Source organism: Myotis daubentonii, chromosome 15 (assembly GCF_963259705.1).
Source record: "Myotis daubentonii chromosome 15, mMyoDau2.1, whole genome shotgun sequence".
NCBI classification, from domain to species: Eukaryota; Metazoa; Chordata; class Mammalia; order Chiroptera; family Vespertilionidae; genus Myotis; species Myotis daubentonii.
Genome location: NC_081854.1, coordinates 28,491,692 through 28,619,340, shown reverse-complemented (window position 1 = coordinate 28,619,340; position 127,649 = coordinate 28,491,692). Strand labels below are relative to the sequence as shown.

The 127,649-nt window shown below is 44.6% G+C and overlaps 2 protein-coding genes, 1 long non-coding RNA gene and 1 pseudogene across 3 annotated transcripts; 2 read left to right on the top strand and 2 right to left on the bottom strand.

Moving 5' to 3' along the window:
• Positions 1 to 7,839: 7,839 nt before the first annotated feature.
• TDRD12 (tudor domain containing 12) lies at positions 7,840 to 91,884 on the top strand. The gene is made up of 33 exons (XM_059667046.1): positions 7,840 to 7,931; positions 8,081 to 8,206; positions 12,584 to 12,742; positions 16,881 to 17,017; positions 19,295 to 19,414; positions 21,923 to 21,978; positions 23,387 to 23,472; positions 34,235 to 34,424; positions 35,084 to 35,176; positions 41,127 to 41,224; positions 42,074 to 42,150; positions 47,448 to 47,528; positions 49,101 to 49,161; positions 49,511 to 49,618; positions 51,653 to 51,838; positions 53,445 to 53,601; positions 54,091 to 54,218; positions 55,550 to 55,741; positions 56,185 to 56,313; positions 64,428 to 64,545; positions 65,995 to 66,134; positions 66,257 to 66,477; positions 69,064 to 69,163; positions 78,987 to 79,174; positions 79,925 to 80,135; positions 81,954 to 82,046; positions 84,611 to 84,783; positions 89,083 to 89,192; positions 90,287 to 90,347; positions 90,431 to 90,544; positions 90,630 to 90,783; positions 90,866 to 90,932; positions 91,596 to 91,884. The coding sequence occupies exons 2-33, from the start codon at positions 8,183 to 8,185 to the stop codon at positions 91,685 to 91,687; spliced, it is 3,924 nt and encodes a 1,307-aa protein (XP_059523029.1). The 5' UTR covers positions 7,840 to 7,931; positions 8,081 to 8,182; the 3' UTR covers positions 91,688 to 91,884.
• Positions 56,495 to 57,479, top strand: LOC132216372 (cell division control protein 42 homolog; annotated as a pseudogene).
• On the bottom strand, positions 57,740 to 58,620 carry LOC132216371 (uncharacterized). The gene is made up of 2 exons (XR_009448737.1): positions 58,056 to 58,620; positions 57,740 to 57,937 (listed from the first exon to the last, which is right to left on the bottom strand). It is a non-coding gene; the product is annotated as an uncharacterized LOC132216371 (long non-coding RNA).
• A 2,758-nt stretch (positions 91,885 to 94,642) lies between the features above and the next one.
• On the bottom strand, positions 94,643 to 122,673 carry SLC7A9 (solute carrier family 7 member 9). Its single transcript, XM_059667019.1, has 13 exons — positions 122,565 to 122,673; positions 121,870 to 121,979; positions 118,575 to 118,722; positions 118,047 to 118,289; positions 117,571 to 117,696; positions 117,248 to 117,347; positions 116,468 to 116,512; positions 115,893 to 116,016; positions 114,979 to 115,082; positions 100,110 to 100,206; positions 98,802 to 98,951; positions 97,010 to 97,184; positions 94,643 to 94,880 (listed from the first exon to the last, which is right to left on the bottom strand). Exons 2-13 carry the CDS (start codon positions 121,951 to 121,953, stop codon positions 94,816 to 94,818), a joined length of 1,461 nt encoding a protein of 486 aa, XP_059523002.1. The 5' UTR covers positions 121,954 to 121,979; positions 122,565 to 122,673; the 3' UTR covers positions 94,643 to 94,815.
• Positions 122,674 to 127,649: the final 4,976 nt, after the last annotated feature.

Below are 127,649 nucleotides of genomic sequence, written 5' to 3'. Positions count from 1 at the left end.
TTTCTAACTCTCTATCCCTCTCTCTTCCTCTCTGTAAAAAAATAAATAAAATATAAAAAAATAAATAAAACTTCAAAAACACTTCCAATATTAAATAGTGATACAAATGTGATCTATACACACATTGAAGAGAGATTAATATAAACAAGTAAGGTAATTATTTCCTGACCCCTTTATTCCAGTTCAGGCTCGCAGGTGACCAGAACCTATCTTGGCAGCTCAGGGTGTAAGGTGGGAACACTCACATCCACATCCACATCCACTCAGACTGGGACAATTTATTATTTTTAAAAAGTTTTATTTTTGTTAACCCTCACCCGAGGATATTTTTCCATTGATTTTTAGAGAGAGTGGAAGGGAGGGGGAGAAACAGAGAGAGAGAAACATCAATGTGAGAGAGACACATTGATTGGTTGCTTCCTGCACAGGCCCCAACCAGGGCCAGGGATTGAACCTGTAACCGAGATATGTGTCCTTGCTTGGAATCAAACCCAGGATCCTTCAGTCCACAGGTTGACGCTCTATCCACTGAGCCAACCAGCTAGGGCCCAGATTGGGACAATTTAAACATGCCAGTTAACCTAATGTGAACATCTTTGGAATATGGGAGGAAATCAGAGTGTCCACACAGACATGCAAAGAACATGCAAACTCCACATAAATAGTAGCCTGGGCTGGGCATTGATTTTTAAAAAAATTAATGTTATAGCACAATCACATTGAACGAAATGACATCATTCCAGGGCCTGCTGTACTAGAAGTCCTACTCAGAGCAATCAGTCAAGGAAGAGAAGTAAGGGGCATCAGAACTGGAAAGGAAGAAGTACAATTATCTCTATTTGCAGATGACATGCTTTTCTGTAGGAAATCCCAAAGACTTACCCCCAAACTGTTACATCTAGTCAATTAATTCAGTAAAACTGCAGAACATAAAACCAACATACAAAAATCAGTAATGTACCCTGGCTGGGTAGCTCAGTTGGTTAGAGCATTGTCCCCTACACCAAGATTGCCTGTTTGATCTCTGGTCAGGGCACATAGAAGAATCAACCAATGAATGCGTAAGTGGAACAACAACAAATGAATGTCTCTCCTGCCTGTCTCTAAAATTAATAGATAAAAATTTATGCCGAAACCTGTTTGGCTCAGTGGATAGAGCGTCAGCTTGCGGACTGGGGGGTCCCAGGTTCGATTCTGGTCAAGGGCGTGTACCTGGGTTGTGGGCACATCCCCAGTGGGAGATGTGCAGGAGGCAGCTGATCGATGTTTTTCTTTCATCGATGTTTCTATCTCTCTCCCTTCCTCTCTGTAAAAAATCAATAAAAATATATTTAAAAAAAAATTCAAAAATCAGTAATGTTACTATCCACTAACAGTGAATTATCTGAAAAAGAAAGAAGACAATTCCCTTTAAAATAGAATCAAAACAGTTGAGTGTCATCCCTTGCACTGAATGATCGCCAGTTCAATTCCCAGTTAGAGCACAGGTCCAGGTTGCAGGTTTGATCCTTGGTCTGGGTATGTGCAGGTGGCAACTACTTAACATTTCTCTCTCCCATCCATTTTTTTTTCTCTCTCTCCCTCTAAAAACCAATAAAAGCATATTTAAAAAAAATAGCATCAAAACAACGAAATCCTGCCTGGCCAGCATGGCTCAGTGGTTGAGCATCGACCTATGAACCAGGTCACGGTTCAATTCCCAGTCAGGGCACATGCCCGGGTTGTGGGCTTGATCCCCAGTGCGGGGTGTGCAGGAGGCAGCTGATCAATAATTCTCTCTCATCATTGATGTTTTTATCTCTCCTTCTCCCTTCCTCTCTGAAATCAATAAAAATATATTTAAAAAAAACCCACAATGAAATCCTTAGGAATAAATTTAACCAAAGAAGTGAAAGCTCTAGAAGTGAAAACTATAAGATATTGAAGGAAATTGAAGAAGACAAAAACAAATGGAAAGATACCTCATGGTATCATGGATTGGAAGAGAGAATATATTTTTAAAAACATCTTTATTGATTTTTAGAGAGAGAGAAAGGGAGAGGGATACTCCTACTGAACCACACCAGCTGGGTGGAAGAGTTAATATTCTTAAAATGCATACACTACCCAAAGCCATCTGCACATTTAGTTAATTCCTATAAAGATTTCAATGGCATTGTTTTTTTTAAAAAAACAGAAATAGGAAAAACAATCCTAAAATTTCTATGGAACCACAAAGCCCCCAAATAGTCAAAGGAATTTTGAGAAAGAAGAATAAAGCTGGGGTATCACACTTCCTGACTTCAAACTATACTAGAAAGCTGTAAAAATAATAATGGTACTTGCATAAAAACAGACACATAGACCAATGGAATAGAATCAAGACCTCTGAAATAAACCAATGTACATACGGTCAACTAATATTTGACAAGGGAGACAAGAATACTCAATGGAGAAAAGACAGTCTCTTCAATAAATGGTGCTGGGAAAATTATATTTTCACATGCAAAAGAATGAAAACGAACCCCTATCTTATATCACTCACAAACAACTCAAAATGAATTAAAGACTTGAATGTAAGACCTGAAATTCCTAGAAGAAAACATAGGGACAAAGCTCCTTCACATCGGTCTTGGCATAATATTTTTGGATATGCCACCTAAAGCACAAGTAACCAAATAAAAAAATAAACAAGTGGGGACCATCTATCTATACTAATAGAAGAGTAATATGCTAATTAGACCAGGAGACCTTCCGGAGACCTTCAGGATGTCCTTCTGGACAAATTCGGGGGCTTGGCTGGCCTGCAAACTGCCCCTAGGCCTTCACCCAGGCCGCCCCACCCCCTCACCCAGGCCGGCCATGCCCCCCAGCAGGACCCTCACCCTGATGGGGGCATGGCCAGCCTGCAAACGACCCTCAGCCCCTCACCCAGGTTGGCCCCACCCCCAGCAGAGACCTTCCCACCCCAATGGGGGTGTGGCTGGTCTGCAAATGGCCCTCAGCCTCTTGCTCAGGTTGGCCCCATCCCCCAGCGAGGACTCCCCCACCCCGATCAGGGTGTGGCCAGCCTGCAAACCGCCCCAGGCCCCTTGCCCAGGCAGGCCCTACCCCCCAAGGGACCTGACCCTGATCTGGGACCCCCTTCAGGGCAGACCAGCCAGCTCCCACCCATGCACCAGGCTTCTATCTATACTAATAAAAGGGTAATATGCTAATTTGACTGGACATCCTTCCGGACAAAGCCATGGTGGTGGGGCCAAGGCAGAGGCAGTTATGGTTGATCAGACCAGCAAAGGAGAGCAGTTAGGGAGATCAGGTTGGCAGAGGAGAGCAGTTAGGGGGATCAGATTGGTGGGGGAGAGCAGTTAAGGGGATCAGATTGGCGGGGGAGAGCAGTTAAGGGGATCAGGCTGGCAGGGGAGGGATGGGGCCTAAACTGGCAGTCGGACATCCCCTGAGGGGTCCCAGATTAGAGAGGGTGCAGGCTGGGCTGAGGGGCACCTCCCCCTCCCGTGCACGAATTTCATGCACCGGGCCTCTAGTCCTATATAATAAAAGCCTAATATGCAAATTGTCCCCTTGACCAGGAGTTTGACTGCTTGCTATGATGTGTGCTGACCACCAGGGGGTGGCTCAAAACATGACGGGTGTTGACAACATGGTGCTAGCAGTGGGCAGCAATGGAGGTGCTGTAGGCCCCGAAGAGAGTGGGACTGGGGTGGGATGGTGGAGCAGGTGAGTGGGTGGAGCCAGGCCAAGGTGGGTGTGAGCCAAGCCACTGGTTGCTGGGCAGGGGAGATTGCCCCGCCGATCCGATTGCCCTGCCTCTTCTGGGCTCCCAGGTGCTGAGGGAGCCGGGCAAGGGCCCGATGTCCCCCTCAACTGATCACAGGGTGGACAGCAGTGGCAGCAGGGAAAGGGGCTACTGCCTGGCTCCCTCAGTGCCTGGGAGCCAGACAGTGGCGGGGCGACTGGCGGAGCAATAGGACCCCGCAGATGGTGACCAGCAGCAGCGGCAGGGGGCAGGTGGCTGGAGGAAGGGAGAGAGTAGCTGGCAGCTGTTAGGGACCCTACCAGTTCACGAATTTCATGCACTGAGCCTCTAGTTGGTATATAAAAAATCCATTGATTTTTGGGTGTTCATTTTATATTATGCTACATTGCCAAATTTATTTATTTATTCATTTATTTATTTAATTTTTAATTTTTTTTTTTTTTTTGCCAAATTCATTTATTAAATCTAGTAGTTTTTTGGTGGAGTCTTTAGGGTTTTCTCTGTATAATATTATGTCATTTGTGAATAGTGAGAATTCTACTTCCTCCTTTCCAATTTTAATGCCTTTTATTTCTTCTTTTTGTCTGATGAATAAGAGTGGTGAAAGTGGACATCCCTGTCTTGTTCCTGTTCTTAGGGGAAATGGTTTTAGTTTTTGCCCATTCAGTATGATATTCACTGTAGGTTTGTCATATATGGCCTTTATCATGTTGAGATAAGCTCCCTCTATTCCCACTTTGCTAAGAGTTTTTATCGAAAATGGGTGTTGGATTTTGTCGAATGCTTTCTCTGCGTCTATTGATATGTGATGTATCATGTGATTTTTGTCCTTCAGTTTATTTATGTGGTGTATCGCATTTATTAATTTGTGAATATTATAACAGCCTTGTATCCCTGGAATAAATCTCATTTGGTCATGGGGTATGATTTTAAAAAATATATTGCTAGATCTGATTTGCTAATATTTTATTGAGGATTTTAGCATCTATGTGCATTAGGGATATTGGCTTGTAACTCTCTTTCTTTGTAGTGTCTTTATCTGGTTTTGGAATTAGGATAATGCTGGCCTCATAAAAACAACTTGGAAGTGTTCCTTCCTCTTGGATTTTTGGAATAGTTTGAGAAGTATAGGTGTTAGTTCTTTGAATGTTGGGTAAAACTCCCCTGTGAAGGCATCCAGACTGGGGCTTTTGTTTGCTGGGAGTTTTTTGATTACTGCTTCTATTTCATCAGTTGTTATTGGCCTAGTCAGGTTTTCTAATTCTTCCTGATTCAGTTTTGGGAGATTGTATTTTTTCTACGAATTTTTCCATTTCATTCAAATTGTCCAGCTTGTTGGCATATAGTTGTTCACAGTATTTTCTTACAATCCTTTGTATTTCTGTGGTGTCAGTGGTTACTTCCCTTTTGTTTCTGATTTAATTGGATCCTCTCTCTTTGTTTCTTGATGAGTCTGGCTAACAAACAGTTCATCGATCTTATTTATCCTTTCAAAGAACCAGCTCTTAGTTTCACTGATTTATTTTTATTTTTTTAGTCTCTATGTCATTTACTTTTGCTCTAATCTTTATTATTTCCTTCCTTCTACTTACTTTGGGATTTTCTTGTGTTCTCCTTCTAGTTCTTTAAGTTATAGGGCTAAATAGTTTATTATTAACTTTTCTTGTTTTCTTGTTCATAGCCTGTAGTGCTATGAACTTCCCTCTCAGTGCTGCTTTTGCTATGTCACAGAGATTTGGGGTAGTTGTGTGTTCATTTTCATTTGTTTCCCAAAAGTTTTTTTATTTCTTTCTTGATCTCATTGTTAACCCATTCATTGTTTTAATAACATGCTATTTAGCCTTCATGAGTTTGAATGTTTTTGGGTGTTTTTACTGTAGTTGATTTCTAATTTCATTCCACTGTGATCTGAGAAGATGCTTGAAATGATTTCAATCTTCTTGAACTTGCAGAGACTTGTTTTGTGTCCTAACATGTGGACAGTATTTGTGAATGATCCATGTGCACTTGAGAAGAATGTATATTCTGCAGCTTTGGGGTAAAATGTTCTATAAATGTCAATTAAATCCATCTGATCCAGTGTGTTCTTAGAGTCACTGTTTCCTTGTTAATTTTTTGTCTGGAAGATCTATCCAGTAAAGTCAGTGGGGTATTAAAATTCCCTACTATGACTGTATTGTTGTTGATCTCTCTACCTTAAAATCCTCTGGAAGATTTTTAAAAAAACATATTTAGGTGCTCCTATATTAGATGCATATATGTTTACCAGGATTATATCGTCAGAGTAATTTCTTTAAAAATGCTCCCCACTACTTGTTGGGGGTAAGGGGTTTAGTTACAGGAACAGACACTGACCCCCTTCAGCCTTAAGGGGATGACTAGGTGACTAGAGCCCCAGGGTAGAGAGCTCCCATTTCAACAATCTTGACTCTTCCTCCCAGTGTGGTGTCTAAATATTTCCATTTTCTATGAACTGTGTTGTGGAAAAGTTTGGGAAGCACCATATTGTAGCATCGGTTTTAGTCAAAAGGAAAATACACTGACCTACACTAAGAGCTGGGAGAAGGCAGTATTCCGAATCTTCTTTAGAGCTTGGGAACTGTCTCTGGAACCTCCCATTTAAATCAGATCTGGTGGTTTCTCATCTCTTTTTGACAACGTCTGGCACTACAGGTGAGCTGGCCCTGCCAGGTGACTGTCGGGAGTAGGCCTGGTTGGCCCAATTCAGCGATAGGTGAGCTTCACTTACGTTGCAGCTGTTTTCCTCCCGACTGGAAGTCAGCACACCCCTCCCTTCCAGCTCTCCTGCCTGAGACTGCAGAGACGTGATGTTTGCTTGATCTTGTGGAATCATGCTTACTTTTCAAATTGGATGCTTATGGGAGCATTCTGTTTCCGAAACATATAACCCCACAACTGGCATGCTCTTTCTGAAGTGGTGCAATCTGTTGCCTTCTTGTTGGTTCCAGCACTAGGACTTAAGAAATTGTTTTTTCACAAGTGAAATATTAAAGAATTCATTTGCAAAATCTCTTAGGCCCATCACTTTTTTTAGCCATGGTTCCTTCAATATTTAAGAAATATTCTTTCACTTTTTTTCTTGTTCGTTGGCTTATGCAAGTGTTTGTTGGCTTATTCCTGAGGTAGTAATAAAAGCTAACCCTCTCTGAGTGCTTCTTGGGTGTCTTTAATTTCATATGGTATGACCTCATCTAATTCTGAGACCCATTCTCTGAGTCCCAATTTTCAGGCTTCTATGTGTTCAAAGTTTGAGACCTGTTCAAAGTTTGTGGTGCCTTAACAATAGCAAAAAAAATACACATCTGGGGAAGAACCTGGCTCGTGAGGCTGTAGTTTGTGACCCTTGATGGTGACAAGAACGCCCCTGACCAAAATTTGGGATATCCTGCCCGTGGAGGGCCAGGTGGGACGAAAATCAGTAATGAGGACCTTTCCAGAAGGAGGAGGGATGGAGGTGGGTGATGTTGCCTGCATCAGTGGCTGGTCGTGATTCTCCCTTATCCCAAGGATGGGACATGAGGAATGGCCAAGAGGGAGTCGGAGGGTAGGCCCTCCTGGCCAGTCCACCACGAACTAATTTGGCCCCCAGGCGGCCACTCTGCCCCTTGGTGAATGTAGGAGTCCCTAGACCAGTGGTTCTCAACCTTCCTAATGCCGCGACCCTTTAATACAGTTCCTCACGTTGTGGTGACCCCCAACCATAAAATTATTTTCGTTGCTACTTCATAACTGTAATTTTGCTACTGTTATGAATTGTAATGTAAATATCTGATATGCAGGATGGTCTTAGGCGACCCCTGTGAAAGGGTCCTTCGACCGCCAAAGGGGTTGCGACCCACAGGTTGAGAACCGCTGCGCTAGCCCTTTGGAGGTCCGACCATTAGAGGTCCGTGACCCCTTGCACCGCGAGAGGCCTGACCCTTTCGGGCTCGCAGCCCCTCCTCCTGCGTCTGGCCCCCGCCCCGCCCCGCCCCTCCGCGGCGAGGTGCGCTGGGCGCCTGGGCGCCGGCCTACCGTTGTGCGCGCCGTTGGCGCACCACGTGGTTTCTGGGCGTCTCGAGGTTTGGGCGGCGGGAGGCGGCGGCGGGGGCGGTGCGGGGGCCCCAAGCGCGCCCGCGGCGTCTGGGTTGGAGGACGGAGCGCGTCGCCTGTGGTGCGTGGCGGGCCGGGCTGCGGGCCGAGAACGGGGATGTGGGGTCCGGAGCGGGGCGTGCGGAGTCTGAGGCGGCGAACCGGGAGGAGTCGCGACCCCACGGAGCGCGGAGGCGGGCACTCCTAGAGACTCCACTTTTGTCCCCCAAGTTTATTCCTAGTGACTTGCGACGGAGACCCGGGAAGGGGCGCGGCCGTGACGGTGTTATCGTCCCAGGGCGAGCCCGCGGGGTGCAGCGAGGCGCTGGGAAGATGCTCGAGGTCCTGGTGCTGAAGGTGAGCGAGCGGGAAGCCCGAGCGGGCGGTGGACGCCCCAGTTCCCCTGCAGGTCCTTCTGGTGGGGACAAGCGTTTGACCGCGGGTGGTATTACAAAGAGTATTACATATGTCTCCTTCCCCCCGCCCCCTTTGACATTCCCCGGGCCTCCCCTACCCCCCAGTGTCTTGTGTCCATTGGTTATGCTTATATGCATGCCGGTCCTGGATTCTTTAAGTAGAACCACCGACATCTGAGCGCAGCGGAGCCCCATGCACTGTGTAGGACATAGCATAAAAAGTTATTCTCTGTTTTCCGAAATTCAGACGAATGCGCGAGGCCAGTATTTACTAATCCAGAAGCTTAGGGGGTGGGCCGGACTGTTCTCCCACGCACCCCGCCCGTTGCCGCGCTGGTTGAGGGCTCCTGCAGGCCCAGGTCGGTGGATACGGGGACCCTGACCTGTTCTCCCGACACGGGCCCTCTCCAGGGGGTCACTATCCCCTTTGGACAGGGGCGGGGGTGACCGGTAACCCCCTTCCCTCCCAACCCCTCATACATGCGTTTGGTCTCCATTCGTGGTGACTCCCGGCTGCTCGCGCGCCTCAGGGCCTGGATCCTCGGAGCTGGGATGGGGGTGCGGAGCTGGGATGGGGGTGCGGGGTGGGCGTCGCGGCGGGGCTCAGCCCCTGTGAAGCCTGCTGAGTGGGGCTGGCAGCTGCAGGTTCTCAGAGTCTTTGAATCAGGTGAGTGTACCTTGGCGATGCAAGAGACTTGGGAAGGCGTGCTGTGTTCACCATGTTACTTGGAGGAAGGAGTTTATAAACCGGGAGCAAAGGGGTGGGTTTTGCTTCCTGGGGAAAAAGGAAATATAAATTATGTTGTTTTTTTTTTTTTAAATCATATTTTATTGGGCAGAAGAGAGGGCCATAGCAAATGATGGGATTTTTAAAAAAATCAAACTTCACGTTCCTATTTTATGTCATGTTATTTTATATGAATTGAGATTCATAAACATTTGAAGTACCTGATTCTGACAGAGGATTTGCTCTGAGACTTTTAGGGGTTTCAGATCTATCTGGCAAGCTCCTCTACCATCTGCCCTAAATAGACTAGTATAATACTCCTTAGAAAGATAGGGCTTGCCTGGCCCATACTGCTCAGTGTTTGAGCGTCAGGAGGTCACTGGGATTCTGGTCAGGGCACATGCCCGGGTTGTTGGTGTGCAGGAGGCAGCCAGTCAGTGATTCTCTCTCATCTGTGTTTCTAACTCTTTCCGGCTCCCTTCCTCTCTCTGAAATCAACAAACACACAGGTAAAGATAGGACTCTCCCAGGGGCACAGATCCTGCCACATGCTAATCCATCAGGCTAGAACTCTGGCAGGAGGGGCTAGACTTAAACTGCCTGGAACTTGGGAACCTCTCTCTCTTTCAATTGGATTCAGGAACCTTTTTATCTACCCCCTCAGCTTTGGTCTGCCCCAACTTCCTGCTCTTTTTTAAAAAATTTTATTATTTTTTTTAAAAACACACATTTATTATCTTACAGTTCTAGAGGCCAGAAATGTGATCTGGGTTTCACTGGGATAAAATGAAAGTAGTGACAGGTCTGCATTCCTATTCAGGGTTCTAGGGGAAAATCTGTTTCCTTGTCTTTTCCTGATTCTAGATGCCACCTACATTTCTTGGTTTGTGGCTACTTCCTCCGTCTTTAAAGCCAGCAGTATAGCATCTTTAAATTTCTCTCTCACTCCCATCCCTCCTTCCATCATCACATCTCCTTCTCTGACTCCCAACTTCCTGCTCTTACCATGCTCACACTGAGCAAACTTTCTAGACAGTATAGGAGTATTCATTTCCCCAAGTGTGGTGTAAGTACCAGTTGTTGTTTTCCAGATTAATTTAGCTTTTACACGGATGAAATATTTTTCCCCAAGTATCCATCAGTAGATGAATGGACAAGCAAAATTTGGAAGATACATTCAATGGAATATTATTCAGTTCTAAAAAGGAAGGAGCCCTGGCCGGTGTTCTCAGTGGATAGAGTGCGGCAAGTACACTGAAGGGTTGTGGGTTCAATTCCCGGTCAAGGGCATGTACCTGGGTTACAGGCTTGATCCCTGGCCCTGGTTGGGGCATGTGCAGGAGGCAACCAATTAATGTGTGTCTCTTGCCTCCCTCCATCCCTTCCACTCTCTAAAAATCAGTGGGAAAAATACCCGCGGGTGAGGATTAACAAAAATAAATAAAGGATTCTGGTGATCCAGTTCCATTCAAGTCTTTGGGTCCTTGGGGGCTTTAATTCTCCCTGCTATTTATTTATTTATTTATTTACTTACTTATTTGGGTTTATTCTTACTAAGGATATTTTTTCTCTCTGATTCTTTGTTATGGGATGGGGCCACAACATTACTAACAAAGAAACAGAATGGATACATGAGATAAGTACATAAACAGAATTTCCGAGGCCCAGAAATCAGGATTTTAAAAAGTTTCCTAGGTGATTCTAATGTGCAGCCAAGGTTGAGAACCACTGACTTAGGTTATCCCTGAAAAACAACTCAGCATCTAATTAGAAACAGGACAAGGCCAGTTTGAGCTTGTTCTGGGGTTACACACATCTCAAAGGGATGGGAAGGGTTCACAACTGTAAGCCCTTTAGTAAAGGGAGGTCAACGGCATTTGTCAGGTGTTGGCCAGAACAAACAATAAATTCTCCTGGCAGGCATTTTAGAGGGGGACTGGTCATTGTGGGGACAGCCTTATGCGGCTGGAAGCCGCACTAGAGTTTGGGTGGCCTCTTAGTGCAGCGGTTGAGACAAGTCCGTGTGCCGAGAGTTCTACAGTTCTCATGAGCAGCAGCTATAAAACTGTATTTCTTTGAACCGTCCAATGCTGCTTTTCTCTGGACTCCTTGGAGTCTTCCCTGCACAATTCAGGGTCTGCCAGGGGTTGGGGGTTTTCTGATGCTCTCCCTCCGTGGCTCTTCAGAATTTCTCCCCTTAATTTATAGCTGCTCTGGCAGGTCCATCCTCTGTTCTCTGGCTCCTCCAGCCACAGACTGTGACTTGCTGCTTGAGTTGGTAGCTGCTCTGCAGCACCTGGACTGGGGAGGGTTCCTGAAAGCTGCGTGTAAATGTAGAAAGAATACTAATGCCAACACCTGTATTCCTGCCACCTGGTACTGAGAAGCCAAATCTTGGGATGTCATTGCTTTTAGGCTTTTTCAGGAGGAAGAATTAGGAAATGGATACATGAGATAAGTACATAAATGAGTTCTTATTTTCAATTCAAATTTAACTTTTCATTTTATATTTGTACCTTTAACAGTGAAAATCTTAGTTTCTAAGATAACAAGATACATTCAGAGAAATCTGACTTCCATCTCTGTCCTTTTTAGCCCATTTCTGGCTTCCTCTGTGGGTAATAATTTGTATTTGGTTTTGTTATCTACCATCATTTATTTCTTTTTACATGAGTAGAATGTATATTTCCTCTCTTTTAAAAAATAATGTATTTTTATTGATTTTAGAGAGGAAGGGAGAGAGAGAGAGAGAAACATCAATGATGAGAATCATTGATCAGCTGCTTTCTACACGCCCCCTACTGGAGATCAAGCCCACAACCAGGCATGTGCCCTGACCAGGAATCGAACCGAAACCTCCTGGTTCATAGGTCAGTGCTCAACCAGTGAGCACATCAGCCAGGGTATTTCCTCTCTTTCTTTTTCTTTTTTTTTTTTTTTAAATATATTTTATTGATTTTTTCCAGAGAGGAAGGGAGAGAGATAGAGAGCCAGAAACATCGATGAGAGAGAAACATCGATCAGCTGCCTCCTGCACATCTCCTACTGGGGATATGCCCGCAACCCAGGTACACGCCCTTGACCGGAATCGAACCTGGGACCCTTCAGTCCGCAGGCCGACGCTCTATCCACTGAGCCAAACCGGTTTCGGCTCCTCTCTTTCTTATGAAAGACATAGGATACTAAAAACATTGTCTGAACCTTGCTTTTATATTTTATTATGGATATTTTCAAAATACAGGAGCTCAAGGACATTGATCTCTGCTTTTTGAGTCACAATACATAATAAAGAATTACATATTATTGGTGACATGTTTTAGATTTTATTTTTGTGTCTTTTATCTTTTTTTCTAGCTTTATTGAAAGGTAATTAACTGTAACATTGTGTAAGTTTAAGGTGTACAACATGATGATTTGATATGCATGTATATTGAGGGTCTTTTATCTTTGGTCTGACCATTTAAGACAGGTGCTTATCAAGAATTTGTTAGATCACTTAAATTAGAAACAGTCATTGTGATTCTAAGTTTTATTATTTTGTGGTCCTACTTTAAAATCATGCATTGTTTTGTTTGTCTTAAAATTTTACAGATTGAAGATCCAGGTTGCTTCTGGGTTATTATAAAAGGGAATAGTACCTTTTTAGATCATGAAATTGACTACCAAAAACTAAATAGCGCCATGAATGACTTCTATAATAGCACGCGTCAAGACATAGAAATAAAACCATTGATGTTGGAAGAGGGGCAGGTATGTATCTAAATGTGCTTTAAGCATGATCTCTTGAAATACTACTCAAAGTATAGAATATTTTGGCAACTAAGATGATAAAAGCTTTTGGAGTATTCTGTTGCTTGTAACCATTGCCTTGTGTTAAGTTCTTTTGGTTGCACAAGATTTAGGCTAATCATGGGACATGGCAGTTGTATAGGGTCATATGGGGAAACAGGAGATGGAGTGTCATGTAAATTCAGGCATTGGGGCCATCCTCTTGAGGCTGAGGATTATTTTAGGTTTATCACAGGTGTCGGCACCTCAGCAGAGGGTATGGGGGTTTGCAGTCTAGGGTTAATGCCTCCCTCGTAGTTTGCCCATGACTTTGGTCATCTCGTGCTCCTTTATGTTTCTTACCCTAAATCATTGTCCTTCCTTGCTTTCTTGTAGCCTCAAGTCCCAATCCTATTGTCTGGTTCTGTCTACAGATCAGTTATTTCTCAAAAGAGTGAATTTTTCTAATAGCATGATAGGAAAAGATTTATAAACTGAGAAAAATTAGAAACAATTTTAATTCCTTTCCCTCTCAAAAATCATCATTCATAACATTAATTTTTCCTCCATACCATGGCTTTAAGAAATGGAAACCAGGTCAGTTGTCCTTTTAAAATATTCCACTTAAAAAAAATACTCCACATTTAAAAGAAACACTCCACGTTTTGGATAGCCTGATTGCTTCCTAGTGGTGGTGGTAGTGAACTTTCCCTCTGTTTACCCTGTATTTTTCTGTGGTCCAATAGTTAAATGTAAAGCTTCGATTGGATTTAGGGTCACTTGCCCCCCCCCCCCCCCCCCCTGGAACGATTGGTACTATGAGCTTCATCTTGTATTGAGTTGGGACATAATATCACTTTTGGTGATGCTGAGATTGACCAGTGGATTTAGATGGTGACAGCCTGAGCTCTCCCTGCTGGTGGTGCCATCAGCTTTTCACGTCATGGTTGTACCATCCAGTGGTTACCACTGCCCCAATCAGTGCTTTCACTTCAGCTTGCAAATTGGTCGTTTTCACATTTCTTGTGCGTTCATGAGCTGGAGTTCTTCTGCAGAGAACATTCCCTCATCTGTTGGGATTGTTTGGCTACCCTGACATAATACAATTTATCCTAGAAAGTTAGAAACATTACTTGATTCTTTCCCTTTTCAATTTTTAGCATAGTGATTTGTGCCTAGTTATCTACATTGGTGTCCACAGGGTGTTTTGTTTCTCTTTTTTATTTTTTAAGCCATAAGTATTGAACTCATGGCTTTTAATACATTCATCAGGTATAATCATTGTTCTTGATGCCTAACTTATTCCATTTTTGACTAGTGGGAACCCTAATATACCACAACTTCAAAGTTAACTGCCTGTGTGAATTAGTACCTATTCAGACCATTCCTACAAGTTACTTTGACTTAAGAATTAAACAGAAGTAACCTCCATCCTTTGGCAGAATATGTCTTGAATTAATTTGAGTTTTGCAGAATGGCTGCACTATGTTTTCCAACTTTAATTCCTGAGGGCAGGATTCTCAGTTGGCCCACTTCTTCCTTGTTGGGCACAGCTGTCCCCACTGGGCCACTTTATATTTGGTTTGCCTGTCTGTGGATTGCCGTTGAGTCGCTTGTGGCCTGGCAGTCTTGTGGGACAGTCAAGATGCCACGGCCTGACAATTCAGCAGGGTAGTTTCCCTAAAAGGGGACTACAGAAAAATCTTTAAAAATGTATTATTATTATTTTAACCCTCACCCAAGGATATTTTTTAAAATTGATTTTTATTTTTTAATTTTTTATTGATTTCAGAGAGGAAAGGAGAGGGAGATAGAAACATCAGTGATGAGAGAGAATCATTGATTGGCTGCCTCCTGCACGCCCCACAATGGGGATTGAGCCCACAACCTGGGCATGTGCCCTGACCGGGTATCGAACCATGACCTCCTGGTTCATAGGTTGATGCTCAACCATTGAGCCACACCAGCTGAGCTAAACTTGATTTTTAGAGAGAGAGGAAGGGAGGGAGGGAGTGAGGAAAGGAGGGAGGGAGAAAGAGAGAAAGAAAAAATTCAATTGGTTGCCTCCCTTATACCCTCTGACTAAAGCAGCTGTGGGCAAACTACGGCCCGCGGGCCGGATCTGGCCCGTTTGAAATGAATAAAACTAAAAAAAGACAAAAAAAAAGACCAAACCCTTTTATGTAATGACTAGTAGCCCAGTGCACAAAAATTTGTGCACTCAGGGGTGAGGGTGAGGAGTGGGCCAGACCCCTTAGCCCGACCTTCACCCTCTGTCATGTTCCGGGACCCTGGCCACTCCTGGCCGAGGCACAGGCCTACAGGCTTGGGGCAGCCTGGCTCCCAAGGCCCCAATTTATCAAGAGAACAAAGTCGGCATTAGTTACAGCCCTCACAGAACCCAGTACACTGCATCTGTGCATACAACTGCCTCGTTCATGTGCCTGCTTCGCCCTACTGAATTACTAACATCTTGAGGACATAGCTCTGTCTTATCCTGCTTCACCTTCAGTGCCTGACCTGGTGCCATGGACCTGAGAGGGTTTGCTGAGTGAGTGAATAATGAGTGAGTGAATGAGTGAATGAATGAGCGAGTAGGTGAATGAGCAAGTAGCTAAGGGGAGGGAACGCGTTGCCACGGCAACATGGCAGAAGTTCCCCCCTGCTCCCAGCGTCCTGGCACCCCTCTCCTGGCTGCATACTGAATTTCTAACATCTTGAGGACATAGCTCTGTCTCATCCTGTTTCAACTTCAGTGCCTGGCCTGGTGCCATGGACCTGAGTGGGTTTGCTGAGTGAGTGAATAATGAGTGAGTGAATGAGTGAATGAATGAGCGAGTAGGTGAATGAGCAAGCAGCTGCCAGTGGGGATAGTTCGCACTCTGCTCTGAGCTCCCAGCGGCCCCACTCCCCTCTCCGGGTTGCATAGTTCGTGCAGGGCAAAGGCTGCCTGGGTGTGCGTTTTGGCGAATCAGTGCATTAGCACCTGTCGGCTGGGGATCCCCCTGGAGGCCCGTTTGTGGGTGTGGCCAGTGGCAGGTGGGTGCATTAGCACTGGGCAGCCTCAGATCCCCTCAGGATGGAAGTTTGTGGGTGTGGCTGGTGGCGGATCAGTGCCTTCAGCCTGGGATCCCGTTGGGAGGTCTGTTTGTGGGCGTGACCGGTGGCGGATTGCTGGGGTCCTGCTGCCAGCCCTGGGTCTGTTCCCATAGGGGCCGTCTGCCACCCGGGTTGCAAATAGCAGGCCCGGATGGCAGTGGGGCAGGCAGGATGGCACTGTCCCGCCCTGCCTTTAGTATGCAAATTAGCCGCCATCTTTGTTGGCGGTTAGCCGCCATCTTGGCTGGTGATTAATTTGCATATCGCCCTGATTAGCCAATGGGAAGGGTAGCAGTCGTACGCCAATTACCATCTTTCTCTTTTATTAGATAGGATGTTTACTTTGAATTTATATTAGTTCACACAAACACTCCATCCATGCTTTTGTTCCGGCCCTCCAGCCCAGTTTAAGAACCCATTGTGGCCCTTGAGTCAAAAAGTTTGCCCACCCCTGGACTAAAGGATAGAACCCACAACCTTTTGATGCATGGGATAATGCTCCAAGCAACTGTGCCACTCAACAAGTCACTCACCAAGTCACTCACCAAGTCACTCAAGTCGATTTTGAAGACTTTAGTACAGGCCAAACGCTGTTCTAGTTGTTGGGAGGATGGCAATAAACAAAACAGACAAAAATCCACATCACAGAGCGGACTTACAGGTGTGTGAGGTAGTAAACAAGTGTCAGAGGGCAGTGAAAGCCGCAGGAGGAAAATGGGGAAGATGACCTGGGGTTGAGGTTTTGTTTCTGAAGCTTTGATTTAAGAAGCCTTTCTTTAAATTATCTTTTAAGCAGTCAAAAGGATTGTAGGAAAAAAAAAAGAGCGAAGTAGAATTCAGTGTCCTGTGTTCTTGACTTAGATTCTTTCACTGACCAGCGGTGTCCAGCTGAGGCAGGGCCAGCCTCCTTGAATCTCTTTCCTCTTCTGAAGGTGAAATGTAGGCTGAGGTGATTTTGAGAGGACCTTTAGGCTCCCATTATATGGCTAGAGATGTTAACACTGAAGTTTTCATTTTGTAGGTTTGTGTGGTTTATTGTCAGGAACTCAAGTGCTGGTGCAGGGCTGTCATTAAGTCAATCGTGTGTTCAGCAGATCATTACCTGGCAGAGTGTTTCCTTGTGGATTTTGCCAAGTACATTCCCGTGAAATCGAAAAAGTACGTATGACTTTTTTTGCCTTCTGCTGTTTAAGGAGACAAATGCCGGTTTTAAAGGAGCGCGCCAGTGTTCAAAGTAAGGGGACAGAGGTGGTAAGCTGGAGGTTTTTTTAAAAATATATTTTTTATTGATTTTTTACAGAGAGGAAGGGAGAGGGATAGAGAGCCAGAAACATCGATGAGAGAGAAACATCGATCAGCTGCCTCCTGCACACCCCCAACTGCACACCCCGACACCAAGGTACATGCTCCTGACCGGAATCGAACCCAGGACTCTTCAGTCCGCAGGCTGACGTTCTAGCCACTGAGCCAAACCGGTCAGGGCGGTTGTTTTTTTTTTTTTTTTTTAAGCTTCAAGAAGGGAAGCCTTCTTGAGGACGTCAGGTTCCATTCAGTGCTGCATGGCAGCGAGTGTCAGAGCAAGTGGTCAGAATGAAGACTCAGCAGGCAGCTCCAGCCTCCTGCCACCTCCTTTCCTGGAAAGGGCAGGTGCTCTGCATCTCCCAGGTGCCCCTGGCCAGAAAGAACCCTCACTGATTCTAGGGCCACATGTCACAGTTCATGAGAAAATACTGTCAGTAAGTGTTTGTGGTAATTTTTCCATGGTTTCCCATCCCAGAGTAAGAGGATGTCAGTTTAATAAATAAATATGAGGACTCGTCTTCCAAAAGAGTAACACCAAATAGATTTCAGCCGCAATAAGAGGCTTATCTGATTGGATTATCTTAAGAATGCCATGGCAGAAGGAAATCTGCAGATGTTTAGGAAAAGGGATGCATTTCCAGCTTTTGGTTTGCACCTTTATAGCTATAATTGTTAAAAAACAAACAAACCACACACACCTGTTGTTGAACTTTTGGAGGATATTTTCTTTTAGTGTTTTGAATTTTAAGTTTAGTTTGTTTTGGGCAAGAGAATCATATGATTAAATAGAGCACAAGGAGGCCTCGAGGGGCAGTTAATGCCGCCACCGTTTTCTGAACTGAGACAAAAGGTGCCTAGCCTGTCTGTGTGGCATCATCATAACCCGTGTGTCGAAATGGTGTGTTCAAGTCTGTCGTTTACCTGGAAGAAGGGAAATAAAAAATGTTGAGCAACTTAGCAAATCTCAGTCCTTTCAGCTCTTTTGTGCAGAGCTGGCCAACACTAATTATGAAAACTTCTCATTTATAGAAACATTAAGGTAATTCTGGTTGTGTATTAAAATTGATACTTAAATATCTTAAAAATCTTTAAAAAATTTTTAAATTTATTGATTTGAGAGAGAGGGAAAGAGAGACAGAGAGATACACAGGCAGACATTGATTTATTGTTCCACTTATTGATGCATTCATTGGTCCACTTTTTTTTCTTTTTAAGATATATTTTTATTGATTTCAGAGAGGAAGGGGGAGTTAGAGAGAGATACAAACATCAGTGATGAGAGAGAATCATTGATTGGCTGCCTGCTGCATGCCCCCTACTGGGGATCAAACCTGCAACCCAGGCATGTGCCCTTGACCGGAATCAAACCCAGGACACTTGAGTCCGCAGGCTGACGCTCTATCCACTGAGCCAAACCGGTTAGGACCATTGGTCCACTCTTTTTTGTGCCCTGACCAGGGATCAAACCTGCAACCGTGGTGTATTAGGATGAAGCTCAACCAACTGAACCACTGGCCAGGGCTGATACTTAAAAATCTTAAATAAAATTTGCTCCCAAGTTTGATCATTATTTTTCAATGTAAGGAGCCTCACGAGACATTTTTCTAATCCCTCTCCACTCCCATACCATGAAATTTTTAAAAAGTATATATTTTTATTGATTTTACAGAGAGAGGAAGGGAGAGGGAGAGAGAGATAGAAACACTGATGAGAGAAACATCGATGGGCTGCTTCCGGCATGCCCCTTACTGGGGATTGAGCCTGCAATGTGTCCTGACCTGGGATCTAACTAGCGACCTCTTGGTCCATGGGAAGATGCTCAATCCACTGAGCCAGGCCACGCCATGAAATGTTAACATGAGTTATACTGAATACCTATGTATGTACTACATGTGTATCTGCGCTTTATACATAAAAAGAGGATCCCTCCTCTCCCCCGCCCAAGAACCAGTGTTTGTCAACTTTGGCAAATGTCTCCATGTATTTCTTGCAGTTAGTGGCTATGTTAGAAACAGAAATAATTGGCTTTTGTGTTTTGTTTTTATGTTATGTATTAGGTATATTGGTGTACTTTAAAGAAATGTTATGTGTAATTTTCTTTATAATTGAACTGTTTCTGTTTCACTGTTAAAGCATCCGAGTTGCAGTAGAAACTTTTATGCAGCTTCCCTACAGAGCGAAAAAATTCAGACTGTATTGTACCAAACCTGTTACATTACACTTTGACTTTTGTGAAGACAGTGCTAAAATTGTGTAAGTACATCTTCTAACATGTTAACTTACTGGTGAAAGACTTAACTGAGTATCTGATGTATCTATGAGACTAATTCCTCTTGAGAAGTGCGAAGCGATCTCACGGGTCTCTTTTTTCTTCAGGAGATATTTTCTGAGTCCGTGTGTGTCAAACCTGGTCATGAGAGAATTCCCTGGGCAACTCCACCTACAGCAGCTGCAATTGAAGGAGTTAGAGTAGGGTCTGAATTCTGCTTTCGGCTTCCCTTTCCCCCCCACTTACAGAAAGTAATGACTGCCTGGTCTGTGTGTCCCCGTGGTTGAGGGTCAACCTATGAACAGGAGGTCACGGTTCGAGTTCCGGTCAGTCGCATGCTCGGGTTGTATGCTCGATCCCCAGGGTGGGGCATGTAGGAAGCGATCAATGATCTTCTCTCGTCATTGATGTTTCTCATCATCTCTGTCTCCCTCTCCTTTCCTTTCTGAAATCAATAAAAATATATTTAAAAAAGTAATAACTGTAAAGGGTACAACATGTAGAATCATGGAGCATTAAAAGAAAAGTCCGTTGCATTCTTCTCCAGCCTCACTTCCTCTCTCCTGGGAGGCCTCTGTAACCTGTTTAGGCTCTGAACTTGCAGACCTTTTTCAGGGCTTTTATACATATTCATTTACATGGAGCTTTTATGCAAATTACAACCAACTGTCTTATTTGCAAATTTAACTTAATGTATGTTGAAACTCTTTGTACCCTCTTCTACTTTCAGTCTTTTTCATGGGTAAATATAATGGCATCCTTGCTGTATTTAACCATTCCTCTTTTGATACCCAGCTAGATTGTTTCCAAACCATTTTGCACTGTACATTTTCATCAGAATGTAGATACGTCCGTATAAGACATATAGATGTAGAGAGGTATACACGTGTGAACATATATACGCACACATGTCACACACATGCACCCCATCTTTGCCTTTTCTCCCTAGTATTTGGCCCCATTGCCAGTGTTTGTACAGGACAGGTCCCTGCATCGGGCAGTACTGTGTTGGGGGTGTGGCTGTGATCTTTGCAGTCTTGAACAAGACTACCTGAGGTCCATCCTCCCACCTGGGGCTCCTCCCTCTTCCTCCAGAACTGTGGCATTGTGGGAAGAAAAGCTACAGAAACAGCACAACTTTCGTGGAGTCTATGGAGACCCTCCCATCTCAGTTCCTCCAACTCCCATCACCGACAGTCCCCTTGAAATGGTGAATGCATCACTCTTGTGCTGGCCTCGGAAGCTGCACTAAGAAGATACCAAGCCAGCTTGTCTCTGCTGAGGCCATTGCACCCTGCCAAGCTGCCCAAGCAAACCCAGTCGCTTCCCCTGTCCTTTCAGATCAGTAGCTGCTCACCCTCCTGGGTGACTTGGGTGCCTGCCTGTCCGTGCTCAGCTCTCCCTCAGAGGCAGTCTGCTCCCCCCTCTGCATTACCCCTCTCCCAGCATACTGGGCTCCTCAGGGACCCTCCCAGCCTCGGACACACCCAGCCCGAGGATACCCTCAGTGTAGGCGAAGGTTTTAAGTAACTGATCTTACTGGGTTTTGATTACCTTCTTTGACAAGTACCCTTCATCTAGAATGTGTCTCAATATGCATGCCCCGCCCTGGGGATCGAGCCCACAGCACACAACCCTGACATGTGCCCTGACAGAATCAAACCGTGACCTCCTGGTTCATAAGTTGATGCTCAACCATTGAGCCATGCCAGACTGGGCCAGTTTGTACTTCTTAATCCCTTCACCTCCCCCCCCCCCCCATTCCTCCCTACCGATTTTTATGTGCCACACCTGGGTGCGGGGCCATTCACTTCCCTGGGCCCACCTCCCCTACCAGTCTTGTCCCTCATACCAATCTCGATGTGGCTTCTTCTTTATGTCCTTACTTGTAGGACTTCCGTTTCAGTGAGATTTCAGTTGGTTCTGAATGATGGTTGTTCTGTAGTTTAGTAATTTTGATGTAGTTGTGGGAGGAGGTGAGTACTGTTTACCTACGCCACCATCTTGACCAGAAGTCTTTTGCGATTTTCTTTCCAAAGCATAGGAAAAGGCAAGATGATAGAAAATGGGCGACAGTGAGAGGGTGTCAGCTGAGTGAGGGATAGCATGAGACAACAGTGGCCACTCTCAGAATGTTGGTTTGACCAACATGTTTGGAGGCCTTGCTGTGTGCCAGCCTGTGCTGAACACTGCACACTCAGGATTCCTGCCCCAGCGAGCTTGTGTTCTGTTGGGGAGGCAGCTATGTCCCAGGTAACTGGGGGCAACGGTGTTGGGACAGACGATGGCAGGCCCCTTCTCAAAGAGTCTCTGCCCGGGTGCAGGCGGCAGCGGTGAGGAGCCCGTTGCAGGCTGCAGCTGGGGCCGTCCCCGTTATCTGCATCATATGCCACTACGTAATGGCGGAAATACCCAGTGAGTGTTACAAAATGATGTTAGTGTACTAACCTCAGATTTCTGTTTAATGACGTTGCATCTGTTCACCGTTCCAGACCTGCCAAGAAGTGGGACACTGCAGCTATTCAGTACTTTCAGAACATCCTGAAAGGTAAGGCAAGTGTGCCATCACCGCAGCCCGTGTTGAACTGACACCCAAGGTGGTTTAACCTTCAATTGGGGAGGTGGGGGGTTTGAGATGTGCATGCTTCGCTGTTTGGCCCTCCTCATATGGGTTCATAAGTTATCTGGAGCTTCTTCTACCCCAATGGCACAGTGACGCTGCAGTCCTGGAATTTTTGGGGGGTGAATGTGGACATCAGTAATTGAGAGGTGAGGTTAGAAAGAGGCTGTATGGGTAAGAGATGCTTACACAGAAACAATGCCTGCCTCTTAGTTTGCGTAGAAGCTGAAGCACTGCAAAATAAATTTACGTGCATTTTACTGACCCAGCAACTGATTAAAAGCCCCAGTTAGTGTGTAATCATTGCTAATTTAGCAGGTGTAGACGGTCTCAGAGCACCTTCGCAGCGTGTTCTCTTCGTGTTGGTGAGTGTAGCCATGTGATAAGGAGGCTCACTTGTGGCAGCTGCCCAAACCCCTGGCAGTCAAGAGCCACATAGCTGCCCGCCTCCGAGGGCTGTTTTGAGAAGTAGTGGGTGTGAGCTCTTGGTGCTGCCTGTGCCTGTGGTGGTCCTGGCCCCTCTCCTCTGCTGCCCCACTGTCCGGTTAAAGCAGGGTGTGGAACCTTTTTTCTGTCAAAGGCCATTTGACATCATTCTCGGGCCATACACAGTTATCAACTTAAAAATCAGCCTGCTGTATTTGGTCAAACATTTAATTGACGCACCCCGAATGCCTTGGCAGGGCCAGGCCAAGTGATTTCACAGGCCTTATGGGCCCTCAGGCCAGATCTTCCCCACCCCTCTGCTAAAGAAACGGCCAGATGCTGTGAGAAATCGGAGGTTGGGGTGAGGGTCGCTGGTTTTGGAGTTTTGGTCCCTGTGAGCCTAGTGGGGAGTGCTGGCAGACAGAGTTTGGAAGAGGCAGAGTGCCTAGGTTTGAATACTGCCCTGTTTCTGCTGTGGAGCCTTCGCTGAGCCTGGTCCCTTCACCTGTACAGTGACTCTCAAAGGTTATGGTAAGAGTGAAATGAAATACGTTTGTAAAGGACTTAGCATGGTGTCCACTAGGCACCCATACATGGAGCTGCTGGGTTAGTAAGTCTCCGAGAGGGTCAAGAGCTCTGCTCTGTGGGCATTTGGAAAGCGGACTCGGATGAAAGACTGTGGGTGGATGGGGACAGGAGACAGGCTGCCTGCCTGCCAGGAGAACCTCCCCTCGACTTGCCCACCTGCAGACCTTCCTGCATTCAGACCCACCTGCAGGGGGAAGCCGTGGGACCTGTGGTGCTGGGTAATCAGAAGTGGTTAGCAGAGATTAATAGGTGGGAAATAGTCCAGTTGTTTCAAATATACTTTTGATATCAGCTAATTGATATTTTCATTTATGCCACTTAGCAACTACCCAGGTGGAAGCCAAATTATGTGCTGTAGAAGATGATACTTTTGAGGTTTATCTTTATGTAACTATAAAAAATGAAAAAGTAAGTGAAAAAATTGTATTTTAAAAATAGTTTACTATTGTTTAAAAATCTTATTTTAATAAAACAGAATAAACACCAAAGGAAACAATGTCATTCACACAATAAGAAATTTTCTTAATCTTTCAAGGTCTGGCTTAGATCAGAAGTTAGCAGGACTGTTTCTTCTTTTAATTCAATAATTACTTTAATGTTTTATTTAGACAGCATTTTACTTAGTAATTGACAAGAACTTATTCCTATTGTGCTGAGTATGAAATGTTATTTCCTTATAAGAGGACATTTTTATAAATACATACATTTGGTATAGTTCACTGCTTCTCTCACCCCACAGTTTTCTCATCATGTATAATATGTGCACATTGTAGAGACTTCAGATAACAGCCCTGGCTGGTTTGGCTCAGTGGATAGAGTGCCATCCTGCGGATTGAAGGGTCCTGGGTTCAATTCCAGTCAAGGGCACGTACCTCGGTTGCAGGCTCCTCCCTGGCCCAGGCCCTAGTCAGGGCTCATGCAGGAGACAACCAGTCGATGTGTTTCTCTCACATCGACTTTTCTCTCTGTCTTTCCCTCTCTTCTACTCTCTCTGAAAATCAGTGGAAAAATATCCTCTGGTGAGGATTAAAAAAAATAAAAAAATTCAGATAACGGAAGTAGAAAGAAAGTGGGCATCACATGTGAGCCCCCTGCTCCAGTATAAGCTGTTAGCATGTGGTTGCCTTTATGAAGGGTGGTACAGGGTGCAGCTCAGCACCTTGTGTGGAGGTAGCTGGAGATGCTGATCTAGATTGCTTGGGGCCCGCAGAGGTCATCTAAATCACAGACTTATTTAAAAATTTTATTTTGAAATATTTTTACAGTTCAGACAAGATGTAAGCATAGTGCAGATTTGTGTATATGCTTTACCTGGGTCCCCCTAACGTTAACCATACAAACCAGTGGTTCAGTGATTAAAACCAGAAAATTAACACTGATAAAAATACTATTTTTAGAAAATCTACAGATCTTATTTGAATTTTGCCAGTGTTCCCACTAATTTCCTTTCTCTGTGCTGGGATCTGATCGAGGATCCCACTTGTATCTGGTTGTCATGTCTCTAGTCTCCTTAGTCTGATGAGACAGTTCTTCAGTCTTTCCTCATAAGACCTTGAGATTTATGAAGAGTACTGGCTAGTTATTTTGTGGAATGTCACTCAATTTTTATTTTATTTTTTAATTTAAATTCTTTATTATTAAAAGTATTACATATGTCTCCTTTCCCCCCCATAGACCTGTCCCCGCCGGCTCCCGTCTCCCAGCACAGGCCCTCATCCCCCTACTGTCTGTGTCCACTGGTTCTGCTTATATGCAGGCATACAAGTCCTTTGGTCGATCTCTTACTTCCCCTGCTCCCAGCCTCCCTTACCTTTCCTCTGAGGTTGGACGGTCTGTTAGATGCTTCTATGTCTCTGGATCTATTTTTGTTCATCAGTTTATGTTGTTCATTATATTCCACAAATGAGTGAGATAATGTGATATTTATCTTTCTCCGACTGGCTTATTTCTCTTAGCATAATGCTCTCCAGGTCCATCCATGCTGTTGCAGTTTTTCTAAAAAAATGTTTTCTCATGTTTAGATTGAGTTTCTAAAATTTTTTTTAAAATATATTTTTATTGATTTCAAAGAGGAAGGGAGTCCGAGCGAGAGATAGAATATCAATGAGAGAGAATCATTGATTGGCTGCTTCCTGCCCGCCCCCTACTGGGGATCGAGCCCACAACCCCGGGCATGTGCTCTGACCAGGAATTGAACCATTACCTCCCGGTTCATAGGTTGATAGTCAACCACTAAGCAGCCAGGCAGAGTTTCTAAGTTTTTAGCAAATATGCTGCAAAAGTGAGATTGAACCCTTCTTAGTGCATCATATGAGAAGGTTCATGATGTTGATATGTCTCATCACTAGGCATGTTTACCTTGATCAGCTGGGTAAGGTGGTATCTGCTTTTTTGAAATGATTAAGCATCTTATGGGGGAATACTTTGAGACTGCAAATATCTATCAGTGATTCTGGCCTGCAAAACTTATTTCTGTGGTATTTGCCCATTTCCATCATGCCTTTTACTTTTTTAAAAAATCCTCATCCGAGGATATTTTTCCATTTACTTTTTTTTGTTTTTAGAGAGAGTAGATGGGAGGGAGGAGTAGGAGGAAAGGAGGGAGGGGAGGGGAGAGGAGGGGGGAGAGAGAGAGAGAGAGAGAGAGAGAGAGAGAGAGAGAGAGAGAAACGTCCATGTGAAAGAGACACATTGATTGTTTGCCTTCTGCATGTGCCTGAGAGGGGCCGGGGATTGAACCTGCAGCCGAGGTACGGTGCCCTTGGCTGGAATTGAACCTGTGCCCCTCAGTCTGCAGGCCGACGCACTAACCAGTGAGAAAACCGGCCAGGATTCTACATTTTTACTTGTAATTATGTAAAGAAGAACTGTTCCTTCTCCCCCATTTATTAACTGATTCAGTAATTTATGTTAGTATGGACTCCTGGGTATTTAATTACCCTGGGTGATATAATCCATTACTATCACTATTTTGTTGCTCAAATGGTCACAGATTTGTCCATTAGGAGCTTTTCCAAAGTGCCTTATGTTCCCCATCATTGTTGAAAACTCCCTACTTTCTCTACTACAGGATACTCCTGGCTAATTTGGTCGTTTTCCAGTTTCAGGCCTAGACTCAGCCACTGCTCCAATAAGTTCATTTTATTGACAAGTGGTATTTAGGTATCGGGATCAGGGCACTAGGTATTCTCATTGCTACTGCGATGTCATTGATTGTAGGCCCTCTCAGCAGACAGGAAATACAGGGTATCCCAAAAATGTATACACACCCTTTGAATAATTACAAAGACAGTGTTTATTACAATACATTTCATTTTTGAAATTGAACAATCAGCTATTAAAGTATGTATACATTTTGGGGGGACACCCTGTATCTGTCTATATGCTAACCAATGCACACATACATCTGCATTTGTTTCTAGATCTGTCCATCTGTACATATATTAAGTACCTCTAATTTCAATCCAGCACCTCCCCTTTCCTGATTCTTTAAAAAAATTTTTAAGTACTGATTTTTAGAGGAAGGGGTGAGAGAGAGAGAGAGAGACATTGATGTGAGAGAGAAACACAGACCATTTACCTCCCGCACACGCACGGACCTGGGATGGAACCTGCAACCTGGGCATATGCCCTGACCAGGAATTGAACCCACCACCCTTTGGTGTATGGGACGATGCTCCAACCAACTGAGCCATACTGGCCAGGGCCCCTTTCCTCATTCTTTTTTTAAAATATATTTTATTGATTTTTTACAGCCCTTTCCTCATTCTTGACATCTGTCTCCTACTATTCATGTAAAGTGATTTAGAATTGCTAACCCACATTCCCGTGAAAAATAAATTTGTCTTTAACCTTACAGAATGCAGCCAAAACTCTGTTTTCCAAAGTAACCTAGGCTTGTTCTTTTCCCCCTAACCTCTTCAGTGTGATCATTTTACTCGTTTTTAATGAAGTTGTTACTTTTTGTATTATATTTAGGTTCCCCGCATCCTTGTTTATTTTACCTATGACTTTTCATTACTTATTTTACTACCTGAAAATGCCAAAATGTTGGCTATGGGAACAGTCTTGTAAACAGATCTTTTAATTAAATTCTCTACTAACCTGCTTCTTTCTTCTTGCTTTCAAGAGTAGGTTTCTCTTTCTCGCTGGGTATGGTTGTGTGTGGATGATAACTTGCTCTTACTTTAAGGTGGTGAAGTATAGGAGGCAAGCTTAGCAGAGAGAACTAACAGAGGGTGCAGGAGGTCATATTTGCCAGAAAGAGAAATATAGGGGCAACAGTTTCCAGCTTTCAAAGGAAGCACAAAATGTGTCCCAGTGTGTTCTTTTGTTTGCCTGGCTTCTTTCACTCAACAAAATTATTTTAAGACTAGAGGCCCGTTGCAGGAAGATTCCTGCAAGAATACGGCTTCCGGAGGCCAGAGCGAAGCAGAGAAGGGAGCGAAGCCCACGGACTTTGCCCCCTTCTCCACTGCCTCGCTCCCTCCTGTCTCTACCAACTCGGCTCCCTCCCTTCTCCGCCACTTCACTCCGGCCCTTCTACGCCACTTCGCTCCCTCCCATCTCTGCTGCCTCACTCCCTTCCGTGTCCACTGCCTCAGCTTCGCTCCTGTCTCCGTTCCCTTCTCTGCCATTTTGCCCCCTTCTGCAGCGCTTTGCTTCCTTCTACACTGTCTTCAGTCTTCGCTCCGGGTTGGGTCGCATGCAGGACGCCTGGATGACAGCCAGGTGGGCTGGCGGATAGCGCTGTCCCGCCCTGCCTGCAGTATGCAAATTTAACGGCCATCTTTGTTGGGTTAATTTGCATACTCTTCTGATTGGCTGATGGGTGTAGCGAAGGTACGGTCAGTTAGCATCTTTGTCTTTTATTAGTGTAGACTATAGGCCCAGTGCACAAAATTTGTGCGGGGGGGGGGTCCCTCAGCCCAGCCTGTGCCCTCTCGCAGTCTGGGACCCCTTGGGAGATAACGACCTGCTGGCTTAGGCCTGCTCCCGGGTGGCAGAGGACAGGCCCAATCCCTAGGTGCAGCCCCTGGTCGGGCTCAGAGCAGGGCCGATTGGGGAGTTGGGGCGCCACCCCCTGTCATGCACAGAGCAGGGCGGATTGGGTGGTTGCGATGCCACCCTCAGTCACGCTCAGGGTAGGGCCGATTGGGGGGTTGGGGCACCGCCCCCTGTCACACTCAAGGCAGGGTAGATGGGGAGGTTGCGGTGTCACCCCCTGTCACGCACAGAGCAGGGCCAATCGGGGTTGGGGCGCTGCCCCGTGTCACACACAGAGCAGGGCCCATCAGGGGGGTTGGGGCTCCGTACCCTGTCACGCACAGAGCAGGGCCAATCAGAGGGTTGGGGCGCTGCCCCCTGTCACGCACAGAGCAGGGCCCAACAGGGGGGTTGGGGCTCTGTACCCTGTCACGCACAGAGCAGGGCCCATCAGGGGGTTGGGGAGCTCCCCCCTGTCACGCACAAAGCAGGGCCGATCAGGGGGTTGAGGAGCTCCCCCTGTCACTCACAGAGTAGGGCCGATAGGGAAGTTGGGGCACCGCCCCCTGTCACACACAGAGCAGGGCCGATCAGGGGGTTTGGGCGCTGCCCCCTGTCACGCTGAACCTGGTGCCGGGAGGCCTCTTGGCTCCGCTGATCCCTGTGCTGGGAGGCATATTACCCTTTTACTATATAGGATAGAGGCCTGGTGCACGGGTGGGTGCTGGCTGGTTTGCCCTGGAGGGTGTCCTGGATCAGGGTGGGGGTCCCCACTGGGGTGCCTGGCCAGCCTGGGTGAGGGGATGATGGCTGTTTGCAGCTGGTCACACACCCTTCAGGGTGGGGGGTCCCAACTGGGGTGCCTGGCCAGTCTGGGTGAGGGGCTGAGGGCTGTTTGCAGGCTGGGGGTGACTGAAGCTCCCATCCGCTCCTTGTTTTCTTTTCTTTTATTTTTTATTCTGGGCCAGCTTTAGCTTTGAGGCTTGGCTCCAGCTCTTAGGCCTCCGCTGCTGAAAGCAAGTTTCTGGCCTTTGTTTACCTTCTATATTTGAAACAATGTTGTGATCCTGCTGGCTGAAGCCCTGGGGACTAAAGCAGGTTTCTGGGGTTTTGTTTAGCTTCTATATTTGAAACATAGTTGCTTAGAGTTGCAGCTCAGAGGCCGGCAGCGTCAGGCAGGGAACGTTGGAGCCCTCCGTCACTGAAGCAAGCAAGCCTCATGTTCGCTTTAAGCTGCCTGGCTGCCAGCCGCCATCTTGGCTGGCAGTTAATTTGTATATTGCCCTGATTAGCCAATGGGAAGGGTAGCGGTTGTACGCTAATTACCATATTTCTCTTTTATTAGATAGAACTAGGGGCCCGGTGCACGAAATTCGTGCACTGGGTGTGTGTGTGTGGGGGGGGGGGGAGTGTCCCTCAGCCCAGCCTGCCCCCTCTCACATACTGGGAGCCCTCAGGCGTTGACCCCCATCACCCTCCAATCGCAGGATCGGCCCCTTGCCCAGGCCTGACGCCTCTGACAGAGGTGTCAGGCCTGGGCAGGGGACCCTCATTTCCCCCCATCACTGGTTCTGCCCCCAGCCCAGGCCTGATGCCTCTGGCCCAGGCATCAGGCCTGGGCAGGGGACCCCCAGACCCGTCCGATTGCTGGCTCTGCCCCTTGCCCAGGCCTGATGCCTCAGCCAGAGGCGTAGACCCCCATCACCCTCCAATCGCCTGATCAGCCCCTTGCCCAGGCCTGACGCCTCCGCCAGAGGTGTCAGGCTTGGACAGGGGCCCCCCATCTCCCCCCGATCACTGGCTCTGGCCCCCGCCCAGGCCTGAGGCCTCTGGCCCAGGAATCATGCCTGGGCAGGGGACCCCCATCTCCCTCTGATCGCTTGCTCCACCCCCCGCCCAAGCCTGACGCCTCTGACCCAGGCTTCAGGCCTGGGCAAGGGGACCATCATATCCCCCCAATCCCCGGATCAGTCCCCCGCCCAGGCCTGATGCCTTGGCCAGAGGAGTTGACCCTCATCACCCTCCGATCACCAATCACCGGATCGGCCCCTTGACCAGGCCTGAGGCCTCCGGCAGAGGTGTCAGGCCTGGGCAGGGGACCCCCAGCTCCCCGCGGTTGCAGGCTCCGCCCCTGCCCAGGCCTAACGCCTCTGGCTGAGGCGTCCGGCCCGGGCAGCGGGGACCCGCAGCTGCAGTGGCCCCGCGATCGTGGGCTCCGCTTTAGGTCCAGGCAAGGGACCCCTAGCTCCCGGGACTGCCAGCTTCGACCGTGTCCAGCTCCCATCGCTGGCTCCACCCCTACTTCCTGCTATCACTGGCCAGGGCGGCAAAGGCGCCTGATTCTCCGATCATGGCTGGGGGGCAGGGCAAAGGCGGCCCCAGGGCCGCCTTTGCCCTGCCCCCCAACTCTTAGCTCCCCCCTGGGTTTCTGATCACTGTCAGTGGCAGGGGGCTTCTTCCTGCTTTCCCTTCTGCCTCCCGGCATTGTGCCTACATATGCAAATTAACCGCCACCTTGTTGGCAGTTAATTTGCATATAGCCCTGATTAGCCAATGAAAAGGGTATCGCCGTACGCCAATTACCATTTTTCTCTTTTATTAGTATAGATACCATCCATGTTGTTCCTTTTTTTTTTTAAAATATATATTTTATTGATTTTTTACAGAGAGGAAGGGAGAGAGATAGAGAGTTAGAAACATTGATGAGAGAGAATCATCGATCAGCTGCCTCCTGCACATCTCCCACTGGGGATATGCCCGCAATCCAGGTACATGCCCTTGACTGGAATCGAATCTGGGACCTCTCAGTCCACAGGCCGACGCTCTATCCACTGAGCCAAACCGGTTTCGGCCATGTTGTTCCTTTTATTGTCAAAAGCAAAGGAATTGTTTTTGTCTGGATATACTTGTGTGTTTATCTGTTCACTTGTTGATGGACATTTCAGTTGTGACTAGTTTGGGTAATTACAAATAAAACTGCTATGAATATTCATGTACAAGACTTCCTGTGGACCTATCCTTTAATTTCTGGATAGTAGGTATTAAGAGACTACCAAAGCGTTGGCCGGTGTGGCTCACTGGTAGAGTGTCAGTCTGTGCACCGAAGGATTGGGGCACGTGCTGGAGGCAACGAATTGATGTGTGTCTCTCATATTGATGTTTCTATCTCTCCCTCTCCTGCCTTCCCTCCCAATCTCTAAAAATCAATGGAAAAAATATCCTCGGGTGAGGATTAAAAAAAAAAAAGACTATCAAATTGTTTTCCAAAGTGGTTGATCATTTAAAATCCCCTCAGCAGATAGCCACTTGGCCTGGAGGTCAAACCCTCCCTGGAATTCGCTACAACAATCAAGGTTTAACTATAAGACTGCAAACAAAGACCACTAGGGGGTGCACCAAGGAAGCATAACAAAATGCGGAGACAAAGAAACAGGACAAAATTGTCAATGGAAGATATAGAGTTCAGAACCACACTTTTAAGGTCTCTCAAGAACTGTTTAGAAGCCGCCGATAAACTTAATGAGATCTACAAGAAAACTAATGAGACCCTCGATGTTATGTTGGGGAACCAACTAGAAATTAAGCATACACGGACTGAAATAACGAATATTATACAGACGCCCGACAGCAGACCAGAGGAGCGCAAGAATCAAGTCAATGATTTGAAATGCGAGGAAGCAAAAAACACCCAACCGGAAAAGCAAAATGAAAAAAGAATCCAAAAATGCGAGGATAGTGTAAGGAGCCTCTGGGACAGCTTCAAGCGTACCAACATCAGAATTATAGGGGTGCCAGAAGATGAGAGAGAGCAAGATATTGAAAACCTATTTGAAGAAATAATGACAGAAAACTTCCCCCACCTGGTGAAAGAAATGGACTTACAGGTCCAAGAAGCGCGGAGAACCCCAAACAAAAGGAATCCAAAGAGGACCACACCAAGACACATCATAATTAAAATGCCAAGAGCAAAAGATAAAGAGAGAATCTTAAAAACAGCAAGAGAAAGAAACTCAGTTACCTATAAGGGAATACCCATTCGACTGTCAGCTGATTTCTCAACAGAAACTTTGCAGGCCAGAAGGGAGTGGCAAGAAATATTCAAAGTGATGAATACCAAGAACCTACAACCAAGATTACTTTATCCAGCAAAGCTATCATTCAGAATTGAAGGTCAGATAAAGAGCTTCACAGATAAGGAAAAGCTAAAGGAGTTCATCACCACCAAACCAGGATTATATGAAATGCTGAAAGGTATCCTTTAAGAAGAGGAAGAGGAAGAAAAAGGTAAAGATACAAATTATGAACAACAAATATGCATCTATCAACAAGTGAATCTAAGAATCAAGTGAATAAATAATCTGATGAACAGAATGAACTGGTGATTATAATAGAATCAGGGACATAGAAAGGGAATGGACTGACTATTCTTGGGGGGGAAAGGGGGTGTGGGAGATGCGGGAAGAGACTGGACAAAAATCGTGCACCTATGGATGAGGACAGTGGGTGGGGAGTGAGGGCGGAGGGTGGGGCGGGAACTGGGAGGAGGGGAGATATGGGGGGGAAAAAAGAGGAACAAATGTAATAATCTGAACAATAAAGATTTAATTTAAAAAAAAAATAAAATCCCCTCAGCAGTGTCTGAGAGTTCCACTTCCTCCACATTTTCTTCAACACTTGCATGGTCATTCTTATAGATGAATAGTGGTATCTCTTTGTGGTTTAAATTTGCATTTCCCTGTGATTAGTGATGTTGAGCATCTTTTCGTGTACCTGTTGGCCATCTGTCTGTCTCCTGTGGAAACATGTCTTCACATCGCCCATTTTTTATTTGGATTGTTTGTTCTTTTGCTGGTGAGTTATATGAGTTCTTTATATGTTCTGGATACTAATTCCTTACCAGATATATGATTTGCCGACATGTTCTCCCATTCAATAGGTCGCCTTTTCATTTTGTTGATGGTTTTCTTTGTTGTGCAGAAGCTTCTTAGTTTGATGTAGTACCACTTGTTTATTTTTGCTTTTGTTTTCTTTGATGCCAACAGGTATCAAATTAAAAAAATCATCGTCAAGATTTATGTCAAAGAGCTTACCACCTAGAGTTTTTTCTTCTATGAATTTTAATAATTTGAGGTCTTATAATCAAGTCCTCAATCCATCTTTGAGTTAATTTTGTGTATGGCGTAAGGTAGTGGTCCAGTTTTCCCAGTACTATTTACTGAAAAGACTGTCCTTTCTCTGTTGTATATTCTTGGCCCCTTTGTCATAAATTAACTGACTATATATGTGTGGGCTTATTTCTGGACTCTCTATTCTATTTCACTGATCTATGTGTCTGTTTTATGCCAGTACCATACTGTTAAATACAATTTTTTACAGTTTACATTCAGAATTGCATTAGTTCAGATGTACAGCACAGTGGTCAATTATACACTTCACAGTGTGCTTCCCCATGCTGCTTTGATTACTATCTTCCACCCATTCTTTATGGGTTGTTTGTTTTCTTTTTATCGAGTTTTGAGAGTTCTTTATATGTTTTGGATACACATCCATCCAGATATGTTATTTAGAAATATATATTTTTAAATTTTATTGATTTTCTTTTTTAGAGAGAGATGGAGGGAGAGGGAGAGAGAAACATTGATGTGGGAGCAAAGCATTGAACAGCTGCCTCCTGCACAACCCCTGCTGGGGATCAAGCCCACAACCTGGGCATGTGCCCTGACCAGGAATTGAACCTTCTGGTGCACCACCGGCCAGGGGTAGAAATATTTTCTTCCTATCTTTGGATTGTTCTTAACAGTATGTTTTTAAGAGCAGAAATTTTAAATTTTGATAAGGTCTGATTTATCAGTTTTTCCTTCTATGATTTGTATTTTGTCTTCCCCCTACCCCCCCTACCCAAGATCTTTGCATGGCAAAGTTATGTTAGCTCTTCAGTGCTTTTAAGAATATTTTGTTTTTGTATTTCATACAGATTCTTACTGTTTTTCTTATCAGGAAGAATGGTCAGAAATATTTGGTTCATCATTACCAGTGCAGCAATCAAGAGATCAAGTTCTATCAAATTATGTTTTATAAAATAATTTTTCTGAGGATCAAAATTGTGGTTAGGTTTGGAATATTTTCTGAATAGTCATTTGACTATATTTGTCTCATAATTCATAAAATGTTTAAAATTGTACAGGTTTGTGTTAATGATGATCTGGTTGCAAAGAACTTCGCTTGTTATGTATCACCCATGGAGAATAAAAACCTTGATTCTTTAGAGAAACCAAGATTGAGTATAAAGTCAGCCTCCTTTCCCAATAAACTCAATCCAGCACTTAGTCTTTGGCCAATGTTTTTGCAAGGAAAAGATTCTCAAGGAATGGAAAGTGAGTAGCTCCTCACCAATATGCTTTCTTAAACTGTCTTATTTATAGGGATCTTAGTGGTTTTTTTTAATCTTTATTGTTGAAAGTATTACATATGTCTCCCTTTTCCCCCCATTGACCCCTTCTAGTTCTCCCCTCCCCCCACCTGAATTTTAGTGTTTTGATATAAGTTGTTGTATAGATGTTTCTCTGTACAGAGACAGTGACTTGAACTCTGAATTTAGTATTTTAATTGTATACCTAGTGAGTGTGTTACAAGTTTTGAGGTCCTAAAGCTGCTACAGTTCGTTTTTATGAGCACAGGAAAAAACTATTCTCAATTTCTTGTTAACGTGGAATTATGTTTTCAGGAGTCTGTCCATGTGTTCATATTTCAGAGATACTATCAAAACAAGGTTTTGTTTGTTGACAGTTTTAGATACTTTTAAAAGAACTAGTTAATAGCATGAACATATGGGAAAAGTCAGGCATGGACAATGGAAACACTTCATCTGTTTCCACATCCAGTTTTCTTAAGTCCTTCACATAGTTCCCTGCTGCGGAGTCATGTCACCTATAACCTCATTAGTAAAAGCGAGAGCAGAATATGTAAAAGAATTCACATTTGTATTTTGGGTTTAATTTCATGCTTTAATCCTGAAATATATTATTTCTGTCAGAGTCACATGGTTTAACTTTTCTGGCGCAGTCTCTCCAGCATTTGTGGCCCAAGCGTGTTGTGAGTGATCCAGGGCCAACAGCTACTATCCTGGGTAAGTTCTACTTGCTTCATTTCAGAGGAGCATAAAACAACTCTCTGAATGGTCTGAAGAAAATAAGGGTTGTTTAGAAGGGCTATGGTAATTCTCTCTTTTCTTAATCTAATGGAACCAGTTTGTGATGTCTTGCTGACAAAGATAATTTGCCTTGCAAATTAACTCGATGCTCAATCCATACTTACTGGATTTGATTATAATGTAAGGAGCATAACAGGCACTCGTTCATGTAGGACTGATTTATTCCAGCCCAGATATAGATCAGTGATACGATGATGATGATGATGATTTTATATAATTTATTGATTTTACAGAGAGGAAGGGAGAGAGATAGAGAGTTAGAAACATCGATGAGAGAGAAACATCGATCAGCTGCCTCCTGCACACCCCCTACTGGGGATGTGCCCGCAACCAAGGTACATGCCCTTGTCCGGAATCGAACCTGGGACCTTTCAGTCCGCAGGCCGACGCTCTATCCACTGAGCCAAACCGGTTACGGCGTGATTATTATTTATCTTCAGAGTATACATATGTATATATGATTGATTTTTATTTTAAGTAATAGGATGCATAAAAATAAGAAAGAGACCTTTCTGAGGACAGAAATACCCAGTCTTTAATTTCATATCTTCAAGATATTAAATTAATGGAAATTGTTGGACATGGGTGAAATCTGCCAGCATCTTTGATGCTTGGCTCACCCCTGTGGTAATTCCTGCACAATTTTGCTACTACATTGGGTGTATATAATATTTATATGGATATACTATTTCATATGCATCCATAGTAAACCTCAACTACTCAACTAAGTTAAAGCTTTAGTCAACTAAAATATTCCCTATACTTAAAATTATTTTTAATTAGTTTGGTAATGTTCATCATAGAAAAATGTAGATAATTAAAATTTCCAACACCTGTCATTTTTATACCTACTTATTAAAATTTTACAGTCATTTTTTCCAAAGTTTTCCAGATGTGAGGGTGTGAATACAATTTTTTATTTTCCAGTAGTGGGATCCTACCATATATATCTCTGTGTAGTGTTTTTCACTTAATAAATGGCTGAACTTCTTTCTAGGTCAAATGTGTCCAGTATAACATGGGTTTAAGGATATGGGCTCTGACAATGAGACTATTGGAATATCAGTCCCACTGCCGCCTCTGTGAGGTGGGGAGGCATTATTTCTGTCGCACTGAATTGGTTAGGTGGGTCATTCATGTACGGAGTTCACATGGCATAGCGCCTGTGGCCTGCCCCAGACGCTGATCTGCCTCCTGTAGGGGCCCTGAATGAGAATTCCCGCTAAAAGGAGCCTCTGGTGGGAATGTATGCTTTCCATTTGTGTTTCTTTCATTTTCATTGGAACAGGAACAATACAAGGCATTTACATCGTGTTTAATCATTGCACAGCTTCCCATTATTATTTTAAGTAGCCCCAGATTGCTGGACAGTCATTATTTCCTGTTGTTCTGTATTACGTCAGTGTTGGAATCAACTATGCATGTCTTTGAAAAGGAAAAAGTTGATGGTAAACAAAATGTGAGATTTTATTGGATTGTCATGTAAAAACAAAATTATTAGCCCGGCCAGCATGACTTATGAACCGGGAGGTCATGGTTCGATTCCCAGTCAGGGCACATGCCCAAGTTGTGGGCTTGATCCCAATTGGGGGACATGCAGGAGGCAGCTGATTGATGATTCTCATCATTGATGTTTCTATCCCCCTCTCCCTTCCTCTCTGAAATCAATCAATAAATATTTTTTAAAAATTAAAAGTGGAACTGCCTTATGACCTAGTTATTCCACTTCTGGGAATTTTTCCAAAAGAAACCCAAAACATTAATTTAAGAGAATATTTGTACTCCTATGTATTGCAGTGTTATTTACAATAACCGAGATATGGAAGCAGCTCAAGTGTCGATCAGTAGGTGAGTGGAAAAAAAGCTGTGGTACATTTACACAATGGAATACTACTCTGCCATAAAAAGGAAGAAACCGTTACCCTTTGTGACAGCATGGATGGACCTGGAGAACATTATGCTAAGTGAAATAAGCCAGTCAGAGAAAGGTGGCAAGTACCATATGATTTCACTCATATGTGGAATCTAATGAACAAAATGAACTAACAAGCAAAATTGAGACAGATTCATAGAGAGCAGACTAACTGCTTCAGGGTGAGGGGTGCGGGGCTAGGTGGTGGGGGTGGAGGGATTGAGCAAAACAAAAAGAAAAAACTCATGGACATGGACAACAGGGTGATGATTGCTGCGGGAGTGGATGGAAAGGTGGGGAGGTGGAGGAGGGTAAAGGGAATAAATGGTGATGGAAGGAGACTTGACTTGGGTGGTGAACACACACACACAGTGCACAGAGGATATGTTGTGGAATTGTGCACCTGAAACCTGTATAATTTTGTTAACCATAAATAAGTGCAGTAAAAAGAAAAACCCCCACAAAATAGTCAAAGTTTTGTTTTGTTTTTCCCCGTGAGTATACAGTTTTTCCCAGTGTATTATTTTATATTTGTGGTGATTCATCTCCTATATAGATTTCTAAAAAAAAGGACTTCTGGGTTAAAGGATGATTTTATTAGAACACTAGAGGCCCAGTGCACAAATTTCTTGCACGAGTGGGGTCCCTCCGCCTGGCTGGCGATTGGGGCCAATCGGGGGCCTGCCTGCCAGGGGGAGGGACTGCGGGAGGTTGGCTGGATGCTCCATGAGGAATTGAGCTCCCTCCTCCCTCCTGTCTGGGTCTGGGGTGCAGGTGAACCAGATTCGTGGCTGTCAGGGCCCCAGCAGCAAGGTCTGGGTCAGTGTGCACCATAGCTACCGGCCGGTCATCTGGTCATTCTGGTTGTTTGGTCTTAACGGTCACCTAGGCATATATATATATATATATATAGTTTCCAGGTGCTTGTGCATAGGTGCCATATCATCCTGGAGTCCCACTGGGAATCAAGGGAGATTGTGCCTATTTTTGCTCACAGCCTCACTAGCAGAGAGTATTCCAAGTCTTTGAGTTTTTTTCAGTCTGCAAATAAAATATAGTATCTTAGATTAGTTTCCATTTCTCCTATTATAAGTGCTACCTATGATTTTGTAAAAAGCCATGTACATTTATTGTTGTTAAATATGTATGCTGTTGCAAGAGGTAAGATTTCCTTTTTTATGGCGGAGTAGTAGTCCATTGTATAAGTGTATTCCATTGTATAAGTGTACCACAGCTTTTTTATCTGCTCACCTACTGATGGGCACTTGGGCTGCTTCCAAGATCTTGGCTATTGTAAATAATGCTGCAATGAACATACAGAATATGTTGATACACAATAACACTAAGTAAATGTTGGTTATTAGTATTATTAGTATTATTACTGCACTACTGGTTTATTTTACTTTTTCCTCAAGTACATATGTTAATAGTTTATACTATTAACTATTAGTTCGAATTCCATTCAGGTCACATAACCTAGATTGTGGGTTTGATCCCTAGTCAGGGAGCATATGGGAGGAACTTGATGTTTCTCTTTCCCCCTTCCTCTTTTCTCTAAAATCAATTAAAAACATCCTCAGGTGAGGATTTAAAAAAAATTTTTTTTTCTGATCTCTGACTCTGTTGATTATTCTTTTGTAAGTTCTTATTATGTCCTGTTGATTGACTTTTTAGATTTTCTCTTTATCTTGATATTCTGTAGTTTATTTAAAATGTATTTAAGAGTGGATGTCTCAATATTCATTTATTAACACTTGGAATTTTTCAATGACAGAATTCATGTTTAACCTGAATTTCTGAAAAGTGTTAAATTTTAATGTTTGAAAGATTTTTTCCTTACCTCTCTTCCTGAAACTATTAGCCATAAATTAGTTTTTTTAATTATCCTTTTTTAGCTTCTTTTTTGAATGTTTAATTTCTCTGAACTGATTTCTGAGAAGTTTTCTTAATTTAATTCTTTAAATTTTCATTTTTCTCTTTGCTTCTAGTTCAGTATTTACTTCATCTTTTGAGTTTTCAATTTTATGACTGTTTCTTCCTGCTTAGAATTTTACTGGTTCTTTTTATATCCACCAAGACTGGTGCCTGTCTTTTCATATCCATCGGTTTTGTTTCATGTATACTATTTCTTCTTTTATCTCTTGGATATTTTCAATAGATTCATATAGGAGTCCTTTTCAGACTCCTGTTTTATCTCCATTTCCTTTGGTATGACGCTCCACCTCCTCGCAGACCTTTGTGAGGTGCTGTTTTTTTTTATATTTATGATGGCATCGAACTAATTTGTGATTTCAGTGATCTGTGTTATTCAATAGGTGAAAGGTATACCTTGTCTTCTTTCTTTTAATCCTCACCTGAGGATATTTTTTCCATTGATTTTTAGATAGAGTGGAAGGGATGAGGAGAGGTAAAGAGAAACAACAATGTGAGAGAGACACACCGATTGGTTGCCTCCTGAATGCACCCTCACTGGGTCTGGGGATCCAGCCTGAAACCCAGGTTTGTGCTCTTGACCAGAATCCAACCCGGGACCTTTCAGTCTGTGGGCTGACACTCTATCCACTAAGCCAAACCGGCCAAGGATATACCTTTTAATTTAATTTGTGTTTCTCTTATTGATACTTAGAGTAAATATTTTCCCAGAATTGCTCGGTAATACTCTAATAAATGATTGCTGGGTTGAATTTCTTTTGTTTTTCTTTTCTTTGAAGTCACATCTTAATTTTTACCCAGCTTAATTATCCATATTATTCACTAAACAAATTTTGTCACTTGTCAAAAGTCAGATTTAGTCCTGGAGGATAAATATATTTGAAAGAGTCTTCTTCAGATATTTGCCACTTCCTGGTTATTCAAATTCAGCTTGTTTTCTAATATGTTTTCTATCCAGTATGCTATTAAGAAGTGAAATGCACAATTATGACCTCCAACCATTGCTGAACTGAGTTATAATTGGTGTTCCAGTTGTTGCTGTATAACAAACATGGTATTTAGTGATGTGAAACAACCATTTGGTAATGCTCATGGATTCTGTGGTCAGGAATTCAGTATGGGCACAGGAGGAAGGCTTTAACTCTGTTTCACAGTGTGTGGGACCTTGGCTGGGAAGACTCAAAGGCTGGTGGAAACTTAATGGTTCGATTCATTTGAAGATTTATTCAAGTCCTATGTCTGGCAGTTGCTGCTGGCTTTTGCCTGGGACTTCAACTTGGGCTGTCAAATGAAATACCTATAGTGGCCTTTTCATGTGGTTGCTTGGACTTTCCTCACAACTATGGTGGCTGGGTTTCAGAAGTAAGCATCCAGGAGAGCAAGTCGCAGTACATGACATTTTTGTGACGTAGCTTTAGAAGTCACATAACGCCAATTCCATGTTGTTTACAAGCCCACCCAGGCTCATCAGAAAGGAATATAGAGCCCATCTCTCCATGGGAGGAAGTGTCAACATCACATTTTAAGAAGAGCATGTGTGTTGGGAGACATGTTCTGGCCCTCTTTGGAAAGTAGAGTATGCCAAGATACGACAATAAATTATGTTTACTTTTTAGTAAGACAGTGTAAAGGAGTTTTTAAAGCATTTTCTAATAAGAAGGGTGAAACAAGATTTTTAAATTTAATTTTCTCAAGAGATCAACCAAAGGACTTGTATGCATGCATATAAGCATAATCAATGGAGACAGACAGTAGGAGGGTGAGGGCATGTGCTGGGGGTGGGAGTGGCCGGGGAGAGGTCAGTGGGGGGAAAAGGAGACATATTTAAACAATAAACAATAAATTGTTTAAACTTTAAACAATAAAGAATTTAAATTAAAAAAATTTAGTTCCCTCAAGTAAGATTTAATGTAAAACCCTATTCCATAATAATTTTATGCATTAAGATTTTATTATATTTTTAAAATATCCTTTTTGTCGTATTTCCTATTAACACCTTTTATCACTATTTTTATTTTTCAGATAAAACTATGAAATGTAAAGTGGCTTCCTTGCCTGGTTCACCTAAAAATATATCTGAAAAGAAACAACAGTGCATCTCTTTAAAAGATGTAAATAAGGTTGTGTTTTTAAATGTTCATTAAATATAAATTTCACATAATGTTAATTTTAGAATATTCTTTAAAATCTAGGAACCAAAAATGTTTTCTGTTAAAAAATCTTTGGCTATGATAATTTCATTCATGAAGAATTATAGTTTGCATGTTTGCTCTATTTCAAAAGAACAAAAACTCCAGCCAGCTCTCACTTTGTTCTTGGCCTAGTGGCCTCTCTACAAAATGGGGTATTTATCCTCATTTTAAAAAATATATTTTTATTTCACAGAAGAAGGGAGAGGGAGAGAGAGATAGAAACATCAGTGATGAGAGAGACTCATTGATCACCCTCCTGTACACTCCACACTGGGAAATCAAGCCTGCAACCTGGGCATGTGCCCTGACTGGGAATCAATCTGTGATTTCCTGGTTCAAAGGTTGATGCTCAACCACTGAGCAACACTAGCTGGGCTATCCTCATTTTAACAACCGTGTGAAAATCTGGGATTATGGGATACTATAATAGTTAAATGCAAGACTAATCTGTCCTAGTCCCTTTGGCAATATAGGTGAAAGTTATTACAGGACATTTTAAATACTGGAATGTCAGCTCCTGCTATGTGGATATTTCAATATAGTGGTTATAGCAATGATATAATCAGTTTTTTGTCTCTCTATATCTGTGTTGCCTGAAAATTATCTAGGATGGTTGCTTATGAGAATTATTCCCATGTAATTTTCAGTGCATGGGATGATGCCCACCAGCTGAACCACACTGGCCAGGGCCTCATGGAATTTTGATTCATCAAGAATATATATTTTGCTAGCGTATATACTCTTTCTGAAAATAATGTGTTGTTTTTTTTTTAACAGTGTGTTGAATCTTCAGTGTATTGGCCAACAAAAAGAGGCATAACCATATATGCTGATCCAGATATACCAGCAGACAGGTATGATTTGAAAATTTAGTGTAATTAAGCAGCCGTGGGCAAACTACGGCCCGCGGGCCGGATCCAGCCCGTTTGAAATGAATAAAACTAAAAAAAAAAAAAGACCGTACCCTTTTATGTAATGATGTTTACTTTGAATTTATATTAGTTCACACAAACACTCCATCCATGCTTTTGTTCTGGCCCTCCGGTCCAGTTTAAGAACCCATTGTGGCCCTCGAGTCAAAAAGTTTGCTCACCCCTGAACTAGAGACTTAAGTATAATATTGTCTTATGTAGTGTATGAGATTGATGATAAGAAAGTATTCATTTTCAAAAAAAGACTGGCCTTAGAAATTTTGGTTAAACATATTAATTTAAAAGAAAAATGTTATGATAACTGGTTAGCAGCACAGTTGACCAAAAACTGGTAGTGGATCTAGAGTCTCCTGTTACCTTGTCAGATAAAGTTGTTTCCATAAAGCAGATTCAGTGAAGTTTCCTTGATGTAAAGGATGGACAAATGTGGGCCAGATGGCAATACAGGTTGGTGGAAAGCAAAGGATGGTTTGTTATCTTCTTTTTTTTTTTTTTTAAATATTTTTTATTGACTTTTTAGAGAGATGAAGGAAGAGAGATAGAGAGTTAGAAACATCGATGAGAGAGAAACATCAATCAGCTGCCTCCTGCACACTCCCTACTGGAGATGTGCCCGCAACCAAGGTACATGCCCTTGACCGGAATCTAACCTGGGACCTTTCAGTCCGCAGGCCAACACTCTATCCACTGAGCCAAACTGGTTACGTTGATTTGTTATCTTCTTGAAGATGAGTATCAAAGACTTTTGACTATAACCCTATCCTCACTAACATACGTCAGTGATAATAATGAAGTCATAGAAAGGATGTAATATACCACTTCATGGATAGTGTAAGACCTCAAAATAGTATGCTTCCATTTCTCTCCTCCTGGACTTTATGCAATGTTTTTATATACTTTATACATTTGTTATAAATGCTAGACTCTATAACAGTGATGTCGAACCTTTTGAGCTCGGCGTGTCAGCATTTTGAAAAACCCTAACTTAACTTTGGTGCCGTGTCACATATAGAAATTTTTTGATATTTGCAACCATAGTAAAACAAAGACTTATATTTTTGATATTTATTTTATATATTTAAATGCCATTTAACAAAGAAAAATCAACCAAAAAAATGAGTTCACGTGTCACCTCTGACACGCGTGTCATAGGTTCGCCATCACTGCTCTATAGTCATTTGTATTGAAAGTATCTTTCAGAGAGATTTAAATAAATAATAAGAAAATAATCTTAAATATTTACCTAAGTAATTACCATTAATGCTTTTCATTTTTTATGGAGATCCAGATTTCTATCTGGTATCATTTTCTCTCTACCTGAAGGACTTTCTTTACTATTAATTATATTGTGGGTCTGCTGGTGATGAAATTTTTTATCTTTTGTATGTCAGCAAAATTATTTTAGCTTCTTTTTTTTAATAAATATATTTGCTAGGTATAGAATTCTAGGTTGACAATCCTTTCCCCCCTATTTTTTAAAGATGTTGCCCCACATTCTGGTTCCTCACATTGTTCCCAATGCAAAATATATTGTGATCCTTTTCCTCTGACTGTTTAAAATTTTCTCCTTATTACTGGTTTGAGCAATTAAAAAAAAATATATATATCCTGTAAAAATATATATATATATATATGTATCTCCTATATAATAAAAGGCTAATATGCAGATTGACTGAATGGTGGAACAACCGGTTGCTGTGATGCACACTGACCACCAGGGGGCAGACACTCAATGCAGAAGATGCCCCCTGGTGGTCAGTGCACTCCCACAGGGGTGCACCGCTCAGCCAGAAGCCAGGCTCATGGCTGATGAGTGCAGTAGCAGTGGTGGAACCTCTCCCGCCTCTGCGACAGCACTAAGGATGTCCAACTGCCGGCTTAAGCCCATTCCCTGCCATCAGTCGGACATCCCCCGAGGGGTCCTGGACTGTGAGAGGGCACAGGCCAGCCTGAGGGACAACCCAAGTGCACAAATTTTGTGCACCAGGCCTCTAGTATATATATTTTTTAATTGATTTCAGAGAGGAAAGGAGAAGGAGAGAGAAATAGAAACATGAATGATGAGAGAGAATCATTGATCAGTTGCCTCCTACATGCCCCACACTGGGGATTGAGCCCACAACCTGGGTATGTGCCCTGACCGGGAATCAAGTCATGACCTTCTGGTTCCTAGGTCGACGCTCAACCACTGAGCCACACAGGGTGGGCTGGTGTAAGCAGTTTAATTATTATATGCCTTGGTGTTTTTTCTATCATGTTTTTTGTGCTTGGTGTTCTTTATTTGTAGGTTTGTGTCTTTTATCAAATTTCGGGAGTATTCAGCAGCTGTTCTGTAAATATTTTTTTCTGCACCCATCTCTTTCTCCTCTCTTTTTGAGACTGATGAGACAAATATCGATATTGTCCAAAAGGTCCCTGAGGCTCTTCATTTTTTCTAAAATTTTTTGGTTGCTTAATAATTCTTCTAATTAATAATTCTTTTTTTATTTTTTTAATTAAATCTTTATTGTTCAGATTATTACATTTGTTCCTCTTCCCCCCCCCCCCCCCATAACTCCCCTCCTGTCAGCTCCCGCTCCACCCTCCGCCCTCACTCCCCACCCACTGTCCTCATCCACAGGTGCACGATTTTTGTCCAGTCTCTTTCCGCATCTCCCACACCCCTTTCCCCCCAAGAATAGTCAGTCCATTCCCTTTCTATGCCCCCGATTCTATTATAATCACCAGATTATTTATTCACTTGATTCTTAGATTCACTTGTTGATAGATGCATATTTGTTGTTCATAATGTGTATCTTTACCTTTTTCTTCCTCTTCCTCTTCTTAAAGGATACCTTTCAGCATTTCATATAATCCTGGTTTGGTGGTGATGAACTCCTTTAGCTTTTCCTTATCTGTGAAGCTCTTTATCTGACCTTCCGTTCTGAATGATAGCTTTGCTGGATAAAGTAATCTTGGTTGTAGGTTCTTGGTATTCATCACTTTGAATATTTCTTGCCATTCCCTTCTGGCCTGCAAAGTTTCTGTGGAGAAATCAGCTGACAGTCGTATGGGTATTCCCTTGTAGGTAACTGAGTTTTCTTTCTCTTGCTGCTTTTAAGATTCTCTCTTTGTCGTTTGCTCTTGGCATTTTAATTATGATGTGTCTTGGTGTGGTCCTCTTTGGATTCCTTTTGTTTGGGGTTCTCTGCGCTTCCTGGACCTGTAGGTCTATTTCTTTCACCAGGTGGGGGAAGTTTTCTGTCATTATTTCTTCAAATAGGTTTTCAATATCTTGCTCTCTCTCAACTTCTGGCACCCCTGTAATTCTGATGTTGGTGCGCTTGAAGCTGTCCCAGAGGCTCCTTACACTATCTTCGTATTTTCGGATTCTTTTTTCATTTTGCTTTTCCGGTTGGGTGTTTTTTGCTTCTTCGCATTTCGAATCTTTGACTTGATTCTTGCGCTCCTCTGGTCTGCTGTTGGGTGTCTGTATAATATTCTTTATTTCAGTCAGTGTATGCTTAATTTCTAGTTGGTTCTTTATCACAACATCGACTTCATTCTGCTATTGAGTCTACCCATGACATTTTTATTTTATGGTTTTTTTTAGTCCTAAAGTTTTCTCTTTTTTTAATAGTTTGTATTTATTTGCTGAGAACTTTTATTGTCCCATTCAAGAGTGCTCACCTTTCCTTTTCTTTTGAGCACGGTTATAACCACTGCTTCATAATTCCCACTTCTGCGCACTTAGAGGTTGGCACTTGTTGATTATCTTTTCCCAGGACAAATAACCTGATTTTCCTACTTCTTTGCATGTTGAGTAATTTTTTATTATATCCTGGAATTTTGAATATTATGATGTGAGGCTCTGGTTTCTGTTTAATCCTCTGTAGAATATTAATTTTGCTGTTGTTATGTTCATTTGTTTTAGTGCGAAGTCAACCACTCCCTTAGGTTCAAACCTCAATTCTGTCTTTCTTTCTGTGGATGGTGATTGCAATGTTGGCTCAATCTCCAAGTCTTTGGTTTGCTGCTTTGGGTCTGTTCTGAATATGTTCAACTTGGAGTGAGCTTGGGATGTGTTTTGGGTCATTAGCAATAATAGGGGATCCCCTCTCCCCTCTGGCTTTCTCTCTTTTTCCAGGATTTTTCTCACGTTCACTTTTTCCTTGTTGCTCCCTCTCCCTGTTCCTCTGACCAGGTAGATGATTTCTCTTGGAGAAACTGCTGGGTGGTTCTGTGTGATTGGGACCGCTTGTGGAGCAAAACAGCAATAGAAATAAGGGAGAGAAAAATAATGGAGCTTGTCCTCACACAGTCTTTAGACTTGTTTCCCAGTTCCTCTAGAGCAGCGGTTCTCAACCTGTGGGTTGCGACCCCTTTGGGGGTCGAACGACCCTTTCACAGGGGTTGCCTAAGACCATCGGAAAACACATATATAATGACATATGGTTTTTGTGATTAATCACTGTGCTTTAATTATGTTCAATTTGTAACAATGAAAATACATCCTGCATATCAGATATTTACATTACAATTCATAACAGTAGCAAAATTATAGTTATGAAGTAGCAATGAAAATAATTTTATGGTTGGGGGTCACCACAACGTGAGGAACTGTATTAAAGGGTCGTGGCATTAGGAAGGTTGAGAACCACTGCTCTAGAGGGAGGGGGAGGTTTTCTCTCAGGATTCCGGTGACCACACTGCTGTTGCCATTGCATCATGCAGCTCGATGGATCAGCGCTGGTCTTGGGCAGGCCAAGGAGAGAAAAAGAGGGAAAGTCAGTTGGGATTCCCAGCTTGTTGAAGGCTCCTCTTCCCCATTCTTTGGCTTGAGGTTTCTCTTGAGATTTTTATATCTATATCCTCTACACCGTCCCAGGTCATCCTCAGTTTAACACCAAGCTGTAGTGGAAGGTAAAAATCTAGGAAACTCTCCATGATTGTGGTTGTTTTTCACATTTTGACGTCTCACCCCTGTCGTTTTGTACTTTATCCAGAGTTCCTGGTGGTCAGCAGGAGAGGGGCTGTGGTGGGCTTACTCCCTCTTGGCAGGCACCAGAACTGTCAAATGGTGTTTCTACTTGAGGGGCTCAGCTCCAGTTCCCATATAAATTTACCTAATAGATCAACTTGTTCCTCTGTGGTACTTTTTAAACTTTCTCCCAGGAAATAAAGATATTTTCAGGATTGGGTTTATAAACTTTAATAAATGGTTTTTTTTTTATTTCTAGTGCTTTACGTCAGAAGTCAAATGAGAAACCACTCAGATTGGCTGAGAAGAAAGAATACAATGAGAAGAATGGCTGTGTAAAGTATGAATTTTTTTCTTCGCCTAAATTTTATATTGAAATAATTATGATAAAATTATAAGCAAAAGAATTTACATATGATTTTATTATAAATTTAAATCTTTGTTTCCATTTAAAAATATACATACAATGGCTTTTTTAGGCTTTGAAGTTAGTTTTTTCTTTTACATAACGTATATTTTTCTGTTTAAAGTTCTCTTCCAATATAAATACACATTTCCTATCTCACCGTCTTGATTTTCTTTGGTGAAGTGAACAAAATAAATTAGATATAGTTGATCTTTTGGGGCTGTAGATTTTATATAGGTTGGTGTTTGCTTTCTTTCCAGTTTTGTTATGTTAAATGGGTTTATCACTGGCTCGAGAAACTGTTTAATTATTTGCAGTGTGGAACTGGGGATCTTTATTCCTTTGTCCTGCCAGATTCACAAAGTATTTACTTACAAGTTGTTCACAGTAGAGTAATAACTTCATTTTACACTTGTTTAATGCACAAAATATTTTCATACTTTCTTTTAAGACTTCTTACGACACCAGCCTAAAAACACTCTCACAGCCTTGGCCAGTGTGGCTTAGTTGGTTGGCGAATATCCTGTACACCTAAAGATCACAGATTTGATTCCCAGGTTGCGGGTTCGATCCCCGGTCGTGATCCATGTGGGAGGCAACCAGTCTATATTGATGTTTCTCTCTTTCCCTCCCTCCCTCTCTAAAATCAATGGAAAAAATAAAGTAAAACCACTTTTACATTTCAAGTACTGCAGCTGCTCTGAAGCTAACAGAGTGACAAAGTTTAAGACAGTTCAGAAATGGGTACAGGTCATGCTGTTCGCTAATTAGCTTGAGATGACTGGGGCGAGGTGTTGACTGTGGAAGTCCTTCAGGCTCCCAGCTTCCCAGAAGCCACCCTGTGGGGTGTGCGTCCTCATCCAGCAGAAGCTACGCAGGGTGTTTCAAGGCCAGGAGCTCCGAGGCAGCCATGGAGCCTGCAGATCTGGAGCGACACCTGGATTGACATCCGCCTCCCTAACACCTGAAAGCTGTGGTGTCACAGTGGGCGCTTTCCGTGGAACAAAAGACCTTGCGTTGCCCATGTAACTCATTTCTTTCTTTTGTTGTTATGCTGAGCAAAGGAGCTCGGAGACAGCTGCATGGCCTGGTACTTTTGTATGAGAAGGTTGTGTCTGACCTCCTGTTTGGCTGAGTGCCCTTTACTTAGAACCACTGATTGCACTTCATCTGTCCACTATGGGTTCCAGGGACTTGGAGGTGTTCAGGGTTCATCAGCAAAGAAGGAAGGAGACGGTGGATAGTTTAGAACTGTGATGACCTGGGGATCATGCAGCCTTTCTCCTGGCTCACAGCAGGTGGCCTGGGATTGGCAGTTCTGTGTCCACAGCCTGAGGCCCAGGGTGGGGCCGGGGGAAGCCTGGGACTGCCTTGACCACAGCGGCCTTTGTACACAGTGAACAGGCAAAGCAGAACAAGTTTACCTCTGCCCAAGAAGAATTAAAATAATAACTCAAGAAAAAGACAATTTTTTCCCTTCAAATTGTCTTTTTAACTATTTTACAGATTATTGCAGTTTTTAAATCCTGATCCTTTGAGAGCTGATGGAATCTCTGATCTGCAACAGGTATTACAACTCTTAAAAAAAGTGAAAAAAGAAAGAAAACTACTTTTTAAATCCCTCTCCTTCCTCCCTCTATACTTGAGATTAGAAGAGAAACCCTTTCAGTTGGAGACTTTATCTGAAGACATCCTTTTAGAAATTGTCTAGTGAGTCAGTGCTTTAGAGAATAGTTCTTCTTGGGAGTGGGGATACTAGAAGATCTTCCTTTCATTTTGGTAGTTTTGATGGTTTTTGATAAGCATATACACCTAGGTTTTTACATTGAAATCAAACTCTTGTCTTTTCTCATGTCCATAAAGTTCTTGGTGTCCTGTGCTGACACCGCAGGCAGACTGACGTGTGTGTCCTCTAGTTGCAGAAGCTGAAGGCGGGCGCACAGCAGGCCTCTGCGGTGCTCCGGAACAAGATTGAGCCTTGCTTGTCCATCGACACGGCGCCGCTTTCGGCAGACCTGAAAAAGGTAAAAGTGCTCCTGAAACCAAATTCGAGGAGGAGTACTGACCTGCCCGAAGGTGGAAGGATTTTTAATAAAAGCTTCTACTGAACTTACATTTGTATAATTTCTTTGCTTTTGAAATTCTCTTATAAGCCTCCGTTACTAATTTCTTATTTATTCTTAAGTCCAGGCTAACTTCTTACAAGTGACTAATTCTTTTATGGAGAAACCATGTGTAACTGTAAGTGCTTTTCTGAAATAAGTTCTCAAAAGTGCCTGTAGAAAGGACTTGGAAGAAATGAGTTGCCAGGACGGTTATGATATACGTCTTAGCAAAATTGCTTTATAGACCTTTGTTTTACGTAGTAAATTGATCATACATGTTTACTTCCTTTTTTGATAAAAAAAAAGTTTTAAAATATTTTTTTAAAGAATAAAATCCCAAGGGCGACTAGAATGAGAGCGAAGTCTTTAGTGGACAAGAGCTTTCCACAGGCTCTGGGCTGCAGAGTGTGGCCGACACCCCGAGGGAGGAGTGAAGTGGGTGGGGGTTGTGAGCTTCCCCACCCTGTTTCCTAAACACCCAGAGCCAGTTGCTCAGGAAGAAGAAGGAAGGAACTGAATGGCCCTAGAGAATGACCTTTAGATGGTGCCGTTTGAAATTCTCCCACTAAAAACATCTGCTTGCTGCCCCGTTACGAGTTCCGCAGTAATGGGGCTCACACATGGCGCTGAGCTTTGCTCTGCCCTCAGGTGAGCGTCAGGGATGGTTAGGTGTTTGAGGAAAGCCCTCACCGAAGGGAAAAAAGTAAGACCTAAGCAAACGGATGTAAATAAACCGTGTAGAGAATAGAAGAAAACATTAGAAAATAAATATCCTTAGAAATAAGGTATATATTGTATGTATGTGACAATAACAGGGCACTATAGAAAAGGAACAGAGAATAAAAAATAGGTTATTAGAAATTCATACTGTAGAAATAAAAATCAATAGTTGATTTGAGAGAGAAAAGCTAATAATCAGAAAGTAGAACAAAAGACTAACGGATGGAAATAGGGAGGAAAAGAGAAATTGAGTGTCAACTTGAGGTCCAATATCTGAAATGGAATTTCCAGAAAGAAAGGGGGGAAGAGGGCAGACAATTCTAACAGTAACACATGAATAATTTCTAGACTCAATAGATAAGACTTCCTGAGTTAAGGGAGTTTACCTATCACAGGCCCAGCCCAACGGAGGAACAAGATAGTAGATGTTGTTGCGAAGCATCTAAACTGGAGGGATTCCGAGACCGTGAAGGATTCCAGGGAGAAGAATCTGGTCCCAAACGCAGGATATGAATCGGAATGGCTGCAGACTTCACGTAACAGCAGAGGAGCACTGACTCCAAAGTTCTAATAAGTTATTTCTAACCTAGAGGTCTATCAACGAAGTGTGAGGGGGAATGAAGACATTTTCAGATGTGCAAAGCCTCACATGTACTTCCTCTGCACCCTTTGACAAGAAGCAACTGAAACATGTTCACCAACACAAGAAAGTAAAGAAGACAGCGTGTGTTGCAGACAAGAGGGGGATGGAGCAGGGAGACCCCAGGATGGCAGCTGTGCACAAGGTGCAGAGTGGAGTCAGCCCTGATTTCCGTGGGCTCAGGGCCTGGGAGCAGGACTTCATGGAGATAACTGATGAGATCCGTCTTTTGGAAAATAGTGTCAATGTGGCTGGAGAACTCGGGACATTTGGGAGGTTTTAGTAACAGTCATATAGAAAATAAGCAAATAAAGGCATGTTTTTAAAAAGATTGACAAGTGAAGTTGATGCACCGGCAGATTTAGACAAGAAGCCATATCCTTGTGCTGGAGAGCGTTAAGCAGCTGGGCGGTCAGTTGGATCCTTTAATTTGGAGCCTAGAAAAGCAAGAATCTTCTAGCAGGACTTTGGTGCTAGAAAAGATTCAGTGGAAAATGCCAGAATGAGCAACGTATACATGTTGTTGGGGTAAATGAGCAACGAGATGGGTTTTCATTAGTTTATTGTGGTTTTTGGTTATTGATGTTTTGTAGGCTCTTCAAAGAAATAAGTTTCTGGGACCTAGCCACACTGAATCTTACTCCTGGCCTCCCATAGCGCGCGGCTGTGACGTGGTTGTCATTTCTCAGTGTGGAAATGACCCTTTGTTGTACCTTCCACCAGTGCTTACGCTTTTGCAAACAGGGGGCTGCTACAAGTCATTACCAAGTAGAAACGGAGTAAGTTGACAATTTTGTTTCACAACAAAATGGATTAAATATTTCTTTTAAAATTTACACCTAACTTTAGTAAAATTTAGGTTACATTATTCATTTGGTGTTCAAACTGTCAGGACAGAAACTGTCCCATGAGAAACTTTTATCTGATCACAGTCATCTCACACTATTCTCACCTTTGACCTCCTAGTTGTGGGCAATCTGCTGAGTCAAGCGAGTCCAGCTTTTAGAGACAAATAGATAGTTTATAAAAAGTATTTCACTGGTTATCTAGTTGGCCTGGCTACCCTATGAGATGGTCAGGCCATGTGTTCTTTTCACCAGTATTAGAGATGAGAAAATTAAATTAATGGGAAGTTACTGGTTTAAATTCTTAACAGCTGGCAAGTGTGACAAGAAGTGAGCTTAGAATGTAGGTTTTCTGTCATCGTCTCATATTCTTTCAAATATTTTCATAGCACCCCCACACTTTTATAAACCTACTTTGTTTTTCCCATGTGTCAGAATCTGAAGATAGCTGAGAAAAATGATGGCGAGGAGAGAAATGGGGTGTGAGGATGAGATATTTGATAGTGGGGTAGTGACATCTGCTTTGCTGGGTGTGGCCTTTGTCTCAGATCCTATCCCAAAGGACACCCTGCAAATTGTTCTGCCCCTCATTACAAGGTGAGAAATAGCAGTACGAAAAGACACTTGGACTTGCGTTTTAGAAAAGATGACAGTTTATTTTTCGAATTATGCTAGGTAGTGCAATGATTTTCCTTTGGAAATCTGCATTGGCTAAGTTATTATGTATTGATTTAATAAAACTAAATGGATACATTTATATCCATCAGTCAGTCAGTAGCTGACCGCGTTGATGAGATGCAGCTTGTGTGGAGATAGAACCTGGCTGGGCCAGGAGGGGTGTCCAGGTGTTGTCTCTTGTGTCCTGTCTGCTGCCTCTGCATGTCCCTGGTCAGCCTGCTTTTAGGCTGACACCTGGAAGCTGGCGCTCCCCGGGACCTGCGTGAAGGAAAGCCGTCTCCCCTTGCCTTCAGTTAGGTGCGGGCAGGTGTGCAGGAAGGCGTTCGGCAGGCTGTGCGCCTTCGGGGGATATCTGTGGCAGAGTGGAGGGCAGGGTTCAGATGGTGCTACAGGAAACTCAGTCACCTAAGGAAGAGATGTTAACCTTTTTAAAGGTCCCTTTCAGGAAGCGGTTAGTTCACCCTTATGCTGAGGAGCAGGAGCTGTAGAGCCAGATTGCCTGGCTTCAGATCTTGTTGCTACCATGTGTCAGCTGTGCAGCCTTGGGCAACTGACTTCCCCTCTCTGTGCCACAGACGCTGCCTCTGTGAAATGACGTAGCGATAGGTTCTGTCCTGTAGGAGTGTTTTAAGGACTAAGGGGATTAATACTTGTAAAGTGCTTAGTTTAAGCCCTAACAAAGTCTGAGCCAATGTGTCTCAGTCCTTTTTGATGAAATTATAGTTTAACTTTTCTGACCTATGTGATGATGATAAAAATTTATATAGTGCTTACTCTGGACAAAGTGTCTACATGCTTCACAGATAATGTGTCTGATTCCTAACTTGTGTCCAAAATTATGTGGATTTGTTTGTCTTTGCAGCCTCTGGCAGTCATCCTGTGTCCTGGGTGGAAAAAGGCCCAATTTATTTTTGAGTTATTGGGAGACTATGGCGTGTCCTCCAGGCCTCTTCATCCTATGTTATTAACAATTGGACTCCACAAAGATGAAGCCAAACATATGAAGCTTCCAAGGGGCTGTAAGCATCCTTCCCAGCTGTTTGGTTTTCCCTACGAACACAGTGGGACCCCGCCCAGCAGGCCGGGAGCTGCAGGTGTCAGGGAGCTGAGAGATGCAGCCATGGTCACTAGCTCAGACCGCCCCTGTCAGTTCCGATGGGTATAGATGATGAAGGTTTATCTTGGCTTATCTCTGTGAGAAAAAGAGAAAACTGTGATTTCATTCATTTATGACCTACCTGCTGACGCCTCCTGTTCGTTAGATGTTGACTAAACGCTCCCTGTCTTTTAGTTGTGCAGAACGTGATGGGAGCCCAGGTAGTTAATCCCAAAATGAGCAGGGTTAGCTGGGCAGGTAAACTTCTTGCCTCACCCGCCTGAGTAAGAAAAGCAACTTTTTGTTTTGTTAGAAGGCATCTCTAGAAAGTATGTGGAATCTTAGGAAAGGAAATGTTAGAAAAACCTGTGGAAAATCTAAAATGTTAATTTTTTTTTCTTTTAAAATATAGGTGATATAATGGTTACAACACCACATAGCCTCCTGAGACTTCTCAGATACCAAAGCTTGTTATTTCTTAGACTCTGTCACCTCATTTTGGATGAGGTGGAAGTATTATTCTTTGAAGCTAATGAACAAGTAAGTAAGGCATCCATTTAGATATCATTACTACTCAAATATATAAAACTAAAGTGTTCATTGTTTTTAGGGTTCAAGAAGAGTGTCTATTTGTGGTAGAAGCTGGTTAATTTAAAAATTTTTCTCTTTAATTTCTATGATTAAGAAGAGAGAATTTTTTTTCTGAAATTTTTCTTACCAGTGTTCTATTTGAAAAGCAAAACTATGGAGGTTTTCGAAATTATTTAAAATTTTTCTGATTATAAAAGCAATTTTTATATTAGAAATTTGGGAAATAGAGGAGAGCACTTGAAAACATCCATAATCTTACACTCAGGAAATCACTATCACTATTCTGGGGTAGTTCTTTCTTTTTTGTAATTCCTTGTCATAGGAATTAATAATATCAGTACCTTTCTGTGGTAGTTTATAAGTTGCATTTTTTAGTAAATAGCATTGTATTGTTACTATTCTACAGTGTGATTGTTACTTGCCATATGATATTGAATTCTATGGACATAACATAATTTATTTTGTAATTGTCTTATTTTTAGATATTTAACATTGTGTGTGTATGTGTGTGTGTGTGGCTTCAGAACATAATACATTTTTTTAGCACATTTCCCATAGGGTAAATTCCTACAAAGGGGATTAATGGATCAAGGACTGAATTCTTATAAGACATTTGTTGGAAGCAGTGTAACATGATGACCAAGAGCAGTCATTTGGGAGCAGTGATGGCCTCAGGTTCAAGTCCAAGCTTTAGATACTGACTCTGTCGGTCTGCGCAGGGTTTCTGAATGCCTCTAGAATCTCAATTCTTATTTGCAAAACTAATATCCAGAAGACTGCCTTGTACAGTTGCCTTTCTGGAAGCAATTTACACTCCCTTAGGCAACGTGCTGCCACGCTGCCCTCCCTGCACCCCTGGCAGTGGGAGGCCTCAGTCCAGCTTTTTTTCTAGTCTGATTTGTAACATGGCTTCGGATTAGTTTAATCTGTATTTCCTTATTTACTTGTTAAGTTGAGCATGAATTCATACTGGCCATTTGTACTCATTCTTCAATGAATTGCTTGTTTATTATTTTCTGTTGGTGGGATTGTCTTTTTTAATCAGTTTGTATAAGTTTTTGTATAAGGGTGTTAATCCTTTGGTACATATGTTACACGTATTTACCTGGATGTTAATGTTTTAATTTTGTTTGCACCTAGCATTTTTTCCTTTTTTGTTACTTTTATGTTTGTAAAGGCCTTCTCCACTCTGAAAACAGAAAATATACAATCCTTTACCTTTTAAGTTTTGTCAAACTAATCTCTTTTGAAATAAAAATTAAATTATACTAATTTTTTAGATGTTTGCTATATTAGATAACTTTAAAAAAAATATTGAAGTTGAAGAAAGGGAATCTGCACCACATCAAATTGTTGCAGTTGGAGTTCATTGGAACAGACATATACAGCATTTAATCAAAGAGTTCATGAATGACCCCTACATCGTGATCACTGCCATGGAAGAGGCTGCTCTCTACGGCGGTGTCCAACAGGTAATGAGTCATGGGGGCGTGGTGGGGTGCTAATGAATGTGTCATGACTTAATATTAAAAGACTAGCGCCCCGGTGCACAAAATTCGTGCACGGGTAGGGTCCCTAGGCCTGGCTGGCAATCAGGACAGATGGGGGCCTTCCTTCCCCCGGCTGCCAGCCAGAGCCTTCCTTCGTTCCACCCCGCCCCCTGGTGGTCAGTGCACGCCAGCGAGCTTTTGAACTCCCCGTCGGTCGAACTCCTGAGGGGACAATTTGCATATTAGCCTTTTATTATATAGGATTATAGCTTTAATATCATCAGCAAATCTGTAATTGGGAAGTTAAATTTATATGGGTTTCCTACACATCCTTTTGTATTAAAATCATAACTTGCCTAAGTAAAGTAAAACTGGAGCACCTTAAACATTTAAAAAATCACATTGTTTCTGTATTTCCTTACTAGGTGGTACATCTTTGCCTAGAAAGTGAAAAAACCTCTACTTTACTCCAGACTCTTGACTTCATTCCAAGTCAGGCACAGAAGACCTTGATCTTCACCTGTTCTGTGGGTGAAACTGAAATAGTGTGTAAGGTGAGCCCTATCCCTTCTGAACACATAAATGTTCTTGCTGTTTGTTTAAACTGTGATTGGATCTCGAGTCATCAGAATTATTGAGTAAATATTTGACGGGAATAAAAGTTTACAAGTTCAGCATCCATCAGAATGGGTTCTGCTGCAAAATGAAAAAGGGTGACAGGCATGGTGGAGAGGCTGAGGTCATCATTGGATTTGAATATTTAAAGTGGATATAAAACTGTTTCAGCAATGCAGACAATTAAGTGCATTGTTGTGGGTGATGGTGCTGTTGGTAAAACATGTCTTCTGATATCCTACACAACAAACAAATTTCCATCTGAGTATGTACCCACTGTTTTTGACAACTATGCAGTCACAGTTATGATTGGTGGAGAGCCACATACTCGGACTTTTTGATACTGCAGGGCAAGAGGATTACGACAGATTATGAACGCTGAGTTATCCGCAAACAGATGTATTTCTAGTCTGTTTTTCAGTGGTCTCTCCATCCTCATTTGGAAATGTGAAAGAAAAGTGGGTGCCTGAGATAACTCACCACTGTCCAAAGACTCCTTTCTTGCTTGCTGGGACCCAAATTGATCTCAGAGATGACTCCTCTCTGACTGAGAAACTTGCCAAGAACAAACAGAAACCTACCACTCCAGAGACTGCTGAAAAGCTGGCCCGTGACCTGAAGGCTGTCAAGTATGTGGAGTGTTCTGCACTCACACAGAAAGGCCTAAAGAATGTATTTGACGAAGCAGGATCGGCTGCCCTGGAGCCTCCAGAACCGAAGGAGAGCCGCAGGTGTGTGCTGCTATGAACATCTCTCCAGAGCCCTTTCTACACAGCTGGTTTCGGCATCATACTAAAAGCAATGTTTAAATCAAACTAAAGGTTAAAAATTAAAATTCGTTTTTGCAGTAATGACAAATGCCCTGCACCTACCCACATGCACTCGTGTGAAACAGGCCCGCAGATACGGTCCCTTTCCCCCTCTCAATACTGGTTAATTTTGAGTAATTGTGTATTGTCAGAAAAGTGATCAGTACTAGTTTTTGTTTTGTTTTTTGTTTTGTTTAAAAGCAAGGCATGCTTATGATGACTCTGTAACAGACTAATTCGGGTTGTTGAAGCTGCTCCCGGCTTCCACTCTGGAGAGTGATCTGAGACATCTAGTTGTTTTTTTGTTTGTTTGTTTGGGGTTTTTCTTTTTTTTTTTTTGCGGTGGGAGGGGAGGGGTGTGTGTGTGGAGTTCGTTTTTATTTAGTAATTTTAAAAAAATCCGTTAACCATTGGACAGCTCTTTAGGTGAGGAGGATGGAGTGTTTCCACATTCTACTTCCTAGATCTAGTTTAGAAAACATGTTCCCCACAGGTGCCCTTAGGAAGGAGTATAGTAAACGCCTCATTTAGTAACATATTCCTTTTTGAAAGTTGCTTTTTCTCTCCACCCTTGAGTAGGTTCAGTATTTGATGAAACTCATGAAAGTGGGTGGAACCTGTCTTGCCCCTCCTCTTTTCTAGGATGCACTATATACGTGACTGACTTTCAAGGAAATTTGTTAGCCGTTTGCTGATTTTATTTTTGAAGTTAATGTCTAACTTCTTTCACTGATAAATGAAGAAAATATTGCACCTTTGTGTGTGTGTGTGTGTGTGTGTGTGTGCCCTTGACCAGAATCGAACCTGGGATCCTTCAGTCTGCAGGCCGACGCTCTATCCACTGAGACAAACCAGTCAGGGCAATATTGCACCTTTTGAAATATACCAAATGGATTAAGTACATAATTAAAAAATTTTTTTCCTTGTCAGTCCTTGTTTTATATGCTTAGCATAGATGTGCAGCTTAATAGTGTATGGTATGGTGTTCCTAGAACACAGCCGAAGACCTGGTATATATGAGGGGTGCTAGAAGACAGATGTCTGTGGAATGATTCACATCCTCTTCAAGTTATGAGGATGGAGACCCGCTTCATTAAGAAGCTAGGGGTGGGGTGGGGGTGGGGAGAACATTTAACAGCATGGGGACCAGTCAGGGGAGTCCCCTTCTTTCTGTTTTGCATGAGGAACCCTAGAGCAGCCAGTTGAGGCTCTAGTTTAATCAAAACCATGGAGAGAGTCTTATGAAGACTCTTCATAAGTGTTAATAGGGATTTTATCAGCTTATTTTGGTTGCAGTTTCCAACATTGTTAAACATGTTTAGGTAATATTCTCCACCCTCCCCAAATCCTAATTTTTGTAGTTTCATTAGTGTTGAACCAATGCTTTCTCGTGTCTCAATTCTTTGTATATGCATTCTTTTCAGATGTATTAAACAAACAAAAAAACCCTTCAAAAAAAAAAAAAAGAAAGAAAAAGGAAAAGGGTGGCAGGAGGCCTGTGCTGAGGGGAGGGGCCGAGTAGGTGGGGCGGCCTTTCCTCTGAGGCAAACCTTTGGAGGGGGGGGGGGCGGGTGGCGGGTGGCGGGTGGCGGGTAGGGCTTTCTATTTTGTCTCGGCAGAGCATTCGAAGGATCCGATTCATGAATTGGCTAAAGATTTATTTAATCTAATTGTGTATAAATTAACGCTAAAATGTAGAAACGAGGCTGAATACAAAATAAAATAATCAGTAGTACATTACATTAGAGCAATAATGAACTAGCAGGTGATGTTAAAAAGCTCCCGTTGAGCCTGGCCAGTGTGGCTCAGGGTTGAGCACCCACCTATGAACGAGGAGGTCAAGATGCGAGTGAGCGTTGCAGGCTTGATCCCCAGTGGGGGGTCATGTTGGGGAGAAGGGGCCAGCTGATCAGTGATTCTCTGTCATCATTGATGTTTCTGTCTTTTTCTCTCCCTTCCTCTCTGAAATCAGTCTATAATAATAAAAGTGTAATATGCTAATTAGACTGGACGTCCTTCCAGACGACCTTCTGGATGAAGCCAGGACTTCAAGGGAAGCCTGGGTCCCAGGTGCCAGAGGGAAGCTGGTGCTGGCAGCCGGGGGAAGGAAGGCCTACTCTTGCATGAATTTCATGCATTGGGCCTCTAATAAAAATATATATTTTTAAAAAGCTCCTGTTGATAATAGTGCCATAAATTTGGTGTATACATATAGATATACAGTTAACTCTTAACACAACCCGAAACACCAAACCGGTTTGAACTGCATGGGTCAACTTACAAATGTTTTTTTCTTTTTAAATTTATCTTTATTGTTGAAAGTATTACAGATGGTCCCTTTGTTTTTGTTCTTCTTTTCCCATTGATCCCCTTCACCCTGCACCCGCCTCTCCCAGGCCTTCACTACACTCTTCTCTGTGTCCATGGGTTATGCATATATGCATATAAGTTCCTGGTTAATCCCTCCCTACCCACCCCCCCAGCCCCACCTTCACTCTGAAATTCGTCAGTCTGTTCCATGCTTCTATGTCTGGATCTATTTTGGTCATCAGTTTATTTTGTTCATTAGATTCCATATATGAGTGAGATCATGTGATACTTATCTTTCTCTGACTGTCTTATTTAGTTTAGCATAATACTCTCCAGGTCCATCCATGTTGTTGCAAATGGTAAGTTTTTTCATTTTTACAGCCGAGTTGTATTCCATTGTGTAAATGTACCATAGTTTTTGTCCACTCATCTGCTGATGGGCATGTAGGCTGTTTCCAAATCTTAGCTGTCAGAATGGCTACCATCAACAACTCCAAGAAATGACAAAGTGCTGACAAGGGTGTGGAGAAAAATGAATCCTAGTACATTGCTGGTGGGAATGCAGACTGGTGCAGCCGTTATGGGAAAAAGTATGGCATTTCCTCAAAAAATTAAATATGGAACTGCCATTTGAGCCAGTGATCCCACTTCTAGGAATATATTCTAAGAAACCTGAAATACCAGATTAAAAATGGTGGCAGAGGAGGAGGATGCTGCATGGACATGCTCCCAGGAGCAAACTGGAATTACAACTGAAATATGGAAAGGCTTCCTGAATAATTAATGGAAAACTCACTGGAGAGAACCCTGATACCCAAGGACCGAAGGTGGAGACAGCATAGAGACTGGTAGGAGGGGTGGAGGCGCCAAAGGGCTGGCCAGGCACCCACAGATGGCAACTGAAGTCCCGGAGAGATATCTCAGCTGTGGGGAGGAGGGGGGGTTGTACCATGGAGAACTCTGGGACCTATTCCCAAAGCTGGGCTCCCCAACAGAGAGCACCAAAATGAGAAGGGTACCCACATAGCATCTAGCTGTGAAAAGCAGTGGGGTGCTGTCTACCAGGGAATGGCAGCTGAAAGTTCAGGCACCCTCTTAAAGGGCCAATGCACAAAAATTCCCTGTGGAGTCACCCACCTTGTGCTCTGGCAGAGGGAAGGTGAAGTGGACTGGAGCTGTGAGAGCAAAACCCAGGACTGGGGACTCGGGGGATAGAGCTCAGAAGGCAGACACCCCAAGTTTCCTGGGCTGAGTCATTCCCTTACACAGCGGAGGACATCTTTCCCACATAGACATCGCCTTGTGGGGGGGTGGGCAAGGGGAGGGGGAAAGGAGGGAAGACAGTCAGACAGTTAACACACCCTATTGGAAAACACCTTGCCCTGAGGCCACTTAAGAGATTAAAGTAACAATTAGCCTCCAGGCAGAAGCAGCTGCCCCACCCTGTTGGAAATACTCTCGCCACACCTGAGGACGATTACCTGGGGGCAATTCAAGTCTGAATCTTATTAGTCTCTAGAGTCTAGACCAGTGGTTCTCAACCTTCCTAATGCCATGACCCTTTAATACAATTCCTCATGTTGTGGTGACCCCCAACCATGAAATTATTTTCGTTGCTACTTCATAACTGTAATTTTGCTACTGTTATGATCGTAATGTAAATATCTGATATGCAGGATGTATTTTCATTGTTACAAATTGAACATAATTAAAGCATAGTGATTAATCACAAAAACAATATGTAATTATATATGTGTTTTCCAATGGTCTTAGGTGACCCCTGTGAAAGGGTCATTCGACCCCCAAAGGATTCGAGACCCACAGGTTGAATACCACTGCTCTAGACCAGTGGTTCTCAACCTTGGCTGCACATTAGAATCACCTGGGAATCTTTTTAAAATCCTGATTTCTGGGCCTCATCCTCCAGAAATTCTGTTTCTTTGTTACTAATGTTGTGGCCCCACCCCATAGCAAAGAATTTCTGGAGGATGAGGCGCAGAAATCAGGATTTTAAAAAGATTCCCAGGTGATTCTAATGTGCAGCCAAGGTTGAGAACCACTGCTCTATACAGAGGTGGTCTCTGGAGGCTTTGAGTCTTTGCCTGATCCAATTAGTCAGAACAGCCTTTAACACTGTACTGCACTAGAGCAGTGGTTCTCAACCTGTGGGTTGTTCGACCCCTTTGGGGATTGAACGACCCTTTCACAGGGGTCGCCTAAGACCATCATAAAACATATAATTACATATTGTTTTTGTGATTAATCACTATGCTTTAATTATGTTCAATTTGTAACAATGAAATTGGGGGGCACCACAACATAAACTGTATTAAAGGGTCATGGCATTAGGAAGGTTAAGAACTACTGCACTAGAAATTGAGAGGTATAGAGGATCTATCTAAATCAGCCGTGGGCAAACTATGGCTTGCAGGCCGGATACGGCTTGTTTGAAATGAATAAAACTATTGAAAAAAAAGACCGTACCCTTTTATGTAATGATGTTTACTTTGAATTTATATTAGTTCACACAAACACTCCATCCATGCTTTTGTTCCGGCCCTCCGGTCCAGTTTAAGAACCCATTGTGGCCTTCGAGTCAAAAAGTTTGCCCACCCCTGATCTAAATCATAGTCACAAACCCAAACAGACAACCAAAATGAGGAAACAAAGAAACAACCCCCAAGTTAAAGAACTAGTGAATTCTCCAGAAGAAGAGATAAATGAAGCAGAGATAAGAAATTTATCTGAAACAAGTTCAGAGTAATGATGTTAAAAATGCTTAACAGTATGAAAAAAGATATAGTAACTATGAAAAAAGAACAGTCTGAGATAAAGAACTACATATCACAACACATTGGAAGGAATACACAGCAGATTAGGGGAAGCTGAAGATCGAATCAGTGAATTAGAAGACAGAGTTGAAAATATCACTCAATTAGAGAACCAAAAAGAAAAAACCAATTAAAAAACAGGAGGCCAGCTTAAGGGAGCTGTGGGACAACGTGAAACGTAACAATAGTAGGTGTGCCTGAAGAGGCAGAAAGGGAGAAAGGAATAGAGGTGTTTGATGAAATAATGGTAGAAAACTTCCCTAACCTGGTAAAGGAAAAAATCACATAAGTTCAGGAATCACAGAGAACCCCAATAAGAAGAACCCAAACAAACCCAGACACATCATAATTAAAATGCCAAAAATTAAAGACAAAGAGAATCTTGAAGGCAGCAAGAGAAAAGAAAGCTGTTACCTACAAAGGAGTTCCCATAAGGCTGCCACCTGATTTCTCATCAGAAACTCTACAGGCCAGAAGGGAATGGCATGAAGTACTCAAGGTAATGGAAAGCAAGGATCTGAGACCAAGATTACTATATCCAGCAAGACTATCATTCAAAATAGATGGTCAAATAGCTTCCCAGACAAAAAAAAAAAAAAAAAAAAAGGTTAAAGGAGTGCATCACCACCAAGCCAGCATTACAAGAAATGCTAAAGGGATTGCTGTAAGGGATTGCTGAAAAGAAACAGAGAGAGAGAAACATAGCCATACAGAATTAAAATGGCTATAAATAAGTACCTCTCAATAATAACCCTAAATGTAAATGGATTAAATGCTCCAATCAAAATTGTAGGGTAGCTGAATGGATACAAAAACATGACCCAACTATATGCTGTCTACAAGAGACCCACCTCAAAACAAAAGACACACACAAGATGAAAGTGAAGGGATGGAAAAAATTTTCCATGCAAATGGAAAAGAAAAAAAAGCTGGAGTAGCAATACTCATATCTGACAAAGTAGACTTTAAAAACGTCATGCTAAGTGAAATAAGCTAGTCAGAGAAAGATAAATATCATATGAGCTCACTCATTTGTGGGATATAATGAACAACGTAAACTGATGAACAAAAATAGAACCAGAGAGAAAAAATATATACTAGAATAGAAGTACTCCTGTTATTTGCAGATTTTCCTACAACTTTTGTGATATCATACTATGTTAGTACAGTTTTGGTAATATTATACTTAAAATCCTTTTATTCTTGAAATATTAATGTTTATTGCATGTAATATTATATGTAAGATCATTTTCCTGGAATAATTGGTGTTTATTGCATGTAACATTTAAAATCGTTTTTCTTGAGATGTTAATTTCTATTGCATGTAACATTATATTTAAGATTGTTTTTCTTGAAATATTAAGGTTTGTTGCATGTAACATTATATTTAAAATCGTTTTTCTGAAATTAAAAAAAAAAACCTGAAAAAAAAGTAAAACTGGAAAATAAAAAGAAACCCAAAACACCAATCAGAAGGGATATATGCACCCTTATGTTCACAGCAGTGCAATCTACAATACACGTGTTTTTTTTCTTCAATAAATACATTCAGTTCTGTAAATGTATTTTCTTTTCCTTTTGACTTTCTTAATATTTTTTCTCTAGCTTTATTGTAAGAATGCAGTATATAATACAGATAACATACAAAATGTGTGTTGAGTGTTCTCAAGAGGCTTGTTAAAACTAGGCTATAAGTAGTTAATGTTTTGGGGAGTCAAAAGCGGATTTTCAACTGCATGGGGGGTCAGCACTCTAGCCTGTATGTTGTTCAAGGGTCTACTGTATGTACATGTATTTGTATGTATATATGTGTATACACACATATACATACACACACATGCATGTGTGCATTATTTGAAAAAAAAGGAAAATAATTTAAGCAAAATAATATTTGTTTCACTTGAGCAAATTTTTAGATCTAAACTAGGGAATTTTGGGAATAGATTTATTTAAATCAACAATCATCTCATAAGAATTATTTGATCAGTGATACAATACCCTCATAGATAATTTTAAATGGTTTATATTGATGATTATTGACAGAACAATTAAATTCAAGTTTATGTTCTTGACTGTGAACTGTTCTCTTGGTTTCATCTTCAGGTGGTAGAAAGCAGTTCAATATTTTGCTTGAAAATGCATAAAGAGATGGTTTTTAATTTAAAAAGTGTATCAGAACAGTGGAAGAAGAAGTTAAGTTCTGGCTCTCACATTGTATTAGGTATGTGTTTTAATTTCTCCTTATATTTAGAGAAGGCAGAGGTATTAGGAATCATGCCTTCAATTCATTTCTATATCTCATCTCCAAATTTCTCATCATTTCCCAGATTTATTGAGAATTTGTTAAGATGAATTCCAAAATGAAAATTAAGATTTTAACGTTGCCCTAGCCAGTGTGGCTCGGATGGGTGTTGTCCTGGGCACTGGAAGGTTTCCGGCTCGGTTTTCTGTTAGGGCACATGCCCTGCTTCCGGGCTTGATCCCCGGTAGGGCGCGTGCAGGAAGCAACTGACAAACGTTTCACTCTCACACCAGTGTTTCTTTCTCTCCCTCTTCCTTCCTCTTTCGCTAAAAATCAATTAAAAAAGATTTTTAAAACATTTAATATTAAAGTGGATCTAGACCTCCCCTTCCCCCCCTGGCTCTCAGGACATTAGATAGCAACCTTCCTTAGTCTAGAGTAGACATTCTTCCTGGAGTTCCAGCTTGAGGATCACTGTCTCATTTACATATACACACGTGCCTGTGATGAAGCGTGTCATAAATGATGGTGACATTTAGTATTAGAAATTTAAAAGTCAAAATGTATAAAATAAATGTTAAAATAGATATGGGCAGCCTAAATTTTCAACAAAAAGAGGGTTTTTTTCCTTAAGCTAAAAGGAGACCACTTTTCTCTGGAATTTAATCACAGGGCTGTGACATGTATTAGAAAAAATGGGAAAGCCCTGGGCCAGTAGCTCAGTTGGTTAAGTGTTAGCCTGATATGCCAAGGCTGTGGGTTCCATCCCTGGTTAGGGTACATACAAAAAGCATCCAGTGACTGCATAAACAAGTGAAACAGCAAAGCGATGTCTCTCTCTCCCCGTCCCCCTCTTCCCCTCTCTCTCTCAAGTCAATAAATAAAAAGAAAAAGAGCCTGGCTGGTGTGGCTCAGTGGTTGAGCATAGACCTATGAACCAGGAGGTCACGGTTGGATTTCCAGTCAGGGCACATGCCTGGGTTGTGGGCTCCATCCCCAGTAGGGGGCGTGCAGGAGGCAGCCAATCAATGATTCTCTCTCATCATTGATGTTTCTCTCTCTCTCTTCCTCTCCCTTCCTCTCTGAAATCAATAAAAAATATATATATTTTTTAAAGGAAAAGGCTTTTTTGTATCTAAAAAGTAAAATGCAATAAAGAAATGTATTGAAGTACTACAGGCCTGATGCATGAAATTCATGCAAGGGCCTTGGCCCCTGCTGCCGTGGCAGCCACCTCTGCCTCCGTTCCAACCCACCTCTGCTTCGGCTCCTGCCCGCCGTGGCTTTGTCCAGAAGGAAGGACGTTCAGTCTAATTAGCATATTATGCTTTTATTATTATAGATTATTATAGATGGTTGCTGGAATTGTTTGGTAGAGTGCAGTAATACCCTAGTCTCATTTGAAATTGTCGGTATCCTTTTCTCTAGCCTTAACTGATGACTGCATACCACTCTTGGCCATTACTGATGCCACGTGTGTGATTCACTTCAGCTTTCCTTCCTCACCAAAAATTTTTGGTGGACGCCTATATTGCATGTCTGATCATTTTCAGAGTTTAACTGAACAGGTTTGATTATGTTTTATTATCTTTAAACATTTTACTGTGTAATAAAAAATTCAGAATCCACAAGGTTTTGTTGTTCAGACTGGTGTGGATGATCCACTTCCTTTATTCACCCCGATTTTAAGGGTTCTCTTGCAAAACAGGGAGGTAAAAAGGCCAAATCTGTCTTGCTGCTGACGGAGAGAAGTTCATGCCATGCTGTGGGTGTTTTGCGGTACTTGGAGAGAGCAGATGCCAAGATTCCCTCGGAGCTGTATCAGTTTACTGCAGGCGTTCTAGAAGCCAAGGAGGACAAGAAAGCCGGAAGGCCTCTCTGTCCGTACCTTAAGGCTTTTGGATTTTGCAAGTAAGTCAGGCATCTTTTTTTATCATTGAGATACACAGTAAAGGGCACAGGTGGTCAGTTTACAGCTCGATGACTTGTGACATATGTGCACCCATGTAAACCACCACCTGGCTCTGAGAGAGCGCCCAGAGACCCTCTCACGCTCCCTTCCTCCAGAAGTAACACCCTCCTGATATCCATCAACATTGATCCGTTTTGCTTGTTTTTTTACTTCATATTCAACCTAATATCTGTGTCATTTATCTGTGTTGTTATGTATCTCAGCCTTTTGCTTATTTGTTTACTTAGTGGCTCAGTATTCTATTATAGGGATACTAGAGGCCCTGTGCATGAATTCGTGCAAGGGTGGGGTCCCTTGGCCTGGCCGATGATCAGGGCTGATTGGGGCCATCTTGCCCAGTCCCAATCGGGGCTGACTGGCTCGGGGAAGGGACCGCGGGAGGTTGGCTGTGGGAGCGCACTGACCATCAGGGACAGCTCCTGTGTTAAGCACCTGCCCCCTGGTGGTCAGTGCACATCATAGCTATCAGCCGGTTGGGCGGTCATACCAGTCACTTAGGCTTTTATATACAGTATATAGAAGATAACACAATGTATATATCTATTCTCTTGATGATCCTATGAGTTGTTTCCAGTTTGGGCTATTTTATAGGAAGCTGCTGTGAATATTCTTGTACCTATATTTTTGTGGAAATATGAACCCATTTCTCTTGATTATATACTTTGGAGTGGAATTGCTGGATCATGGGATAAGCATATGTTTAACTTTTCCAAAGTGCTTGACCATTTTACGGTTTAATCAGTAACGTAAAAAAAAAAAAAAAAAAAATCAGTAACGTGTGAGAAGGTTTGAGTTGCTTCATATCCTCACCAACACTTAGAATTCTGGGGTGTAGTGGTAAACCATTGTGATTTTCTTTTGTGTTTTCCTAATAATGATGCTGACTGTCTCTTCATATGCTTGTGGGACATTAGACAATCCTCTTTTTGTGATGTGCCTGTTAAGGTCTTTTGCCCATTTTTAAAAAAATGGGTGTTTATCTTTTTCTTACTGGTTTGTAGGATTAATTAATTTATTCTAGATAGAAGTGCTTTGTCAGATATATGCATTGAGAATATCTTCTCCCAGTCTGTGGCTTGTGTTTTCACTCTTTTAATAGTCTTTTGATGAACAGACATTTTAAATACTGACGAAGTATTTTGTGGCTACTGTTTTTCATGTCCTATGTAAGAAATATGTGTCTGTCTCCAGGTCATGAAGACAGTCTCCTGTATCCTCTAGAACAGTGGTTCTCAACCTTCCTAATGCCGCGACCCTTTAATACAGTTCCTCATGTTGTGGTGACCCCCAATTTCATTGTTACAAATTGAACATAATTAAAGCATAGTGATTAATCACAAAAACAATATGTAATTATATATGTGTTTTCCAATAGTCTTAGGTGACCCCCGTGAAAGGGTCGTTCGACCCCCAAAGGGGTCGCGACCCACAGGTTGAGAACCGCTGCTCTAGAAGCTTTGTAGCTTTAGCTTTCACATTTAGGCGTGTGATCCATATTGAGTTAACTTTTGTGTACAGTGTGAGCTTCGAGGCACCGCTTACTTTTTCCAAATGGGTAATCACTTGCTGCAGCATCATTTATTTAAATCATCGTTGTGTCCTCACTGAGTTGGTGCCTTTAACATAAACCAGATGACAGTGTATGTGTCCCCTTTGTGGACTCTTTCGGTTACCTTGGTCTACTTGTCTACCCTTATACCAGTCTATTTTTTTCTCAAGTATTGTAGCATATATTATAGTGAGTCCTGGCTCTGGTATATTAAGTTCTCCAACTTTGCCCTTCCTTCTTAAAGGTTGTTTTGGCTACTGTAAGTCTCTTGCATCTCTATATACATTGTAGAACAGGTTTGTCAACTTGTTCAAAAACTCTGCTGGAATTTTGATAGCAACTGCATCGATTCTGTAAATCAGTTTGGAGAATATGGATATCTTAACAGTATGGGAGCCTCTCCCTAACCCAGACATAATGCCATTACTTGATACATAAATGGATGGCTGGGACTGGGTAGTAGGTGTCTAATAATTTATCTATTAGATTTAATGTAATTTTAAGATAACTTGACATGTATTTTTTAAATCTATGTTACATTAAACAGGTTATTATCAGCAGTTTCCACTATGCCTTTAAATAGAATGTTGACTTTTAGAACTGAAGCTTCAACTATTTCTAAGTTTGGGTTAAGGCCAGCATGTCAAACTCAAAGGCTAACATGGGCCAAATAAAGGAGGCATGCGGCCTGCAGGCTGTGACTCTGACATGCTTGGGCTAAGGAATGGCTCAGAGTCTATCTTGGAAATCCATTTTGTTCATTTATGTATCACACTTAAAAAATGTCTAAAGAAACAATGAAGTAACTCGTTAATTCAGCATTAATTAAAATTTAGGGTCCTTTTCACATATTTATGTATTGTTAGTGTCATTTGAAGTATTTAGTATATTATCTTTTAAAGTGTTTCAAATAAAAGTTCTCTGATTTAAATTATAGATTCATCTCTGATATTAAAATCTGGGTACTTTTTTTCAGAGACAAAAGGATTTGTCCTGATCGACACCATATTAATCCAGAAATAGACAATCCAAGAAAATTATCCAACCAGGCTATACCATTGTTTGGATACATTAAAGTAAGTTCTGTTGAAGATTGTTTTGTTGAATGATTAATGGTCATTTTAATGAACATATTTTTTAAGCAGCAGAATCTTAGTAGAATATAATTGTGATTTCCAGTGGTCAGTATTAATTTACCACCATTAATCTAACAATAGGCACCCATCCTTAGAAGGCTCCCAGGTTATTTAGAAAACCAAGGTCAAATTGGGAAAGTGGATAAACCCCTTCAACAATTTCAGAAAGAGCGTTTTTTGCGGGGGAGGGATTATTAAAAATAATGCATTGACCACATGAGTCTTTTCAGAGCATCCATGATTATTGCTTTGAGGAAAATTCTGAGATGCAGGTAGAATTGCTGAGTTTTCTTTTGAATCCTTTTTATTACTTTTTGAGCTTGATTTCCTTTTCACCTTCCCTTTCCCTTAAAGCAGCGGTTCTTAACCTGTGGGTCGTGCCCCCTTTGGCGGTCGAATGACCTTTTCACAGGGGTCGCCTATGACCATCCTGCATTATGATTCATAACAGTAGCAACATTACAGTTATGAATTAGCAACGAAAATAATTTTATGGTTGGGTCACAACATGAGGAACTGTATTTAAAGGGCCAGAAGGTTGAGAACCACTGTCTTAGAGTATATCTGTTGTGCTATACTCATTTTCGGTGATTGCTGTAACAAACCATAAACTGGGTGACTCATAACAACAGATTTATTGTCCTGGTTGAGTGTCATCCTGTGCACCGAAAGGTCATAGGTTCAGTTCCTGGTCAGAGCGCATACCCAGGTTTCAGGATCGATCCTCATGTTTCTCTCTCACATGGATGTTTTCTCAACTACTTGAGTAAATACGAAAGAGTGTGATTGTATAGTCAGACCTTTTGTTTTGTAAAAAACTGCCATACTGTTTTCTGAAGGGCCTGTGCCATTTTGCATTCCCACCAGCAGTAAATGAGTTTTACCAGCATTTGATGTTGTCAGTGTTTTTTGGCTCTTAGCCTTTCTAATAGGCTATTTTTTCCATTGAATTTTAGAGAGTGAAAGAGAGGGAGGGAGGTGGAGAGAGAAATATCAATGTGAGACTCATTGATTGGTAGCCTCCCACACACGCCCCAACCAGGGCCAGGGATCGAACCTGCAAAACAAGGTTTACGCCCTTGACTGGGAATCGAACCCAAGACCCTTCAGTGCGTGGGCTGACGATCTGTCTACTGAGCCATACCGGCCAAGGTGGTCAGGATGGTAGTGGTATCTTGTTTTAATTCATATTCCCCTGATGACATATAGTTTTGTTTTGTTTTGTCTTTTTTTAATCCTCACCCGAGGATATTTTCCCATTTATTTTTAAAGAGTGGACGGGGAGAGACAGAGAGATACATCAATGTGAGAAAGACACATTGATTGGTTGCATCTGGGGCCGGGGATCGAGCCTGCAACTGAAGTATGTGCCTTTGACTGGCATCGAACCTGCGACCCTTCAGTCTGCAGGCTGACGCTTTATCCACTGAGCCAAACTGGCAGGGCCCTGATGACATGATTTTGAACATCTTTTCATATGCTTATTTGTCGCTTGTATATATTTTTTGGTGGGTGGTGGGATATTAGTTCAGGTGTTTTGCCCTATTTTTTGTTGTTAATCCTCACTCCAGGATATTTTTTCCATTGATTTTTAGGGAGAGTGGAAGGGAAGAGGGAGAGAGAGAGAGAAACATCGATGTGACACATCGATTGATTGCCTCCTGCACATGCCCTGGGGCTGGGAATCAAGCCTATGAGCCTTCAGTGCACAGACCAGTGCTCTAACTATTGAGCAACACTGGCTGGGCTGCCCATTTTTTAATCTGGTTGTATGTTGTTTTAAATCTTTATTGTTGAGAATATTACAGATGTTTCCCTTTTTCCTCTCATTGCCCCCCACTACCCTGTTCCCGCCCCACCCCAGGCCTTCACCACTCTACTGTCTGTGTCTATAGGTAATGCATATATGCATATAAGATCTTTGGTTAATGTCTCCCTGCTCCCCAACCCCCTTCCCTCTGAGATTCGTGAATCTGTTCCATGGCTCTTATTCTATTTTATTCATCAGTTTATTTTGCTCATTAGGTTTCTTGTTTGTTTGATTTTTAAATTTAGTTATTGATAGATATGTATTTATTGCCATTTTATTATTCATCTTTTTTCTCTTCCTCCCCTTCTTCCTCTTCCACCTCCTCCTCCCTCCCCCTTCCCTTCCCCTCCTCCTCCTGCTCCTTCTCTCCCCTCTCCCCCCTCTTCCTTAGCCCCCTCCCCCTCAACATTTCATGTAATAGTGTTTTGGTGGTGATGAACTCCTTTAGCTTTTTCTTGTCTGTGAAGCTCTTCATCTGATCTTTCATTCTAAATGATAGCTTTGCTGGGTAGAGTAATCTTGGTTGTAGGTCCTTGCTGTTCATCACTTTGAATATTTCTTGCCACTCCCTTCTGGCCTGCAAAGTATCTGTTGAGAAATCAGCTGACAGTCAGATGGGCACTCCCTTGTAGGTAACTGGCTGCTTTTCTCTTGATGCTTTTAAGATTCTCTCTTTGTCTTTAACCCTTGGCATTTTAATTATGATATGTCTTGGTGTGGGCCTCTTTGGGATCCTCTTATTTGGGGTTCTCTGTGCTTCCTGGACTTGTAAGTCTATTTCGTTCACCAGGTAGGGAAGTTTTCTGTCATTATTTCTCCAAATAGTTTTCCAATATCTCGTGCTCTCTCTTCTCCTTCTGGAACCCCCATAATGTGAATGTTGGTACACTTGAAGTTGTCCCAGAAGCTCCTTACACTATCTTCATATTTTTGGATTCTTTTTTCTTTTTGCTCTTCTGAGTGGGTATTTTTTGCTCCTTTATATTCTAAGTTGTTGATTTGATTCTTGGAATCATGTATTCTCCTGTGGAATCCCTGTAAATTATTCTTTATTTCAGTTAGTATATGCTTAATATCTTACTGGTTGTTTTTCGTGTCTTTGACATTCTCACTAAGATGCTTGAAAGTCTTACTAAGTCCCTTGAAGCTCTCATTAATTCCCTTAAAACTCTCATTAAGACCCTTGAATAACCTTATAACCATTGTTTTGAATTCTGTATCCAGTAGTTTGCTTGCTTTCATTTCTTTCATTTGTGACATGTTTCTTTGTCACAGGAGGTGCAGACCATTTTACGGTGTTCATATTTCCACAAAAATATAGGTACAAGAATAAACAGTTTCTTTGTCCACATTTTGGCTGCTTCCCTGTGTTTGTTTCTCTATATTAGGTAGAGCTGCTATGTCTCCTGGAATTGGTAGAGTGGCCTTGTGTAGTAGGTGTTCTTTAGGGTCCATTAGCTCAGCCTCCCCAGTCATCTGATCTAGGCACTCCAGATGTGCCCCTTTGTGGGCTGTGTGCACAGTCTTTTTTTTTTTTCCCCGCCGGGGTGGGGGTGGGGGTGAGGGAGGCGAAGGGGAGGGACTGGGGAAAGCTGCTCTCGCTGCAGCTCTGGCCCATGGGGTGCGCAGGGACACTCTGACCCAGGAGGAGCGAGGGGGAACGAGGTGGGAAGGGGCTGCACAGTCTTATTTTTTTTAAAATATATTTTATTGATTTTTTAAAGAGAGGAAGGGAGAGAGATAGAGAGTTAGAAACATCGATGAGAGAGAAACATCGATCAGCTGCCTCCTGCACATCTCCCACTGGGGATGTGCCCGCAACCCAGGTACATGCCCTTGACCGGAATCGAACCTGGGACCTTTCAGTCCGCAAGCCGACGCTCTATCCACTGAGCCAAACCGGTTTCGGCTGCACAGTCTTATTGTAGTTGAGTTTTGATTGCTGTTGGTGTCACTGGAGGAATTGACCTCCAGGCCAATTGGCTGTGAGGACCAGCTGCATCCACAATGGGAGAGCTATTGTGCAGGAGACACCCCTGTGGAGCAGGACTTGTTTCAGTGGGGCTTTGGTGCTCACTGAGTCTGCCCCTTGAGTGTGTCGTGTTGTAATCTGGCATGGTCTGAAGCTGTCAACTGGTGGCCCTGACTCTGGGGCTTCCCAGGAGGTGCAAAGTCAGCCACTGCCTGGGGTCACCTGGCAGGAACTACAAAGAGATCTGCAGATGGCTGCTACTTGTATTGGGCTAGGAAGTGCCCAGGCAAAGCCTAGCTGTGAAGCAAGGCAGGCTGGTGCTAGTGCCAGGTCTTGGGCCTTTTATTGATAGGTTTGATGCCAGCTGTTGCTGCTTCCAGAGATTTTAACAAAGTTTAAGCCTAAGCTAGGACAGGCCATTCATATGGAAAAGCTACTGCAAACAGGTTGGGTGGGGCTGCAAATTGGATGGGGTAGGGTCTCAGGGAATCACCAGGATGGAATGAATAATATGGGCTATGCTGATAGAAACTCAGATATGGCTGCCAGTCAGCTCTGCGATGGGGGAAGTCCCAGCACAGTGACAATGATCCCTGCGAGCACCTCTGTCTGGGAGAAAGCCGACTCCAAGTTCCTGCCCCCATGCCAGACAGTCCATTTCCTCCCCAGATATCCTTGGATTGTCCCAAAGCTGCCATCTAGCGCTGGGGCTCAGAGAAGCAGGACCATGTAAGCTTGTGTGCCGGCTCTTTAAGAGGAACTTCTGGGACTCCAGTAGCATCCCTGTCACTCAGCCACAATCCCCACTGGTTTTTACAGCCTGAAGTTATAGGGGCTTCTCTTCCCAGTTCTGGGACCCTGGGCTGGAGGTCTGGTATGGGGTTGGGACCCCCTACTTCTCACAGGAGGCCTTGACAACATCTCTCCCAATTAAAAAAAAGGCACACATGCGTGTGGACCAGCCTTTTCTGCACCTCCAACTCCTGCTACCAACCTCAGTGTATTTCCTTCTTTACTTCTCTAGTTGTGGGACTTTCATTCAGCCAGATTTCGGGCAGTTCTGAATGATGGTGGTTCTGTATTTTAGTTGTAATTTTGATGTGGTTGAGGGAGGCAGTGTGTACCAGCATTTACCTATGTTGCCATCTTGGTTCTCTGATTGTATGTTTTCTTATTGTTTAGTTTTAAGTATTTGTATATTTTGGATACCAGCCCTCTATCAGATATGTATTTTGCAAAAAATTTCTTCAAGTCTGTGGCTTGTCTTTTCATTCCCCTTAGAGTATTTTTTTGCAAGAGCAGAAGTTCTTAATTTTAATGAAGCCCAACATTCCAATTTTTTCTTTCATGGATTGTGCTTTTGGTGTTGCATACAGACTCATTGCTAAATCCAAGGTCACCTAGATTTTCTCCCTGTCTTCCTTATCTGCTTTTATATGGGGGTCCATGGGGATACTTGGTCAGTTTTAATTGCAAATTGTTTCCCTGACTTTTTGGTTTGCTATCTCATTGATCTGTCTTTATGTGGAGATTTAGGGATGATAAAAAAATATAACACTTGACTACTGCCATCTTCCCAGAACCCTTCTAACCAAGCCTCTCTTTTTTCAACCACCTGAGGATATGTATTTTTATTGATTTTTAGAGAGAGAAAAAGAGAGAGAGAAACATTGATATGAGAGATAAACATTGGTGTGAGAAACATTGGTCGGTTGCCCTCTGCAAGCACGCTGACCGGGGACTGTGGAAGAGAGAGAGAGAGAGAAAGAGGAAGGGATAGGGAGAGAGAGATAGAAACATCAATGATGAGAGAGAATCATCAATTGGCTGCTTCCCGCACACCTGGGGATCGAGCCCGCAACCCGGGCATGTGCTCTGACCGGGAATCGAACCGTGACCTCCTGATTCATAGATCAACACTCATCCACTGAGCCACGCTGGCTGGGCTAGTTTGTTCAGTTTTGATAAACATATATAATCATGTAACCAATACCACATCATGATATTAAAACTTCCATTACCCCAGTGAGGTCTCTCCTTTCCCCCTTGACGTCACTCAGTCCTTTCCCCACTCCAACTCCTGGTAACCCCTGATCTGTAACTATCAGTTTGTCTTTACTAGAATTTCATATTAATGGACTCATACAGTATGTAGGCTTTTGTGTCTCATTTCTATCAGCTTAATTCTTTTGAGATTCATCTATGTTGCTCTATTTTATTGCTGAGTAGGATTCCATTTATATGGGTTTATCATGGTTTGTTCACAAGTTGATGGGCATTTGGGTGGTTTGTGTTTCTGGCTGCCATGAACATTTGTGTTTCAGGTCTTTTATACATTTTCATTTCTCTTGAGTAAGACCTTGGAGTGAAATTGCTGGGTCATGTGATAAGTGGATATTTATAAGAAGCTACATTCTCACCAGCACTGCATATGAGAATTCCGGTTGGTACAATCTCATCAGTACTTGGTATTCTCAGTCTTTAATTTTTGCCACTCTGTTGCATTTGCACTGATATCTTTTTTTCTTTTTTTTGCATTCTTAAGTTTTTCTTTTTCTTTTTTTTCTTTTTATTTTTTTATTGCTTAAAGTATTACAAAGGGTATTACATATGTGTCCATTTTATCCCCCCGCCCTAGACAGTCCCCTAGCCTCCCCTATTCCCCAGTGTCTTATGTCCATTGGTTATGCTTATATGCATGCATACAAGTCCTTTAGTTGATCTCTTACCCCCCTACCTCCGGCCCCCCAACCCTCCCCGGCCTTCCCGCTGCAGTTTGACAATCTGTTTGAGGCAGCTCTGCCTCTGTATCTATTATTGTTCAAAAGTTTATAATGGTCTCTATTGTCCATGAATGAGTGAGATCATGTGGTATTTTTCCTTTATTGACTGGCTTATTTCACTTAGCATAATGCTCTCCAGTTCCATCCATGACGTTGCAAATGTTAAGAGTTCCTTCCTTTTTAGAGCAGCATAGTATTCCATCGTGTAGATGTACCACAGTTTTCTAATCCATTCATCTACTGATGGGCACTTAGGCTGTTTCCAGATCTTAGCTATGGTGAATTGCACTGATATCTTATTTTGTATTTCCCTGGTGATAAAGAAGCTTGGACATCTTTTCACTGTTTATTGACTATTTGTATCTCTTCTTTTATGAACTCTCTGTTCAGAATTTATGTCCACTTTTAAAATTTAGGGTTTTCTTTTTGTTGAGTTAAGAATTCTTTATATATTCTGGATATCCTTTGTCAGATATATTGCAAATATTTTCTCCCACTTGAAAATCAAAACTTGCTTGAAGCATTGTCCTGTACACCAGAAGATTGAGGGTTCGATTCTGTGTCAGGGCACATACCTAGGTTGTAGGTTTGATCCCTGGCCAGGGTGGGTATGGGAGGCAACCCATTGATGTTTCTCTCTCTCTCCCCCCATCTCTCTTTCTCTCTCTCTCTCTGTGTGTGTGTGTGTGTGTCAAATCAATAAAATCATGTCCTAGCCCAGCCTGTATGGCTCAGTGGTTGAGCATCGACCTATGAACCAGGAGGTCACAGTTCAATTCCTCTTCAGGACATATGCCCAGGTTGCAGGCTCAATCGCCAGTGTGGGGCGAGCAGAAGGCATCCGGTCAATGATTCTCTCTCATCATTGATGTTTCTATATCTCTCTCTTCCTCTTCCACTCTGAAATCAATAAAATTATGTTAAAAAATCATATCCTTGGTTGAGAATTTTTTTAAAAACTTTATTTTCTAGTTGTTTTAGAAATACAGTTGAGCTCTAGCTTGTTTGACTCAGTGGATAGAGTGTCAGCCTGTGGACTGAAGGGTCCCAGGTTTGATTCCCGTCAAGGGCACATGCCTGGGTTGCAAGCTTGGTCCCCAGTAGGGGGCGTGCAGGAGGCAGCTGATCAATGATTCTCTCTCATCATTGATGTTTCTATCTCTCTCTCCCTCTCCCTTCTTCTCTGAAATCAATAAAAATGTATTTAAAAAGGAAGTATTACAGATGTCTCCCTTAAAAAAAAACACAATTGATTTTTTACCCTTACCTTGTATCCTGTGACCATAACAAACTGAGTTAGTTGTGTGCATAGGTACTGGGGAGAGTGGAATCAAAACAGGTGGGGGGTGGGGTGTCGAGAAGGGACCCCCCCCCCCGGGGTGCCCAGACTTGGGGGGGTGGCAGTTCTGGCATGTGGGACTTTCAGTGCTGAAAACAGGATGGTATGAGATCGATCAGGACAAGTTGATAACCCTACCCTGTCTGCAGGCCTCATGCTCTCCTGTTGAGAGCGTCCAGTTCACAAGCTGCTTTTTGCTGCCTCCTTTCTGCCAGCCTGTGTCTTTGGATGTGCTAGTGACCTACGGCGGGGACTGCTGCAGCTGAGGCCAGCGCGGCCTGCACTTTGTTTACCCGTGTGTGCTGAGGCCCCTCTCCTTGACATAAAGCCTTCTTATTCGGGAAGTATGGGAGGAAGAAACTCTCCTCTTTATTCCTGTCACTCTAAAACAATCACAGTGCCATTTTAGTATATTTTTTCTTTGTACGTCTTTTAAAAAATTTTTGTTATTGGTGTATGTATTGCGCCCTGCCCATTTCTCGTAACATTGTAGTGAGCTTTTCTCATCCTCCGTACTGCCTCATGTTCACTGACTGCTGTCACCAAGTGGGCTACTGACTGGAATGCCAGGCTGATGGGGCCTCTAAACCATAGGGGAGAAGTCTCCCTGGGAAAGGATCGTTGCCAAGCAGGAAGGGATACTGAACTCCTGCCTGAGGTGGGGCAGGCTTGAGTAAGCACTGAGGGTTTACTGAGGCAGCTTTCTGCACGGGGGTGCTGGAGAATGGCTGGCTTGGGAACTGTGACTGACATGTTACCAGTCCTCTTTCTGCTGACATTCTAGTGGGGGTGGTCCACAGTGGACAGGCGAGTAAGAAAGATGTGCTGTGAAGAGGATGAAATGTAGGTATGCTGCTGTAAGGGTGCCAGGGGACAAGGGCCCTTTGAAAATTACAGGCAGGGAGGGACTCTCTGAAGAGAGTCAACTGCATTGAGGGTCAGATAAGAAGGATCCAGCCATGGGGAAGACCTGGGGAAGAATATTCCAGGCAGAGGAACCAGCATGTACAAAGGCCCCGAGGTAGGAGGTAATGTGGATTGTCTGTGGACAGCACGACTCACTGGCAGTGAGAGTGGGAGAGGGGCAGGCAGTGAGGTTGGAGGGGCCGTAGAGGGGACCCCAGGCCGTCAGCTTGGTGAGGTCCGACACGCTTTTCAGTCACAAGGGGTGACCTCGCCCCTACCTTGCCTGCCCGCCTCTGAGTCAGCACTACCCTTTCCATCATCCACCAAGTCACCAGTTCTCACTCCTGGGCAGCCAGGGCTCCTGCCTCAATGCACACTGCTCCTCTGTTTGGAATGCCTTCTCCATGCTCTTGCTACTGCATTCGCACGCCAGCACTCCCCTCACACACCAGTGACCCCGCATACACTTACCTGTGAAGAGTTGTCTTCCTCAGCACGCTCTGGCTGTGGCATATCTGTCCATCTGAGGGTTGCTGAGGGTCCCTGCCGGACGTGGCTTCATCTGTTTGCCCAGTGCCTCACGCACAGTAGGCGCTTACTAAAATACCGCTTGTTACAGGAGCAAAGATCAGAAAGGGCTCAAGAGAAAGGGGTGCTATTTTAAGAAGAGTTTTATAAAGTGCAGTTAAAAAGTAAATAAAGGGACACTTATTACTAATAATGCAATTTTAAAATAATGAGATTTACAAAAAAAAAAATCGGGTAGATTTAAAGTGAAGCTAATTATTTGAGGGTAATGTTTTTGTTGTGTTTTGTTTGCTTGTTGGCTAGTTTTCCAGTTTATTCTTTTATTTCTGTTCATGTGCTTTGGGTTCTCAGGTCAGGTGCTGATCTTTGCAGACAGGGTCCTGGGTTTAGCTTAATTGTATTTCCTGGCTGTGTTTATGTTTCAGATAATACCCTTTTACATTTTGAATGCAACAAATTACTTTGGTCGTATAGTTGATAAACATGTGGATCTTTATGCAACTCTTAATGCTGAAATGAAGCAGTATTTTGAGGATTCCAGTAATAAAACAACCATTGAAAAGGTGGAGAAATTTGGATTATACGGATTAGCAGAGAAAACACTTTTTCACAGGTAGAATGTCTGTTATTTCATCTTGAAAAGGTATGAAGCACGAGGTAACTTTAACTGCTATTGAACCCCCATTTTCATTTCTGTCCGTTCGGCCCACTGTTCACGTGCTAGGCCTGCTGACTCCCAGGATGGTGGTGGCAGGGTCATGGCCCCCAGACCCTGGGCACAGTTCTACACCTGGGACTCATCTGGCCCCAGGCTCTTGAGCACAGAGCCTGGATGACTGTAGCGTTTATATACCGACAGTTATGGAGCCATCATTGTGTGCCAAGTACACGTACATCTTTAACGCAATTTTCACAAAGGATGTGGCATTATTCCCATTTTACAGATCAGCATACTGAGCCTTGGCGAGGCTGTGTAATTCGTGTGAGGTCAGCTCAATAAGTGGCACAGTGTTCCAACCCGGGCAGTCTGACTCACATCCCTGTTGGCACCCACATCCTTCGAATGCCACACCCTACTCCACTTGGTGATAACCTAGATTGAGAAACTTGAAACTTTTAATTTGCTACGTTAATTTTTAATGTGTTGTTAAATAAGGGATTTGCTCTATTTATACTTAGGTATGCTTTAAATAAACCATTGCTAAGTGCTCTTGACAGCTCTAGGTATTTTATTCCTAGTATGGAGTAAAACCATGCAGCTCGGGGGTCTTACTATATGTTTAGCACTTATGGGTAAGTGGAGGCAAAGGTTATTTCCATTTTAGAATCTCTGTGTTAAACTGGTGCCACTGTTGTTCTTCAGAGTTCAGGTGTTGGAGGTGAGCCAAAAAGCAGACACGTCGGACCTCGATACTGTCCTTGTGAAGTTTATAGATGAAGGCAGGACTGGACCCATCCCCAGAGATCAGCTGCTCCATCTCCCAGAAAACTTCCAGGCTCTGCCCCCCCAAGCCATGGAGTTCATTGTTTGTAGAGTGAAACCTGCTGACAATGAAATTGAATGGAATCCAAAAGTGAGAGTTATTTCGGCTTTTTATAGTTTGCTGACTTTTAGAATATACTTAACACAGAATGTACACAGAATCGAGGTTTATTTGAATCACAGTTTTGAGGTTGGGTAAATGCTTCCTGTTCCTGAGCAGAGAAAGCACAGCCTGCGTGGTCCCTGCAGGTGTGGGCTGTGCTGACGGCCAGCCTGCAGAGACCCAGCTCTGAACAGGCACCTGTTTGCCGGGGGCGGGTTGCCATCATTATCCTCAGCACTCACAGACTTAGAATTAGTGGGAAATGTGTGTCATGATAAAGTACATTGGCTGTCAGCTTAAGGAGAAGCAACAGGGTAAGAACCTACAAAATGGATACCCTTGTCAGAGGGGGCACAGGTGATGGCCACTTCCTGGAGTGACCAGGCAATTCGTTGGGGTTGGGAGGATGGACAAGGAAAGAGAGTTCAGCAAAGCTCTCAAAGGAAGGAACATTTGTGTGGGCCCTTTGGGAGGAGCACGAGGATGTCCCAAGTAGACCGGATGAGGAGTGAGGCCAAGAAAACAGCGTGGCCAGGACAAGGGGCACGGAAGAGTGGTCCCGGGGGTGGGGAGGGGGGGCTCCCGCGGCCTCCCACCACGGGCTGCAGAGGCTCTCGCGCCTGGGAGAGGTCGCCAGACAGTCATCCCCAGAGCAGTGAGTCCTGTTCATAACTTCCCCTGGTTCTTCAGAGGAAGTTAAGTTCTGTATCCTCTGATTAGTAGGATATGAAATAAGCCATTGCAGTTGGCAAAGTAAAAACAGTTTGGGTTAAAAACAAAGTTACATGTGATCCAGGAAATACGTAGGTGAATGCTTCCACCATACAGGGTGAACACAGCCTTCCTTGGAGAGTTTAGTAAAATAGACTGTCATTTATTAAATAGCAGTCTTTTCCTTCATGGAAAGTATTTGCTGATTGTCCACTGTGTGCTGGTGCCACATGTATTCTGGGTGTGTAGCCATTAGCGAGAAAGTCATGGCAAACATTTGGTCTGTCAAGATGATCGACCACAAGTATTTCTTGAAGAGGAGCCTTCCCTAGAAACGGGGGCGACATGCTCCTGTGCGTGTGCTTTCAGACAATTACAAAGTTCAGTGGAGGTGGAAACAATCCAGTCACCACGAGCCAGCTCCCTCCCCGTCTGCTTTACTGGAGGCAACATGTGCCTGACAGGTGCTCAGACAGGTCTCATCTGCTGGGCCTCTCAGGTCCCGGTGCCGAGCAGCTCCGCGCCTGCCTCCCCCGCACCTGCAGGAACGCCTGCTGCGCTCTCACTGAGCTTTCCAGGAAATAAACCTGCATACCTTAACGACAGGCTGATGGTTAACATCAGATGCTTTAGCATCTGCCCTTTTGTTGTCGTTAATCTCACCTGAGGATATTTTTCCATTGATTTTTCAGAGAAAGTGGAAGGGAGTGAGGGAGGAGAAGAGGGGAGGGAGGGGAGAGAGAGAGAGCGCGCGAGAAATATCGATGTGACAGAGACACATTGGTTGGCTGCCTCCTGCACACACCCCAGCCAGGGCCAGGATCGAGCCTGCAACCCAAGTACATGCCCGTGATCAGGAATTGCAGGCCAACTATCCTCTAAGCCACACCGGCCAGGGCTCACACCTGCCGGTATTCAACTCCACTGCTAGTCACTCTGGTCGATGGCAGGGGCACACTGGCCTCCATGACCTGCTCCTGGGATGGCTGTGAGCTCTAATGAAATGCATGGGGGTTTGTTGCGGAACCACATGGCATATACAGAACAAGGCCTTTTCTCAAAGCTTCACACAAACCACGTCAGTGTGTTTTTCAGGTTACGAGGTACATTCACCATAAAGTTACTGGAAAATTGCATGATGCAAAAGTGGTATTTGCTTTAGGAAATACAGTTTGGATTGATCCAATGGTGAGTATGCAGTTTCCTTCAAAACAAACATGTGTTTGAATGGGCTCTGAAATAGTCCACGTTATTCTAACCTGTTGCGTTGAGTAACTTTTGTCTCACATGAATGGAGGCTTATTTATAAAGGACTCTGAATTAGGAGGAGTTTTTTTCATGTTATTTGGGTAATAATTTGATTGTGGAGTTTTTGTTTAAAGGAATCTTTTGCATTGTCTCCCAGTGCTAACAGGCATGTGTATGAAAACACACACACACACACACACACACACACACAACTGAGACAAGCTTCATAAAACTGTCCTACTATGTGACAGTCTCTAATGTTTACAGTTCTGCCTATTCCACTTTTTTTAAAAATATATATATTTTATTTATTTTTTACAGAGAGGAAGGGAGAGGGATAGAGAGTTAGAAACATCGATGAGAGAGAAACAACGATCAGCTGCCTCCTGCACACTCCCCACTGGGGATGTGCCCGCAACCAAGGTACATGCCCTTGACTGGAATCAAACCTGGGACCTTTGAGTCTGCAGGCCGATGCTCTATCCACTGAACCAAACCGGTTAGGTCCTATTCCACTTTTTTAAGTGTTGGTTGTGCACTGTTAGGTCGGTTTCACAGTCCTCTGTCCACACAGGTGGGGAGGCCTGGGTCAGTGACTGCCCTCCGTCTAGTTGTACATGAGCTTAAAGTCCCTACCCGTGGTTGGTAGTGCGGCGAGTTCCAGTCCGTGGGCTTTCAAAAATAGGTTTTATTATGTTCATAGTTTCTATCTCACTCATTCACTAAATATTGATAGAGTACCTACTGTGTGCTAGGTAGGACCTGTATGGGACACTTGAGTTTCATTTGTGAACAGAGACTCCTGTGCTGTGCGCTGATGTGGGGAGGGTGGTGACCGTGGGATGAGGCCGTGTAAACAGGGTCTCAGTGCATCCCCTCTGAAGCGGGCATCATCTCCTCTCCCTGGCCCCAGGAGCTCTACTGTTCAAGTCAAAGTTTTCTCTATTACTGATTATTGATAAAATTTAAAGGAATTCATTTTTAAAAAATATATTTTATTGATTTTTTTACAGAGAAGAAGGGAGAGGGATAGAGAGTTAGAAACATCGATGAGAGAGAAACATCGACCAGCTGCCTCCTGCACACCCCCTACTGGGGATGTGCCGCAACCAAGGTACATGCCCTTGACGGGAATCGAACCTTGGACCCTTGAGTCCACAGGCCAACACTCTATCCATTGAGCCAAACCAGTTAGGGCTAAAGGAATTAATTTTGTAAAAACGTCTGCTGGAGGTTATTTTTGTAAGATTGGAAATGCCTTAAAACTTTAAAAGGAATTTGGATTGGGTATGAGATTTAAGAGTAAGAGGATAAATGATTTTTAGAAGTGAAGGTAGAGATTACTAGTTGATACTGTAATAGTTAGTATTGTGGTTCTTTATTGGAGAAAAATGGAAACTTCATCAAGCAGCAATTTTTAAAGCTATAGCTAAGAGAATAAAACAAAAAAGAAGAAGAGCCCCCTCCCCCCCCTGGCAAATATACTTAGGCAGCTCTGAAGTGTAGCAGTGGCCGGGGCACGCTGGGGGAGACAGACCACGCCTGCTGCCTTCTCCACTCGACCAGCTGGCTCTCCACTGTGGGAGAGGAACACCAGTCCCAGATGGGACACACCCCCAGGGTCGCTAGGAAGGTGCCTCAGGCAGTGCCAGCACGCCATGAAAGGGATGCCCAGTCCCGGTGTGCATCTCCGACCAACAGGAATCACCTAATTTTGTGTCAGTTGAAATGGGTGAGAATGTTTTGGTTGCAGAAGAGATAGTGGAGGAGACTGTCCAGAACACAGGACTCGGGGCTTTGGCGGAGAGCCTTCCTGGGCACCTCGAGACCAGGGTCTTCCTTGTGGAGAGAGGCCAAAGTACCGGAGCAAAAACAGAAAATCCTAGGACTGTTGTGGGTGGTTACAGCATCACAGATTGGTCTCGTCTGGGCTTCCATGCCAGGATCGGTCTTGCCCTGACCCAGAGCTGGTGGTGTCTGTGCGGTGTGGGTCTGGGCTCTGGAAGATTCCCGTGGGACTCGGTTATGAAATGATGGGCTGTGAGCTCTCTGTGCCTGTCCCTTCAGAGGGCAGACACCACACCCAGCCCAAGCTTTTAATCTATTTTATGTCTGTTTTTCATTATTCTTTAATCCTGAAAGCGCCTCCTAGCTTACTCGAACCGGTTCAAGTCTCCCCCTCCATGCAGCACGCAGAGAGGAGACCCACGGCCCCAGCATGCCCGCCATACGAGTTATTAAATCTCTCTTTGCCTCAGTTTTCTTATCTATGAAATGGGGCTAAAAATACGAAGATACTTGTGAATGCCCAAATTAAAATGAAATACATGACAATATGAAAAAAAAAAAATGATCGGCTGTGAGTGGAGGCCCTTGCACACGGTGGCATGTACCAAGGGCGTCACACCTTACAGAGCTGGATCGAGAGGCTGCGTGAGCGTGCTTGTGATTCATTTAAAGTTCAAAGTTTGATTCTGCAAATGTATTTTTTTCTTTGATTCAAGGTGCACGTTACAAAACTTTTAAATTTGAAAACTTCTGTCATTGATTACAATGTTCGAGCTGAAATTTTGTCAATGGGAATGGGCATTGATAATCCAGAACATATAGAACAACTGAAAAAATTGTACGAAGGAGCTAAAATACAAACTGTTGAAGAAAGCCGAAGCCAAACACTGTAAGTGGATTTTTGTCTCTCTTTTGGGAGAGCTGTTTTGTGGAAATCTAACTTACAAGCGTTACAGACATTTTTTGAAAGTAGACAGTTTAATGAATTTCCCTGTTTTTATCACTCAGCTTCAGTAGTTACTTTTGGGAATCTTGTTTTAACCAGACCTCAGCCTTCACTTTTGTTTTTGTGGAGTGATAAAACGGATCCCAGATGTATTATTTCACTGTGTGTCTCTTATGGAATGAGTTTTTATTAGCTTTTTACTGACAGCACACAGACAGAAAAGTGCACGTGTTGTAAATGTCGTTTGGTAGGTTTTCTGAGCAAGAAACCATCCCCAGATCAGAAACAGGACGTGACTCAGACCAGCTCCTCCCTTCCAGGGCAGCACTGGGTTTGTCCTCTGAGCGGAATCATGCAGTGTGTCTCTCTTAAGTCTAACTCTTTAGCGCAACATTATTTGTGAAACTCATTCATGTTGTGCATGTAGCTGTCGGCCTGACATTCCCATTGCTGAATTATATCCCATTGTGTGAATGTACCATAATTACCCATTCTACTGTTGATGGGAGAAACGGCCAGTGCTGGGCTACTTCGGGTGGTACTTTAACCATTCTCCTGCCTGTGTTTTGGTGCACTTATGAATGTATTTCTGATAGAATAGAATTGCTGAGTCAAGCTAGAGCTACTGCCCCACAGTTTCCACATTGGTTGCACCAGTCTGTACTTCTCCCAGCCGTGTGAGGGACTCGCAACCCCCAAAGCGGGAGGATGATAGCGTGTGTTGCCGAAGGACTCAAATCAAGAACTCCTTCCAACCAGATGAAAATTGCAGACACCTGTAGAAAACTGAGCAAAAAAACTTGAAACTTCACAGTGTCCAGATAATTAATTGTCTAATGACTAATATATGAAAAGATTCTTAAACTCATTAGCCATCAGGGAAATGCAGATTAAAAACACAGTGTAGTCATACCACTACATATTCACCAGAAATGAAAGAAAATACCGTGTTGCCAAGGATGTGGAACAAAAGGCTTTTAAAAACTTGACTGGTGTGCTATTATTACATCTAACAAAATTATTGGTAAATATTCCATTGTATGGATAGACCACACTTTGTGTATCTATTGGTGTTCGTGGACGTACGGCTGTATGAATCGTGCTGCTAAGAACATGCTTTAGGGATATCTGTTCACACCCCTGCTTTCGGTTCTGGGGAATATTCCCAGAAGTGGACTTGCTGGATCAGGGGGTAATTCTGTGTTTGATTTTTGAACTGCCAGTGCTTTCCACGGCAGCTGCACCACTTTACATTCCCACTAGCAGTGCACGAAAATTCCCACTTTCTCCACAGCCTCGCCTAGAAATCAGCCTGAGGTCACGTTCAAGGTCGTCTCAGGACTTTTCTGAGCATGCGTCTTGCCTCAGCACGTGCGTGGCTTTCTGCACCCTTCCCTGACCCCCGCAATGTGCTGCTGCTGAATGTCCTAGTTTCCCAGTGAGTCTCACCCAGTTTCTCCTCTGGGCCTTCAGTGGTCTGTTATGGGTTTCCATGCCTAGTCCCTGCCCCGGGCATCTGTGGTGTCAGCTTTTCCAAACTGCCCACTGCTTTCCTGCCTGTGTGCCAAGATGTGTGAAACAAACAGGCCTAGTGCTGAGTCCCTCGGTGTCTCCCCAGACACCTCAGCACGGCCTGCAGAGAGTTTGCAAGGGGCCTGCTCTGCGCCCTCTGGTTTGAGGGGGAACAGGAATAAGCTGCTGCCACAAGCCCACCAGGCCCTGGGTGTGGGGCAGAGACAAGTGGACGCCACAGAGCCTGCCTCCCCTTTCGAAGCTGGCTGCGTCCTGACTGGGCTTTGTTGGCTGCTGTAAACCGTTCACTTTCCAGAGCTCCTGCACCGTCGGTTCAGGCAGCTTCCGGTGGTCCTCGCAGTGTTCCTGACGGGAAATGGGAACTCGGGGCTTCCTGGTTTGCCGTTTTGGTAGCAAGATGCTGGAATATTTCTTTAGTCCAACTTTGTTTCAGTTTACCCAACTAGCAGATAAATACTGTCAATTAAAGTTGCCATTAGGTAGAGTGGAAGTTTTAGAATTCATTCATTCAGTAAATATTGAGTGTCAACTGGAGATACAGTAGTGAACCAAACAGGTGGGTCAGGTGGTGACAAGTGAAAGGAAGCAAATCAACACAGAAAGGCACGTAGGGCAACTTTGGGGCCAAGAAGGTGGGCGGTGACACGGGAGGGGCCTGATGCTGGCAGGCAGCTGAGGGAAGACGGGGACACGTGGCCCAGGCACAGGGAGGAAGGACGGTGACTAGAGCAGCACCTGAGGGAGACGCAGGAGCGGAGGTGGGAGCGGTCCTGGGCACGATCTTGTCCCTGTGGCCGTGGCAGGGAGTGGGCTCCACTCTGAGGAGGTGGGACCATGCGAGGGTTTTGAGCAGAGAAATCACGTAGTCAAAAGATTCTTGGCGGAGCGGGGGACGCAGGCTGTGCCGAGCTGCGGGCAGGGCGGCGGTGGCCTGCGCGCGCTGGTTTTGTGGGGGTGCTGAGAAGGAGCTGGTTTCTGAGTCGGTTTGTAGTGAGCGGGTGGTCTCATGGAGCCTTGTCAGCCGGTCCTGGGTGTGGAAAGCTGGGGTGCCGGGCGAGAGACCATGCTTTTAAAATGAAGATGTCGTTACAGCTGAGTAGATTGAATCAAAACTGGGATGGATCACTTACCTGAAACAGCTGCATTGAGCCCCCGCTCCGTGCAGAGTGCTCCGCTGGGCCCCTGTGCACACTCCCTTTGTGCTAGTGGAGGAGTATTGCACACCTGCGGCCGTGAACACAGGTAGAGAGAGGTGCAGAGGGCCGCGCGTCTGCAGAAGCCCCCCTGGGGAAGCGCAGTTACAGGAGCTGGGTAGGGACACTGTGGTAGTAACCTGGTCAGAGCCAGGAGAATGCTCCATTCCTACAGCAGATTGAGAAAGAGGATGGACTCGGGCCTGGAGATCGGGAGGCCGGAGGGCTTAGTGATCAACAGGCAGGCGAGCGAGACTGTGACTCTGAGCCCCGAGGACTGAGGATAGTGGCAGGTTGGTGGCTATAGGATGGTTTCCAGGGGCAGCTGGCCCGTTGGAGAGGAGGAGACACGGCGTTGCTTTTGGACCTGTTCCGTGTCATGAGGCTGAAAGTATGAGACTAGAACGCAGGAAGCCCTGGGGAAGGCTCTGGGCTCCAGGCTGGAGGAGAGTTGAAACTTGGTGAGTGTGTGAGGAGGAAGGGACACCCCGCAGCTGAGGGTCTAATGAAGGAGGTAGAGCTGTGGTGGAGGAAGAGGGTGAGCGATGGAGGGCCGGTGCTGCACCCCTGAGAGAGGGCGAGGCCTGAGGAGGGGTCCCGGTGGGTGGACATGGGCACTGCTCTCCGCTGTTTGGGCAGTGCCGCGCCGCAGGCTTCATGCATGTCAGTCAAGTCCCCTGGAGACACACGCACATCCCTACCCCAAAGGTGTGTGTGCGTGTGTACACGGGTATACACAGGTGTACACATGGTGCCTAGGTTTGCTCCTTAGCCTTGACTTCTCAAAGGATGCACACAAAATGCATTTCATAGTCACCACGAGGAAGGAGTTTGAGTGGCTGGGCAATAGGGTGGAGAGTCACTGTGTTGACTTTTATTTATTAAACCACATGAATGTGGTTACCTGCTCAAAAAACCAAAAGAGAAACACAATTTAAAAAACTTGAGAGAAAGGAGGCCGCCCTCTAATCTCTGGTTTTATTAAGTACAATAAAGTAAGGGGCAGGAAAGTGAATTCAGTAGGTTTCCTCTGTTTAAACACGCCCATGTGTGTATGTGTGTGAGAGAGAGAGATAGAAAGATCAGATATTTGCTTTTATATGCAAAGACTTTCTAAGAAGCAGACCCCAGCTTGTCAGAGGATCTGAGGGATGGGGTGGGGGTGGGGAGAGATGGCTTTTACTCTGCCCTTTTATCCTCCTTAAAGTGGGGGGCAGTATGTTATTCTCAGGTTGAATGACCGGACAGGGAACTTACTTCGGCAAATGAGTTGCTGCATTTACCTGATAATATGTATCAGCCATCTATCTGCTCTGTGCTTGACGCCAGGCCCACAGAGTGAGCAGAGCTGGCTGCCCTGGGGCGTCCGTAAAGGAGCCGTAAGCTCAGCATGCGTGTGGCTCACGGGAGTGGGCACAGCATGGCCTTTGGTCGCCCGCCTGCCCTCTGGCTGGGAAGTCCCTGCAGGGCCAGGTTTCGCCTGTCTCCTCGGGTTAACGTCGCCTGTTCTGTCCAGGGAGCCGTTGTCTACAGAAGAGGCCGCCTGTCTGCAGAGCACACGGCCGGAGGACGGGGCTTCGGAAGGAGGTGCCGACTCCAGAACGAACTCAGGAAACCGGAAGCATGGTTGGTTACTTAAAGGGTGGTTAATACAACCGCTCTTAGGGGTGTTCTTCAGATGGATTAGAGAGAGGGGATTGCCCAGCTTCCTATTTTTGACAATTTGGCTTCCAGTGTTTTTTTTGGTAACTTTTTCACTTTTTATTGTTTGAGGTATAATGTTCATTCAGTAAAGTGCACACCACTCATGAGATATTTTTACACGTGTATATGTCCAGTAACCAGGCCAAGAACGTGTCCAGAACCCCAAAGTCTCCCTTAGGCACTTCCCCGTCTGGAACCTTACCCAGTAACCACTGTTCTGACTTCTGTCGCCGTCAGTTTTGCTGAAGCACATAGTATACACTCTTGTGGCTTCTTCATTCAGCGTATGTCTGCGAAATTCATCTAGATAAGTGTGTAGCAGTGCATTTTTTATTGCTGAGATTTTTCTATGCTGTGAATATACCACAGTTTACCAGTTCACCTATTGATGGATGATGTTTTTTTAATAATTCTTTATTGTTGAAAGTATTACATATGTCCCCTTTTTTCCCCCATTGACTCCCTCCAGCCCACCCCTGCCTCCACCCCAGGCCCTCACTGCCCCATTGCCTGTGTTGTTTTCAGTTTTTGATTATTGTTACTCAAGCTGCTATGGACAGTCTTTGGATGGAAGCTTCATAATTTAGATGGAGAAGTTTCGTAGCTTTGTTTTAGAAAGTGTTATGCTTAGTATTGTTCCGTGAGTGTCCTGCCTACTGCTGTGGAAGTCACCTTAGCGGGTCCGAGCAGGTGAAGACAGCGGAGGAGCCTGAACACGTGTGTCCTGCAGCCACCGACTGTAATGTGGGTGCTTTTCAGAGAGTAACCTTAGCTTCCCAGTTGTTTAATTGTGCTATTTGTCAAAGCCTGTTTTCATTAGTTTTACTAAGTGCTGTGCATTTTAGTTTTTTTCTAATTATTCTTTGCTAGTGTATACTTAGGTTACTATGGAACTTATGCTCTTAGAGAGTACTTCCTCGGCTAAACATTGCATAAAATGCAAAATAAGTACATATGTGTTTACGTGATGGAGTTGCATGTAAGTAACCTGTGGGGAAATGTGCTCTTTTGTACAGAAGCTTCACCTGGAAACACTGGCGATGCTTCCGTGAACAGAACTACGGAGCCCCTGCAAAGGTATGGCCGCCCCGCCCGAGGCCCGCTCTCCATCCTCACCTGGCAAGTGGTAGTGAGATGTCAGCCCTTTTCTTTCCCTCCAGCTTCCACCCACCAATAAAATGGTTCCAAAAAGACGATGTGGTCATATTGAAGATAAGAATAAGGAATGTAAAAGATTACAAGTGCAAATATTTTAGAGATAGAGTCATTTTCAGGTAGGTCTATGTAAATCTTATAAAGTAAAATAGAAATAATCCTCAACATTTTAAAAAACTGACTCTTTTCTTTTTGTAAACCTAGCGCCTGGGTAGGAGAAAAATTTTACTTGGCTGATTTGGAGTTGCAGGCCAACATAATAAAGGACGATTGCAAATGCATAATTAAAAATGAGGAACCTATAATCACTCTTGCAAAAGAGAGAAGGGAATCTTGGTGTAGCTTACTCAGACAGAAGGTGAGTTGAAATGAACTGGCTGGTCTTAACAACCTGAGCGTGTTTTATTTTCTCACTTAATGTAAACTGTTTTATTGTACAGAATCCCAATGTGGCTTTCGATTTTGACCACTGGGAAGAATGTGAAGAGGAGAGCCACTTCTCCAAGGGTGAGAGGGGATGTCCCCGTCCCTAGAGCGAGGGTAGGCCCTGAGTGCCACGGGGTGGACATAGTCACCCAGCTGATCTTGGGAAAGTGTGGCCTTCGGGGAAGTGGGTGATTCCTGGAAAGCCCTTAGGAATCAGTTTTCTTCCCGTGGTTGGTCTTGATGCTACATGTTCCAGCTTGAGGAGCTATCCATTCTTGGTTATAAACATACCTTTATTATTATTATTAAATATATTTTTATTGATTTCAAGGAGGAAGAGAGAGGTAGAAACATCAATGATGAGAGGGAATCATTGATTGGCTGCCTCCTGCATGTTGGACCAAGCCCACAACCCAAGCATGTGCCCTTGACCAGAATCGAACCTGGGGCCCTTCTGTCCGCAGGCCGACGCTCTATCCACTAAGCCAAACCGGCTAGGGCAACATACCTTCTTATAACACTTTTACAGGTAGTTTTCCTAGGAGAAAATTTTATTTATAAGCAAGCGATTTTTACCTGCTCATTTCCTGCCCAAAATAATGAAATTATAAAATAAGTTGTATAATAGATAGAGGTAGAGCCCAAGAGACTTTTTCTACATTGACCAAAATAATGGGAGGGGAGAAGATTTGCCAATTAGTTCTTAGTTAACATATGTTTTAAACTAATATCTGACTCTTTTAGTTGTAACATCTAAAAACCTGTCCTGCAAAGTGGCAGAGGTGATAGAGAGCAGTGACCAGACTTCGGAGGATGAGGAGACCGAGAGCGACTGAGCGTGTGGGCCGGATCCTGAGGCGGACGGGGTCACCGCGTGACTGGACGCTAGAGAACAGCAGTCCCGTTCACACCTTTTTATTACGAGGGGTCATCTGGTGGCACTGGGATTGGTAATGGTGAGAAATTCTGAATCTATTTAAAAATGGGCTGAGGCCCGGGCCTGGTAGCTCAGTTGGTTAGAGCGTCGCCCCTATATGCCAAGGTTGTGGGTTCGATCCCCAGTCAGGGCACATACAAGAGTCAACCAATGAATGCATAAATAAGTGGAACAACAAATCGATGTTTCTCTCTCAAGTTAATAAAAAATAAAAATGTTAAAAAAGGGCTGAAGATGAGACTATGAAGGAGGGTGGAAGCAGAGACAAGAAGTGCTGGTCTAACAGCCCAGCCTCCCGCTGTCCTGCTCATTGCGTCATGGCGTCATGCGAAGCCCATCCTGACATACCCCAGTTGAATGACAGAGCGCCCGGCTTTCGGATAATGAACTGTACTATCTGGAGCTCGTCTATTGGTATTTTTCATTTAAAACTACGTTTGGTGCATTCCTAAAAACATTTTGACATATAAGTTGAAGTTTCTGTCTCATAAATCCATACTTGGCAGTGCTTAACAGAGCCTTTCGGCCACGAGTTAGTTGGGATTCAAACTTGTAGTAACACCTCTGGTGTCCTTCAGATATTGATCGCTACTCCGGGCAAGTTTACTTCGTATAAAGTTATTTCAAGGATAAAAATGGGCCGAAACCGGTTTGGCTCAGTGGATAGAGCATCGGCTTGCGGACTGAAAGGTCCCAGGTTCGATTCCGGTCAAGGGCATGTACCTGGGTTGAGGGACGTCCCCAGTAGGAGATGTGCAGGAGGCAGCTGATCGATGTTTCTCTCTCATCGATGTTTCTAACTCTCTATCTCTCTCCCTTCCTCTCTGTAAAAAATCAATAAAATATATTTTTAAAAAAAAAAGGATAAAAATGGGGTGGCCTGAGTCATACCAGCCAGGCCCAAGGCTCTCTGGAGGTAAGCTACTGCTTCTGCAGGACCCTCTGAACCTGCAGAGTCCTGGGCCAGTGAGGCAAAGGTTCCCCTTCAGTGGAAACGGGAGAGGACCTGTGGGGTGCCTGCAGGTAATCCTCAGGACACCTGGGTGTGATGACGCCTAACAACATTCATGACCCTGTTCTGGGGCTGGGGCACCAGGTTCACAGGACAGTTGGGAGGAACGTGTACCGTCACCACCCCTTAAATGTGGCGCCCAGAGCCTGACTGTTCATGTGAATTGGAAAAGGTAGAAAGAGCCACTGGGAAATGTTAGCGCTGTGCACATCTTCATTCAGCGTGAGGGCAGCCGCGCCCAGGGGTGGAGAAGCGGCTCTAGAACTTTCCCCAAGGTCTTTGTTCTTTTTCACACCAGAAAGCACAGATGCTCAGGTGCGCGGGTCTCCCAGGTAGAAGCACCGTGTGAAAGAGGTAAACTGTCGCCAGGCTGTCCCGTGGGCAGGTTTGGGTCACACTGGCTCAGGTTTCTCATCTGTAAAACAAGACCTGTTTACCACGCTGCCCCTCCTCAGGAGGTGCCCAGGGCACTGCTGCTGCTCAGGACCTCTGCTGTGGGAGGCGGCTCTGAGCAGGAGGTCAGACCACCGCCCTGGCAGGAGGACACGGTGCGCAGCCTGGACTGCGGCTGGAGCACATCCCTGCTGCTGCCCTGGCTCCCACAGCTAAATCAGGCGGGCTTTTCGGGAAATAGGAAGTTCGGTCTTTGCTGGCAAAGGTTTTGACTGCGGAGCTCTCCTAAGTCCTCATGAGGTGTCAGTGTCTGTAGGCACAGCCTTCGCTCTGGCTGCAGGAGGCCTTGGGGTTGGCGGCCAGCCCAGCCTCCTGAGCTGCACTGGCTTTCCCTGGGCTTGTCAACCGCCTACAGTTTATGCTCAGGGTACTCAGTCTCTTAAAAAACATAGCAAATAGCAAGTCCTAGAGCTGCACACATGTGTTTCCCATGTACGAATGCTGGGGGGCCCTGCTGTCAAGACGGAATGCTCACTCACTGTGGTTCACAAACAGCTAAATGAAAGTACAGGGGAGGCCCTGGCCGGGTGGCTCTATTGGTTGGAATGTCGTCCTATATACCAAAAGGTTGTGGGTTCAATTCCCGGTCAGGGCACATACTTAGCAGATTTGATCCCCATTCGGGGCACTTGCAGGAGGCAGCTAATTGATGGTTCTCTCTCACATCCATGTTTCTCTCTCTCCTTTCCTCTCTGAAATCAATGAGAAAAGGAAACAAAACATGTCCTCTGGTGAGGATTAAAAAAACAATTACAGGGGAAGAGGGCTCTACCTGAAACTAACCCTCATTTCTCTTTTCGGACATTTGTATTTACTGTTTGAAGATCTGAATAACGTTTGCAGGACAGGACACTGACTTGTGAAATGTAGACAACTACTAATTGTTTTTTGTTCTATTAATATGTACTGATTTCATGTTTGGGGAAGATTTCTGAAATCTAAGGTAAAAGTACTTTGTCTTTATGTTTCTAAATTGCTCCCATATTTAGTTGTGTGATCTCTTTTGAAGTATATCAATAAAATTAGTGTTTTCACAGAAATGTTTATTTTTTACACTTTTTAGACAGCATTTTCCCTGAGTGCCAAATGCAAAATAGAACTTTATTCACCGCGCTTTCTTGTTTGACCAAAACGCCAGTGACGGCTGTTAGGGAGCTGGGATGCTGACCGCTGGTTGCAGCGCCCTCGGTTCCTGGTGGTCAGTTCTCCAGTGGGGCCGCGACATCCGCCTGGGACAGGCCTGCCATGCACATCCCAGGTTAAATATGGGGGTGGCACTAGTCTTGGGAGGAGAATGGGTAAGTGGTAAACATTTGTACTTCTGTATTTTAAAAATCTGTTTCACACAAAGCAGAAGTTTCACCAGTTTTTTGTATACCATTTGATCACTAAGTTTAAACAATTCTCTTTATTTAAGTAGGTGTGAATATCTAAAAATGCCAGTATTATAGACATTGCAGTACATTTTTTTTCTTAAGAAAAACATCAGGAAGAAATAACTGCAGATAATTGCTTACAAAAATAAGTCCATCACTGCTTGGCCTGCTGCGGGCGACAGTCTGTTACTCTGGAGCTTCCTCCGCTGGGACAACTTCCATCAGCATCTGAAGGTGCATGGTGATGGGCTCTGGGGTGAGAGTCAAAAAGTGCCGTTAGGAAGCTAACGAAACGAGTTTGCCAGGCTTAGTGGTGAGCAGCACTACTGTTACTCCGTGGCGAGTCCTGTTAGGCCCGCGCTCCGGGGCCTCACCCGCGGTGCTGGGAGGCAGGCAGAACCATCCTGGCAGCTCAGTGGTTCTTAGGGCACAAGTTATTCCCCCTAAAGCATTAGAGACCTGCTAAATATTTTATTGCCACCAAAAAATTTGTAGGAAAAATATGAATGACTCAATTATAGGCATATGTTTACCACTGACCAATGGTTGAATATGAGTCTGAAATCACTGAAGACTTCATCTTGTTTAAAACACAGATTGTTCACTCTTTTCACCGGCTTAATTCCAATGTCTTACTGGTTTTTGTAGGGAGCAGCTTGGCTAAATATTCTAAAGCTGAGAAGACATTTTTGGAGGGAGGGAGAAGAGGGTATGGGGGGATAAGTGGTGATGGAAGGAGACTTGATTGACTTGGGGTGGTGACATAGTACAATATACAGATGATGTGTTATAGAATTGTACACCCGAAACCTATATAATTTTATTAATGTCACCCCAATAGAGTCAATAAAAATACAGTATGTGGGGGGAGACATTTTGTACCGTTAGGTTTTAAGTCAACCTGGCTAGATTCTCTGTCAGCACAATCAAATCTGTGTTTATTTTCAAAGGTATGAGGAAAAATAGCTGCTTTTAAACAGTAATAAATTATCTTTCCTTCCTATAGTACTGTGTCTGCAATCCCTCCCTCAGCTTAGGGTTAGGTTCAAGAGGAGGGATGGGGTGAGCTGTTTCAGGAAAGGAAACAAGTCCTTGGTGGAAATGTAGAGCTAGATTTTGTTTTTGGTTTCACTTTGTTAACATGAAACAGACCCCCTCCTGTTTATGACACGGCTGTCAGGTAAGAGGTGGTACCTGGTTCCTCAGGGGAGGACATGGAGGCTGAGAGGACCTGGGACTTGCCCGAGCTCTAGGCATCCTCGTCCCCGACAGTCAGACTAAGCCTCACCCGGGAGTTTGCTCTTTCCTACCTTTACCTGCATGTCGACCTAAGTTCATGTAGGTAAGTAACCACATGGGCGTGTCTGACGAGCGGGTTGTACTTCCCTGTTCAGACACGCTGAGGAGAAAGGCAGAGGCAGATTTTTAATCACATTCACTCAATAAGTGTTAAGTGGCTGTTGAATAGCTCCAGCCCGAGTCCTGCCTTTAGGAACTCCGGTACAGGGGGAGGGAACACCCATCATGCTCGGGGCCTGGAAGCTTTTATAGCTGGAGTTCCTTGCAGTGGGATGTGCCAAACAGGATGAGACCTGGTGAACATCATACACATGGATGTACTGCCGAGTCATCGTGATGAACTTTGGCAATACTTTCTTTTTCAAAATGAAAGTAGTTATATAGTTAAAGTTTTAAACAAGTGCCTTATAATAGACTAGAGGCCCAGTGCATGAAATTTGTGCACCGGTAGGGTCCCTAGGCCTGGCTGGCGATCATGGCCGATCTGTGGGACCACCAGAAGGGTGGTTGGGAGACCACCGCTCGCACCCACCTTGGCTGGGCTGGGGGCAGCTCCTGCCTTGTCTTCCCGCCCCTGGTGGTCAGTGCACGTCATAGCGACTGGTCGTTCCACCTGTCGTTCTTCCGTTCGATTGATTTGCATATTAGGTTTTTATTATATAGGATAAAGACCCAGGATTGCTGAGTGGCCCTGGCATTGATGGCTCGGGCCCTTGCCTCAGTCTGTCACCTCCTGGGTGTCTCTGGGATGCTACTGAGCCTCCCAGATGCTGCCTGTGGTTCTCTGCAGTTGGGTGCCCAACAGTGGGGAAGGGCAGCACCACTGAACTGTGTGCTTAAAATGGTTAAGATGGTAAGGTTTATCTGTATTTCACAATTTTAAAAAATGGTGCCTTCCCTTCTACTTGTTACAGTAATTGATGGAAACAAAGGAGGATGCCACAGGTGGACCCAGAGCTGTAACACTGAGGTTAAGGGGTCGTGTCCTCACAAAGTGGAGGTGAAATTTGCCAGCTGCCTGAGGAGGCCCAGGGCCGGTGTGCTGCCCTAATAGAAGAACTGCCCCTCTGTTGACACTTACTTGAGATTTTCTGAGCCCATCCAAACTTGTAGTGGACAAAAAGGAAGTAAAATACAGTGCCGCTCAGTATAAATAACATGCAGTAGAGGTACTCCCATTCGGGTTTGCTGATGATTGGGGCCAAAACCAAAAACACGGATATGAGAGTCACCAAGATGGGGATGAAAATTGGCACCTGTTGGCAAAACAGCACGTGTCATGATTTGGCCATGCACATTCCTTTTCTTCTGGAAAAATATTTTTTTAAAAATATATTTTGATATTTTACAGAGAGGAAGGGAGAGAGATAGAGAGTTAGAAACATTGATCAGCTGCCTCCTGCACACCCCCTACTGGGGATGTGCCCACAACCAAGGTACATGCCCTTGACTGGAATCGAACCTGGGACCTTTCAGTCCGCAGGTCGACGCTCTATCCACTAAGCCAAACCAGTTAGGGCAAATTTTTTATTCAAAACCAAGACATTGATACAGAAAGAAGAATTAATGAAATCTATGTCCCCCTCCCTCTCCAATTTCAATAATATTTAAGTAATTTTCCCAACTTTATTCTTTTTTGTTTGTTTGTTTCACTGGAATATAAAGAAAATGGCAGACTTCCTATCATTTTAACTATAACATTTTCAGTAATCATCTTTAACTGGTAAGGATTTTTTTTTAAATTGATTTCAGAGAGGAAGGGAGAGATAGAAACATCAATGATGAGAGAGAATCATTGATTGGCTGCCTCCTGCAAGCCCCCTACTGGGGACCAAGCCCGCCACCCAGGCATATGCCCTTGACCAGAACCAAACCCGGGACCCTTCAGTCCGCAGGCTGACACTCTTATCCACTGAGCCAAACGGGCTAAGGCAGAGATTTTGTTTTTAACACGTTTATTCCCTTCCTTTTTATTTTTTATCTTGTCATGCGTCTGTAGGGATTTATCCTATACAATGTGTTAATGTGTTAATGCCAGCTTTGCCTGGGAACTTGCTCCTCTTATCCCTCGTATTTCCTGTGAACTGGTGGTGGGATCTGGAGGCAGGAACACCTGAGAGGTGGAGCAGGCACTTCCTTTTTATCACATCAGGAGACCCCCAGTGTCTGATGGTCCCACTTCTGAACCTCTGACGTCAGTCAGTGGGTTCAGGGGCAGGAGAGGAGCCCAAGTCACCAGATCTGGATTCCTCGGGCCATGCAGGGAGGTGGGAGGGAGCCCAAACAGATTGCAGATGTGACATTTGTGGTTGCGGACACAGGATTGGGTCTGGGGCCAGAATTCTGAAGTCGCCATCAGTCTATGAACTCAGGCTTGAGAGAGACTAGAACTGTCAGAACGGGACGACTTGCTCAGGTTAGGCCACAGGTATTCTTTTTTTTTTTTTTTTTTAATATATTTTATTGATTTTTTACAGAGAGGAAGGGAGAGAGATAGAGAGTTAGAAACATCGATGAGAGAGAAACATCGATCAGCTGCCTCCTGCACATCCCCCACTGGGGACGTGCCCGCAACCCAGGCACATGCCCTTGACCGGAATCGAACCTGGGACCTTTCAGTCCGCAGGCCGATGCTCTACCCACTGATAGGCCACAGGTATTCTTGATAACTTAGTAAACTAGTAATTAGATGGCTAATTGGATCATAAAGTAGATGAAACGAAGAGCAAACCGCACTTTAAAATGTGTTATTCCAGAGAAGAGTAGGGTCAGGTTGGCAATGTCATGCCCCTGGAATTTAAAGTAGTTACCTCTCTCTTTCATTCATTTCAAGAAATCAAAGGTACCCGTGACATTTGGGGCATTAAACCTACCTTGATAGGCCTTTCCAGGTCTTTCCTCGTGAACCTCATCACGATCAGCCCCAAAACCGTCAAGCCATAAAACATCCAGGCAGCAAAACTGAAGTAGTTGACTAATGAGTTTATGTCACCAGGGATGATATAAATGGTGGCTATGATACCCTAGTGGAAAGAAGGACACATTCTTAGGTCATTAGCACATAAAACACCATCTTTATCCCTCCACTGAGGGCTGAAAAAGCAGCTTTCCCTGTGGATAAACATGAAGGAGAACTGCGTCCCATTATCCCATTATCCTGGGGGTTAAATCAGACTGGCTATGATGGGTGTACTCTTTGCGGCCTGACGGAAAGGGCTTGGAAAATTTGTGACTCTTTGAAGCTGTGATTGTAAGTAGGGAGGAACACAAAATATAAGTGTGTGTATATTGCACCAGCTTCCTAATTATGAATTTTCCTTCCAGAGAGTTTTCCTCATGGGAAAGGCCCTGGGCGATGAGACTCAGGCTGCCTGGGTCTGGTTGTGACCTGCACTGTCCGCACCGTGTGATCCCAAGGGCCTTGTGACTCTGGGTCTGTTTCCTCGTCTTCAAAGGGAATAGATTTACAGAGAATAGTGGTTCTCCTCTGGGGATGGGCGGAGGGGTCTGGCCCTGCGGCTGAGTGGATGGTCTCGGGGTACCCAGGGTGCTTGCACACAACCAAGGACTATCCCCCACTGAGAAGATCTCAGAGGGCCTTTCACTGCACAAGGACCCCATGACTTCTAAATTACTGGACCGTAATGAGAAGCTGTTGCCAGTAGCTAACTTGTAAATGCCGTATTCTCTGTCCCCCTAAGTGATGGTTTGTTACCAGGGGTCTAGGGCGAACAAACGTACATGTAAGACATATAGAGGATACAAGTTTGGAGTGTTCAAACAGCATCTCTCACCGATAAATTCAGAACAAGGAGCCAGAGTTTGAATGAACTGTCTGAATTGTCTTGGGCTTTTATTTTTATTATTTACTGATTGATTTTAGAGAGAGGGAAGAAGAGAAAGTGAGAGAACCATCGATTTGTTGTTCCACTTATTTATGCATTCATTGGTGGACTCTAGTAGGTGCCCTGACTGGATATCGAACCCACAACCTTGGCATATCAGGACAATGCTCTAACCAACTGAGCTACCTGGCCAGGGCCTTGAGCTTCTTTCATACATTTGTTTGAGGTTGAGGGTTAAGAGAACCTGTGTCATTTGAGAACCACTGCACTTAGCAACCAAATTGAGGGACCCTCTGCCTTTAAGGGGGATGTTTTCATGGTGGAATTCATACTTACATAAAAGATGATGGCAGGGGCTGGAGTCAGGCGCTTGACGCTGATGTAAGAGAGCACTTTCAGCATGTGGCCTTCCCGGCCCGCAACATAAACGAGTCTGGAAAATGCAGAAGTCAGTTGATTGGAGTGCAGGCTGCTGCACCATCACTGAGCTAGTGTGTCCTCAGCTTTCCCACCGAGGCCACAGAGAAGGACTGAGCTGTGACCCTGATGTACTCAGGCAGGCTCTGGCCTCCGGATGTGGGTGAATTTCGCAGAAGTGAGTGAGAGAATTGCATCCTGGTGCAGTGGAGTCACCTAAGCTAGGGTACGGGTGGGGTGGCTTGGGGAGGCCCTTTCAAAGAGGAGATACCTGCGCTGAGTCCTGCAAGTTGTGCAAGAAATAAATGTGAAGTGCCCTAGCCAGTTTGGCTCAGTGGATAGAGCGTCGGCCTGCAGACCAAAGGGTCCTGGGTTCAATTCTGGTCAAGGGCAGGTAACTTGGTTGCAGGCTCCTCCCTGGCCCAGGCCCTGGTTGGGGCTCATGCAGAAGGCAACCAATCTATGTGTTTCTCTCATATCGATGTTACTCTCTGTCTTTCCCTCTCTCCCTTCCACTCTCCCTAAAAATCAATGGAAAAATATCCTCGGGCGAGGATTAACAACAACAACAACAACAACAAAAAACACAAATGAAAAAAAGGAAAGAAAGAAATGTGAAGTGTAGTCCAGACCCGGGTGACCCCAGTGCTTGGAGCACCTGACACAGCAAGCACAGAAGGCCTTGTGCTCCCTGAAACCAGAAGTTCCCTATTTTTTAAAAATCAGGTAAACCAAGGGTAAGCCAGCTGATGCAAGCAAGGGGTCTCCTTCCACCCAAGAACTCCTGATGGTTCAGAATCTGAAACTAAGTGTAAAATGTCAGAGAAAAAAGGAAGAAGAGCTGAACAAAAAGAAATATAATTAAGTTTCAATCAACAACAGCCCTGGGGTGTGTGGCTCAGCTGGTTGGTCATCGTCTGGTGCACTGAAAGGTTGCCAGTTCGATTCCTGTCAGGGCACATGCCCCAGCTGTGGGCTCGATCCCCAGTAGGAGGCAGCCGAGCCATGTCTCACTCTCACAGTAATGAGTCTCTCCCTCTCCCTTCCACTCTCTCTAAAAATCCATAAAATTTTTTTAAAACATTTTAACAACAGATACAGTGAAAAATTAAGGTGAAGCTATATCTAAGTATGAAGCACAGAGAAATGAAAAGCGTGGACAGGAAGTTGAGAGAAGAAACAGGAGAAAGCTTGAATCAGTGAATGGGGTAAAGTGAATTCAAAGAGGAGCAGAGAGGTTTCACAGAATCGACAAACTGAGCCTTCAAATTGAGCCCAGTTCTAGAAAAATAAAAGCATACCCAGATAAAAACATTATAGTGGGAAGAAAAGTGAAACAAATTTAAGCTGCTGAATTTAAAAGATTAATTACAAAATTAGGACAATCAGCACAACAGCAGCATCTCATGAGAAATCATTTTTTCAGTGATGAGGGAAGTGGGCTTCAGATTAAAGTTCTCTATAGCGAAGCTATCATTCAAGACTATTGACAAAATAAATGCACTTTTAGATAAACAACAGCTAGGAGACATACTCTTTTTCAATACTCATTGGGAACTATTAAAAAGTCTACAACAAACAAAAAGCTGAACTCAGAAGTTACTGGTAGAAGAAGCAATGCTAAGGAAACTGCAGTAAAGCATGTTGTATGTACGTAAGTATTGGATTTTTCATTTTTGTTCTGATGAACTCCTTTGGAGGAATGGGTTTATAAAAAGGTGTAGCTGATACACTAGCTAATATGCCAGGCAAAGCCTTCGCAAGAGGGAAGAGGATTGAGATACTGAGATTCTATTAGGTGTTCATGCGTAATTTTAAGGGTAATTGCTGAAAGAATCTATAGTAATAAAAGCTTAATATGCTAATTAGACTGGACGTCCTTCCGGACAAAGGGGGGCTGCGAGGGAAGCCAGGTTCTGGTGCCAGTGGCAGCCGGTGCCGGCAGCGGGGGAAGGAAGGCCTACTCTAGTAAAATATAACTTCCAAGTCAGCAGAAGAAAAACAGAATTAAGATAATTTGACAGGAGAACCAAGATGGCGGCATAGGTTAACGCCGGAGTTTGCTGCTTTGAACAACTACTTCAAAAGTGAAACCAAAAAACAGAAGGGACATCACCCAGAACCACAGTAACGCTGGCTGAGTGGAAGTCCTACAACTAGGAGGAAAGAGAAATGCACACGGACACTCAGAGGAGGCGCAGTGCTGAAGTCAAATTCTGAGGTGCGGAGTGCGCGGAGCGGAGCGGGCTGGCGGCGGAGGGCGCGATTGGCGTTTTCAATCGGGAGGGAGTTGCAGACTCTGAGCTCCAGATCCGGGCAAGTCTTTAGGGACCCAGTCCCGGGAGAAGCGGGACTGTCTGGCTTCGGTCAGAGCGAGTGCAGCTTTCTCTCCAAGCTTTGCAGCGGGTGCTGGGACTCAGAGAGGCAGAGCCCCTGGGGACAGGACTGAGAGCCGCCATAACTGCTCTCTCCGGCCCACCCTGTTGATCCTGTGCGACCCGCCCCGCCCAAGCCCTGCACAGAGGCATTTGCAGGATAGCCTCAGGCAAAGGCTAGATTAGCACCTCCCTAGAGGACAGAAGTTCTCTCACTGCTGACACAGCTGATTCTCATAGCCACTTGGCCTGGAGGTCAAACCCTCCCTGGAATTAGCTACAACAATCAAGATTTAACTATAAGACTTCGAACAAAGACCACTAGGGGTTACACCAAGGAAGCATAACAAAATGCGGAGACAAAGAAACAGGACAAAATTGTCAATGGAAGATATAGAGTTCAGAACCACACTTTTAAGGTCTCTCAAGAACTGTTTAGAAGCTGCCGATAAACTTAATGAGATCTACACGAAAACTAATAAGACCCTCGATCTTATATTGGGGAACCAACTAGAAATTAAGCATACACGGACTGAAATAACGAATATTATACAGACGCCCGACAGCAGACCAGAGGAGCGCAAGAATCAAGTCAATGATTTGAAATGCGAGGAAGCAAAAAACACCCAACCGGAAAAGCAAAATGAAAAAAGAATCCAAAAATGCGAGGATAGTGTAAGGAGCCTCTGGGACAGCTTCAAGCGTACCAACATCAGAATTATAGGGGTGCCAGAAGATGAGAGAGAGCAAGATATTGAAAACCTATTTGAAGAAATAATGACAGAAAACTTCCCCCACCTGGTGAAAGAAATGGACTTACAGGTCCAAGAAGCGTGGAGAACCCCAAACAAAAGGAATCCAAAGAGGACCACACCAAGACACATCATAATTAAAATGCCAAGAGCAAAAGATAAAGAGAGAATCTTAAAAACAGCAAGAGAAAGACAGTCAGTTACCTATAAGGGAATACCCATACGACTGTCAGCTGATTTCTCAACAGAAACTTTGCAGGCCAGAAGGGAGTGGCAAGAAATATTCAAAGTGATGAATACCAAGAACCTACAACCAAGATTACTTTATCCAGCAAAGCTATCATTCAGAATTGAAGGTCAGATAAAGAGCTTCACAGATAAGGAAAAGCTAAAGGAGTTCATCACCACCAAACCAGGATTATATGAAATGCTGAAAGGTATCCTTTAAGAAGAGGAAGAGGAAGAAAAAGGTAAAGATACAAATTATGGACAACAAATATGCATCTATCAACAAGTGAGTCTAAGAATCAAGTGAATAAATAATCTGATGAACAGAATGAACTGTTGATTATAATAGAATCAGGGACATAGAAAGGGAATGGACTGACTATTCTTGGGGGGGAAAGGGGTGTGGGAGATGTGGGAAGAGACTGGACAAAAATCGTGCACCTATGGATGAGGACAGTGGGTGGGGAGTGAGGGCGGAGGGTGGGGCGGGAACTGGGAGGAGGGGAGTTATGGGGGGAAAAAAAAAAGAGGAACAAATGTAACAATCTGAACAATAAAGATTTAATTAAAAAAAAAGATAATTTGACAGGTAATAAATAAGGATAAAAATTTCTTTTTAAAAAAATATATTTTTATTTCAGAGAGGAAGGGAGAGGGAGAGAGAGAGAGAAGCATCAATGATGAGAGAGAATCACTGATTGGCTGCCTCCTGCACGCCCCCTACTGAGGATCGAGCCTGCAACCCAGGCCTGTGCACTTGACAGAAATCGAACCCAGGGCCCTTCAGTCCACAGGCCAATGCTCTATTCACGGAGCCAGCGAGGGCAGGATAAGATTTTCTTTAAAAAAAGAAAATGCAGAGGATTATGTTAGAAGTTAATCCTGCTGTATCAGTCATTACATTGAATGTGATCAGGTTCACTTTGCCGACTAGAGACCCTGAGGTAGGATTTGTTGAAACAGCCCTATGACACGGACGTTGATGATGAAAGGGATGGGACATGTTAGCAGAAACAGCAGCCTAAAGACGGCTCATTGAATGATATCAATATCAGACAAAAGAGCATTTAAGGCAAAAAGAAGGAGAATTCAGCCCTAACTGGTTTGGCTCAGTGGACAGAGCATCAGCCTGCAGACTCAAGGGTCCCAGGTTCGATTCTGGTCAAGGGCATGTACCTTGGTTGCGGGCACATTCCTGGTAGGGAGTGTGCAGGAGGCAGCTGATCGATGTTTCTAACTCTCTATCACTCTCCCTTCCTCTCTGTAAAAAATTAATAAAATATATTTTTTAAAAAAGGAGAATTCATACTGAAAAAGGGGACAAACTACCAAGGAGATATATATAATTTTTAAAAATGTAAAAATCAAATCCACTATGAAAGTAGGAGATTTCAGTAAGCCACAAGGGAAGTCTTAAAATTTATGAAGAAGTGATAGCATAAAGATCACATATTCTAACTACAACGCAATAAAATTAGAAGTCAGGAATACAAAGGCCAAAAGGGACCATCTATTTAAAACTCCATATTTGACCTTTAAAAAGATATAAACATGGTATTAATCCCCAGAACAAGTCAGTGAAAGTGGGAGGAAAGGAGTTGCTAGGTGGAGGCGGGAGACTCAGACTCAAGATGGTGCTGTAAATTCTTTAAATTCCATTGGTTCTACACCCAGCCAGTGTGGCTCAGTGGTTGAGTGTCAACCCATGCACCAAGAGGTCAATGGTTCAATTCCTGGTCAGAGCACATGTGTGGGTTGGGGGCTTGATCCCTGCCAGGAGGCATGCAGGAAGCAGCTGATCAATGTTTCTCTCTCATTGATGTTCCTCTCTCTCTTCCCCTCTCCCTTCTCTCTCTAAAATCAATAAAAACATATTTACTAGTAAATTCCATCAGTTCCCTAAAAATCAATATGGGAATTTCATGCATTCAAAATGCAAGCAGGACTTTTGGGACTGGACAATATTATTGTAAGTGCATCTGGAATGCTAAACAGGCAAAGAGAAGTCTGACATGGGAGCACTAGTCCTGCCAGATTTAGCATCACTGGGGCTGTGGAATGTATGGATGATAATAGCACAGGAAAAGACCTATCAGTGAAACAAAGTGAATCAAGTACATTGGGGATGATCCTGGTGGCATTTCAGACCAGTAGGGAAAGGTGGACTACTCAATAAACACTGGGACAACAGGTAAAGGTTTGAGGGTGGGATGGAAAGTGAGATTTATGCCTCACATCCAAATACGTTCCAGATTGATCAATAAAATGCTAGAAGAAAATATAGGTGGGTGTTCTTGAAAGGAGAGGAAGGTTTGTCCATGTGAGATAGAAAACTGAGAAACCAGTAAGCAAAGATCTTAGATTTGACCCCATAAAAATTATATCCAACATAATCCAGGATAGCATAAGTCCCTGTCCCACCCCCAATCTGCACAGGTACAGAACTGTACAAAGTTCACTCAAAATGGATCATATACCTAAATATATTCATTTAGATCAGCGGTTCTCAACCTGTGGGTCGAGACCCCTTTGGGGGTCTAACAACCCTTTCACAGGGGTCGCCTAAGACCATCAGAAAACACATATATAATTACATATTGTTTTGGTGATTAATCACTATGCTTTAATTATGTTCAATTTGTAACAATGAAAATACATCCTGCATATCAGATATTTACATTACATTTCATAACAGAAGCAAAATTACAGTTATGAAGTAGCAACGAAAATAATTTTATGGTTGGGGGTCACCACAACATGAGAAACTGTATTAAAGGGTTGCAGCATTAGGAAGGTTGAGAACCACTGGTTTAGATGAAATGTCTGGAAAATCAAAGTTATAGACACAGAGGCAGATCACTGGTTACCTAGAGCTGGAGGTGGGAGTGGGGATTACCTACAGCTAGGCATGAGGGAAGTTTTTGGGATGATAGAAATGTTCTAGAATTGCCTTGTGATGTTGTTTGCGTAGCTTTATAAACTTACTAAAATCATTGAATTGTGCAATCACAAAGTGAATTTTATGCTATTTACGCCTCAATAGAGCTATTAAAATTGTGTTTCTATGTACTAGCAATAAACAAACAGAAACTGAATTGTTTTACAGTAAAAACAATGCAATGGACTCTGGCTAGTGTGGTTCAGTTGGTTGATCGTGGTTCCTTGCACCAAACGGCTGCCAATTGGATTCCTGGTCAGGACACATGCCTGTTTGCAGGTTCAGTCCCCTGTCCGGGTGCGTTTGGGAGGCATCTGATTGATGTTTCTCTCTCCCTCCCTCTCCCTCCCTTTCCCTTCATCTCTGTCTAAAATAAATAAAAACATATGAAAACATATAATGGCATCAAAAATATGAAATATTTTGAGTTAAGTCTGAAAAAATATGTGCAAAAACTGTATACTGAAAACTACTAAAAACATTTTTAAAATAGATTTTTATTTATTTCAGAGAGAAAGGGAGAGGGAGAGATAGAAACATCAGTGGTGAGAGAGAATCATTGATTGGCTGACTCCTGCACGCCCCCCATTGGGGATCAAGCCTGCAACTCAGGCATGTGCTCTGACTGGAAATATAACCATGACCTCCTGGTTCATAGGTCTATACTCAACCACTGAGCCACACTGTCCAGGCAAAAAACATTTTTGAAAGAAATTAAGAGTGACCTCAAAAAACAGAGACACAGTCCATGCCCATAGATCGGAAGAATCAATACTTTTAAAATGGCCATCCTCTCCAAAATGATCTATAGGTTCAAAGATTCAAAGTAGTCCTGATCAAAATCCCGGAAGGCTTTTTAAAATAAAGAATTGAATAAGCTGACTCTAAAATTCACATAGAAATGCAAAGAATCTAAAATAGCCAGAACACCTTTGAAGATGTAAAGTTGCAGGATCAGACTGCCTGTACTTTGATACAGCTTTAGAAAATGATGTTGTGGTATGTATTTCATTTATTTAAGTATCCAAGTGTTTAACCTTTGGCAATTTCACATTCGGAAAGATATCCACTCAGAATGCTAGACAACTGGGCAAAGGCATGTTCAAGAATGCCCCCTGCGACATATAGATGGCCAGTAGACATATGAAAAGATGCTCAACATCACTAGTCATCAGAGAAATGCAAACCACAATGAGATATCACCTCACACATGTCAGAATAGCTGTCATCATAAAAATCAACAAGTGTTGGCAGGGATGTGGAGACAAGGGCACCCTTGTACCTGTTGGTGGGAATACAAATTGGTGCAGCCAGTATGGAAAACAGCATGGAGGTTCCTCATAAAATTAAAAATAGAACTACAATATGACCCAGCAATCCCACTTCTGGGTATTTGTTTGAAGAAGTCCAAACACTAATTCAAAAAGATATACACATCCCTACGTTCACTTCAGCATTATTTACAATAGCCAAGATATGGAAGCAACCTAAGTGTCCGTTGACAGATGAACGGATAAAGACGTGTTACATACACGAGGTGGAATATGACTTGGCCATAAAAAAGAATGAAGGCCCTGGTCGGTTTGGCTCAGTGGATAGAGTGTCGGCCTGCGGACTGAAGGGTCCCAGGTTCGATTCCGATCAGGGGCATGTGCCTTGGTTGTGGGCACATCCCCAGTGGCAGGTGTGCAGGAGGCGGCTGGTCGATGCTTCTCTCTCATTGATGTTTCTAACTCTCTATCCCTCTCCCATCCTCTCTGTAAAAAATCAATAAAATATATATTTTTTTAAAAAAAGGATGAAATCTTACCATCCTAGAAGGTATTATGCTGAGTGGAACAAGTCTGACAGAGAAAGACAAGTACCATGTGACTTCATTTATATGTGGATTCTAAAGAGCAAAATAAGTAAAACAAAAATAGACTGATAGATAAAGAGAACAAAGTGATGGGTGCCAGATGGGAGGGGGTTGGGAGGTGGAAGGAAAAGGTGAAGGGATTAAGAAGTACACATTGGTAGTTACAAAATAGTCCCGGATGTAAAGTACAGCATAGGAAATATAGTCAATAATTTTGTAATAGCCCTGACCAGTTTGGCTCAGTGGATAGAGCGTCGGCCTGCAGACTCAAGGGTCCCAGGTTCAATTCCGGTCAAGAGCATGTACCTCGGTTGCGGGCACATACCCAGTGGGGAGTGTGCAGGAGGCAGCTGATCAATGTTTCTCTCTCATCGATGTTTCTGACTCTCTTTATCCCTCTCCCTTCCTCTCTGTAAAAAAAATCAATAAAATATATTTTAAAAAATAATTTTGTAATAGCTATGTGTGGTACCAGGTGGGTACTAGACTTATTGGGAATCGCTTTATAAGTTATATAAATGTCAAACCACTATGTATATCTGAAACTAATATAACATTGAATGCCAATTGTAACTGAACTTTTTTTTGATTAAAAAAAAAAAAAAGAATTCCCCACAGCAGTGCTTATGAGAACAACCCCCACCTAGGCCATGAGTGGAGCCCTGCAAAGTGATGCTAATCATAAAGTAGAATACAGCACAGCTGATAACTGTCTCTAGACCAGGAGGGTCAAGAAGGTTGGCCAGGCTTTTCATGCAAATAATAACCACTGTTTGCTTTCATGCTACAAAAATGGAGTTGAAATCTAAAATATTCACTGTCTGGTCCTTTACGGAAAAGTTTGCCAATCTCTGTTCTAGATTGTGTGTATATTAACAGAGACAATGGAATCCCAGCAACAACACAGAGTGGTGCCTGGTACGCGGTGCCTTGTTGTGTTGTCTTTTGTGCTTTTAAATCAATGCAGCAGATCCAAACAACAGCAGCCTCCTGAGCACCACACCCTCTGTCTGAGGAACAGCAGCTGTACGTGAAACCTCCCTCCACCAGCCAGAAGAGCTACCACAGCTGTGAACAGCACACACCAGAGGAGCTGCTGCCAACTGAGAAGCAGCTGCTACCGCAACTGCCCGAAGAGCAACCACAGCCCAAGGAGTCACTGCCACCAAGGGAGCAGCCACTGAACGACTCAACGTCTAGATATGTCAGTGAGATCAAACATGGGTAGACAAAGAACCCCCAAAGGAAAGAAAAAGAGGACTCGCCAGAAAAGCAGCTAAGTGATACAGAGGCATGCAACATGACCAAAAAGAATTCAGAATAAGGGTCCTAGAGTTCATAAACTGGACGGAGGAAAAAAATCAATAACATATGCAAAAAGCTAGAAGAAACAGATGAAAAAATCAACAACTTAAGTAAGACCCAATAAGAAATGAAGAGTGATATAGCTGCAATAAAAAACACCATTGAAAGTATCAACAGTAGACTAGGAGAAGCGGAGGACCGAATTAGTGAATTAGAAAACAAGGAAGCAAAACACACCCAAAATGTACTGCAATTGGAGAAAAAAATTAAAAGACAGGAGGAGAGCCTAAGGGAGCTTTGGGACAACATGAAACGAAACAACATATGAATAATACGGGTGCCAGAACAACAGAAAGAGGAACAAGGATTAGAAAACCTACTCGAAGAAATAATATCAGAAAACTTCCCTGAGGTGGGGAAGAAAAAAGTCACACAAGCCCAGAGAGTCCCAAACAAGGTGAACCCGAAAAGACCCACACCAAGACACATCATAATTACCATGGCAAATGTTCAGGACAAAGAGAGAATCTTACAAGCTGCAAGAGAGAGACGGAAAGTTACATACAAGGGATCTCCCATTAGATTATCAAATGACTTCTCAACAGAAACACATCAGGCCAGAAAAGAATGGACGGAAATTTACAAAGTGATGCAAAGCAAAGGACTGAATCCAAGAATACTCTATCCAGCAAGGCTATCATTCAGAATTGAAGGGGAAATAAGAAGCTTCACAGACAAAAAAAGACTAAGGGAGTTTATCACCACCAAGCCAGCAATGCAAGAAATGCTAAAGGGACTGGTGTAAAAAGAAGAAATAAAAAGCTCAGAAAGAAAACAGCCACACAAAAAAAGAAATGGCTACAAACAAGTACCTTTCAATAATAACTTTAAACGTAAACGGACTAAATGCTCCAACCAAAAGACATCGAGTGGCTGAATGGATAAAAAAAACATGACCCATATACATCTGCTGTCTACAAGAGACCCACCTCATTAGAAGGGACTCACACAGACTGAAAGTGAGGGATAGAAAAATATCTTTCAGGCAAATGGAAAGGAAAAGAAAGCTGGGGTAGCAATACTTATATCGGACAAAATAGACCTCAAAGTGAAGGCCATAACAAGAGATAAGGCCACTTCATAATACTAAAGGGATCAATACAACAAGAAGATATAACTCTGGTAAACATATATGCACCCAATGCAGGAGCACGCAAATTCATAAAAAAACTCCTGGAAGATATCAAAGGAGAGATCGACAACAATACAATCATAGTAGGGGACTTAAATACACCACTGACATCACTGGATAAGTCCGCTAGACAAACAATCAGCAAAGATACAGCAATCCTAAATGACTCACTAGATCAGATGGACTTAATAGACATCTTCAGAACACTAAACCCCAAAGCCAGGGAATATACATTCTACTCAAATGCTCATAAGACATATTCAAAAATAGACCATATATTAGGACACAAGCAAAGTATCCCCAAATTCAAGAAGATTGAAATCATAAAAAGCATCTTTGCAGACCACGATGGCATAATATTAGAAATAAACTACAATAAAAACAACCCAAAATACTCAAACACCTGGAAGCTGAATAGCATGCTATTAAATATTGATTGGGTTACCAATGAGATCAAAGAAGAAATTAAAAACATCCTGGAAACTAATGACAACGAAAACACAACAATCCAAAACTTATGGGACACAATGAAAGCAGTCCTGAGAGGGAAGTTTATAGCTCTACAGGCCTATCTCAAAAAACAAGAAAAAATGGTAGTAAATCATCTAACTCTACGACTCAAAGAATTAGAAAGAGAGCAACAAGAAAACCCCAGAGTGAACAGAAGGAAGGAGATAATAAAGATTAGAGCAGAAATAAATGACATAGAGACCAAAAAAACAATACAGAAAATCAATGAAACTAAGAGCTGGTTCTTTGAAAGGATAAACAAGATTGACAAACCTCTAGCCAGACTCACCAAGAAGCAAAGAGAGAGGACCCAAATAAACAAAATCAGAAATGATAGAGGCGAAATAACAACAGACCCCACAGAAATACAAATGATTGTTAAAAAATACTATGGACAGCTCTACTCTAACAAACTAGACAACCTGGAGGAAATGGACAAATTCCTAGAAAAATACAACATTCCAAAACTCAATCAGGAAGAATCTAAAAATCTCAACAGGCCAATAACTATGGAAGAAATTGAAGCAGTCATCAAAAAGCTTCCATCAAACAAAAGCCCAGGACCAGACGGCTTCACAGGGGAGTTTTACCAAACATTCAAGGAAGAACTAAAACCTATCCTCCTCAGACTACTACAAAAAATTCAAGAGGAAGGAACACTTCCAAGCTCATTCTATGAAGCCAGCATCACCCTAATACCAAAACCAGGTAAAGACAACACAATGAAAGAGAATTACAGGCCAATATCCCTCATGAACATAGATGCCAAAATCCTCAACAAAATCTTAGCAAATCGGATCCAGCAGTACATCAGAAAGATCATACACCATGACCAAGTAGGATTTATCCCAGGGATGCAAGGATGGTACAATATCCGCAAATCAATAAACGTGATACATCACATAAACAAATTGAAAGAAAAAAACCACATGGTCATATCAATTGATGCAGAAAAAGCATTTGACAAAATTCAACACCCATTTTTGATAAAAACTCTCAGTAAGGTGGGAGTAGAAGGATCATACCTCAACATAATAAAAGCCATATATGACAGGCCCACAGCCAGCATCATACTCAATGGACAAAAACTAACACCATTTCCCCTAAGAACAGGAACAAGACAGGGATGCCCCCTCTCACCACTCCTGTTCAACATAGTACTGGAAGTGTTAGCCATTGCAATTAGGCAAGAAGAAGAAATAAAAGGCATCCAAATTGGAAAAGAGGAAGTAAAACTGTACTTATTTGCAGACGACATGATATTATACATACAAAACCCTAGAGACTCCATCAAAAAGCTACTAGACTTAATACATGAATTTGGCAATGTAGCAGGATACAAAATTAACCCCAAGAAATCTGAGGCATTTCTATACACCAATAGTGAACTTTCAGAAAGAGAGATTATAAAAACAACCCCGTTTACCATCGCACGAAAAAAATTAAGCTACCTAAGAATAAACTTAACTAAAGAGGTAAAAGACCTCTACTCAGAAAACTACAGGACGTTGAAAAAAGATATAGAGGAAGACATAAACAGATGGAAGAACATACTGTGTTCATGGATTGGTAGAATCAACATCATCAAAATGTCCATACTACCCAAAGCAATCTATAAATTCAACGCACTTCCCATTAAAATACCAACGGCATACTTCATAGATCTAGAACGAACTCTCCAAAAATTCATCTGGAATAAAAAAAGACCCCGAATAGCTGCAGCAATCCTGAAAAAGAACAAAGTAGGTGGGATCTCAATACCAGATATCAAGTTGTATTACAAAGCCACTGTTCTCAAAACTGCCTGGTACTGGCACAAGAATAGGCATATAGATCAATGGAATAGAATAGAGAGCCCAGAAATCGGCCCGAACCAATATGCTCAATTAATATTTGACAAAGGAGCAAGAACATACAATGGAGCCAAGATAGTCTCTTCAATAAATGGTGTTGGGAAAATTGGACGGATATATGCAAGAAAATGAAACTAGACCACCAACTTACACCATACACAAAAATAAACTCAAATTGGATAAAGGACTTAAATGTACGACAGGAAACCATAAAAATTCTAGAAGAATCCAAAGGCCACAAAATCTCAGACATATGCCGAAGCAATTTCTTCACTGATACAGCTCCTAGGGCACTTGAAACTAAAGAGAAAATGAACAAATGGGACTACATCAAAATAAAAAACTTCTGCACAGCAAAAGAAACCATCAACAAAACAACGAGAAAACCCACTGTGTGGGAAAACATATTTGCCAATGTCATATCTGATAAGGGCCTAATCTCCAAAATTTATAGGGAACTCATACAACTTAACAAAAGGAAGATAAACAATCCAATCAAAAAATGGGCAAAGGACCTAAATAGACACCTTTCAAAAGAGGACATTCAGAAAGCCAAGAGACATATGAAAACATGCTCAAAGTCACTAATCATCCGAGAGATGCAAATCAAAACAACAATGAGGTACCATCTCACACCTGTCAGACTGGCTATCATCAACAAATCAACAAACGACAAGTGCTGGAGAGGATGTGGAGAAAAAGGAACACTTGTGCACTGCTGGTGGGAATGCAGACTGGTGCAGCCACTATGGAAGACAGTATGGAGTTTCCTCAAAAAACTGAAAATGGAACTCCCATTTGACCCTGTGATCCCACTTCTAGGAATATATCCCAAGAAACCAGAAACACCAATCAGAAAGGATATATGCACCCCTATGTTCATAGCAGCACAATTCACCATAGCTAAGATCTGGAAACAGCCTAAGTGCCCATCAGTAGATGAATGGATTAGAAAACTGTGGTACATCTACACGATGGAATACTATGCTGCTCTAAAAAGGAAGGAACTCTTACCATTTGCAACAGCATGGATGGAACTGGAGAGCATTATGCTAAGTGAAATAAGCCAGTCAATGAAGGAAAAATACCACATGATCTCACTCATTCATGGATAATAGAGACCATTATAAACTTTTGAACAATAATAGATACAGAGGCAGAGCTGCCTCAAACAGATTGTCAAACTGCAGCGGGAAGGCCGGGGAGGGTTGGGGGGCAGGAGGTATGGGGTAAGAGATCAACCAAAGGACTTGTATGCATGCATATAAGCATAACCAATGGACATAGGACACTGGGGGATAGGGGAGGCTAGGGGACTGTCTAGGGGTGGGGGGGGGGGAATGGACACATATGTAATACCCTTTGTAACACTTTAAGCAATAAAATTAATTAATTAATTAATTAATTAATTAATTTTTTAAAAAAACAAACAGAGACAATGATCAAGAAATATCATTGGGTGAATAAAAGGACAAAGTAGAAAGTACTGCATGTGAACCAAAGCCTCTCTCGCCTGTGTCACCAGACTGCCTGATGCTGGAGTTGGCAGCGTTGTTACCCCCAAAGGAGAACCTAGGGCCTCTCTTCGGTGGGGCCAGCCACGTCCAGGGCCAGCGTGCAGGCCTGTCCATGCTTTTCGCTCCCTTCCCTGGACGTCAGGTTTCCTGCCGTGGGGGGTTAGCCTGCAGAGCCCGAAGGAAGTAGCCCTGAGGCTGGCATCCTCCTGTGCAGTCGGCTCTGGTGCCCTTGACCCGGGGGTGAGTGTGGGCTCACCTACCTGCCAGCGGTGAAGCAGGTCCCGTTAGCAGCACCGATGGTGGAAAATGCCACAAAGAGTGGAACCACCCACGAGGCTGGATAGAGAACACGGTCACCGAACGTCTAGTGAGAGAAGTGAGATTGAGACCTGAGGGTCTTGCATGACCCCTGAGAACCATGGGTCCCAAGAAAGCTGCTGTGTTGTCCCAGAGGCCTGGCCCCCACGCCCAGGAGAGCAGCCTCTGACCCCTCCCAGAGAGGAAAGGCCGGGAACCACTGCGGAGGCGATCAACGGGGCCTCTTCTCCTCTCAGAGCATCTCAGCGCCTACGGATGGCGACAGAAGTCTCTCCTCCACCTCGCCGTCATGATTCTCAGTCATCTCCGTCTCGTTTGGACACTGTGGCCTCTCAATTCCTTGGCCCCCACATTCAGAGTGACTTGTTCTCCCTCGAACTCCAAACTCCGCCGCCGGGTGAACTCATCATAACCAAGACTGCTTCCCCCTGCTCCCACCCTCGTCACCTCATTGTCTGTTCCTAGTTGGTTTCCTGTCCTACCCCAACTCCAAGAGGCCTCCAGCACATGGACCCACCTGCCTTTTCCACTGTCCCTCACACCCACTTTGTCCTCCCCTCCTCACCTGGTCTAAAGTCCGCATTGCATTATTATAACTCCCTCCCGCAGGGACTCCCTTGCATTTTTCTCTCCCTCCTACTTGTCTGTCATAACCCCAGCCTGCCCCCAGGCCACTGGTGTGCTGGGAAAGGGGACCTCCCAGCCCCCCTTTGGCCTCAGGGGGGTGTTTGGGGCTGCCCTAACCTGTTCACTCTCCCGTCTCCTGGCCAATCATTTCCCTGCCCTGGGAGGTCTTTGGCTTGAGCGTCTCCCCTTCCCACAGAACGCAGCACCCTCCCACGGAGACCGCACTCACCACGGCCACCGCCTGCGACTGCAGGAGCTCGGTCGCTGTCATCACGGTGAAGTAGGACACGTTCATGAGGATGTAGCACCCTGTCACCAGCGGGATCCCGATGATGATAGCCAGGGGCAGGTTTCTGTGAGGGGCAGGGCCCCGGGGACCCAGAGTCAGACCAGAGCATCCCTTGAGAGACTCACAAGCCTGTGGATCTTGTCCAGTCTTTTCTCTGCCTGCTCCCTGTGGTGGGCTGGGACATGGCGGCCCCTCCGGAGCCCCACCCAGCAGGGCACTCGTGAAACAGCGCAGCCCCAGCGGCCCATGTGACATCTTCAAACGAGAAAGACTCTCCCCCTGACTCCCAGGCAGTCAAGTGGAATTGTTCATAGAGTTCTCCCTTCCTATCAGCAGTCATCCCACCACCCCAAACCACACCACACCAAACGCTATGAGTGGAAACGAGCGTATAGGAAACCGTTCCGTGTCTGGCAGGGGCCTGGGATAGTGGGAGGAAGCGGTTCCCCTTTGCTTGGGAGAAGAGAAAAGTGCTTGCCTGCCCACTGTCTCCTGTCCTGACTCGGTTTTCTCACCTGAAAGGGTTTCTGAGTTCCTCTGTGATGTAATTGAGTTGATTCCTAGAAAGAGAAAAGTCACATGAGCATCATACTTTGCTGAGGTTGTGAAAACCAAGTGGTAAGTGTTGGCTGGTTCAAGACCCTCCACCGCAGGAGGGAACCCCCGGGAATCTGTGGTAACTTCCTTCAGAGGAAGCCCCGGCGATGCCCGCTGCAGAGGTCTGCACCCCCATCGGTTGGAAGTCTTTGCCCTCCATGGGAATCACGTGACTTTTCAAGAATTATTGGCGGTATCCCCAAGGTGCTTTGAAAAAATGGAGAATTCTTTGAGAAGAGAATGGAGGCTGCAGATGCTGTGCACGAGGGAAAGGCCACATCATGGACGGCCACGCCATGGACGGCCACGCTTCTTCCTTGAAGGACATAAGCAGACTCTCAGCGACCAAACCTCGATTTTCAAGGGGGAAATAGGAGTGCTGCTGAAATCCTCGCGTGTCGCGTCCTGGGCGCCCTGACTGTCTGCGGATGGGCTGAGCTGTATGTTTCCGCGGAAGCTTCTGGCCCCGGGGCCTCACCATTGCCTGCTCACAGGCCACTCCAGGGGCTGGGGCCGCAAGAGGGACTGGGAAAGGGGCACGTGTCTCTGGGGTCCGAGGAGAACCGAAGGGTGAGGGGCGGGGTGCTTAACAAAATGGAGATGTGACGGTGAGTTTTAGGGTCCCACCAAACCCCAGAAGCCATTGCTTTCCATGCCTGAAGAACCCACACCCAGACGCGCTGCCTTTCGTGCCTTACCATCCGTCGTACGCCCAGAGTCCATTATAAAATGCCAGACTGATGGCTCCCACGGACAGCTTTGTGCCCTCAAAAGAATTCTCAAAGTTCTTTGTATTTCCTGTAATGAAGCCAGACAGTAAATAGTGGGTATCAGCCGACCAGAGTGGAACTTTGCATCATCTCCATGTGCAAGACTTATGACCTGAGGTTATTAAACTCTGAGAAGCTGGGAAACGGGCGATCCTGTTGAGCTTTTGCCTTAGAGATCTGCCCAGCAGAAGACCTCGGGGTGAAAAGGAGGCCTGTGCTCGTGGCGCCCCATCCCTCCCGCTGAAGGTCACCTTGAGCCAGGAGGACAAGTCCGCTGATGATGATGATGGCCACGATCACCAGCTTGGCCGCTGTGAACACGTTCTGGACGTAGCTGCCCAGCCGCACGCTCAGCGCATTCACCGTAGTGATGACCACTGGGGAGGGGGCAACATTCTGTGTCGGGGGCTCAACGTCTCCTCTGTTCTAAAGGCCCTGGAAGGAGGCTTCTTTCTAACCTCCCAGCCTCCCCTTTGGAATCTGAGGGCGAGGGAGCAGCAGCCCGGCTCCCCAAGCGCTGCCCTGCGCACAGCCAGTGGCACCCCCTCGCCAACAGCTCTCACGTGGGACGAGCAGGGATGGCAAAGCGTGACAGGCTCTTTGCCCCGCTTCTCACCTCCCTCCAGGCCCCTTCTGGACATGTAGGACCTGAGACCAGAGTGTCCCCACCTCGTCTGTGCCAGGTCTTCTCTGACCCCTGCCCAAGGTTTCAGACTTGGGTACTCACAGATGGCAGCGGCAGCCAGGCACTTAACCACCGCTACAGGAGGCTGGCAGCCCGCGTAGAAGGGCGCAGAGGCGTACTCAGCAAAGCTGAGGCAGATGATGGCAAAGGAGGACGGCTTTATGATGAACAAGCTGGTCCAGGAAAAGAGGTAGGCAGGGATGGGGCCGAAGGCCTCCATCAGGTAAGGGTATTCGCCCCCTGACTTGGTGATCATCGTGCCAAGCTCTGCAAAGCACAGAGCACCTGGAACACAGAGCGGAGGAGACCCAGACCCCTGGTGAGGCGTGGCCCAGTTCAGAGCCCTCCTTCCCTCTGGGGGCCATGCTCACAGGGCCCAACCTAGTCCCCTCTCATCCGACTAAGCTGAGTTCTGGCCATTGGATGTTTCGGCGCAGCCTGATTTACACCTACTGCGCGCCAGCATTGAAAGGGACCCAGCGGCAGCAAGGCCGGGGAACAGGATCATGCTCAGATAGCCCAGCCCCACATTCACCAGGAGACTCGGCCAGGGAGCGGCATCTTTGTTACCCAGTGTTGCAAGAATCCCACACGCCGCCCATATGATGAGACAGGGCCCCACGGCTTCCGTGTTGCTGAGCACAGACTTGGGGGAAATGAAGATCCCGGAGCCGATGATGGTGCCCACGATAATGCAGATGCCGCTGAGCAGGCCCACCTTGGGTGTGGAGGAAGGAGAGAGTTAGTCCTGCACCAGATCCAGCTCAGGTGGCCAGCACAGCCCCTCCCTGCCTCCCTTGGGTGCGGCCAGCACAGCCCCAAGGAAGCCCTCTCCCAGGCGCTTTCACCGGTGCTGCTGCAGGAGTCACACCAGGGTGCTGCTCCTGGGGCTTTGCTCACACTAAGTCCATTAATCCCCACAACAGCCTCACGAGTCAGGAATATTGTATCATACCCATTCTACAGAAGAGAAAATGGAGGCACAGAAAGGCAGACCTGGTACAAGTCCCATACACCAGCACTGCCCTTGCTGCCTGATGCTCAAGGCTGATTTAGCAAACGATCCCCAACGAGAAAGGCTCTAGGTACTGAGAAGTACAAATTGGCAGTTAGTTACAAAATAGTCATGGGGATGTAAAGTACGGCATAGGGATCTATATATATAAAAGCCTAAGCGACCAAATGACCAGCCGACCAGTCAACCGGCTGACACTGGTCGCTATGCCACGCACTGACTACCAGGGGCAGACACTCAATGCAGGAGCTGCCCCCTGGTGGTCAGTGCGCTCCCACAGCGGGAGCGCGGCTCAGCTGACCGGCTGGTCTTGGTGGCCCACCAGCCCAGCGGCAGCCACTCACTCCCTCAGTAGTCCTGCAGGTCCAATCTCTAGAGAGCAGGCCAGGCACCGACAGACTTGCACCGCTGGCCCAATCCCGACAGCTCCTCCAGCCTCCTGTAAGTCGGCCTTGAGCACCTGGGCCGCTTCCCCTCCCTAGACACTCCACAAGGAAGAAATATAAAAGCAGCTGCCAGGTGGCTCCCGACAACCGGTGCGAACATCAGCCGGATGGATCCAGACCAGCAAGGGCGTCCCACTGGCCATCTGGTGGGCTGATCGCATCGCGCCACCCCCGCCTCCCCCCGCCTCAGGACAGCTGCCAAATGCAGGACTCATGGCTGGTGAGTACCAGTGTGGCGGCGCGAGCCCGAGGCAGGCACAGCAGGGCCGGGATGGGCGGGAGCAGCAGACAGGAGCAGCAGGCAGCATTGGACTCTGGGTTTCTGCCCAATGCCCACAGGCCAACCCCAAGGGACCCCACCTGTGCACGATTTGTGCACCAGGCCTCTAGTCTAGTCAATAATATTGTAATAACTATGTACAGTGCCAGGTGGGTACCAGATTATTGTGGGGACCACTTTGTAAATTACATAAATATCTAACCACTATGCTGAACGTCAGAAACTGATATAAAATAATATTGAATGTCCGCTATAATTAGCAAATTTATTTTTAAAAGGAAGGCTCTAGCCCTAGCTGATTTGGCTCAGTGGATAGAGTGTCGGCCTGCGGACTGGAGGGTCCCAGGTTTGATTTGGATCAAGGGCACATGCCCAGGTTGTGGGCTCAACCCCCAGTAAGGGGCATGCAGGAGGCAGCTGATCAATAATTCTCTCACATCATTGATGTTTCTATCTCTCTCTCCCTCACCCTTCCTCTCTGAAATCAATAAAAACATATTTTAAAAATATAAAAAAGGAAGGCTCTAGGGACATGCCTGTTCCCTGGGCAGAGCAGAACGAAGCTTTTCCCTCGGAGCTAATAGGGAAATCAGAGCTTGGGGGCCCGGCCAGGGCGTCACAGGGTCGGGTGGGAGGTGAGCAATGGAGGCTCCAGGGGCAGAAACACTGGGGGCTGTGAAATTTCTGAGGCCATTTGATAAGGTATGTGCTTCCTACCAAGACCCAGCTCAGACACGGTGCACACCGATGGGTTCCATCCCTGTGAGGCTCCAGAACAGGCAGAACGAATCCGCAATCCACGGGGCTAGAGCTGGGGGCGGGGTCTGAGGGGCCAGGGGGAGCTCTGTGGGGGGGTCGTTTGTCAGAAGCCAGCAAACTGAACACTGAGGATCTATGCATTTCACTGTGTGTTAATCATACATGAGTCAAGTAAGAAAACACTATTTTAAGGAGGACAGTGTCCGATTCAGGCCCCTACTTTGAGCGTCTGCCCTCAGAAGCCACCGGCCTGACTTCTGGAGCCCGAGGTGACCATGCTGTGCTTGTCTGGGCAGAGGGAGTGCTTCCAGTTAGAGCCCAGAGAACACAGCTCCCAGCAGGGCACACACCACTGCAGGAGGGTCCCAGGGAGCAGGGTCAGCTTCTGCTGTGGCCTCAGTCTCAGCTTCCCTCCTGTGATGCGGGGCTGGCTCACCCACGCCGGGGGCCTCCAGAACCCTCCTGCTGAGGTCTGCAATCACCCCACGTGCCTGAGCCAGGACTGGCCTGGGTGAGCTCAGTTGTGCTCTTTTTATGAACAAGGCTGTTGCTGCCTGTCAGCAGACTCCTGGGGACCCAAGGTCCCAGGCCAACCCCCAGTCAGTCCAAGCCACCCCTTGTCAATCCCCAGATGCCTCCTCCCTCTGTCCCCTGTGCTTCCAGGAGTGGGCGCCTCCGCCCAGAGCTCAGCCCACTCGTCCTGCTGTCCTGCTCTGGAAGCCATGGGGATCTTGCTCCGGGCCCCCATTCCTCGTCCTAGGAGCCTGCAGCCTGTTCCTCCCCTTGCACCCCCTGTAGCTCCATCCACCTGGGACTAGCGCTGCTCCCTGATCAGTGTAGAGCGCCTGGCTCCTTTTTGCCTCTACTCCCATCTCCCCCACCCCCACCCCACAATGCCAGCCCGATCTTACACAAGCTCTGGGCCCCCCAAGGCTGCAGATACCTCCAAGTCCAGCCCTTACTGTATTCCAATTCAGAGGGCTCACCTATGGCACACCCATGTCAGGCTCACCACCCAGCCAGACTCACTAAGCAGGAGTGGGAGGTTCTTAGCACTGGATCTAGGGGGACAGATATTTGGTGAAGACGCTACAGGGGGGGGACTCAAACATCACAAGGGCCTCTCTGACCGTCCCCGAAGAGGCCACGGGGCTGAGCAAACACCAGCTCCTCCAGGCTTGCCCAGTGCACACGTATTAACAAGAATATGCTGAGCTCACTGGCGAGAAGGAAGGAAGTTAAGTGCAACATTATGTTCCTTCAGAGATGTACTGTACAAACCAGAGGTCAGGGGCACTTCCCCGCCTGCTCCCCAGAACCACGCCCCGCCGGCTTGAGAGGCCTGCTCAGCACTGCCTTACTTACCTCCTTCTGGAGACTCGTGGTCTTGGGTTCATTACTCTGGATGGACTTCTGATCCTCTCTCCTTTTTCTCGGGCTCGTCTCCATCGTTTCCTCCTGCCAGGTCTAAGAGGCTGCAAGGAGGGCGTGTGCCTGATTCAGCAAATGCCCAGCAGATGGGCGCCCGCGGGAGCTCGGCGACTGGGGTGTGGGGACTGACTCCAAAAGCAGATTGAGCTGCTGTCTCAGGAAAGTGCGGGTGTGGGCCCCTCAGGGATAGTGCTCAGGCCCCCGAGGAACAGGTTTCCACGCGTGTGCGCAGCCCTCGGCACAGGCTCCGCTGTTTTCTAACTCCCTGCCAGGCGCCTGCACCTCTGGGCTCCTGATCCTCAGCAACGACACGCTTGGAAAGTCATTCTAGCTCCATGTAAAAAGGAGCACTGTGTTTACTAGTAGATATGGGGTCTACTCAGTAGAACCACATTCAAGGAAGGAACGTTTTTCTCAGAATTACTTCCCACGTGAAGGCCCCTCGCACATAATAGACCCACCACGCAGGTGTCTTTCACTGAAGGATGTGAGGAACGAAAGACATGCTGAGGAAATGGGCTTGAGGCTTCACTCGTGGCTGGCCCTGTCCTGTCCCCTTTCTGTAAATACAGTCCCTCCCAGTCAGTGTGAGGACAGCGGCGAGCCCGCCCACCACCCGTCGGCCTTACCTTCTCGACTCTGCAGAGCCCGTGTGATGCGTGCCTGTGTCTACACAGTCGTGCCCCAGGAATGGCCATGTCTTGTGGCCAGAGGTGGAGGAAGCCAGAAGGTACAGAGGTCGACAAGGGTAATAATTAAACACTTTTTTTTTTTTTAAGAAATGAAGTTTGGGTACACCACACCAAAAGGGGAGAGCCAGGCAAGCCAGTTTCTCTCAGACATGTTTTTGTTTTGTTCATTTGTGTCTAGATCAACTTTTTTCCCTTAACTAGATTCCCCCAAATCAGCTACATCCTGTAAGAAGAAATCTCTGTAAAGACTGGAACCAGAAGAAATAAACTTTGGAACCAACTCTTTTATTACCTTAATAGGCTGTATTTACAACTCCAGTCAGGCAGCGCGGAGCTTGTAACTCGCCTGTCAGGGCAGATATAACTCACCCAGGGGCCTTGTTCTGACCAAGCTGGTGGGAGGGGGGCGAGTCCTTCCCATGTTTGCCAGGGGCTGCGTTTTAGCCCCACCTGGGACTCTGAGAGAGTTGGGCACATGTGGACTCAGCAGTGCAGCTTCCTACAGGTCCCAGCCCCACCTGCACCCCCACCTGCACCCGCACCTGCACCCGCTCGCTGGTTCAATCGATGGTGCCGCAGTTAAAGTGGCCCGTGTTCACCACTGTGGCCTGTAAGAGGTGCACAAGACGTCATTGGCTTCACCCTCACTTACCTAATGGGGAAACTGAGGCCCTGAGAGGGAAAGAAGCATGTGGAGGCCACAGGGCTCGGGCCCCCCACCCAGAGGTCTGGCTCTCTCAGGGGGCAGAGGTGCCCCAGCGGTGCCTCCAGCTGGGGGCAGACCCACCCCTTCCCGGTGGCAGCTCTAATCCCTGATCTCGGATAAGGCCTTCCCGTGGGGTGGGCAGAGCCCAGGCTGGAGCACTGTCGCTGTTATCACAGCCATCTCCGGACAGTTTTGCATCCGGGTAAATTTAACAGCATTTCAGATATCCAGATGAGACCAAAGGTCACAGGACAGAGCTAGGTGAGTCACCAGGGACCATTAGGGAACATTTTGGGACAGGCTGACCGGAGGGAAGGGCAGATTTCTCAGGGTCGTCTCTTAAAGCCGCCTGGAGGATGTGGGGACTCTGCTGTCCCAGAGTCAGGGGCCCGATTCAGAAGTTTGTTGCCTGCCCCCTGTGAGGCCACACTGCGCGTCAGGGCGCCCAGCACTCCGCCCACCAAGGCCGGAGCCCCAGCAGAGTGCTCATTCCTGGGCTCCCCCCGGAGCACAGCGGCCAGAGGCCAGGGTGGGGCCTGCCAGCCCAGACAGGACCTGCACTCACAGGCTTGCTGGAGTCCCTGCCGGAGTGTTTGCTAGCACTGCACTCAACCAGCCCCCAGCCCTCGGTAATGCCAGCCTACAGATGTCCCTGCGTGGAGGTGGCCTCCAGAGGCTGATACTCAAACAGCAACCAAGAGAGGGGCAGGGTGTGGCGGTGGCAGAAAGCACCCCCCACCAGACTCTGACTTCTGGGTCACGTAGCCTCTCTCCAAGCATCAAGCTCTGAATGTGTACCATGGGGCTGCGAGGGGCACGCCCTCCGGACCAGTGCGGCTCCGGTGGCTGTTCAATCCCAGCCCCCGGTTAGTGCAGAGGCTCCCCTGTCTTCCTGGGCCTCCGCCACGGCCTGAGTTTGGGACATCTGGGGTGAGGATCCTTTGTTGAGGGTTAGACGTATATTTCAGTTAATTTTTGGTTCATCGTGAGCATTTCTTTTTTAGAATATACTTTTATTGATTAGAGAGGAAGGGAGGAGAGACAGAAACATCAGTGATGAGAGAGAATCATTGATCGGCTGCCTCCTGTACGCCCCCCACTGAGGATCGAGCCCACAACCCGGGCATGTGACCTGACCGGGAATCGAACCTTGATCTCCTGGTTCATAGGTCAATGCTCAACCACTGAGCCATGTTGGCCGGGCTCCTGTGATGGTTTTTTAAAAAAATATATATTTTATTGATTTTTTACAGAGAGGAAGGGAGAAGGATAGAGAGCTAGAAACATCGATGAGAGAAACATTGATCAGCTGCCTCCTGCACACCCCCTACTGGGCCTGTGCCCGCAACCAAGGTACATGCCCTTGACCGGAATCGAGCCTGGGACCCTTTAGTCCTCAGGCCAATGCTCTATCCACTGAACCAAACCAGTTAGGGCCTGTGATGGTTTTTAAAGCTGTGTCTGTCCACTTCTCCACAGCCTCCTGGCATCGCACTCTCTGATTCATCTTCCTCCGTGACAGAGGCAGAGCCAAGCCTTAAATCTCTGCTGGATCTTCCTCTACGACTGAAAATTTGTTCCAGATCTGCTTCTGAGTTGTCAAACTTTCTTCTGTTCCTCAGTTCAGTGGTTCCTACATCCCTTCCTGCTGGTGCTGGCAGTAGTTCAGAGCTCCTGGGGGACCCAGAAGACCAGGTAGCAGGTGATCACTTACCTACCTGAATTCCAACCAGAAGAACTCGTGGAGTCAGGGGCGTGAGCGAAGTCTCTCAGTGTCAAGGATTTACAGTCCAACCACAAAACAATCCACAAGGAAAGTACAATTTAAAACTCTTATCTGGGAAACAATCTCAATCTAAATATATCTGGGAACTACTAGAATAGCGCAATACTATCTTTGAACTTTGTCCATGTATTTTTGAGTTATAATCAACATATCATCTTCATTTCAGGTGCAGGATGTGATTTAGTATTTGCATATATTGCAAAATGATCACCACAGTGTTGGGGGCAGACATAAAATACGGGGGACTAGCTATAGTTATAAGTATTAATCACGCTCTGCTAACTGTGATTGTTCCGTTCTGATGTACGCCCGAGACTTGGGAGTTAACCTTGGAATGCGGTCCATTCTCCTTATCTGAGAACTGCCTATCATCGTGGAAAGATTAACAACCTTGTTGCCACAACAATGGAGTCCCAGAGGCTCCCACCCTTTGCAACCCCCAGCCCACATTGCCTGTAACCTGTAACCATTATACCTTGCCTACTTTCCCATGCCTGTAATTCCTACTTTCCAATGTAATCTTTGTCCTTCTACCCAATATAAGTAGTTGGCTTATGGGGGTGGGGTGGGGTAGAGCAGATTTTCATGGATGACCTGCTGCTCTCCCATACTGCTGGAATAAACACTCAGACACGAGTTAACACTGTCTCTGTTTAATGACTCAAGTAGTGACAGGCAGCCTGGACACATTTGTTATCTGGTTTCAACAATAAATCCACTTAACATCTGTCAACTCTATAGTTACAAAGTTATTTTGTAATGAGAACTTTTAATGTGTACTCTCTCAGTAACTCTCAAATATACAGCACAGTATTATTAACTACTAGAGGCCCGGTGCACAAAAATTTGTGCACTCAGGGGGGAGGGGGGTCCCTCAGCCCGGCCTGTGCCCTCTCACAGTCTGGGACCCCTCAGGAGATAACGACCTGCTGGCTTAGGCCTGCTCCCGGGTGGCAGAGGGCAGACCCAATCCCTAGGTGCAGCCCCTGGTCGGGCTCAGAGCAGGGCCGATTGGGGAGTTGGGGCACCACCCCCTGTCAAGCACAGAGCAGGGCGATCAGGAAGTTGTGATGCCACCCTCAGTCACACTCAGGGTAGGGCCGATTGGGGGGTTGGGGCACCATCCCCTGTCACACTCAAGGCAGGGTCGATGGGGAGGTTGCGGCGCCACCCCGTGTCATGCACAGAGCAGGGCCAATCAGGGGATTGGGGCATTTCCCCCTGTCACTCACAGAGCAGGGCCCATCAGGGGGGTTGGGGCTCTGTACCCTGTCATGCACAGAGCAGGGCCAATCAGGGGGTTGGGGCGCAGCCCCCTGTCACGCACAGAGCAGGGCCGATCAGGGGGTTGGGGTGCCGCCACTCTCACACTCAGGGCAGGGCCGATGGGGAGGTTATGGCTCTACCCTGTCACACACAGAGCAGGGCCCGTGGGGGGGGGGGGGTTGGGGCGCCGCACCCTGTCACACACAGAGCAGGGCCGATCAGGTGGTTTGGGCCCTGCCCCCTGTCACGCTGATCCCGGTGCCGGGAGGCATATTACCCTTTTACTATATAGGGTAGAGGCCTGGTGCACGGGTGGGTGCCGGCTGGTTTGCCCTGAAGGGTGTCCTGGATCAGGGTGGGGGTCCCCACTGGGATGCCTGGCCAGCCTGGGTGAGGGGATGATGGCTGTTTGCAGCTGGTCACACATCCTTTTGGGTGGGGGTCCCCACTGGGGTGCCTGGCCAGCCTGGGTGAGGGGATGATGGCTGTTTGCAGCTGGTCACACACCCTTCAGGGTGGGGGTCCCCACTGGGGTGCCTGGCCAGTCTGGGTGAGGAGCTGAGGGTTGTTTTCAGGCTGGGGGTGACTGAAGCTCCCAACCGCTCCTTTCTTTCTTTTTTTTCTTTTTTATTCTGGGCCAGCTTTAGCTTTGAGGCTTGGCTCCAGCTCTTAGGCCTCTGCTGCTGAAAGTAGGTTTCTGGCCTTTGCTTACAATGTTGCGATCCTGCTGGCTGAAGCCTGGCAGGTTTCTGGGGTTTTGTTTAGCTTCTATGTTTGTTACATAGTTGCTTGCAGCTCAGAGGCCTGCAGCGGCAGGCGAGGAATGTTGGAGTCTTCCGTCACTGAAGCAAGCAAGCCTCATGTTAGTTTCAAGCTGCCTGGCTGCCGGCTGCCATCTTGGCTGGCAGTTAATTTGCATATCTCCCTGATTAGCCAATGAGAAGGGTAGTGGTCGTACGCCAATTACCATGTTTCTCTTTTATTAGATAGGATAGTCACCGTGCTGTACATTACGTCCCCAGGACTTATTTTATAATAGGAAGTTGCACTTTTTGAACCCTGACATCCATTTTCCCACCCCTCCACCCCTATCTCTGGCAACCACCAATCTGTTCTCTATATCTATGCGTTTGTTTTGTTTTACGTGTGTGTGTTTAAATCCCACTGTTCCCAGGAAGAGATCAGCCCGGAGCTAGTCAGCCTCAGGCAGGCCTGTGGTGTGTGGGTTCTTGACTTTGTGCAGGAAAGTTTCACAACGTGAGTC

What these genes read in the sequence shown, in the direction of transcription:
- TDRD12 (XM_059667046.1), top strand. Translation starts at nt 8,183, where the DNA reads ATGCTCGAGGTCCTGGTGCTGAAG. An exon ending in TAACTATAAAAAATGAAAAA is followed by an intron (nt 23,473 to 34,234) that starts GTAAGTGAAAAA and finishes AAAATTGTACAG; the next exon opens with GTTTGTGTTAATGATGATCT. An exon ending in GAAAGCCGAAGCCAAACACT is followed by an intron (nt 84,784 to 89,082) that starts GTAAGTGGATTT and finishes TGTTCTGTCCAG; the next exon opens with GGAGCCGTTGTCTACAGAAG.
- SLC7A9 (XM_059667019.1), bottom strand. Translation starts at nt 121,953, where the DNA reads ATGGAGACGAGCCCGAGAAAAAGGAGAGAGGATCAGAAGTCCATCCAG. An exon ending in CTCTGGGCGTACGACGGATG is followed by an intron (nt 116,513 to 117,247) that starts GTAAGGCACGAA and finishes TTCTCTTTCTAG; the next exon opens with GAATCAACTCAATTACATCA. An exon ending in ACCTGGAAAGGCCTATCAAG is followed by an intron (nt 97,185 to 98,801) that starts GTAGGTTTAATG and finishes TTTTGCCAACAG; the next exon opens with GTGCCAATTTTCATCCCCAT.